The sequence below is a fragment of the Plectropomus leopardus genome, chromosome 4 (genome assembly GCF_008729295.1).
Source record: "Plectropomus leopardus isolate mb chromosome 4, YSFRI_Pleo_2.0, whole genome shotgun sequence".
In the NCBI taxonomy this organism is placed as follows: Eukaryota; Metazoa; Chordata; class Actinopteri; order Perciformes; family Serranidae; genus Plectropomus; species Plectropomus leopardus.
In genome coordinates, this window is record NC_056466.1 from 6,122,099 (window position 1) to 6,266,277 (window position 144,179).

At 38.7% G+C, this 144,179-nt stretch overlaps 2 protein-coding genes across 2 annotated transcripts; one reads left to right on the top strand and one right to left on the bottom strand.

Annotated features, from left to right (window-relative positions):
• The first annotated feature begins 1,715 nt into the window (after positions 1 to 1,715).
• LOC121942054 (protein Dok-7-like) lies at positions 1,716 to 47,437 on the top strand. Its single transcript, XM_042485133.1, is given in 14 exon segments — positions 1,716 to 1,769; positions 1,884 to 1,929; positions 2,789 to 2,877; positions 5,123 to 5,273; positions 10,192 to 10,392; positions 18,612 to 18,731; positions 23,740 to 23,847; positions 25,558 to 26,462; positions 30,811 to 30,882; positions 32,723 to 32,768; positions 33,266 to 33,374; positions 33,376 to 33,413; positions 33,574 to 33,765; positions 46,084 to 47,437. Coding segments are annotated over 14 exon segments (2,268 nt in total). The 3' UTR covers positions 46,221 to 47,437.
• Positions 47,438 to 47,540: 103 nt separating this feature from the next.
• Positions 47,541 to 66,558, bottom strand: lrpap1 (low density lipoprotein receptor-related protein associated protein 1). Its single transcript, XM_042485134.1, has 8 exons — positions 66,304 to 66,558; positions 63,254 to 63,398; positions 58,340 to 58,470; positions 55,300 to 55,420; positions 53,880 to 54,035; positions 52,252 to 52,334; positions 51,523 to 51,699; positions 47,541 to 48,955 (listed from the first exon to the last, which is right to left on the bottom strand). The coding sequence occupies exons 1-8, from the start codon at positions 66,463 to 66,465 to the stop codon at positions 48,887 to 48,889; spliced, it is 1,044 nt and encodes a 347-aa protein (XP_042341068.1). The 5' UTR covers positions 66,466 to 66,558; the 3' UTR covers positions 47,541 to 48,886.
• Positions 66,559 to 144,179: the final 77,621 nt, after the last annotated feature.

Sequence of the window (144,179 nt, forward strand, 5' to 3'; positions counted from 1 at the left end):
GAGTTGAACCTGAGGCCGCTGCGGCAAGGACACTGCTTTTTTTCATGGGGCGCCTGCTTTATCCACTCAGCCACCGATGCCCTGACACTCACATCTTTGAAACTTTCAAACTTCAGTTTGCAACAAAGACTTTCTGTGCAGCCTTCAAGTTTAAGGTGAAAGGATTTCTCTGATAGCATCAAGGTTATTTTCTTTTACTTGACCAAACTCCTCCAGAAACGCAGAACAAATGATAAAGCTGTTTTCGCACACTTAGTGATACTTACCACGACAAGTAAACTTGTCGTTATTTAAAATCTGAAAAGAGCCCTTTCAAAGGGGGAGACAAAATAATGAAAATTGTAGCAGTATAAAAGTCAGTTCTTTCTTCATTAACTATTTAACATGGCAAGCAGCTGCATTACAATTAAATAGGGCTGGGCAATATGGCCTACAAGTAACATCATGATATTTTTAGGCTACATTGCCATACACAATATTCTAATGTTTTTGAAATCTTCTCTTAACTACTGTAGTGCTAGCACAAGTACCAAACAAAATATACTACTGTTACCATGTTAAAGTACTGTTAAAATAAAGTTAAATAACATAGTTATAATAAGGAGTTACTGTTATAATAAAGTTAAATAAGATACAGTTATAATAAAGTTAAATAATGAATGTTATAATGAAGTTAAAATGCCAGCCGTGTACCAGCTGTTTCACTTTGAGTAAAAATGATATATTGCCCACATCTTCTTTACTGTAATAGCCTCTAAAACATAGAAAAGACAACACTTACAATATTACAATATCCAAAATCCATGTGATATCCACATATCATGATATTGATATAATATCAATATATTGCCCAGCCCTACAATGAAATATGAGCATTTTAAAAAGGGAACATTGTCAGCTGTCTGCACAAAACAGTGAAGGAATGATTCTTTGTGAGATAAGTTTTCCTGTCACCAGTTAGTTCATTAAATTCACCTGTCAGTGTTCACCTGTCAATAAATGGCCCTGAATTTAGGGAGGCCCTTGGAAGTAAAACACCCAGTCCTGCGGTCAGGAGCAACGTAAGGATGAAAAAACACTGGACTTTGTCGCTGTTAAACACTGAATCAGTAGAACAAGCAGGAGGATGTGGTCATATCATGTTCACAAAATAAAGTATTTTCTTAACTGGTAACCTTGCATAATGATTTATTCATCGTTGCGGATTTGAATCTAATGTGCTCATTTTGCATGTCTTAATTGGCATTACTCTGGAGCCGCTTTTACAGATTAAACTGGCTTTCCACAGACAGAGCCGAGTCTGCACTGATTAGCATTAAGGCAACTTCAATCCCCGTCTGACACCCGGCTCAGAGCCAGCTCCAGCTAAGTGAAAGGTGCGCGAGTGATGCGGTTTTAATCGAATTAGCTCCATTGTAAACAATAAGCACTTGACGCAGGATGACAACTGTACTAACTTGGCAGGGGCCCGCGGGGGGAGGCTGGTGTCTCTGCCCGCCTCGGTGGTGTGATCACCGGGGAGAGAGCGCAGGCTGCCGCCGGGGCTCAGGCTGTAAAGGCTATTTTGAAAAGTGACCTCCCCTCTCGCGCTCTTTGTGGACTGGGTTAGACACACACACACACACACACACACACACACACACACACACACACACACACACACACACACACACACACACACACACACACACAGCTGCTCGGAACCATGACAGAAGATGACGGATACAGTTGTCGCGGACGGACAAGTCAAGTTTAGAGATGGAAAAAAGGTAAATTTCTCCAGTGTTTCTCTTATTTTTTAACTTTAAAATGTTTGTCCATACTTTAGGACCAGCTAAGGGAATATACTTTGTCATTTATTGATTCTTTACAAACTTCTGCAGTGGAAGACTCGGTGCGTCGTTCTTCGGAAGCCCTCTCCGGTGGCAGGTATGGAAAACTGATTTAAATTTCTCAATCTTGTTCCCACACAAAATGCTCATTTTTACAGCGACGGAAAAGTTAATTCTTCCGTGTCATGCAGCACTAATCTCATCTCCTTTTCTGCAGTTAAACTAATCACAATTTGTCAATTGGTCTCTTGGCTGTGCGCCACAGGAGCGCGCAGGATACGCGTCAACACGTGGGCATGTCACGCAATACTCCAGCTCAAATGATCGATTGGATTTATTTAATTGACCAAATTCACCTTTAAAGGATCAGACAACTGAATGATGCCTGTCTCATTCGAATTACGAGTCTGGATATTAAATTGGATATTAAATTAGATCTTAAGGGTTTTTAGTGCCAGTTAGATTTCAAGTTAATTATTTGAAAGCCTTCCAGCGATATACGTAACCTGTGACATTGCCACGGTGTAACAGAGGTTTCTCTCTGCAAGCTTGGCAGAAAATGAAAGCAGTATGTCTCAAAACAGTATTGAGTTTCACTTGAGATGCTGTGAGGACAGACACTGTGCTTCTCTGCATACACAAACATGTGGCTCAAGCTGTAGCCCACTGCTGTGTCCTTGAAGAAAGTGGGTATAATGTATGCTGTGCTGCTCTGCATGTGTGTGTTCATGCGTGTGTATTTGTGTCTTTCCTTTCATCAGCTGTGCCTGTGGATCAGTTCATTGTTTTAGGCTTTGTTATGACAGCTGTGGTGTAAACACTGGCATCACACAGCAGAGATTACAAAAAAAGTGATGCTTTTGTTGTTCTACATTCTGCTATTAAATGCAATATTGACTTTTAAGCCTGTCTGTCTGTAAAGTGTCTCTCTCTGTGTCTCTGTGTCTCTGCATCAGACTGTCTAACTCTGCTGGTGTATAAGGAGAAGAAGAAAGGGAAGGAAAAGGGCAGCGGCCACAAGGAGAGGCTCAATGTAACGCTGGAGGTACGTAAAGCTGCAGAAGACCAAAGGCTCGCTGCTTCTGATCTCAAGTGCAGCTACATTACAGCTCTTTAGTGTTGTTGCATCACGCACTTCAGGCTTTCCTCTTCTGCCACATGTGCAGGGCGCAGAGCAAATAATGGTAATACCACATGGATGGATCAGCCATTAGGAATTTTGGGCAAAATTTTCCAAAGTGGGCCTCTTATCCGTACCCATTGGTAGGGGGTGGGTGGGTGTGAAAAAATGTCCTTTAATTAATGATTAGAGAAAACTTAAATCAAACAATACCCAATTCGAGCAATTCCAAGACCGTTTATGGACCCCAGTACAGGGTACAGTACAGATAATCGGCCTGGCCAATTATCGGTGCTGATATTTTGCATTTTGCCAATTGTCTGTGTCTGCGTTTATTTTAATGACCGCTGATAAAATTAATTGATTAAAAGTGCAAAGAAAGTGTCAGCATTGGAGGAACTTTTACTGCACAGTACCTCACAGAGCTATTTCTATTTTTTCATTTTTTATTTAAATTTTCACTTGACTTTATAAAAGGAGTTGCTGGGAACTGGCTGTATATGATGTTAAACGTTTCAGTTTTGATCAAACATTTGCTAAAGACATTTAAAAAAGGTTTTGTGTTGGAGTTTGTTATATTCCAAACTATAAAAATAGCAGAAAATCTATTATTTTTATCGTAAATGCATATCAGTTCCAAATATCTGTTATTGGTCTCATTAACTAATAATCGGTATCGGCCCTGAAAAACCAATATCGGTCAACCCCTACCCAGTACACACTATTTTCCAGAAAAATGGTAAGGAGCAGTACTGCATTATCAGAGCAGCGGGGTGGCTGGGGCAAAATGTGTTATCCTTCCTGCACCACGAACAACCATATTCCACAGTTTCTGGTAGATAAACTGTATGATTTTGAAAGTTTTTTTAAAAAAAGAATATGCCTTTAAAATGTTATTTCTGATCCAGATGTTCAGGAAGTTTTTGCAGAGAGTTGAGTTATTAACAAAGGTCTGATCCACACCAAAACAAACAGGCAAGGTGCGCACCCTTGCAAGTCAGACGTCGATTACTCCATGTCGGTTTTTAAGACTTCTGATCTAAATGCATTTCAGTGCATCTACTCGGGAAAACATAGATGCCCACAGGAAACTCATGTTTGTTTGGCCAGACTCTGAACATCATGTACTGAGAACCTGCATGAGCTGCTCCAGCACCAGACACCCCACCCACCACAGAAACCTGTAGGCTACTGCACGCTCACAAAGACGTCTATCAAACACAAATCAGCTGAATGAAAATGCCACTACAAAGTTGTTATGATGTGTTTCACAATACAAACACTATGTAAAAGTAAAAATTGACAAACAGGTAATTCTGCATACCATTCATCGTGTGCGCCCCCACATTGCTGTGATGTCAACTGGACCGGCTCAATGTTCAGGGGGTTTTTAACAGTTGACAGATTTTCTGCAGAGGGCCCATCCTCTCCAAAACAGACAGACTTGGTGATTAAAACCAGTAAAACACTGAATAAAGCAGTTTTACGATAAAAAAACAATCAGTGTTTTTCCACTGCTCATTCTAAGGTAACAAAAAACTGGGGCACCTGGTGGCTCAGTTGGCTGAGCAGGCACCCCATGTACAGAGGCTGTGTTCTGGCCGCAGCAGCCACAGGTTCAAGTCCAGCTTTGGCCCTTAGCTGCATGTAATCCATTCTCTCTCCCCCTTTAACGCTCTATCTGTCCTATCAAATAAAGGCATTGAAAAAGCCCCCCCAAGAATATCTTTAAGGTAATGAAAAATAAAGATTGTTATTTTCAGGTAATTTTTATACTAAAGAAAACATACTTACTATCTTATTTTCAATTTCTGCTAATATTTCTGCCCCCTAAATGCCGCACACTTGACCTGAAAGGTGTATAACAAGTAGACTGTCTGATGGTAGAAGCATTTATCAAAAAACTGCAAAAAACAGCATCATAAAAAATAATCTTAAAAGAAAAACAACAAAAAAAACCCATCTTGCTTCAATAACAGTGGAGGTGAAAGAGGAGAAAAGAGGAGTATTCATACCTAAAAAATACACTTGACCTCAATCAGAATACAAGCGACTCTTTTGATTTAGGCTGATGAGACTATTTGTTTGAGATATTAAAAACAATACAGAATAACAGAGCATTAGTTATACAATCTAATATAAATCAGTGTAATTTACTCTCCTCCCCCAGGGGATCTGTGGTGTGGAGCCAGGGCCCGGGTATGACGGCGTATCCTACACGCTCTCCATCCTCTGCCTGGCTCACACGCTAGTCTTGGGCTTCAACAGCCGAGACGCAGTACTGGCCTGGGATGCTCGCATCCGCTACAGCCTGGGAGAAGGTCAGTGGTTTGGCCTGTCACAGTCCTGAGCACTTGTTCAAGGATGTGATGTGCAGATGGTTTAGGCACTGAAGGGGAAAGTTGCTTCATGGAGCTGCACTTGGATAACACACATCAAGAAATTCAGCTAGTTTTACATCAGCTTGGTTTTTGTGTTTGCAATATGCAACTGAGGAAGCAAGGAGCCCAGAGAGTTGCACACATCTGAAGAGCAGATTGTTTTTTGTGTATCAGCAGGATATACAACCCTCTGATAGAGATATTTGTTTCAAAGAGTGTCTGATTCAGTATTAGCATCTAAAATATTGCTTATTCAAGACATAGAATTACATCAGCTTCACCATGACCCAGTTCTTTTTGGCCTTAACATGAAAGCGTAAAGCCTGAATGTGATCTTATGCATATACAGTTAGAGTATTCTCAATTATTTAGAAGTTGGTTGGCTACAATGTATATAACAGTGTTGCTGAATAAAAACACTCCACTGGAGGTCACTTGTCAGAGCTGATCAAAGAAATGACAAGTGGAATTACACAGACAGATAAAATCTGTCCTCCATCACTCTGGTCCTCATCTATCTGCAAAATCTGCTGTCTCACCCTCACATCTTTCTTTTCGGTGGAAAGTGTTCAGCTGAGGGGAAAAAGGAGAGGGGAAAGGTCCACGTGTAAGAAATGCCAAAGGACTCTGAATCCCATTTTTATGGGTGAACTGTGCTAGATGGAGTTGCTCTTACACATTTTATGAGATTTACTCGCTTAAAGGTTCTATATACGACATTCACAGCATTTTTAGCAGTCAACAACTATCTTTTATGTAAAAATAAAGTAAAAATAATAGTGCCCTGAGTAGAAAATGAAGTCACTCTTTCTGTGCGTTGTGCGTGGAGCTGCTCTGTTCTTTGTTTTGGTTGCCAGGCTGGCTGCATGTGCATGTTAGTACATGTGAGTCTCTTCCTTTATGTCCCACTGGCTAGCTAATCCCTGCTGCTCTGTGCTCATATGACAATTACTGCTGATAACAGTGACAAGATGACATTGTTTCAGAAGTGTAGCTCCCACCTTCCACTTACCCCAGGATAAAATCTCTCTGCTCTGTCAGCACTGTTGCCATTTTTGGACCGTTTTGGCACCGTTAGCACTGTGACTGGCACTGTTTGCTGCTGTCATTTCGGCTCAGCCGCCTTCATGTTTGCCTGTGGCATCAGAGGTGAGAGCTGTGTGCAGGCAATTGCGAGGTTCTGTCAATTCATGCTGCTTTTTCAAAAAACGTCACAGTAGTTCAAATTAGTTACAGAGAGTCTTTTTAGACCTGCATTTCGGTGATCAGAGCCAAGAAAGCCCCCAGGAAATGCGCTAGGCTCTGATGCCAGTTTTACATTGTGGCTAAAAGTGGAATTACACCGCCCAGGTCGGTCATGTCCATTCATGTCTGGCCCAGAAAGACTTTTCTCCATTGACTTACATCAGGAAAGAGACGTCTGTAAATCAGTAGATACTTTTTTGTGAGCATCAAAACTCCTGCGAAACAACTTACTTACTATCTAGATTTAAGCCATCCAGTTTGATAACATCTGTAAAGTCTAAAAGAGCCGCAAGATAACATTTTTTAGACCGCCATTCAAACTAGCGAAGCGCTAAACCAGAAGTCACTTATGTCCGCCGGCAGAAGTTATCCACTCGGGCACGCTTGGCTGCTGTAAGTTTCTAGTGAGCATGCCTTATGGGCGAGTAGATCCTCGTATTTTATCATATTTTATACCTGGAGAAAGAGCTCTTTTGCTTCATGCACCAATGAGCAGCTGTCATAGGAATGAGGCCCTGCCTCCGTGCTGTATCCAGACTTGCTATAATACATCCATGAAACTCAAGTGGACTGCTCTGTAGCATGCTTGTTAGTCTGTTAGTGGTTCTGTCAGTACAGCTGAAGATATCGCTGTCAGCAGAATTCAACACGTGTCCGTCCACGGGGTAAAACAATGGATGGTCATGCATACATCTCAACACAAAATGGTTAAGTTATAGGGCATTAGCACCTTGTCAACAAGACAACCACCATGTCTGGCACTGATGACGAGGTCCATGTTGGGAACGCATCTTGACACGTTTGAGTGGTTTGAGTGATTGGATCACAATGCGTCATTGTTGGTCATTTACATCACCCAAAACGTATAATAATACCAGGTATAAACAGGGCCAGAGTCTTGTTACCTATCAAAAAATGATTACAAACAGGGCTGTGTGTACTGTCAGGATATGGGGAGCATATTTTGACATTCTGTTATACCTTTTTTTTTAGATTTCAAGGATAGCATGTTTTAATAAACCAATATCCCGTACTGAATAATGCACCCACTACAGATTCATTTTAAATTACACCACAGCTCTTTAAATGTGCACTGCAGAACTGCTAAGTAACACATCTCGATTCAATATTTAGAAAACGGAGACAGAAAATTGCCTTCGGTAGGAGGCTCAAACAACCCGAAGAAGCATTCACACACACAAGACTCACATAAAATCACAAAAAGTCACACAATGGTTCTGTGGATCAATAAAAACACGTGTACAGAGCTCCATTAAAAAAAGCAAAGACTATCACAGTGGTAGCTCTGAACACCTGCCCAGGCTCTGAATGTTGCACCTTTATTATTCTGCTCTGAAATTAGCAATTGAGAAACCCTGCAAGTCAAGGTTCATTTTTAGTGTGTTATTTCATTGTTCCCACCTCCCTCCTCTAGTTAGCCTGTTGAGGCTTCCCTTTCACAATAAGAACTGCAAGAAAAGTAAAAAAAAGTCAACCTTTTGTATGATGATACAATCTTTCACTTGAATCATCCACTTGCTTTCTTATATTTATTTATTTATCTATATACACAAGCATTTATCTGTTGTTAAAACTCTGCCTTTCAGTTATAAGTTTGCACTGGTTTACATAAGAACTATAACTTGGACCCCTGACAAATAACTTTTTACCTTCGTTCCAAACTTTATTGAGAAATGTCCTCTCTGTTATCATGAATTTTAAATAACTCCAGCCTGATTTTTTTTTTGCTGTACTTCACAGCCCGGCTTTGAATGTAATTTACATTTTCTAAGCACTAGGCGGTCCTGTCAGTGCTTATACTTATAAACATTTTTTCTGAACAATGAATTTGTCTTCCTCCGCATTTCAAAGTACCACCTGAGGATATTTTGGAGGCTCCATTCCACCCCTTAATCATATTATCCGCTAGCACCATCATTATTTGAATGTCACGTCATTTTATCTCCTCTTGAAACCCACAAATAGTAGTTTTTCTCATATTAAGGTCTCGTGTCGCAGAACAATTTCCATCCTAATTAAAACATTTGAAACCCAGATTGTAGCTGTGCTTTCTGTCGCTGACAATGCTAAAGCATTAACCAGGGATGCATGATAATATCGACTAGTCATCACATCGAAATCGGCCAACATGCTGAGTTCTGTCGATAAGGCAAACCGATTTTTTTTTTTGTGAGCATGTACAAAACATCAAGTAAAGAATACAGCACCGGTAACAAAACAACATATCTAAAAGTCCTACAAAGATATACAAATATGATACAAGTATTAAGTATTATTATTACATGTATTAAGAATAAATAAAAATACATGTAATAAGAAAAATAAACTGGTTTACAGGCATACACATAAAGAGGTATATTCAGTCAGGGCAACTTTTTTGTTGTTTAAAAAGCAGAGTGATTTGGGGAGAGCTTTAAATTCTAGGAAGAACGACACAAGTACGTTTAACCACAGACATTTGGATGTCAAACATCAGCCCTGTTAGCACGTTGAGCCTCGCAGCACAACGAATAGATAAAGGTTTTTGTGGAGAGTCTCAGGGAAAACATCATTCAACCCTGTCTAAGTAGGATGACTTACATGCTTAGTTTAAAAGAAATCATTATTTGAACAATTATGGCATCTCTATATAACCAAAGTTTAAGTATTTTTCTTATTTTACACAATGAACAAATATTGCATACACATAAAAGCATTGTATTTCATGGCTCCATCTGCTGGTTAGTATTGATAATATAATGTAAATTCCACTACAGAAGAGACCTGACAGTCTCTAAAAGTAAGTGTGGAAAAAAGTGGATACATCGACATTGGTATCAGTTATAACCCAAATGAGTTGTTATATATTGGCAAAAAAAAATCCAATATTGTGCATCTCTCCCTCAACTCTCTTTACCCAACAAAAGTTGATTTCATGCCTGAAGTTTCTTCACAATGCTGTTGGCAAAACGTTGAAACCCTTTCACCATAATTTATCTTTCTTGCAAATTATGAATACTTTACAACTGCTGTTAACATTTTCTAAAGTATACTGATTTCCTCTCTTCAAGGCAGTAAGTTTTGCATAATTATCCGAGAAAAAAGCTGGCTGAGCCCCTCGGTCTGTTCTGCAGTCGGAAGTGAAGAGAAAAAACTCATTTTATATGAAAGTGCTTTCTGTATATATTTACTTAGTTTGTATTTATTAATGTTTGTCTTGTAACTAATGGTGTCATTTGGGCACACGTTGTATATACATATATGTATATACAATGTGTGACAGTGTGAAGTGTGTTTGGCTGTTAGAGGCAGAGACAGACCTTGGCACAACGAAAGTGCCATCTGCACAGACTGAGCAGTGACAAATTGCAGCCAGCAGAGCTTAAAGAACTGCTTCATCATCATTACCACTGCCATCAGTCACACTGTACATGTGTGTTCATGTGCTTTATGTGTGTGTAGTCCTTGGGGGTTTGTTTTTATGTTCCACCTCATTTGTTGTGTGATTTATGTGCTTTATGATCAATGATTTGTCAATTACCTTCAAGTCTTAAGACCGAGTATGTAAAAACCACACACGCGCTTATCTTCTGCCTCTTTTTCTCTCCTTCAGTCCACAGGTTCAGTGTCAATGTCGAGCCAGGTACCAAACTGGAAAGCGGCCCCGCCTCCCTCCACCTGTGCAACAACCTATTGGTCCTTACCAGAGGCGTCCCTCCTGTTGTCATTGGTCACTGGAAGTTGTCGGCGTTGCGTCGATATGGCGCTGTGCCAAATGGCTTCGTGTTTGAGGGGGGGACTCGCTGCGGATACTGTAAGTAACTCCTGGTCTCAGAAGGTTTTACTGCCATGTGGATTTAGAGACTGTGGCCCTCAGCCAAAAAGGGCAACACTTAAACACTAATAACTGAATAACAGTTATGAGGAGTGCACAGATTCTCCATAACTGGCTCTGTTTTGGTGTTGGTGTGTATTGTTCTAATTTGTATTTAACTTGCCAAACTAATATGACTTAAGGGACGTTTTTACCAGGGCTACAGTAGAACTTAAAGGTCCAGTGTGTAGGATGTGGGTGCATATATTGGCAAAAGTGGAATATAATATATGTTTTCTTAAGTGTACCTGAAAATTAGTGTTTCCTTTGCCTTAGAGTGAGCCGTTTATATCCACATAGGGAGCTTTGTCCACCTTGCACCACAATGTTTCCACAGTAGCCCAGAATGAAGAAAATAAACTCCAAAAACTGGCTCTAGATGGGTACATTTGCATCTTTGCATGTTCACATTGGCTCCCATAGTCAGCAGGCCTTTGCAACGAGCTAAACAGCATCGGAAAAACACAGACTCTTAATAAGAAACTGCTTAATACAGTGTATTAATCCTCAGGTCTGATTGTTTAGTAGAAGACGAGTCCACTGTGGATAATTTGGCTCCCAGTTAAAACCTCCTGAACATCTTAAGTTATCAGCACACATTGGCAGGTGCTGGGTTTGCAGCTTGTCTCTAACAAGCTGAACAGCTTTGGATAAAAATTAATTGTAAAGTGAAACTGCTTAAATCAATGTTTTCATGGTTTTAAATTATGTAATCCATTTACATCCATTACAGTGTGAGCTCTCAGGTTGTGGCTCGATGGTCGGACCGTACAGTGTGAGCACATTAACCATGAGCTTCGACTCTACATTGCAGACAATTTACTCGTACAGAATGAGTTGGAATTAAAATGTTGAAAAAAGTCATGCTATACTATGTCGCAAAATGCCATAGAACAGGATGTGGAAAAAATGGTTGAAAAAGTCATCGTTCCAAAAGTCAAAAAAAGTCATAGTATAGCATTTTAACATTATAATATAGAATGTGGAAGAAACAGTCCAAAAAGTCAACAATTAAAATGTTAAAAAATGGCTAACTATATTAGGGTATAAATGGCTAACTATATTAGGGACGTTTTTGGTGTAGAATTTCAAAAGAACAGTCCAAAAAGTCAACATTTAACAAAATTTCTAAAATTGTACAGTGAATGCGCAGCTAAAAAGAAATCGATTACCAACATTATATGTTGATGTCAGTTCCTCATAATCAAAGAGCCACTTTCTATGTTCTCATTTTACACCGATATCCAAGACATCGTTAGAAGCACTAATGATGAGACATGTTGCATTTTGTATAAGCAGTGTGCCTCATAAAACAAGATACATTGAACAAGATACCCTCGAATTTGGAGAAAGTTCTTAGAAGTTGAGAAAACAGGTCTATTTATTAGCATTCCCCCTGGAGGGTCACAAAATCCATGTGAATGCAGTCGGCCGTAGGAGACTTATGTTCAGCGTGAGAGAGAAAGTGAGTGAGTTTCAAAGTCTAACCAACCAAAAACTCACTGGACCAGTATTGTCCATGTGATATACAACCACTGCAGCACAGTTGTCCAAAATCCATATTTTTTAAGTGGTTCCTGTAGATCAATAAATGCTCCCTTTCATTTCTCTCCAGTGCTCTGAGGTTGATAGATCTGTCATCTAACACTAACAGACTCTCATAAAAACCTGTTATTTATTGCAGATGTTTATACGGTAACTTTATCCGCCTAAAAAATGTCTTTCTATGTGTGAACCCACCACACTATAGCCTGCCCACCAAATAATAGTGTGTGTTTGTGTGGTTGCTAGGGTTTAGGTATCCCCTGAATGTCCAGTTGATGTGGGCATGAATGTGAGGAATGAGAGGCAGTTTTTTGTTTTTGGGTGTGGATGTGTGTGTGTGTGTGTGTGTGTGTGTGAGAGAGAGAGAGAGAGCGAGAGAGACATGGACAGGAAGATAGTAAGTGTTAAACTGGATAATGTTTAAAGTGTTTATTGTGAGGAAACCTAACAGCCAACAGCTGCTGTGTTCTTGGTTTTATTAACATACCTGAAAATGTTTTTCTAGCTCCCCTGTGTTGCTGTTAAGAGAAAGTTCCTGCATGTGCTTAGGTGACGCCTGTCTTAGTGTGTGTGCGCAATCAGTCTCATGGCTCATACAGGAATAACCATGAGGGCCACGGGCTCTGGTTTCAGTGTTCGAATGGGCAATATCTATAAATACCAGCCCCCTCTGTAGTCGCCACTCAACCAATTACATAGTCCCTGCTGGCTAGACCACCAATGCCAATGTTTTTCTTCAGCTCATCTACATATTGCCCAGCAGCCACCGGGGCAGCAGAGAGAGGCCCTCTTGGCATGGCTGCAGAAACAGAAGTGACAGAAAGACAGAGATGTGAGAGTCAAATCGACAAGTGACATTCCTTGCATGAGTGCAAGGTAAAGCTCAGTGTTGGCTTACATTTTTACATGTTGATTTGTATTTGTTGAGTACATGCAGAACATACCAGTGCTCAGCAGTGATTTTATGAGCTGCAGTTTGGCCTCACCCACTGCAGACTTTCTTTTGGGCATTAACACACCAAGTTGTCGGCTTACAGTTGGGTTAGGGTTTTAAGAAAATATTGATACACTTGAGTGTCACGAAATGTTTTGTGATACTGTATCAATTTTCAAAAACACTCAATTTTTAATTCATAGATTACATGAAAAAAAATTGTGGCAGTAGTTCATCTTGTGTTGGGTTGGGTTGGTATCTAGTGTCTGCAAAAAATGTTGTTGCACATTTCTGAGCCATAGTTGGGGGTCAGCTTGTTTGCTACATCATGTGTATGCTGCTGTGATGCCATCTGAACGTCCTGCCAATCCCGTTCAAACTTAAAAACTTGATGTGGAAAAAAACCCCCAATAAACTGCTGAATGTTTGTATTGAACTGCTGAATCTGATTCGGCTGACATGATTCTGAGTCGGGTACAGCTCTAATACTGAATCATAACCCCTGTATCAGATTCTTGCATACACAGCCCTAAAGAGTGGTACAGGATTGAATCCATAAACCCGGTAATGAATTAGCATTTTTGCTCTCCGAGTTCCCTTCCGTTGAAGTCAGCTTTTTTTTGATGCAATTTAAGTTAGATGCCTGGTAAAGAATCTGTGATTAAAACAAGCTTAAGAGATTTTCACATTTTGCTCTTCATCATAAAATATGTTGGTAAATATCCTGCTCATGAAATTTTAGGTTTTAGGGTGTCTTAAAATAAAGGTTGGTTTCTAACAAGCGCCTGTATCAGACCTCAGAGTGTCATTATACCAAACATGGGTTTGCAGCTTTGTTGTGGTAGTGAAGTAGTGTAGTCCATTTACAACCTAACATTAGTATTTACTTCTGACCGTTTTATTTATGCTTAAAAAAATTAAAAAGTAGTATTCATTTGTGAAGATTATGTTGTTGAACAAAACAAGTATAAACCTTTGTTAGTCACAGAGCTTATTTTCTGCAGCATTCAGAAATCTAATTCTAAATCTAAATCTAATCTAAAATCTAAAAATTTCGTTGGCTTTTTGACAAGGGAACCATGGCAACGCTAACTTCCTCGTCAGCCTACGAAAAAAGTCCTCCTTGCATCACTCTATTTGTACATTACCTAAAAAGCATTTTAGTATGTTATATGACATCACCCAGATGAAGTCAAGAAGAGTTTTGAGTGTTTCTGTGCACTTATCCATAAGCAAATGCTCTGCAACGTGACTTATTTGCTGTATTAACATGCTGAAATCTGTGTGGGAGTTCTGTTGGAGTATGTGTGCAAATTTAATGCAAATACCATGATAAAATATGGGCACTAATAAATCATGCAAAAACATTAGAATACATAGGAACCGATACACTTTGCAGAGTTTGAACACGAGGAGCTCTTCAAAAACACACAGTGCCTTAGTATGCTTGAAAATTCAAAAACAGTGGAACATATTCGCATCGGGCCATGATCAGTGCAAAAATGTGCAAATGATGCAGGAAAAGCACTGTATAATTTTAGCGAGAAACTGTGAAGTGTTCATTAGGCTGTACTTTTGGAGCACTGTACTTTGATGTAAAATAACTCCTTTAACCTCTCTGCTCCATAATTTCCCTCGGGGCCTTTTTGCTCAAGCAAATCAGTAAGCGGGTCCCTCGGTCATCTAATGCGGCTGTATAAAAATATTTTACCCTTGACTGCCACCGTGCACTCTGCTGCAGCTGCACTTTGAAAGTCAGCTGCGTCTTGGACGACATACACCACAGTGACATGACGAGCCTTTTTGCTGCCAGGGACTCACAGACATACATACACACCCTGACAGCCAAGCAGCCAATCCTGTGAGATAGTGGGCAGTCGTGCTTTGGAAAGCCTTTTACTCGGCAGTAATCAGTTGAGCTGGGTCGTCATGGATGTCAGTAGTTGGATGGATGTTTGCCTCTTGGTGCACAGTCACATGCACACGCTGCAGCAGTGTATATCAGTGCTCCAGCTTCCATTCGATGTGATAATGAGGCCAGGGTGCTCTGTAATCGATAATATTTGGAGCAGAGCCGTGTCTTAGCTAGACGGATATTTTCTGGCTTATCAGGTCCACATGTGTTCCTGTTGACCCTGTACCACACTTACACACTCACACACACACACACACACACACACACACACACACGCACACACGCACACACACACACACACACACACACACACACACACACACACACACACACACACACACACACACACACACACACAGGGTTTTAGTGCTCCCATGCAGACAGCGTAATAAATGATCCTCCGTAGAGGTTGGACGGCTGTCGAGCCTTGTGATCTAGATAAAGGCAATTTTAAGCTGACATGCTATGTCAGCAATTTTTTCCATGTTCCTCAGAGGGCATAAACACACACACAACCACATCTCAGACTGTCATATGGTAATATTTTGATGCACGTGTTTGGTTATTTGTCTTTAAGGGACTATTTGCTGATTATCAAAAAAATGTGGGTAGTATGTGCCTACATACCATTGGCCGAATACATAAAACTTGGCAGTGCTGAACGAAAAACGACAAATAGTAACAGACATAATAACAGACAAATACAATTATCAAACAAATACAACTATCACACAATACAAAGAGAGAGCACAGTCTCTGTTTATCTGTTACTGTGTTGTCTGTTACTTGCCTCATATTTTTTGGCGCTCTGCAATAACTGTAATATGAGATTGTTTCTTGCTGGCTGCCTGCCTTTGTTTCACATGTACGACTTTGCAGGAGCTTTCACGTGGTGCAGTGCATTCTGGTAGTTGTAGGTTTTCTACCTCTTGAGCAAAAGCGTCCTTTTTCTCTGTTTTCTCTGGTCACGTAGCACCGATTTCAAAAGTATTTGCATCTCTCTACAGCAGAGACATCCTAGTTTTATTTAAAGGCCAACTCAACAGCAGTGAAATACTTCTTTGATTGCATCAGATGTTCTAAAGTATTGCACAGCATTTTTGCCTCAGAGTGTAATTTGTTCATATTTATCTAGATCAATGACTATATTAAGATAGCTAACCCAAAACATGGGCGGCTTCCATCTTGCGCTATTGACGTCATTTGGAACCAGAGTTTGCACAACAGTCATTTCCGCGGTACCAAGTTCCTGCTCTCCGACCGATCATGAGCAGCACCATTAATTGCAAGCACATCAAAAATTAATTCAAAACCAAGCGAAACATAGATCAGCTGGATAAGAACTACCTAAAACGACAGACACCAACTTTGGGGAAAATCTTATTTGACGTGTACTTTGTTGTTGTAGTTTGGCCCGTGTCCCATCCACTAACATGGAGGGAGTGCGGTTTACGGCTGCGGCCAGCCACCAGGGGGTGATCGAGGTGTTTTGTGTTCACTTTTAGGGAGCTGTCATGCCGTCCTGTTTTATTTTACAGTCTGTGATCCAGATCAGAAGGTTTTCAGAAGTACAAAGTTAAAGGCAACTTCAACCGCTCCAATGTCACGTGACATTGAGGTGTGAATGATTCTCAAAGGATAAACTGTGCCTGACTTTCCACCTGTCAGTACAAGTGTCGAGGCCTCTGCGATGAGTGGTGAAACTTCTCCAGGATAAAACAGCAGTCCACCTGCCTTAACTCATTGCTCATACAGTGTACTGTATGTCATTAATCGCTGTTAGAAAGTTGTCAGCTTGTGTCGTGGATGAAAGTTTGTCTGTTGTTGACTGACAGAAAAGCTGCTCCTCTCTGTACTCAAAATAATTTAGTGCTGCTGCAGTAAGAAAACCAGAACGGCCTCTTTAAAGATGAGCTGCCATGTAACTGAACTCAGCATATTTGTGAGAAAATAAATAAGAACAAGGTCCAACAAGGCTGCTTTGGTGTTCATAACAGATAAAAAAATACAAATATAACTGCCAAATATGCCCTCAGAGAAAATTACAGAAATTGGAGAAACACATTTTGTTTCATCCCAACAAATCCAAATGAGTTCTATTTAATGCAAGAGTATGTCATGATGACATTGCTCCATAAATGCTGAAAAAATATTCCAAAATTGCCTGTGCAGAGAAAAAACCTCCCGAGGCCTCTGAATATGTGTTTGTTTTTCACACCAGATAAAAAGGACAGGACTAGAAATACTTTCCTCACTTCACTATGCTGTGTCCTAAAATAAATGATCATTCATAGCAAAGAGTAGGATTTATTAAGCTGAGTTATACCTGACAATGCATGTAAACAATTTATACTCACAATCATGCCCAGTAAAGCAGCCGTAATCAATAATTTTTGATTAACAAATGATTAATTGGACAGATGGAAATGAACTTTTAGCCATATCCGGTGCAGTAAATATACTGTGAAAGGCGCCGCCCATAGTGATAAACCCAGAGAAAATGATTTCTGGAGTCTGCAGCTCCCCTCAGCTCTACTGAGCTTTGCAGCATCTTTCAGCTCATTGTTTTGGTTTTCCAGTCTGCAAATTTACTTTGTTTTGGAGCATGCCAACAGCTCTTTGGCATTTTCATCCGCAACTGTTTTGAGTAAGTCAGAGCACACTACCTGCAAATGATGGACAAGGAGGGTTGAAGTAAAAATTATGGTCTCAAAGGACGTCACACCATTTGGGTACAGCAGATATTTCCATCAGGTGTTGGTAGAGACAGACTCTCGGACCTCATACCCTCTTGAAGCAGCTGTAATATAACTGATGGTGCTTAAGATGCTTAGATATTTAGTAAGCCTAAGAAATCTTCAGTATTTTTAAAACCCAAGCCACACTACAGGTTAAATACTACTACTGGGCAGTTTAAAATAGATGTTGCAATTTTGCAAAACTGTGGTCCTCCAAGGGTGATTTTTAAACTTTTTTTTATGTCTGAATGTCTGAAGGTGTACAGAAGGGCTTCCACATGGTTTGTGACTTTGTAACTTGTAAACTTGTAACTGTCACCTTATGTGAGATAAAAACCTTTACAAAACTGTAGATTCATATAGGTCATTCTTCTGAATGTAAGGAAGAGTCTGAAAAATCTCTTGTTTAAAATTACATTTAAAGCAAGGACACTTTGCTGACTGGCGTTACTCGAGAGCAACTCGGAAAGAAAAATTGTTTTCAACAATTTTCTGCTCTACGATCTCAGCTGGGTTTTTTATTAGCTGCAAACTCAGTTTCATGAGAACAAAGATGAATTCTTAAAACCCGACCCTTGGGCAAGGGCTCACTTTGTGGCCGTCTTTTCAATATCACAGCGATGTGAGATTTTGATGTTTCATGATTTTTTTTGCTTGCCTTGTGTTTTTGCTGACTCCTACCTCAGTGTGGGCTTCACAGGAGAGTGAATGAAAGATGTTTTATGTAACCTTTGAAAGAAAGGGTCGCTGCTGCCTCAAAGGACAGCCTTGCCTTTACAACAGTCCACTGAACCTCACTAAAAAGTGTTTGGCCTTGCTCTGAAATGTTATTTTACTCTATATTTCACTATTTAATACAATAGTTTTCTTACCTCTGCCATAGGTTATACTGATTACTACTGCCTTATGCTGTTAAATGTGATGATTTAATGTTTTTTCTCCATCATTTTTCTTCTTGAGTCATCCATCACTGAAGTCTCTCATTCACTGATAGCGCTGCCTCTCTCTCTTCTCATCCATCTTCCAGGGGCTGGTGTTTTCTTCTTGTCCTGTTCAGAAGGAGAGCAAATCAGTTTCCTGTTTGACTGTATTGTCAGGGGCATCACCCCCAGTAGGACCCCGCATGGCCTGCGACCTGCCCTGCCAGGTGAACACACACACATGCACACACACATGCACACGCGCTGGTATGATTAAAAAAAAAACATAATATAAAGCTGCAAACATAAATACGGCCGCAATCTATTCTCATTCTCAGTTCATCAAATACTGAGGCTTTGTCACGTCCCTTAGCGTTAATGATGTGAAAAGTTCACAGCTGGGTTTCAGGCAAGAAAACTACTTGGTTCAGTTAAAAAAAAAGAGATCATGTTAACATAAGTGTTTGTTACATAACAGTAACGTAACGTATAAATATGTCATGTGAGTGACATCAAGTACATAAATTAAAAACCAACACTGACTTTTGGTCTCACATGGGACAAGAACAGGCCCCCACGAAGTGTGCCGGGCATACTTTTGTGGAGGCCAAACACTGGATTTTTTTAAGATCATGCCTTACTATGTTCTGTATTGTACGTTATTTGTTTTTTGTTCTTGCTGTGAATATTTTTAAAAAATCCATTGAACACATTTCTTTAAAAAAACAGAGGCATTATCTCTGTCCCATGATGTCACGTGGCCCTAAATCAGTGGATACATTATTTTGAGCGTCACAATCCCAGTGAAGTGACTCATTTTACAATCAGAATTTAATCGGTTGGGTCTGATGACATTTGGAAAGTCTGGAAAAGTGGCACGATTTAATCATTTCATCTTATTTTAAGTTAGCGGAGAGCTTAACTGGAAGTTGGCAGCTTCGCCGGCGGACGGCTCAAGTGCACCTACTCTCAGGGCCACACAGTGTGGAAGCAGGGCCGATCATCCGGGGCAATTTTATACGAAACAGATTAACTTTTAACAACTTTCCTAGCTCTCTCTACACATTCATGACCACAAACTGCAGGCTCCTGGCGGAAACTCATGTTTTGTTTGACCCATCCATCTACTACTGTCTTGTTCTTTATATTACGTCAGTTGTTGTCGCATCAGGTATTGCTGCAGATAGGTTTACATTGACAATACTAAAGAGCTGCCTTTCAACTGAATTAAATTAAAATTTATTTATATAGCCTGTTATCACAAATCATGGTTTGCCTCAGAAGGCTTTACAGCATACAACATCCCCCTGTCCTTGGACCCTCACAGTGACTAAGGAAAAACTCTTCAGTAAAACCCCTTAAATGGCAAAAAAACAGTAGAAATCTAAGGAGGAGTTACTGAGGAGGGATCCCTCTTCCAGCACAGACAGATGGGTAATAGATGTCATAAATAACAAAAAGTTATTGTTGTATATGAAAAAATGATACATAAGAAAGAGTGAAAGAGAGAGAGGGAGGGAGCCAGAGGGGTAGAGATGCAAAGCAACAATATCATCGGCATCAATATCACATGCGGAGGGGCTTGACTAAGCATTGGTATTTGATGACCCGGGGATGAGAATGGGCTGTAATTTCTCACATATGAGGAGGATTGAATAGTAATATTTGTAGTAATTATATTAACAAAAGAGTCCCTCTGAACTAAGATGATCAATCACATTGGTATGTGACTCTATGACTTCCATGATAAAGGTTTACTGCCTGTTTAGTGTGCATGGTTAGCATTTGTGCCAGGCGCCATGCAAACGGAAACACAACATGCTTTAAAGCCCCGGGGGTCACTGTGCGGATTACAGGGGTCATGCCTTTGTGTGTGACTTGTGTGCTATTGTTATGTACTGCTAATTTCACAGGCATTTCTGAGACCACAAATATGTAGACAGAGGGTTTAGTGACATTTGGAAAGAGAAAAAGTTGTACAGGACACATGTCATGTGTACATATGTCTCAGGATCTGCTTTTGGATTTTGAAATATGCACTTTTTGTAAAGATAAAGTCTGGTAATGCCTAAGGTTAAATAGACGGAGAAATTATACCAGCATGGAGGAAAGTCTACAGTAACTCCTTTTGGCCTTTTATTTTTCTAATACTGTAAAAAAAGGACAAGAAGAAAAGACCTTCGAGTCGCTTTTTCAGACACATGCTACTGCCAATATTAAACTGCACTTCACATTTTTTACACAGTCATTCATTTAAAAGTATAATACTGACTATTTTGACTTGGGCACAGTTTTCTAATCTTTTCCCATCATACTGAGATATTTTAATTTGCCTGTCAATAGGATTCAGTAGAATTATTCATATTTTGCATGCCAGGGAGTTTTCTAGTTGCCATTTTGACCTGCAGAAGGACTTAAGTTTGTCTTCTTCGTCACATTAATGGCTCACTTTGTAAGCATAACACTTTGTAAGCATAACATAACATAATTTAACATAACCTAACATAACCTGACCTAACATAACATGACATGACATGACATGACATGACATGACATGACATGACATAACGTGACAATTTTACACTGTCAAGGAGCGTTCTGCTGCCAAAAAATGGAATATAATATTCATAATTGTGTTTTCATTAATGTGTAATCACCTGAAAATATATATTTTTTTTTGTTAGCTTAGAGTGAGTAGTTTATATCTGCGTAGGAAACAAGCCCTCTTCCATGGAGCTGACCATGTTTCTACAGTAGCCCTTAACGGACAACTAAACACTCTAGAAAAGGGGTCTTTGTGTTTCTAAATAAAAGTAAAAGCCACTGGAGGTCCCCTAGACACTTGCTACTAGACAATGATGGATGCCACAAAGTCCTACTCACTGGACTATTAAGAAGATTTCATAGACTTCATAAAAAAACAGACGAAGGTACCGTGACGTCACCCTGTGGTTTGTGGACACGTTTTGAAACGTTGAATTTGGCATTTCAGCTGTGGCCATCTTGGGTTTCTTTTTTGAGCCCAAAGTGACCATTTTGGGCGAGAAGGACGAGCTAGCATTAGGACGCACCCTAATGCTAGCTGCTTGGTTAGCACAGTGCGTGAACAGCTATGATTAACTGTAATAGAAAATAGGACTAAAAGTGAAAAACAGGCTTAAAACCAGAAAAACAAAATATACTTGCCCTAAAAACATAACACTGGACTCCTAAGAGGGTCTTTTTTTACAACCAAACACTGAACAAGACTTTTTAAGTGACCAAAATTTTACAATTTGCGATCATGATCACTGAAAAATCACACTGAAAACACATTGAAATAACAACAGCTGTACTCTGGTTATGCCATGGTGACATTAAGTAAAAAACATTGTCGCCCTGGTAGCTATTGGTCAATGGTCAACCTGCCAGGCCCATAATTATGCATGACTTTAAGCCGTAACATGTAATCTGGTGGGTTTTATAGAAATTCTCCCCTCAAACAGTAGTCATTAAAGTTGAAATTAGCTAAAAAGACCTGTTGCAGGCTGTAAAAATGTTTATTTCTGCTGTGACGTTATTCATTTAAACATGGGGATTGACTTGCTTTGGAGCCAGCCCCAAGTGGTCATTAAAGGGACTGCAGTTTTTGGTTCTTCCGCATTGGCTTCATTTTTCAGCTCCAAAAGTTGCTTTTTTTAATAGATTTTTAATTTGACTTCCAATTAATTATTTTTATATTTTGGTTTTGTTTTTGTAACTCAAGTTGAAGCTCAGAGGAGTGAAAATATAACGTGATGTTGCAGAGTCAGCTTTATTTTGCAGACTGTTGGATTGAAAGAGAGGCAAAAACAAATGTGTGTAGTTGTGTAGGTCGGTGGAGAGCATAAGTCAGAATCAACGAGGTTGACAGAAAGACACAAAAAGACAGCATCCAGCTTGAAAATGTCCAAATTTAAACTTCAGCCTCCCTGTAACTTTTATTCTGGTGTGAGCCAACCTGCGTCACCTGCTCTGAGGCCCACTGTAACCCCACGACATTCAGCGCTGTGAAGCAGCTATAATTAGCGCAGACCAGCAACGTTAGCAAATGTTAGCTGACACTTCACATAGCGTAGTGGAGAAACTTGGCAGGTTAGCGTTAGCTGCTGCGCTCCAGGGGCACAGATCCAGGGGTTAGGTTGTTGACACCTATACACACAAACACCCTGACCCAATGCAACGTGCTCGCACTGACACGCACACACACACATACACACACACATATACACACACATAATGTATATATAGCAGGCATTAAGTGTATAATTGGCAGGGTTTTACGCTAAATTGATTTTCCAACAGATTGTTGAGGCGCCTATAACCCCCTTGGAGATGTTAAATTTACAGGCAGTCGGAGACACGCTTGCACACACAGACATCTTAAAGAGGAGGCTAATGCATTCAGTAGCCCTCCTTTTGTGTTATACAAAAGTGTTTTCTGCCCTGGTTTTAAGAGATGTGAATTTCTAAGTCATTTCAGCTCTCTGAAATATGTTTTCAACCTAATGCGATCAAAACAAAGTCAGTGACCTTGAAATACTTCTATACAGGTTTTTATCTACATACATGCTGTGAAAATTGCAGTGCGTTAATTCATTCCAAAGTTTTTTTTTTGGACTGCGGCCAAAGTAACATTTTAATTTTGAGGACAACAAAGATAATTGATTCTCAAATTGCAGTAAGAACTTCACTTCTGAGCTTTACTGTTAAAGTTTTAGTTGAAGATTGCAGATTGCAACCAGCTGACACTTTTCCTTGTTCAATCAATCAATCAATTTTATCTTTTATATCGTATCTCTTTACCCTTTAATTGTAAATCTGTATGCTCTATTGTGTTTTTATATTTTATTGCTCTGTAAAGCACTTTGAATTGCTCTGTTGTATGAAATGTGCTAAACAAATGAAACACAAAAACACAACCATTCTTACTTTCACTACAGAAAACACACTATATTCCATTTCCTCCAGTATATATCTCTAAATCCTGCACACTTCCTGCACACTAGACCTTTAATACGAAAAATTTTGCTCTAATTTAAATCACTTTTTTTATATTTCATGATTCAGAAAAGATGGGCATTGTTATTGTGTTTTAATGTCATCAGCTGTGTGCATACACCTGGGTCTTGTTTTCATTATCCTTGCTTACACACTCTTGTCTTTGTGCTCTTTTTGTGTGTGTGTGTGTGTGTGTATGTGTTGTGTAAACGGCAGATCCCAATGCTGATCCAGTGTCAGCAGAGGAACGAATTACCAAGGAGGCGTCAGAGCTGGAGAAGAGACTCAGCATGTTGTCTCAGTGCAGCCTAGCGAGCAGCTCAGGTATGTTGTACTGTTAACTTCACCTTAGGATATATATTCAATATGTAACTCATGATTTCTCTGTAATGCATCAGATGGATAGTATGCATCATCTTTCAGTGGCTGATGATGACGTTTTGCTATAAATCATGAGTCCCTTGTACTTGTCCCTTGTACTACCTTGTACTTTATGCTTCTGTCCACAAAACAGCGTAATTCACTGGTCTATATTTACGAGGTCGTTCTGGGAGAGCTTTTGTTATCATTATGTGAGTGTATGAGTCAGAAATATGAAGTTCAGAGGGTCAGAGGTCCCATGACTCATTTTTGATGACTGTCTCTAAAGCTCTGAGAGAGTTTGGAAAAAAAAACCTTCATGTTTTCTGCCTTCACCACATAGAAAGGCCTGCAAAAGACTTGAACCGTGGCAAACGAGAACAGCTAATTGAGTGCTGATTTCACAGGGTCATGATAAACTCAGAGCTGAAGTGCCGACACCTCACTCACCTCACCTCCTCCTCAGTTTTTTAACACATTATGCTGTAACTTATTTTGACATACTATACTATGAATTTTTTCAATGTTATTTTTTTCAACATAGTGTACCTTCACTTTTATTAATAAACAATACTATGACCTTTTTTTTCTTTTTTTTTGGACAATATATTTTGACTTATATCAACATACTATTCCATTCATTTTTTTCTCGGCTGTTCAGTGACCTTTTTTAATATACTGTACCTTGATTTTTCGTTTTGACATACTATACATGACTTTTTTCAACATTCAACACTATGACTTCTGACAGAGGATCAGAGGTCAGATGATTAATTTTTAAGCTCAGAGTTTGGGGAGAAAAGCCTTCTGTCTTCACTGCATAGACACGCTATAGTATGCCCTTTTTTTTTTTTTTTACATACAAAACAGTTTTAACAGTTTTTTCTATACACTATACTAGGACTTTTTTGCATGCTATAATTTTTTCATGTTATATAATACTATGACTTTTTTTCTGTAATACTATACAATAAGTTTTTCTCGACAAACATTACTGTGACTTTTTTAACATACAATACAATGACTTTTTTATGTTTGTTTTGACACACTATACTGCCTTTTTTTTCAACATACAATACTATGACTTTTTATGAACATTTTTTCCACACATTATACTATGACCTCTTTTTGACCTCCTATATATCTTTTTCAACGTACTTTTCTTTAACAGTTTTTCGACACAATATACTGTGACTTATTTCAGCATACTATACAATGAATTTTTTCAACATACTGTACTTTGACTTTTTTCAATAAACAATACTTAAACCTTTTTGACATATTATACTATGACTTTTTTTTTACAAACTATGAGTGTTTTGACGTACTGTGCTTTTATCAACATTCAACACTATGACTTATGACTGCAGGTCAGAGGTGACTAATTTTTAATGATTATCTCTTAAGCTCAGAGTTTGAGGAGAAAAGCCGTCATGTATTCTTCATACGCTTCCTAGAAAAGCCTGCTAGAGACCTGAACCGTGGCAAATGAATACAGCTAATTGAGAGCTGATTTCACAGGGTCATGATATTTTTTACCCAGAGCTGAAGTACAGACACGATTATTTTTTAATTACCAAATGTCCTTTTTATGCAGCTGTTTAACTTTGTGGTGTGTGCAGGTTAATGAATCACTTCATTAGGCTCTTAATAACTTTCTCACTCTCTCTACAGCTTCCACTTACAGCTGCAGCACATCTGTTGCCGGGGACGACCAAAGCAGCATCTCCAGCTCATCCTCCAGCCAATCAGATGCAAGCTATGGAAGCAGACTTCCATTTTGGGTGGAGCCGTTGGCGAGACCGCACCTCTCCAACGAAACAGCGTCAAGCTCGTCCACGCTGAAGGCTTTGACCAGTTCAGATGACCGGCTTTATGCTGCTGTGATGGGAGGCTCTGGGACTCGTCCTTCCTCCGCCCAGCTCCATCCTCGTGGTCTCCATGACAGCGGGCGACAGAGCTCGTTAGACAGCGGGATCGGGATAGCGACAGGCAGTCAGTCATCCTACTCAGGGAGCTGCTCCTCGTATACAGGGAGTCTGGACACGGCCAGCCAGGGAGGGGAGGGGGAGTTTGGCTCCATGGCCAGCCTACCTGCACCGCCTCCACCTCCTTCTTCACCTCCTACTGTCCCTCCCCCTACTCCTCCTCCGCCTCCTCCTTTTCAGTCCACACCTACCCCAGAGCACAGTTCTGGTACCTCTTCCCCCTTCCCTTGCTCCTCCAGATCGAGCTCTTGTGCATCCCGGAGGCACAGCGAGGAATATCAAATCCCCAACCTGCTCAGACTGTGGTACGACACCCCCAGGAGTCTGCTCCAGACCCTGTCCCTGAGAGAGCCCTCCGTCCAAGAAGGCCCACCTGAGCTGGGCCGGGACAGCAGGAGCAGCGGGGATGCAGGGGGCAGTCAGGGACAATGGTGGAGCAACAGCCCCACGGGAGCAAAAGCTCAGTGTCAGACCACGATGCAGCGCTCTCACTCCTGGGGCAGCGAGAGAGCGCCCTCTGAGGACAGTGAGGGGAGGTCCACACCGAGACCCCTGATGGTGCCTGGAGGCTCGATTTGTGCAGAAACACAGGTACTGACGGCATTACACTCTGTCAAAACATCAATAAACCAGTCAGTCAACCAACCAGCAAAACACACTTTAGAATATCAGGGAGTATCATTAGATAATGTATGTGGAAATTAAAACTCCTCCTAATAAATTAAATCGCATCAATAATAGATGTTTTACACAAGCTCTGTCAGTGGGACCAGAGAAAATATGCTTTTTCAAAACATTTCCATAACCCCAGAGTCTAACACTGCGGAGATTTGGCTAATCACAGTATAATATAGTACAAGCCAAGAAAACAGATTTTCATCATCTTTATAGTGCTCAGCACTTTATTCAGAGAAACTCTCAGACTCAGTGTTCTCCCTGAGAGTTTTGCTTCTGTTTTTACATTTGCATTAAGTGAAATCTTAATGAAATGAAACAAAATGTTTCATGCTAATTGCTTCCTCCAGCTCTTGGGTTTACTCCCAAAAATTCTAATTTTTCCTTAATGTTTCCGCTTGCATTTATGAAGCCCTCAGTGGTATTTATTTTTTTCTTGTATTAATAAATGGGATCTTATGCAACTGTACCTAGTGCTAATAAGATTCGATGAGGTGTGGTTTGGATGTAGAAGAAACATGGCGAGTAGTAAGTGAAGTGATATCTCTGAGGTTACCAGTTTGGCACCTGCTGTCACAGATGTTTAGCTGTATTAGCGTGGAGACACCTCAGTGCACCACTGCTGTTAAACTGAAGTGCAGTTAGCTCCAGTATTTCAACGTGAAAGTACTCTAATGCCCGCTGACCTGCAGTTTTCTGTTATTCTGTAAGTAATTTTGATCCTGAAAATTTTACTTTTAAGATGGAGAAAGGAGGCAATGCGTATTTAGATCTGTTTAAGGGACAAGTATTGAATAATAAAGTAAAGATTTAGATCTTTGTCAGGATGAAAACTTAAGAGATCAAAAAGATGAAGATGAACCAGTATGAATGCTGAAAGCAATCTGGAATTTATGCAGAAGTAATAAAAACTAATAAAAGGAAAGGCAGTAATATGGATAAGTGTTGGACATAGTGGCACAACCACCAAACACATCTATTAACTCCAACAATACTCAAAACCTACATTCAGACTTAAAGCTACAGTTGGTAAGTTTTATAAAAATATTTGCTGAAACTTTCACTACTACACAGAGACAGATTTTCTGAAAATAAAAATGCTTCACTTCCTAAAGGCTAAACAGTACATTAAAGTATTTTTCTGAAAACAATTGAGGTGATAAAATGTTTCACGGGCTATCATGCAGTACTGTGTGGATATAGTGACAGTTTCAGTGAATATGACAAATACTTGTTATTATAAAAGTTACCAACTTAAGCCTTAACCTAACAACCTTACGTGCATTTTAAGTTCTTGGCACCATGTACCCTTTAATTTGTTTTTAAGCACTTGTAAGGTTAAGCTGATTTGTTGAGGCTTGCGATGATCATTTCTTGGTTTAGCCTGAATGACTTTGATTATAACTCAATGGTATTTCTTGAGCCTTAGTTTGGAGAGTTGTTCAGCAAATTGCCCATTAAGGGTCTTTTAGTCAGTCTTGTTGAGAGTTTACTTTTCTAATGGAGTTTTCCTCTGTTTGGCCTTTTGTAATTTTAACTTTTGCCCTTGCAGTGTTACCGAATTTTGCAGTGTTTGTGACTGATGCACCAGCAGTTCAAGCAGCAATTATTTGGCCTCCTCACACACACACGCTGCTACTTCCAATTCAACCTAATGACTCACTTGGGTGGCTGCCTTTGTAATTGGGATTTATAGTGAATGCATTAAAGGCTCGTGGGGAAGTTGAAAGCACTACAGTGCTACAGCAGCAAAAAAGCAGGAAGAAGGATACGTCAACATAAGAGGTTATATATAGAGTAGACCTGCTATTCTGTGATTCAAACTGGGAATTTTAGCATCACAAACCATTAATACCAGACTAAAACCTTTCTTAACCTGCACAGCGGCTCAAACTGTACTATGGTTTATTGAAGGCTGCTATCAATAGACTGAATAAGAGAAAGAGAAGAAGAGGATAAGTAATGTATTTGTGGTTTGCAGCAAAGTATAATTTGCACGTTTTATATGGATCATATTAGTGTGTCTAAATTAACATTGAGTATTTTATCATACTATACCATCACAGTTTTCTTGACACACTATGTTATGACTGTTTCTCGACACACTATACTCTGATTTTTTCCCCGACATACTATACCATGACTTTTTTCAACATCCTCCATTAGTTTTTTTGTGACGTTCCATACTATGAATTTTTTTCAACATGCAAAACTATGATTTTTAATGTTAATGGAACATACTATATACAATGACTTTTTTCGACACACTATATTATGACTTTTTTTTAAATACTTTACCATAACTTTTCTGACACACTATATATATATTTCCGACATACTAAACTATACGTTTTTCAACATACTGTATTAGACTTTATTAGAATTATTCTATTAGACTTTTCGAACATACAATAATGACTTTTTCTAACAGTTTTTTTGACTCAATATACTATGACTTTTTTTGACATACTATACTATGACTTTTTGAACAGTTGTTTTAATATACTGTACATTTACTTTTTTTTAACATACTGTCTTATGATATTTTTTATGCTTCTGCGCCGGATATAACAGAAGATGAAGGCATTACGTTTTTGGGTTGTTTGTTCTAGTCCGTCCTTCCATCCATTCGCATGATGTTTTTTTGACATTATTATAATTCATTTCAATGTTCTACACTCATACTAAACACACCCAACATACTATACTGACTTTTTTCAACATATAATATTTTGACTTTTGAACAGTTTTTTTTTTGGATAGACTATATTCTATTAATTTTTTGAGATACTAAACTGTGCTTTTTGTTTGGACATACTATACTATGTGTTTTTTGACGTACTGTGCTATGATCATTTTAACAAAGAGTACTATGACGTTTTAACATTTTTTTTTTGACATACTGTATACATTGAGTTTTTCGACAGACCATACTATTATTTCTTTCCCAGAGACTACACTGTATTTATTTTTGTCAGACTATATTACTTTTTTTTTTTAAAAAACATGATATACTATGACTTTTTGCAGCACACTATACTATTGCTTTTCTTTAACACATTGTACTGACTTCTTTTTGCTTCAAATAAAAAAAAAGAAAAAAGAAATGCCAGTAATCCACAAACCAGTCAGTGTAATCCTGATAGCTACGTCCACTCCTTTTTTTCAGTCGGTGCTACTATTGTGCAATCACAGCAGGCCTCCTCAGTGTCTCCCATGTGGGCATTTCAGCCTCCAGTCCAAGTCTTTTTGCATGTCTGTGGTCCAACCACCTCAGGATGTGGAAACATGGTGAGAAGATTCAAACACAAGACTGAAGTGACTGTGAATCAAAGCCAGGTCTCTCTCACTTTGAGGTGACAGTGCCACCCGCTGAGCGACTGAACCACCAATATAGAAAAACAATAACTGTAAAAAGACTAAGGTGTATGTGTACCAATCAAAAACCTGTCTGGAGCCGGTGTTGTTTTCCCTTTGATAGTTTTTGTCTGAAACCTCAAAAGAGACTTCTCCACATTATGTCTAATTAATTTTCTGATGGGTTGTGAAAAGCGCTTCCCCCCTTGTAGCGAGTAAATTATCATCAGAGCAGGAGAGGAAGCAGCATGTCTTGTGATTTCTGACAGCTCGTGTAGGAGTGTGTGGGTGTGTGTGTGTGTTCATTATAGATCATGTTTATACTGGAGAGAGAGCAAAAGGGGACTGAGAAAGTTAATGAGTAGTGATGAAACCGACAGAAACCCTCAGAGAGGAGAATCCTGTTGTAGGAAACAGAAATGAGTTTTCTTTATTCATCGTTCCTCGACTCTGTAGTGTCAGCGGTTCAATGTGGCAAAAAGTACACATCCTTCATGTCGGGTAATGAGACGATCCCCGAGTCTGCAGGTTGTATCATGCGTTGAAATAAACCGTGTGACAGATAATATTCTTGAAGCTCGAGCCTGCTGCACTATAGCTGCTTTGGGCAGGAGGAAAATGATAAATTGGGATACGCTGCCAGTCGCCCTTTTTTTTTTCTCTTGTCTACCACCTCAAAAAATGTCAGCTCTGTCCTCTCGACTCACAATTTTTCTCCTCACGTCCCCACACTTCCTTTTTTCTCCTTATCAGTGCTTGCCTCTTTGTCTGCAGCTTACAGTATCTCCCCTCTCCATGCCTCATTTCTCACCAGTCTGAACAGTTGCTGTTTCCCAGTAGCGATGTTGAATGTCCCTGTGAAAAACAATTAACCCCGTCTCGATGATAACCTCTCTTGTCTCTGCAGTGCAGTCATGGTTCAGACAACTACATCACACCAGAGCAGTGGCGGTCAGCGAGGAACAGATGTTTAACTCAGGTAAGATTTTATCTGCCCATTAACTCCTAGCTCATGTATGTTCAAAGAAAGACTATCTTAGCATTTGAAGGAAGAAACACACTCTTCCTTCTTCTTAAAGATAAATTTAATTAATAAGAATAGTTACATTATTCATTGGCCTGGGGTGACCAGTAATTAATTGTGGCTAATGTTAGCAAGGTTTAGCTCAGTGCTGTGCACCTGGCATTTTAAGTACATCTGCTGACTTTGGTAACCTTAGTTTGGTTCTACTTGGACCTTGTTTTTCCCATGTTTCTATGTCTAAGTGACCAATGAAGTCAGCAGTATTTAAAAGAGCAAGACCGCTGCAGCCATTATGAGTGAGTCAATTCACATCCACTAAAAGTGCTTGTTTATGCCTCTGATATTCTCAGATTATTTTTCGTCTGATAATGTCTGATAATAATAGAAAAGGTCCCTACAGAGATCAATCTTTTTGTTAAAGATCCTTTAAGTTTAACCAGAAACAGCCCCAAAATTGCCATTGCCAAATCCACTAGACTCTTACTTGTTTTTGGTTAGACACATTTTATTGTGAGGGGTCAGTTTGTTTTTAGAAATTGTTAGCAATTATACACAAACATAGAAATTATTAATAAATATACAAATGCAGTATGAATGTAATTATCTAATTTACATAACCAGTACAGAAACCACTCTTCTCCAGCATTTTTAAATAATAAAAAATAAATATATTAATAATAAAATAAAAATAAAATATAGACAGAAAAAAAAAAAAGTGGCTCGCTTAGTTGATGTGTCATGGATCTGTCATCTCATATGAGAATTTCTGTCTTAGATATGATTTGACTTGCAAGTCTAACATCTTCAAATCTAAAACTCAAGTCATCCCCATCTCTATTATATGCTTAATTAAGGATTTTTATCATATTCTGTTCAATAACCCCTTGTCCCCCACAACTTTTGATTGGAGGCTGTGATTTCAACAAAATAAAAATCCCAAACAAAACAATTAGTGTTTAGTCACATCTTATACCCCATATTATCTTGCAGGAATTCAATTTCACAAACCTGTTATTCAAGTCTTATGAATTTAATATTTTAAAATCTCTATTTTAAAACTGCAAAAGCCAAAGAAATTCATTTTATATTAAATATGAAATATGAAATGGAGTATATCGTTCCTTGTGACAATGATTTGGAATTAACACTAATGATTGTGTATTTTGTGATGAAACTGAAACTGCTGATCAGTTATTTTGCACATGGCTTTTGTGAATTTTAATTAGTTTCTGTCGAGTTTAAATGGTGTGTGTGTATTATGATGACTAAGTTAATGTTTATTTAAATGGAGTCAATAGAGATTTTGAAGATTTCTGGTCAAACAAAAATGACTCTTTAACTTGGAAAAAAGGAGATTTGCAGCAATTCTTTTCATATTGTTGGCAAACCCTTTAAAGAATAATCTGAGCCTATCACTGGCAAAAACCAGCAATTCTAGTGAATGTGAATTGACAGTAAACAAACAATTGAGTGGTTAAAAAATAATACTCTTAGCCTCTATTTAGCACACTTCCTTCTTAGCATGTCACAAATGAGTATGACAGCGTCTTTAAAGTGACTCAGGTGAATCTTGGGTAATATACGAAATGGTAATATCTATGTGACGTTATCCTGTAATTACATTTTGTTGCAGCAGTTTAGCAGAAGAAATAGATAGTATCAAACATGAGAAAAGTATCAGAGATGCTTATTTCTTAGAACTAAAATACTGTAAATTAGCTGCAGAACTTTTGGCCAATTCTACAGTGCCCAAAGATAAAATATGAAATAATGTTTTTGCTATTTTTTACCCTAGGTTGCCACATCACCATCAGGCTTGGTGCCTTTCGCAGATTCACAAGGTGTGTTTCGGTCTTTGTCAGTAGTACTACCCAAGTTCTGTAATTAAGTCCAATGGAGTCCAGTTTTAAGGTACTGCGACTCACTTGAGTATTTCAGTTTTATGCCAGTTGACTTGAACTCTGCTGCACTTCAGAGGTAAATTGCTAATTTATTTGACAGTTACTACTTTTACATTTAATTTTTGAATGGTTTATAAAATATGATGCATTGCATAGATTGAATCATCCAGTAGCATGGGGTTGTTAAAATGAGCCCCACTTTGGCAAGCTGCAAGTTTAAAATACTGCTCACATGTTCGTGCATTACATAATGTTAGATAGCACTGACCATTCTGCCTAACAATGAGTAGTTTTACTTTTGTACTGTGAGTACATTTTGCTTGTACTACTTACAGTAATACTTTAGCTTGATTTTAAAATGAAGAATTTTCTTGTGATTGAGTGCTCTCACGTTGTTACTTTTATATAGGTGAATGACCTGGATATTTTGTTCGCAGATCCTCCTCTTTGTGTGAGAGAGGAGCAGGATGACGTCGGGTATGTTGGTGATAGGTTGGCAGGTCTGAAGAAGTCGGCGCCCTCTCGGCCACCCTCTGCCCCTCCCTCTACCTGTTGCACTGTTGCGTAGGCCAACATCAGCCTGTGGTAATCAAAAAATCATTACGTTTTCCAGATATAACTCATTTGTCTTTGTGTTTTTCAATCAAAAGTAGCTCACTGTTGATATACTAACATATTTAACACAGCTGGTGCAGGATTGAATGGGCAATCAGTTAAACAGCTATTCTTTGGATTTTTCCTGCAGGCACTTTCCAGTCTGCTCATGAAGCTCCTCCATCCCTGGACACTGGGCTCCACAGTGGCAGCGCTGTTAATTATGTTAATATCCCCATTAGCCCCCTGCCAGCAAGAACCAACAGAGAGCTCCTCTACACGGAGCTGAACCTGCAAGAACTCGGCTCAGGTCCAGTCTCCAGTCCCTACAGTGCCCACAGAGGTAAGACTTTGAAGCTGAATTATTTATGTCCTTTCTCTGCATATCCCACATATACATAAGGCGGACTGTTGCAAATTTCAGTTACATTTTTTAAATATTTTTTTCCATCCATCCATTTTCTACCGCTCATCCGGGATCGGGTCACGGGGGCAGCAGCCTAAGGACGGAAACACAGACTTTCCTCTCCCTGGCCACTTCGTCCAGCTCTTCCCTGGGGATCCCGAGGTGTTCCCAGGGCTGCTGAGAGACATAGTCTCTCCAGTGTGTCCTGGGTCTTCCCTGGGGTCTCCTACCGGTGGGACGTGCCCCGAACACCTCACCAGGGAGGCGTCCTGGAGGCATCCTTATCAGATGCCGAGCCACCTCACCCTCCACCCGTTTTTGAGATATGTCAAATTTTGACATTTTTGCCTTACTATAGCCTTGCTTTTTCGGTCATTTTTTCGACATGCCTAATTTCATTGTTTTTTTTTTGCTCTTTTTGCAACTTTCTATGCTATGGCGTGTCTTTGCAGGCTATTCTAAGCTGATTCCATGTGATTTCAGGAATTTTTGGGATATGTCCAATTTTGACATTTTTGCCTTACTATAGTCTTGCTTTTTCGGTCATTTTTTCGACATGCCAAATTATGGTGTTTTTTTTGCTCTTTTTGTAACTTTCTATGCTATGGCTTGTTTTGGCAGGTTATTCTAAGCTGATTCAAAGTGTTTTCAGCAATTTTTAAGGTAATGTCAAATTTTGACATTTTTGCCTTACTATAGTCTTGCTTTTTTGGTCATTTTTTATCAGATGCCCGAGCCACCTCATCTGGCTCTCAACGCGGAGGAGCAGCGGCTTTACTCCGAGCTCCTCCCGGATGACCGAGCTTCTCACCCTGTCTCTAAGGGAGAGTCCAGCCACCCTATGGAGGAAGCTCATTTCGGCCGCTTGTACCCGCGATCTTGTTCTTTTCGGTCACTACCTAAAGCTTGTGACCATAGGTGAGGGTAGGAACGTAGATTGACCAGTAAATCGAGAGCTTTGCCTTTCGTCTCAGCTCCCTCTTCACCACGACAGATCGGTGCAGAGTCAGCATTACTGCCGTAGCTGCAACGATCCGCCTGTCGATCTCCCGCTCCATCCTTCCCTCACTCGTGAACCCTGAGGTACTTAATCTCCACCACTTGGGGCAGGATCTCCTCCCCGATCAGGAGAGGGCACTCCACCTTTTTCCGGCTGAGAACCATGGCCTCAGATTTGGAGGTGCTGATTGTCATCCCGGAGAGCTTCACACTTGGCTGCGTACCGCTCCAGTGAGAGCTAATGGTCACAGCCTGAGGAAGCCAACAAAACAAATATTTTTTTCAATTTCTTAAATTCTTCTTAAATTAGTTTTTGATTAAGTTCTGGCCCGCCATCTAATTGTTTAGAAAAAATTGGCCCCAAGGCCAAACTTACATGCCCATCCCTTCGCAGGCTATTCTATGCTAATTCGAGGTGTTTTCAGCTATTTTTTTCGACATGCCAAATTCTGATGTTTTTGGTTCATTTTGCACCTTTCTATGCTATGGCTTGTTTTGGAAGGCTATTCTTAGCTGATCCCAGGTGTTTTCAGACATTTTTGAGATGTGTGTAATTTGCTGAATTATGATTTTTTTTGGCTCTTTTTGCAACTATCTATGCTATGGCTTGTTTTGGCAGGCTATTCTGAGCTGATTCAAAGTGTTATCAGACATTTTTGGGATATGTCCCATTTTAACATTTTTGCCTTACTATAGTCTTGCTTTTTCGGTCATTTTTTTCGACATGCCTAATTTCATTGTTTTTGGCTCTTTTTGCAACTTTCTATGCTATGGCTCCTTTTGGCAGGGTATTCTAAACTGATTCCATGTGATTTCAGGAATTTTTGGGACATGTCAAATTTTGACATTTTTGCCTTACTATAGTCTTGCTTTTTTGGTCATTTTTTCGACATGCCAAAAATTATGGTGTTTTTTGCTCTTTTTGTAACTTTCTATGCTATGGCTTGTTTTGGCAGGTTATTCTAAGCTGATTCAAAGTGCTTTCAGCCATTTTTGGGATATGTCCAATTTTGACATGTTTGCCTTACTATCGCATTGCTTTTTTTTTGGTCATTTTTTCGACATGCCAAAATATGGTGTTTTCTGCTCTTTTTTTTTTTACTTTCTATGCTATGGCATGCCTTTGCAGGGTATTCTAAGCTGATTCCAGGTGATTTCAGGAATTTTTGGGACATGTCAAATTTTAAAATTTTTGCCTTACTATATAGTCTTGCTTTTTGGGTCATTTTTTCGACATGCCAAAATATGGTGTTTTCTTCTCTTTTTGTAACTTTCTATGCTATGGCATGCCTTTGCAGGCTATTCTAAGCTGATTCCAGGTGTTTCCACCCGTTTTTGAGACATGTCAAATTTTGACATTTTTGCCTTACTATAGCCTTGCTTTTTCGGTCATTTTTTCGACATGCCTAATTTCATTGTTTTTTTGGCTCTTTTTGCAACTTTCTATGCTATGGCGTGTCTTTGCAGGCTATTCTAAGCTGATTCCAGGTGATTTCAGGAATTTTTGGGACATGTCCAATTTTGACATTTTTTGCCTTACTATAGTCTTGCTTTTTCTGGTTTTTTTTTGACATGCAAAATTTTGCTTTTTTTTCTTTAGCTCATTTTGTAACTTTCTATGCTATGGCGTGCATTTGCAGGCTATTCTAAGCTGATTCAAAGTATTTCCACCCGTTTTTGAGACATGTCCAATTTTGACATTTTTGCCTTACTATAGTCTTGCTTTTTTGGTCATTTTTTTCGACATCCCTAATTTCATTGTTTTGGGCTCTTTTTGTAACTTTCTATGCTATGGCGTGCCTTTGCAGGCTATTCTAAGCTGATTCAAAGTATTTCCACCCGTTTTTGAGACATGTCCAATTTTGACATTTTTGCCTTACTATAGCCTTGCTTTTTCTGTCATTTTTTCGACATGCCAAATTATGGTGTTTTTGGCTCTTTTTGTAACTTTCTATGCTATGGCGTGTCTTTGCAGGGTATTCTAAGCTGATTCCAGGTGATTTCAGGAATTTTTGGGACATGTCAAATTTTGACATTTTTGCCTTACTATAGTCTTGCTTTTTGGGTCATTTTTTCGACATGCCAAAATATGGTGTTTTCTTCTCTTTTTGTAACTTTCTATGCTATGGCATGCCTTTGCAGGCTATTCTAAGCTGATTCCAGGTGTTTCCACCCGTTTTTGAGACATGTCAAATTTTGACATTTTTGCCTTACTATAGCCTTGCTTTTTCGGTCATTTTTTCGACATGCCTAATTTCATTGTTTTTGGCTCATTGTGTAACTTTCTCTGCTATGGCATGCCTTTGCAGGTTATTCTAAGCTGATTCCAGGTGTTTTTAGCCATTTTTGGGATATGTCCCATTTTGACATTTTTTTGCCTTACTATAGTCTTGCTTTTTTAGTCATTTTTTCGACATGCCTAATTTCATTGTTTTTGGCTCTTTTTGTAACTTTCTATGCTATGGCATGCCTTTGCAGGCTATTCTAAGCTGATTCCAGGTGTTTCCACCCGTTTTTGAGACATGTCAAATTTTGACATTTTTGCCTTACTATAACCTTGCTTTTTTGGTCATTTTTTCGAAATGCCTAATTTCATTGTTTTTTTGGCTCTTTTTGCAACTTTCTATGCTATGGCGTGTCTTTGCAGGGTATTCTAAGCTGATTCCATGTGATTTCAGGAATTTTTGGGGACATGTCAAATTTTGACATTTTTGCCTTACTATAGCCTTGCATTTTTGGTCATTTTTTTGGACATGCCCAATTTCATGGTTTTTTTGGCTCTTTTTGCAACTTTCTATGCTATGGCGTGTCTTTGCAGGCTATTCTAAGCTGATTCCATGTGATTTCAGGAATTTTTGGGATATGTCCAATTTTGACATTTTTGCTTTACTATAGTCTTGCTTTTTCGGTCATTTTTTCGACATGCCAAATTATGGTGTTTTTTGCTTTTTTTGTAACTTTCTATGCTATGACTTGTTTTGGCAGGTTATTCTAAGCTGATTCAAAGTGTTTTCAGCCATTTTTTGGGATATGTCCAATTTTGACATTTTTGCCTTACTATAGCCTTGCTTTTTTGGTCATTTTTTCGACATCCCTAATTTCATTGTTTTTGGCTCTTTTTGTAACTTTCTATGCTATGGCATGCCTTTGCAGGCTATTCTAAGCTGATTCCAGGTGTTTCCACCCGTTTTTGAGATATGTCAAATTTTGACATTTTTGCTTACTATAGCCTTGCTTTTTCGGTCATTTTTTCGACATGCCTAATTTCATTGTTTTTTGGCTCTTTTTGCAACTTTCTATGCTATGGCGTGTCTTTGCAGGCTATTCTAAGCTGATTCCATGTGATTTCAGGAATTTTTGGGATATGTCCAATTTTGACATTTTTGCCTTACTATAGTCTTGCTTTTTCGGTCATTTTTTCGACATGCCAAATTATGGTGTTTTTTTGCTCTTTTTGCAACTTTCTATGCTATGGCGTGTCTTTGCAGGCTATTCTAAGCTGATTCCATGTGATTTCAGGAATTTTTGGGGATATGTCCAATTTTGACATTTTTGCCTTACTATAGTCTTGCTTTTTCGGTCATTTTTTCGACATGCCAAATTATGGTGTTTTTTGCTCTTTTTGTAACTTTCTATGCTATGGCTTGTTTTGGCAGGTTATTCTAAGCTGATTCAAAGTGTTTTCAGCCATTTTTAGGATATGTCCAATTTTGACATTTTTGCCTTACTATAGTCTTGCTTTTTTGGTCATTTTTTCGACATCCCTAATTTCATTGTTTTGGGCTCTTTTTGTAACTTTCTATGCTATGGCGTGCCTTTGCAGGCTATTCTAAGCTGATTCAAAGTATTTCCACCCGTTTTTTGAGACATGTCCAATTTTGACATTTTTGCCTTACTATAGCCTTGCTTTTTCGGTCATTTTTTCGACATGCCAAATTATGGTGTTTTTGGCTCTTTTGTAACTTTCTATGCTATGGCGTGTCTTTGCAGGGTATTCTAAGCTGATTCCAGGTGATTTCAGGAAGTTTTGGGACATGTCAAATTTTGACATTTTTGCCTTACTATAGTCTTGCTTTTTGGGTCATTTTTTCGACATGCCAAAATATGGTGTTTTCTTCTCTTTTTGTAACTTTCTATGCTATGGCATGCCTTTGCAGGCTATTCTAAGCTGATTCCAGGTGTTTCCACCTGTTTTTGAGACATGTCAAATTTTGACATTTTTGCCTTTACTATAGCCTTGCTTTTTCGGTCATTTTTTCGACATGCCTAATTTCATTGTTTTTGGCTCATTTTGTAACTTTCTATGCTATGGCATGCCTTTGCAGGTTATTCTAAGCTGATTCCAGGTGTTTTTCAGCCATTTTTAGGATATGTCCAATTTTGACATTTTTGCCTTACTATAGTCTTGCTTTTTTGGTCATTTTTTTTTCGACATGCCTAATTTCATTGTTTTGGGCTCTTTTTGTAACTTTCTATGCTATGGCGTGCCTTTGCAGGCTATTCTAAGCTGATTCAAAGTATTTCCACCCGTTTTTGAGACATGTCCAATTTTGACATTTTTTGCCTTACTATAGCCTTGCTTTTTCGGTCATTTTTTCGACATGCCAAATTATGGTGTTTTTGGCTCTTTTTGTAACTTTCTATGCTATGGCATGCCTTTGCAGGCTATTCTAAGCTGATTCCAGGTGTTTCCACCCGTTTTTGAGACATGTCAAATTTTGACATTTTTGCCTTACTATAGTCTTGCTTTTTTGGTCATTTTTTCGACATCCCTAATTTCATTGTTTTGGGCTCTTTTTGTAACTTTCTATGCTATGGCGTGCCTTTGCAGGTTATTCTAAGCTGATTCAAAGTATTTCCCCCGTTTTTGAGACATGTCCAATTTTGACATTTTTGCCTTACTATAGTCTTGCTTTTTCGGTCATTTTTTCGACATGCCAAATTATGGTGTTTTTGGCTCTTTTTGTAACTTTCTATGCTATGGCGTGTCTTTGCAGGGTATTCTAAGCTGATTCCAGGTGATTTCAGGAATTTTTGGGACATGTCAAATTTTGACATTTTTGCCTTACTATAGTCTTGCTTTTTGGTCATTTTTTCGACATGCCAAAATATGGTGTTTTTTCTCTTTTTTGTAACTTTCTATGCTATGGCATGCCTTTGCAGGCTATTCTAAGCTGATTCCAGGTGTTTCCACCCCCGTTTTTGAGACATGTCAAATTTTGACATTTTTGCCTTACTATAGCCTTGCTTTTTCGGTCATTTTTTCGACATGCTAATTTCATTGTTTTTGGCTCATTGTGTAACTTTCTCTGCTATGGCATGCCTTTGCAGGTTATTCTAAGCTGATTCCAGGTGTTTTTAGCCATTTTTGGGATATGTCCCATTTTGACATTTTTTGCCTTACTATAGTCTTGCTTTTTAGTCATTTTTTCGACATGCCTATTTCATTGTTTTTGGCTCTTTTTGTAACTTTCTATGCTATGGCATGCCTTTGCAGGCTATTCTAAGCTGATTCCAGGTGTTTCCACCCGTTTTTTTGAGACATGTCAAATTTTGACATTTTTGCCTTACTATAACCTTGCTTTTTTGGTCATTTTTTCGACATGCCTAATTTCATTGTTTTTTGGCTCTTTTTGCAAACTTTCTATGCTATGGCGTGTCTTTGCAGGCTATTCTAAGCTGATTCCAGTGATTTCAGGAATTTTTGGGATATGTCCAATTTTGACATTTTTGCTTTACTATAGTCTTGCTTTTTTGGTCATTTTTTCGACATGCCAAATTATGGTGTTTTTTGCTCTTTTTGTAACTTTCTATGCTATGACTTGTTTTGCAGGTTATTCTAAGCTGATTCAAAGTGTTTTCAGGCCATTTTTGGGATATGTCCAATTTTGACATTTTTGCCTTACTATAGCCTTGCTTTTTTGGTCATTTTTTTCGACATCCCTAATTTCATTGTTTTTTGGCTCTTTTTGTAACTTTCTTATGCTATGGCATGCCTTTGCAGGCTATTCTAAGCTGATTCCAGGTGTTTCCACCGTTTTTGAGATATGTCAAATTTTGACATTTTTGCCTTACTATAGCCTTGCTTTTTCGGTCATTTTTTCGACATGCCTAATTTCATTGTTTTTGGCTCTTTTTGCAACTTTCTATGCTATGGCGTGTCTTTGCAGGCTATTCTAAGCTGATTCCATGTGATTTCAGGAATTTTTGGGATATGTCCAATTTTGACATTTTTGCTTACTATAGTCTTGCTTTTTCGGTCATTTTTTTCGACATGCCAAATTATGGTGTTTTTTGCTCTTTTTGTAACTTTCTATGCTATGGCTTGTTTTGGCAGGTTTTCTAAGCTGATTCAAAGTGTTTTCAGCCATTTTTAGGATATGTCCAATTTTGACATTTTTGCCTTACTATAGTCTTGCTTTTTTGGTCATTTTTTTCGGACATGCCTAATTTCATTGTTTTTGGCTCTTTTTGTAACTTTCTATGCTATGGCATGCCTTTGCAGGCTATTCTAAGCTGATTCCAGGTGTTTCCACCCGTTTTTGAGACATGTCAAATTTTGACATTTTTGCCTTACTATAGTCTTGCTTTTTCTGTCATTTTTTAGACATGCCAAATTCTGATGTTTTTGGATCATTTTGCAACTTTCAATGCTATTGTGTGACTTTGCAGGCTATTCTAAGCTGATTCAAAGTGTTTTCAGCTATTTTTGGGATATGTCCAATTTTGACATTTTTGCCTTGTCTTGCTTTTTCGGTCATTTTTTCGACATGCCTAATTTCATTGTTTTTGGCTCTTTTTGCAACTTACTAAGCGATGGCTTGTACTGGCTGGCTACGCTACGCTGATTCCAGGTGTTTCCACCCATTTTTGAGATGTGTCAAATTTTGACATTTTTGCCTTACTATAGTCTTGCATTTTTGGTCATTTTTTTGACATGCCAAAATATGGTGTTTTTGGCTCTTTTTGTAACTTTTATTACTATGGTGTGTCTTGGCAGGTTATTCTAAGGACATTCTAGGTGTTTTCAGTTCTTTTTGGGACGTGAAATTTTTCAGATTCCAGCCTTTCTATAGTCTTGCACTTTCGGTCATTTTTTTCGACATGCCTAATTTTTTTTGGCTCTTTTTGCAACTGTCTTTGCTATGGTGTGTCTTGGTAGGCTATTCTAAGTTGATTGCAGGTGTTTTCAGACATTTTTGGGACGTCAAATTTTGACATTTTTGCCTTACTATAGACTTGCATTTTTGGTCATTTTTTCAACATGTAAAATTATGGTGTTTTTGTCTCTTTTAGCAATTTTCTATGCTATGGTGTGTCCTGGCAGGCTGTACGACTTTGTTTCTATCTGTGTGTGTTTTCATGGTATATCATTACATATTTGGGTGATTTTTCAACTTAGTATACTTTGACATGTGTCTTCATGTTATTCTATGTCATTTTCAGCCATTTTTTCGACATGTATCATGGCCATACCATACTGTGTGACCATTGTTTTGTCATCAAACATTATGACGTTTTAGGATGTTTTTTCAACTTAGTATAGTTAAATGTGTCACAGTATGGTATTCCATGTCATTTTGTGCATCTCTTCAGAATTATAGTGTAGTATGGCGAATTTGGAAAAACGTCAGAAAATTTGTTGCTTGCCGAGAGACGTGATAATATACTTAGTTGAAACAACAACCAAAAAACGGCATTTTATCGTATTGTTGAGACTGTCATAGTATACTAAGTTTGAACAACACCCAAAAAAGTCATTATATAGCATGTTTAAAAAAAATGGCTGAAAACAACATAGTATAGTATGGCAAAAATTGTCAAATTTTGACATGCCAAAAAAATGGTTGAAAATGACATAGAATAGCATGCCAAGATAGTATACTTAGTTGAAACAACACCTAAAAATGTCATCATATAGCATGTCGAAAAAATGGCCGAAAACAACATAGTATAGTATGGCGAAAATGTCAAATTTTGACATGTTGAGAAAAATGGAAGAATATGACGTGGAATAGCATGCCGAGACACGTCATAGTCTAAGTTTAAACAACAACCAAACACATCATCATATAGCATGTCGAAAAAAATGCGTTAAACGGCATAGTATAGTATGAGCAAAGTTGTCAAATTTTGACATGCCGAAAAAAACGTTTGAAAATGACATAGAATAGCATGCCAAGAGATGTCACAGTATACTTAGTTGAAACAACACCCCAAAATGTCATAATATAGCATTTTGAAAAAAATGGCCGAAAATGACATAGTATAGTATGGTGAAAACATCAAATTTTGACATTGAAAAAAATGGCAGAAAATGATGTAGTATAGCATTTTGAGACACGTCATAGTAGACCAAGTTTAAACAACACCCAAAAATGTCATAATATAGCATGTTGAAAAAATAGCGGAAAACAACATAGTATGGTATGGCAAAAAAAAAAAACGGTTGAAAATGACAAAGATTAGCATGCCGAAATAGTATACTTAGCTGAAACAACACTCAAAAACGTCATCATATAGCATGTCGGAAAAAACGGCTGAAAATGACATAGTATAGCATGCAGAGACATGTCATTGTATACTAAGTTTAAACAACACCCAAAAATGTCATAATGTAGCACGTTGAAAAAAGGTGGAAAACGACAAAATTTTGACATTTTTAGCAGAAAGTTCGCTCTGTCTAAAAACCTGTTTCTGTTTTGTCTTGTTTTGTTTAAGCCACTCACCAGAATCTAAGAATGATGAAAAGCGAACACCAGAGGATGGGAAAAAAAGGTTAAAACTGCTCAAGGCAGGCTTTAAGGATTAATTTAAAAAAAAAAAAGCGTTACGCAAAGATAACAGTTACCTCACTCCTTTTACAGGAGCTACAGACAGTATACCGACTTCCGCAGTGTCTACGCAAGATAAGGCAAAAAACACACACAGTGATCTGTTGTTCCTCTTTTACCTGGACATGCGTCGCGTCATCACTGTCTCCACTCTTCGTCTCTCCTCATTGGCTGGGCTTGGGCTGGCTTGTCAGAGTTGAAACTTCCTCCTCTCACTTGGGTTGGCGTGTTCGGGTAGAAACTTCCTCCTCCCCCTGGGGAATAGCCACTCCTCTGTGTATGGTTTCCTGTTAACGGTTGCTCAAATGGCTGCTGCTGCTGATTCATGAACATGTTGAACATGCTCATGAATCAGGATGCGGCCCCTTGCATGTTCATCTCCCTCGTGAGAAATGAGCTGCCAGGGTTAGGATCTGGGTGCAAGTTTCCATACCTGGCTGATCTCCCAACATATAGCATGTCGAAGAAATGGCTGAAAACGACATAGTGAAATATGTCAAAAACCATAACATTTTGACTATGGTTTTTAGCTATTTTTGGACGTCATATTTTGAAATTTTTGACATACTATACTGTGACAGTCTCAGTTGTTTTTTCGATATGCTATATTATGATGTGTTTGGCTATTTTTCTTGACATACTATACTATGATGTGTCTCGACATTCTGTACTATGCTGTTTTTTGCTGCTTTTGTGACGTCATATTTTGACATCCTATACTACGACGTTTTCAGACGTTTTTTTTCAACATGCCATACTATGACGTTTCTCAACATGCTATACTATGTGGTTTTAGGCAGATTTTTCGTCTTCGTCTTGTCATATTTTGACATTTTCTGTCTTTTTTTTTGGCATGCTATATTATGATGTTTTTGGCTGTTTCTTCCATCATACTACACTATGATGTTCAGAACATCATAAAAAATTCAAAGAATAGTATGTGTTCAAAAAATTTACAGAAAAGTCATAGTATAGCACATGGCCCAAAATAGCATAAAAGGTCATACTTTAATATGTGGTCAAAAAGAGCATAGAAAACTCATATGTCGTTCAAAAATTTTTAAAAAAATCATCAAATCGTTGTAGTTTGTTGTTAGAAAATCCCGAAAATGCCATAGTACAGTGTCTCTTTGAAAAAAATAAAAATTTGTGCTTGAAAGACTAAGACACTTTCATGATTTGTTCCATAACATAAAACACACCAGTAAATGCCCCATTCCTGAATTTTGAAGCTTTTGTGTCGTGAATAAGGTTGGCTGAAAACAAGCTGCTATATGAGACTATAGCACGTTACAAAGCTTTACAGCGTTGTTGTGACGGGGATGTTAGGTCATGCGACCATGCTGTGGTTTCTTTATAGCGCTAACGCTAGCTTTTTACTTCTAGAGATTGCATTGACACTATAAATATAAAAGTGGTGTTGTTTTGTGAAGATTATCTTGTTGAACAAAGTAAGTGCCCAAAACCAAAATCCAAAAATCACTTTGTTCTGTTTTTTGAGGCAGTTAGTGTGATGCTGTTTTAGAGCCTTCAGAGTAAAGACATTCTTGCAGCACTCTTATGACAAACTAAAAAAAAAAACAATTTATGGAATAAATAGGAAGAAACAATGTTTTAATGAAAAACACTTTAATGTTATTTTTAGTGCTAATTTATGTGGTATAATCACACTTTTCAACTGTGAAAATTAAGTTTACAACAGCAATGTGAATTGGCAAACTAAAGAGCACACCTCAGTTATTTTGTGCATTTACAATGAGATTAAATTAATGGTTTAAAGGAATGCTTAGCCTGCTACCCTGAATTCGTGAAGAAAACATTATTTCTCTTACATGCCTCCACAGTGAACAGAAAATCCAAAAAGTTGAATGTGCTTCATGAAATTTAAGTCGCTGGAGACTGCATTTAATAACAGTAAAACTACATCAAAACATGAGATACAAAGTTCAAATGCAAATGCAGGTTCTGCCGTGGAATCGAATTAAAAATTTTGAGCAAAAATACGTTTGGGAAGTACTGAGCATACGACTCGATAGATGATACTTAGATTATACTGTGGGAGTTGTTGGAAACAGATGTTTTTATATTGTTTCGCTGTTGTTAATTGCGTCTCTGTTTACTTCAACTCATGAATAATCTTTGCCTTTTTTGATTCTTCACAAATTCAAGGTAATCCGGTGAGTAACTGATATAAAAATGGCGATTTAGCGGGTAAAGTATTCCTTTAGACCCATATTCCGACACTACCAATGAACAAAATGTCATAAAAAATAGTGCATGGTTCAGTTGGTACAGGGTCAAAGAAACTAAACAAAGTATCTCAAGGACTCACAGGTCACTGCATGTTTGTCCCGTATGTGATCATTTCAAATTAATAAACACATGGCACAAATGCATCTGTTTTCTTCTCTTTTACTACCAGAGGAGGGCCCCATCAGGTACGCCCACCTCGACATCGCAGCCATGGAAACAGCTCAGAGAGTGGGGGCGGAGCATGCTCAGGGCAGGGAGGACGGACTGACTCAGCTGGAGAGCAGGCGGCGAGGGCCACCAAACTGACTCTGCTACGCCCAACACGGTGACACTTCAAAATGCTTTTTAACGCTATTTCTTTCTACATAAGCTAAAGTGCTTAATAGCAGTTTATCATACCACTCATTGTTGTACTTAAAACACACCCACAGTTGTGCCAGTGTACAGAAATTCCCACAAACAATCCATTCCACTTTTAACAATAAGAAGAAAATAGGAAATGCTTGGGAAGTCTCTTATGCAGCTGCCATCTTGGATGTGTTTTGTGTTCTGTTTAAGTGTTTTTAAGTTCTCATATTCTTGTACTTAAGTTAGAGCTTTTCTACATTTTTCTTGAAGACTTGTTCGTTTTTTGGGCTGCATGGCACTCCTCCGATCTTAGACCTATCTGCCTCTTTAAAGATTCTCTCAGGTGACTGTTGCATTTTAGTAAAAATAGACTTAATTATGAGGGAATAGTGAGGCAAAGTCTCTCCTCTTCCAGTGGACCATGATGGGAACTTATTTTGGGAAAAAAATAGTCAACGGCAAGAGACAAATAATTTCTTAATCCTGTTTGTCAATTTAAAAGATAAAGTTTAGATTTGATGTAAAGGAACATTTGAAAAGATGACATTGTTTCATACTTCCATGCGTCCTTTATGTTGACATAGATAAAAACGAGTCCACAGTAACGCACCTTTTAACCGAAGGCAGCATTGTGGATGGAGAATGCGTTGTACTATATTACTGTTCTGCTCTATTTCACTATTTTTTCATATATCTGCCGTCTCGTACGGTTGAATCTGGCTAGAACTGCACTACACTGCTCTGCTTTGTCTGCATGCGTAAGCTTGCAGAAAACGAGCAAATTTGGACAAAACGAACTCAAGATTACAAACAGAAGGCTGCATTTGTGTCCCTAAACAGACACGTTTTCACATCAGCAACTGCTCCTGCTTGTTCTTTCTCTCCCCAGCTGATAAAACACATCAGGTAAGGACATTTGTGTGGCGTGGTGACACTGCACAATGAGATATGTTGTTAACTGAGCGCTTTTGCGCAAAAATAAATACTACTTATACTAATAAATAATACTTTGACAAATGAAAGGCAGATTGTGACTTTCTTAACTTGGGAAATTATCTTTTAAGTTGACAAACATGTAATTTTTGGCACACTTCAGAGTAAAAAGATATTGTCTCTTGCCGCTGACTAATGTAAATTTTTTCAGAAATAAGGTCCAGGCTGGGACACTGGAGGGGGGAGAGTTTGCCTCACTATGGCACCAAACACTAATGTTTACCACTGACAGACAGCAGCTGTGCTTCGCAAATTGTAACTTGTCTGGAATTTGTTTTTCGTTACAGCTAGATTTACTTTCTCCACGCTGCGCTGCAGTGGATGTATTTGTTACCGCTCTTAAAAAGAGGTGAGAGATGAAGCCCACCTCATCGCACTGATGCCTTACACTCGACTGTTAGAGCCCCGGCTTGCTCGGCTATCATTCCACATCAGACCTCAAAATCATTCGATTGAAATAAGCGTCTTAGAGTTACATCTCGGATGCAAATTAGATTAATCCGGGCCCATGTGGCCCAAGCAGGACATGACTGAGTAATCAGCCAGCCAGGGACATTATTCATCACAGTAATCAATGTCTCTGCTTCTGGTTGGGATTGATGAATGGGAAAGCACAGTGTGTGTTCCAATTTCTCACCTCCCTCTTGATATCATCAGAACAAATTGTTCAACATTTGGCGCTAATTTATTTTTATGGCGGCGGTTCCCCACCGGTGTGTCTGAGGGAAAACGCGAGGGTGAGTTAGAAAAACTTCACCAAAAATAGCCTGTTAATGTCACTTCAGGGGCTGCTTTCTCTGCAGGATTTGTAAATAGTAACTGCTTTTATTTATGCCAAGACTATAAGAATAACATTTAACTATATTTTTAAAATATTACTGTTTGTATGTTTTTGGCACCTGTATCTTACTGATTAAAGATTGCTGTTACATTTTTAGGTTTCGGGGTTTCAATGCTTCTTCCCTAAATCTGCGGAGCATCCTTCACGTTTATATTGATCAGTGGCAACAATATTTTAAGCAGACTAAGGTATAAGTTACTACACTAGTTCCAGCCAGTCTGATGTAGCATTTATTGATTGCACAACTACTGACAGATGGGTGTGGACAAAATGTCTGGCCAGCAATGTGCCGATATTTCTACAAGATGAAGTACTCATGCAGTGAGTTGGCTTTTCCCCAGGACCTGAACCGTCCCTCAGCAGCTAAACTACATCATCGGTTAAGAGTGACTCAACTGCTGCCGTCTATCCCTCAACACCCACCCCCACAAAATCCGGCTCTCCTGGAGTACAAACATTTTCAGCCAGACAGTTCATCCACACCTGTGTGCCAATAGTTGTACAAATAAATGTAGTACCGATGAGAACGTAAACTATTTATTATTATTTCATCTGTACTGTGACTGATGATCTGATGAGTTTGATAAACTAATAAGTCCACCTGATTAAAAGAAATATCTACAAAGCATTCATTCAGCGATATCTAAAAATATCAACAACTATAACGCTAGAAAAGTAGAAATCGCTGATTTTTTTTACAGTAGTTGACGGGGAATGGGGTAACGTAGCGTACGCTGTGTGTGGTTGTACGGTATTACTTGAGTTCTTTGACCTTCATGATCCAGACGTCTCACAGCTCGTTGTGCTCGAGTCCCTCGCGAGAGATCTTGTTGGCCAGGTCCTGCATGTGTTTCTTCATCTGAGATCAAAGAGTGAAAGACAAATGTCTGTCGATCTGTAACTCAGTTTGTGTGGCGGCTGAGAAGTTTACAGTCAAACATGTTTAATGGATCTTTTTCACAGCAGACGTTTTGACACGTTAAAGTAGTAAAAGCACACGTGAAACTGATGGCATTAACCGTGTCTTTGTTCCATTAGGTTTTCAAGTAAGCCATTACAATGAGCCACCATGGACAAGACCCAGGACTCATTTTAAGAGGAGTGCAGCCATCATTTATGTAATTAACCCTTTAAGACCTGAGCAAATTGGCTTGATTTTTTTCAGACAGCAATGAGCAATGAAAGAAGAAGTTATTAAAACTAGTAAGAAATTAGTAAAAGTACAAGAATATTACCTGAAAGTTAATATTCTTGTGCTTTTACTAAATGCTGACTAGTTTTAATAACTTTAAAAGAACAAAAAACAAAGTTAATGTTAAAAAACAAACCAACAAGGAAATGGGTAAAGTGCTTGCCGTAAAAAATATAATAATTCTGTAAACAAATTTCAAATATATAACTATTAAAATAATAAATATAGTTTTTCCCTAGACAATTTTCCCTTTCTTACATATACATTTTTGAAGTCTACTAATTTCTTGTAATTTGTGGAATTGTTCCTGTCATGGTGCCTTGAAAAATAAAACAATTCAACCATATTTTGGTTTAAATAAAATATGGTTACATTTATTTATTTTATTTTAAATACTTGTAAAAGGTGTAGAAAAGAAGCACCAGAAAAGTGATGTCGCTCCGGGTTTTAAAGGGTTAAACACGCTTGTGCTTTTCCTGTAATGACATGTCAAAACAAGTGCTGTGCAAAAGGTCTACAAACAAAAAACGAAATGTGCAATTTACTAGGTAACATTTTGGTTGTTTTTATGGTAAACTGTCACATTAATCTTCTGCAATGTTCATGTTATAAAGAGAAAAGCCCTCTCAGCTTTATTTTATTCATATTAGATTAGTAATGTCTTTATGCAGATTTTAACATAAACCATAAGTCACATTCCAAACATTATGCAAATCTGATATTTATCCATCCGAATGTACTTTGAATTGCTGATTTCACAAATAATGACACGTACCACTGCCGATATTGATCATGTTTAAAATTCAAGCTTTGTAAACTAATTATGGACTTCTCGTTGGCTACAACACAAATTATGCAGAAGAATATATCTCTGATAAACCTGCACGCACTATGCTAATTATTTTTAATACATTTGGTTATAGGCTTTTTTCAGATGACTGCAATATGTAGAAATATTGATATTATGTCTAACAGGGTAAACATAACATAAGGTATATTGCAACATATCGTATAAAACTGAGTTGTATATTATTAGGCCCACAATAATGTGTAAGGCGGCATCCATAAGACTCTTGAACTTATAATTCATTATAAGTGGCATCTATAATCTTTTATGACAGCATGGTGTGTGTTAATGAGTGTACTTATAAAGTATAATGAATGCATCATAGATGTGGTGTTCATAGAAACTGTTACCATTCTGGACTTTCTTTCAAACAGCCTTTTGTTGAGCGACTCTGCTCATCTACAACAGAACAATATCAGGTGGTAACCTTTGTCCCATTTCTTTGTAAATGCTGTTCTCAGAGCCATAGCAATGTTTTATTCATTGCTCATTTAGCTACACTATTAGTTTCTACAGCAGGCTGCTATTGAACAGGAGCTTTGTGCAGTTTGATGGCAGAAGTGAGATGTAGAGTAAAGGCCCAGACACACCAAACCGGCATGAAAGAACGAGTGGCGACAAAAGCCGGCAGTTTTTATGGTCTTACACGAACAAAAAGTGGCACTCGAACAAACTACAAAGACCACAGCTAACAGACAACTAGCATGTATATTCTGCGGCTGCATGAAAGGAAATATCTCATATCAGCAGGCAGTGGTAGTCTGGTAGGGAAACTGGAAGACCGCTGAGATGGATTCAAGATGCCACTTAGTTTGCACATTAGCAACACAACCTGATGTTGTGAGAATGAAGGATATTTAGCATGCACTAACAAACAATTACAGAAACAGTTACAAACCGTTTCTGCTTAAAAGTGCAATGGCATCATAGATTTGATATTCTTAGAAAGTGAGTTTATTAATCTCATGACTTGGTGATTTCAGTGGTTTGTAGTGAGGCACTGAGCTGAAAATCCAAGTGTTTTCTTTCATCCTCTCGTTCTGCTTTCAAGTTGGGCAGTGTTCACAGAGTCCACGAGATGTGACCATATGAACACCGCCGACTTTGCATTCACAACCTCGTAAGTCGAAATTTTCAGAAAGCTCCGAGTTCACGACTTTGTGTTAGCCCATTTTGTAAACATGAGTTCATGATTCCATTTGAGCACGAAACGCAGGCTCAACACACCGAGTCGGCCGAAAAAGCTGCCGACGAGGGCAGACTAGTGCTGATGGTGCGTCTCAAACCGTGTCAGACGTTCACCGATGGCCAAACATTGATGGCCTTCGGTCAGTCTGGTGTGTCAGGGTCCTGGGAGCTAACAGACAAACTTTGAATCTCTCCTTACCTTGTAGCCCATCTCCCTCGTCTTCTCAGCGAGCGTGTTGTACTTCTCCTGGTTCTTCTTGATGTGCTCTTTGTCTCCTAAAGACTCAACGTGTCGCAGCTTCTGGTGAGAGAGCTCCAGCTGCTCCTGGTAATGGCTGTGCTTCTCAACCTTGGTCTCAAAGTGACGCAGCTCCTCCTGAGAGAACAAAGAAAGGAGGGGTGCAAGTTTAGTTCACCCTCAATTACATGCACAGCTGCACAACAAAGCCTATATGCATCTCAAGTAGTGACTCGAGAGGAAATGTCACAGAGAAAATTCTAGCTGAATGTTTCCCTGTGACACATTTTGATCTTGAAGCTGGATATCCTTTTTTTTTTTTTAAATGGAAATTTAAATTGAGATGTTCACTGCGATGCTCAGCTCATGGGACAAAGGGTGAAAGGAGCACAACGAAAGATAGGAGAGTGGAATACCTGGGCATTTCAAATGTGTAATGCACAAAATGCGATCAGAATAATGTGCACTTTAGGCTTTATGGCTCAACATACACAAGTACTACTCAGCTACCAAGTACACTACATAAGATAATACACCTTTTACCAAAAGAGCACTTCACCAAAAAGTTTCTAAGAGTTGTTTTCTAAAAGTTAGACTGCAGTACTCTGATAAAACAAAAAGCGTTATCTAGAAACTAATCGGTGAAAGCAAAAGTGTCCAAAACACTGTCACAAGTAATGTAAGAGTTACCTTGAGAGAGTCCAGCTCGTCTTCGCTCAGGTTGGCTCTCTTGGCAGCCTCCCACAGTTCAATCACACGAGGCTCCCGAAACTCTGCAGAGGAGGAACAGACAGAGACAGAAGATAAAGAGATAAACAGTCCATGGAGACAGTTTGGAGCCTCACCAACACTTGCACACTCAAGAGGAGCAGGGCTTTGAAGAGGAGCAGACGCAGCAGATGTTTTCTAAGCGATAATCACAACAAGCCTTGTTGCTCAGTAATTCTGTATAAACACATTAGGGCTGAGTGATGTGGAGAAATCAAATATTCTAAATTTTGACCAAATATCTCAATAGCAACAGTGACTGTGGCTGCTGCTTGCCATCCCCTGCATTTGGCTTGACATTAGTGCGGCATTGCAATAGCCCCAGTTGACTCAGTGCTTTCAGAAAATATTTACACAGTGAAATTATTGATAAATAATACTCCGTAATGTGTCGATAATTACTACGTGGGTACAGCCTTGTAAGTTGAGAAAATTACAGCACTTTACTGTGATGCAACCTTTAAAACAAAGAAAAGACAAACACTTACAATATCTGAAATCAAAGACCGTATCTCATCTCGTATCATAATATATAAAATTAATCTATTGCCGGGCTCGAACACACACAATATTAAAGAGGAGAAAACTGCTTGCATTTACAACTGCTGTCACAGATTTCACTGCATAAATGCTAGAAAGCTGAACGAGTAACAGAGCCAGCCAGAGAAAACAGCAAGGAGGAGATTAAGGCTGTTTTGTGCAAGAGGAAGTAGGAAGTGAAGGGTTGAGTGAGAAAAAACCTGGAGGGGAATTAAAGACCAAGTAAAAGGAGTCAGTCTCAATCAGCAGCAGGTACATCACCTCCATCTAAACTCCTAAACAGACTCCCTCTGCAACCTGCACAACTGAGACCGCACACACACTCTGCACTACACTCGATCAAAGGCAGCAGAATATGAGAGATAAAAGACTGAACTGTAAGAAAATGAAATCAGGAGAGTCATAAATGCGCTCTCCAAGTTAAGCACAAGGACAGGCTGGTTGATGTCAGTGGACGGATGCAGCAATCTGGACTCAAAACTAAAAGCATAACACCGTTAGCACATCAGCGCTCGCCAACTGTGATACGGCAGAGTGTGTTATTATTATTACAAATCCCGGTGATTAAGCTGATGAGATAAACACACAGTGAGACTAAGAAGCACAAAGAGACGAGTTCTGTAGGTTTATGTTTCAGGGCTCCTTCAGCTTAAGACAAGATAGATTTAAGACTTTTTTTACGTCGCTCGTAGTGAAATTTAACACAAATTTTAAAATAATCAAAATTGAAGGCGAAAAAACAGTTTTCGGCAGCTTTTGATGTCACTGGTATATTACAAAAAGAAAAAAAAAGCTGTTATAAATTATTTTGAGATTTTACAATCCAACATGAAACAAAAAAAAGATTCTTCAAATCCTACTTCCCATGTCTGAGCATTTTAAAGATTTTTTAAAAGACTGATTTAAGAAACTGTAATGCCAGTTAATGCCATATGCCAGATGAATAGATTTAATGCTTTTTAAGACTTTTTAAGGATCCGCGGGAGCCCTGTGTGCTTTCTCTCTCTTACCGCTGTCTTCTGTGAAGCCCTCGTGGCTGATCTTTCGGAGGCGCTCAAAGCCCTGGTTGAGGTCTCTCATTTTCTGCTTCAGGTCCGTGTGCTTCTGATGCAGCACATGCTCTTTGGCGTCGCCCTCCAGGGGAGAGATCACATTCTTGTGTATTTCTGTTGAGGTGAACAGACGGAGGGAAAAACGGGGGAGAGGAGGTGACAGGGCAGGTTAGGAGTCGAGTTGGGTGGGCGGTTTAGATGGAGGAGAGCAGAGGAAATGAAAGGGGGATAAAACAAGAAACCGTGAAGAATAATAATAACGCAAGAAAGTGAGAAAGAAGGGAAAGGAGGAAATTAAAGCAATAAAAGAGACAAAGAAAAAACAGCATTTAATAAGGAGAGTTTAGTAGCAGCTATAAAATAACCTGTAAAGCGTTATGACATTTCACAGGACTGGTGCTTTCTTCATATATCACATTTATTTTTCCAAGAGAACCTTGCAAAACCTATGATCCTCATCTTTTACCGTTAATAACACACCGTTTTTATGAAACGCCTGGCTGTCATCTACACAAAAGGCAGGAAGTAAAAAACAGACAAAGGCCAACTGGACGGCAGTTGACATTTGGATCAAAAGAAAAAAAAAAGGAGATGAAATGAAGACAGGGGAAGGCAGTTAAAGTGTGCCTGGATGAAGGTGGTGCTGTTGTGGAGATGCACGGAGACTCTCCTCAGGGCAACATGTGATTGGCTCAATATTTAAATGCATCAGACAAGCAGAAAAACACCCCTGGCTCGTTCGCCACAAACATAACGTCGTGAAGCGCTAGCAGCAAAGTTCTGGCACAAAACAGCTGCAAAGTGTCAGTGACGTCCGAACGAGACATGCCTGTCCTCCCTGCTCCGTCTGAAACACAGTGGGGCCTGTCAGCTCGGCTTAAAACTCACAGCTTGATGCGATGTGACAAGCAGTGATAGAGCGCGGAGCGGTGGGTGGCAGCATGTGCGGTCTGATACCTTCCACCTACACACATGACCACAAGACTGAACAAACAGAGAGCACTCCAGACTTTTCAGAAAACTGACCTCAGCAGCAAAAGAAGACCTGCTATCAGCCAAAAGAGGCTTAAAGAGGTGAGAGGGTGTTTATCTTTGCATTATTTTACTTTGGAAACTGCCCTGACAGCTAGAAAATACAAATTTGGACTTTTTTCTCTGCAAAATGTAAATTTTAAACTTATTCTGGTTTGGGAGAAAACCTGAAATCAGAACCATAAGTGTGTCTGCACACAAACACATATAGTGGTGAATAGTAAAGAGGAGGACAGGGCTTAAAGGCTCATACACTTGGCCTCAGAATATACTGATATAACTAAGCGGAGGTGGTTTGACACCTCTGCTCAGCAGCAGAGCAAAGGGAGTGATTCATGCGGCTCACCCTCGGTCCTGCTGACTGTATCCATGAGGATGTTGTACTCGTGGATCTTGTCCTTGTGATGCTGGAACTCCCTCTTCAGATTCAGCAGCTCGTCGCTGGAGAACTTTCCTGAGCTCTTGGCCTGGTGGGGGAACAATCGTCAGGGGGAGTTAGTCTTGAAAGCAGAAAAAGAGGAAGAGACGAGTTTTGTTTGGAAAAGAGTGACAAATAGGATCACTGCTTGGTACTGTACAATTTGTCTACTAGATGTTTGAGGTTTAAGTAGCGTGAAACACAGCGACATTTGAAAATCAATAAACTCAATTGACTGTCAAAACACAAGGAGACCGTGGCACCATTTAACAGAATATACTGAAAATGTTGCATATGACAGATGTCAAATTTTCTCAAAAGTTTATCATCCGAGGTTTACAGCAGAAATAGAAAAGTGTTTTGCTTTAACTTATCATCATAAATTGAATGTTGATTGTACAATGTTGTTGCACTATTGGTGTGTTTAAACAGTTTGGTTCAGTTCAGTATGCATTTTTTTTGCATTTGCATTGTGAAAAGCTTGGAACAGTATTCATTTTTCATCACCCCTCTGCTTGGGGTACATTGCACATAGGTGCAGTACTAAAAGGTGGAGCTAGTAATGCTGCAGCCTGTTTATCGGTCAGCAGAGAATCCACACTGTGCTCAGGGCTGAGCTGTGGCTGTTCATACCATGACAAGTTTTACATACATTTCTGAACTGTAACTATAGAATGAAATGATGTCTCGCAGCCTCTCGCAGCAGCTTTAAAGTGAGAGAAATAATCATTTCATTCACTGGGCCGACTGCTAACTTTTAACGCAGAGTGTCTATTTGTTATGTTACTGAATGCATGAGATGACAACATGAATCCATCAACACACAAGATGAGAAACGCTTGCACACTTCACTCTCTATAATCTGTAAACAATGAACAATGAAATACATCGAGTGCTTCTGGACAGAGCGAGAAGTAACAGCAATCCTGCCAACATGTGACAGTACTGTCAGTGGCGGAAACACTACACAGATCTAGGGTCTAGGTACCTCTTTATAGGTGTTATTTTTGGTTCCAGAGGTACTACACCGAAAGCTGTTGATGGAACTGCAGTTTATGTAATTGCAGCTATGATCTCCCAGGAAAATGAAGGCTCAATTTACGGCACAAAGGAACTGTGTACAACATTGCACAAACAAAACAGGAAGAGGATAGCGTTTTGGGGGTTGAAAAGTGTTCTTTTTCAGCTTTAAAGATTTTTACTGTTTGCAAATGCAACAAGTATAGAGATTTTAATGCTTGCATAAATAGGAATTATACCGAAACATTTCAATCCCACTCCAGCAGATGCAGGGATAACATGCAGTGGTCAAAGATAGCTGATTTTCATTGCTTTTTACACCCCCAAACACAATTGGTATAAGTTTGTGTTTATAAAATGCCCCAATAGAACTTTGACTTGTCAGAATTTTCCAAAATTACACAATTTCAGTCTGAAGTTGTTCAAGGACTAGAGTTGCAGTAAAAATGAATCACTCTTTTTTTCCACATAGGGTAACTTCTGTATTTTTAATCTGAACCCTATTTTCCTGTTTTTGCATACAAGTGACTAATGGAGACAAGTGGTTTTGAAATTGGTTCAGTACTGAGACCTGAGTACCTTGTTTTTCCACTGACACACTCAGATTTTTATTATCACGACATTATAGAAAGGAGCATGCAGAAAAATAAAAATGTATCCACCTTTCACTGGTCTGCTTGTTATTGTGACCAAGTCTTGTTTAAGGAGAAGTCTCGTTCTGAATGTCTCTAGAGATGACTTGTTGCAGATGAAAACACGATAGAGAGTTGAGAGAGGAGTGCTGGGAAGAGTTTGTTGTGCTGGAGTAAAGAAAGCGTAACTTAGTGTTACCTTTAAAATCTGCAAGATTTTAAAATAAGACTCTTTGAGAAAGACTTTGACACAAAACAGAAAGAAACAAGCAAAAGGTACGGAAAAACAAGGGTCCAGTCCTTTCGTTAATGTTTTAAAACATAGGGATAATATCAATCTGAATCTGTCAGAGACTAACACAAGGATTTTTTGTGCACGGATACGTACAGGGATTATACTGCAGTCTGTTTCTCTCCTGCAGCTACAGCTCTCTCTCTCTCTCAGTACTGGAAACTATTGTCTCCATCAGTCACTTAGTTTACATGGCAACGGTTCTTGCCTAAAACGTTTAACTTTTGTTGCGGTTTGGCCTTTTGTTCACACATTGGTATTTTAGGGGCCTAAAAACACAAACTTTTGAAACCAGGTTCCAGGGTGTACTCGTCGCCATGTTCACTGGAAATACGCACCGATCCTGTGAGAACGGTGACACCACGGCCGTACTTTGCACATGTGCTGTTCTTCTATGGTACGTCATTAAAAGTTACACTGCCAACGACTGGCCTGACATGCATACTGCAGAGGTTTCGGTTGTTTTTGCAGATCCATGTACACAAAGATTGCTCTCAAATGTTATCATATGAACACAGATTTTGTTTTTTTAAAACTCAAAGGACAGACTTTTCCATTTTTAGTAGGGCTGTTCTTGTCTAAGCATAGCTGTAGACACAAAAACATGGGAAAATAGGGTCCAGGTTTAAAAAATACTGGGGTTTCCTTTTACATGGCTTTTTACTTACTGTCACAAGTTACCAAAAGGCACACTTTTTAAAATGAAATTTTTTCTAGCCCGTGCAGTTCTTGAGTCAAATGTAAAAGCTGCATTAAAACACTCCTTTGGTGAGAAGAACCTTGCAAACCTGTCACTCAGTTTCCATTTAAAAAGATCAGAGGCACCAAATGCTTTCCAATTCATTTTTAGGTGTTAGAGGGTCATGTCTTTATTTTATCTTTAGATTTCCATCCACCACCAGCAAAAGACAGCCATAAAGGTGTCAAAATTTCACTACAAAAATGAGAACATAAAATCGAAGCACCATTTCCAAAACACATTTCAATATTTCTCTTCCCTTCTCCTTCGTCGACACATACACACCTTGTTCCAGAGTTTGTCCAGCCGGGGATCGTCAAATATGTCTCCCTCTTTGGTGTCGTGGTCCTTCAGGGAGTTGCTCTCCAGTGGCCGAGTGTCTCTTTTCCCATCCATCCCGTACTTGGCCAGGATCACTATAAATGTAACACATAAGAGGTTTTACTAAAAAGCTTAAAACTGTTGTAATAAGTGTTCCTGACATGAGACTGTAAGGAGTAACAACTAAAGCTGTCAAGAGAGAAAACCATTTGACACCCAAGAGAATTTAAATTGACTAAGACACTGTACATTCATCATTTAAGAAATACTCTAAAATATTTCACATCAGAAACCAGCCTGAGGCCCACAACCACTGACAGCAACTCATTAATTCAAAAGTCATCACTCAATTTTAAAAGAACTGCAAAGGGAGAAGTGTCTCTAATGAATCAGCTGCTGAAAATATGCTGAGCAGGACAAGAAACGTGCTTCAGAGTCTGGGAATCTAACAAGAGCTTATCAAAGGAAACTAACTTCAATTGTGTCTTTACACAGAGTGGGAGATATGCGTGTGCTTTATTCTGAGCTGCTCTTAACCCGAAAGACCTTTAAAGATGAGAGCAGACAAGAGGAAAAAGCTAATTTACCCTCCCACTTGCTCACTTAACGGATCACCTTACTCAACCCAAACTTGGCAGGAAGCCGGAACAAACATGGAAGACAAATGAAGATACAAAAAGATTTTAAATACATACAAAAACTGCCAGACTTTTCTTTCCAAGACACTTAAATGATGATGATGCCAAACACTGGGTGTTTTAGTTGTCAATTTGTTTGATATTGCCAGATTAGTGCAAAGAAGAGACAGTTTTGTCCAGAGCTGCACAATTACGGCCAAAAAAATTATCATTATTTGATAAATATTGAGATTCATATTATGCATCACAATTACTCATTTATTTTTGGCACAAAATATTATTCAGAACATTGCTTTTAATTTAAGGACAGGAATTCAATGAGGGGTCACTGGCGACTCTTCTTGACTTTCATGCTTTCTGCATATGATGTTTTTCATTTGTTCTTACATAAAGTCTTCTGCTCTAAATCCAAAATATTTTCAAACAACAGATGATGATCCATTTTGAGGAGGGAGCTCTTCGCTTTCTGCTCCAGATATCTGTTTTTTGGGTTTTTTTTTTGCCTGTCAGCTGTCTATTGTATAATTTCTACAGTGTAGCTGCAACTTTCAAGAAAGTCTTACAGAGGTGGCACTGCAGGGTGCATTTTAGCAGTGGTTCCCAACTGGTCCAGTCACAGGGTTCTGATTTCTCACTGTCATTAGACAAGGTCCTCACATTAGATAAATTAAGATATATTCAATTTTATGTCACAAGATGTTAACAACTCGTTGGCTTAGCACACAAAGAAATAAAACATATAGAGAAGCCCAGTAATGAGTCCTAAAACCCGGGAATCCGATAGCATTTCAGCACCTCCAGTTCCCCTTTCATCTAAAAGTCAATCGGTTTTTAGTGCGTTTTTGATGAGAAGCCTGAAAAGAGGTCTGTAGTTAACACAAACAGACTTTTACGTGTTGTTCTACAACATGAAATACATCAGTACATACCCCACTTGCAAACTTGAGGCTTTTTTGTGTCTTAAAAAAGGCGGCTGCTAACAAGTAGCTAAATGAGACTACATAACGTCATCAAGCTGAAACTGTGCTGACCAGCCTCGTAGTGGTGGCGACACAACCATAGTGTAGCTTGTTCTAGCTGAGCAATGGCTATTTACTTCTGGCAATTGCATTTAGGTTTCAAAAATCCTGAAAGTGGTGTTCATTTTTAAAGATTACCTTGCTGAACAAAATGTGAAAGTATCATAAATCCAGGTTGTCCTACGGTAAAACGTCATCCCTGGGGCACTCTATTGCAAGAATTAACAGAAATGGCACTTCAAAACAAAAGCCATAGATTCAAAATAAAGTGTGTTTTTTTTACAAACTTGACAAATTCACAAGTCACATGCAGCCCATTGAGAACTGACCCACCAGGTGGGAACCACTACATTATCAAACATCATTTTGCAACTTATTACTGACGGGTAGGCATATCTTTAACACCACAGTAAAATAACATGTTTTTTCTGCAGAATCGGAGAAGACTCGGTCTACTGATAATCAATTTATTATGCGGGCATGTATGGTCACAAAGTTTGTGGGTTCAGGACTGGGCAGGAAAATATAACACTCTGAGGGAGCAGGCAGAAATAGTAATAATATTAGTGGGAGCAGGCTGGGGCAGGATTAGAAAAACAGTCCCATGTAGGGCTGCCCCTTGAAATCAGGGACTTGAATCATCACAAAAAATGTCGTTGCACATTTGAAAACTGTGGGAGTCGTTAACTTGTTTACTAGATTATGCTGTCACACTGAACGTCACGCGGAGCCCATTCAAACTTAACAGAAAGCAAAGCAAATTATTGAATATTTGTAGTGAACTACCAAATCTGATTGATATTTCTGAGTCGGGTACGGGGATAGTCCTCTGCAGGGCTCCGGTGCACACACAGCGTTATGACAGCTCCCAGAAAGTGAAGCCAGAACATTTCAATTGCCCCCCCAAGCAGTTGGCTGTTTGTTAGGGAAGCGTCTAATTTGATACGTAATGACGTGTTCTTTGAGCTGAGCACGCATTTTAAATGTCAATATCGCAAACAATCATGTTAATTGCAATTTTGGCTTCCCACAATTACATTGAGATAAATATTTGAGTGATCGTGCAGCCTTAGTTTTTGTACTCTGCCACTCTTTATTCTGCTCTTGTAAATTGTTACTGCAGACGCTGATTCAGCATCATCTCAACCTGCTGGTAACCCATCAGTGTCACTTATTAACTACCAATACTTCATTAGGAGACAGTCAGCACGTAGGGGGCTAGCTTAAAAATCCTCATAAACCAGATGCGAGAGCTTGCAGACGATCTCGGCAGTACTGTGGGGCTCTTATTCTTCACATTTTATGGGCTCAGCTGACACTCCTGACCAGAGTGCAATGAGTGCAAGCAGTAAAATAAGCTTATGTTCCCCCGAAAACCAATTTACAACAAGAGAGGTGTCAGGAATTGTCTGTAGGCATATCAGACTGACAGTAAAGAGGAAAAGTGATATGAAAAGAAAATAAGGAAAACTAAATTATTTTCAGCTCAATTAAAATGACTACAGAAGAAGGACTTGATTCAGTGGGAAGAGGATTACTCCTTTAAGATTTATGCTCAGCTCCGAAGCAACAGAGAGCGACTCTGCCTGAAGCTGGAAGGTCACTCGTCCACTCGGGAGTGAAGAAGAAGAAAAGGGTCCAGAGCGGGTGGAGCGCTCCCTGAGGTGCTAGAGGGCGGAAAGTGTCCACTGGCTGCTCGTGGCACAATGCTAAACAGATTGGAGAGTATGTTTGGGTCACTGCCAGCAGACACCGAGCTGAAGATCCTTCACACACTGATACACCAGCTCCACACTTCATGAATATCTTAAATTATGTGGCCATCTGAATTTATCGACGCTTGGTGCTGCTGCCGCCTAATTCCTATCATAAAGTTTACATAATGAGCTTTCTGCAAGATCAATAAGTGCAAAGAATGGCGGGATGCTTTAATCCTCTAATGACCTTAAACTCCATAATTAAATGAATAGATGAATATTTATTTGCCAGTGTTTCACATACACACTCATACCTTTGGCAGTATGAATTTATATACCAATGCTGCATATATTGATTTGTGCATGCTTGCAGTATGTAGTATTGATACAACTGCAGTCTTAATTTTAAAAGGAGATTTTGTAAAAGATGTTGGCAACAATCTAACCTTGACAGGGATAAGGAATTATATTTCTTTTTGGTTGATGAAGTGTAAAATAACACATCAATTATTCTACTAAAATAAGAGCAAGGATTATTACATAAACCACGGGTCTTTGCCCTGGCTGACAGATCAGGGGCCTCCTACCACACACAGTATATAGTATAAAGGTGCATTGCACTGGGCTGATGGGCGTTGTCAAGCAAAAGGCCGTATCTATCTCAGTCTACAGTCTTGATGTGCATCCGCATTTCAGGCAGGTGAGGGAAGAAACTCAACTTTTACTTTCAGAGGTTTTTGGAGAAGGAAAAACCTGTTGGAAGCTGACCACCTTCAAGTAAAAGCTAAAAATGTTTTCTTTTTTTTGTACTGCCTCCTCCACATGGTAATGACAGCAAACTTGATTTTTTAACTTGAATTTTAAATCATTTTAAATAATCTTTGTAATCTTTGCAGCTCTTGTCTGCACTTTTGCTATTTCTTAAAATAATTTCGTAATTACTTAATATTACCTTTTATATATTTTTTCTTTACTCTTTTATTGTAAGTCTTTATTCTCTAATATGTCTAATATTTTATTGCTTTATAAAACACTTTGAATTGCCCTGCTGCATACAATGTGCTATACAAATCAATATGTCTTGCCTGGTCATGTTAATGCATATTTTCAGACATTTTATAATTATTGAAAAAAAAAAAAAAAAAACATTTTCAAAAAATGATTTACTGTCTAAGAGTAAAATTGATAAATAGCAACACTAAGAGTTTGCGTTTTTGTAACATTCTGTGGGTCAAACAGACAAAAGTTTCTAAAAAATCCTGTGATAATACAATTTTTCAGCATTGAAGCTGCTTAATATTTCATGCCTTTTCGTGACTTGGTGAACACAGAAAGGTTTCTGTTGACATAATTCCTGCCAACATTTCAAGAATAATTATTTTTCAAAATCATAGAGCACAAAGCAACGCTGCCAAGGTCGGTTACTGAATATTAAGAACAGACTGACTCTGCAGTGAATTCAGAACAAAGTGAAGCCATTGTTCAAACTCTCCCAAACATCACCAGCGGAGAAAGCTGTCTTACCATTGAAGTTACGTCGAAGCTGGGCCTCCTTCTCCCCGTTCTCATCCAGTCCTTCCACTTTCATTTTCTTCCACTGCAGCTCATCTTTCTCCTGGATCTTCAGGTCACTGTGCAGCTCAGCCTGTCGCACCGGGGACAGCTGCATCTATCAAAACCAAAATAAAAGACAACGTAACTTTAGTTAAACAGAAGGAGGGAGAAACTTTGGAGAGAGAGGATGAGGCGTGGGGGAAACCAGACAGCAGGGGGAGATTGAAAGTGACACAGCAAACACACCACAACAATAATCATGTTTTTCAAAGTATTGTTAGAGAAACTTTTGGTGGAGCTGTAAACATGCTGCTACGCAGTTTAAAACCCAAATTTAATCCCCATTTGACCACGATGACAGCTCTAACTGAGCATTAGGGCCGGGCATTAGTACTCAATACTGCAACAATCCAGTGTTGAGTGACATCAAAACTTCTCCAGCCAAACAACACAAACATTTAATCAATTTTATAACCAGATTTGCAAAAAATGACTATTTGTGTGCTTCTGCTTGCAGCCAATCCCTACAAGCACTCTTCAGTTTACTGTGATGTGTGAGTGGCCCACTGCTGCAGCAGCTACAAACATTCAGCCTGTGATGTGAAGTTGAGCAAAGCGTACTTGCTAAAGTTGGCAACTCAACATGCCAGGATGCGAACAAAACATTCAAAAGTATCGATATTCATAACGTCTTTTATGCTCCTCTGTCTAAATAAATATGCCCTGTCTGTGTAGGTGTTTCTCTCATGTTGGTTTACGGTCGGGAGAGGGGTGGTGGTAGCTGGGTTTAACAGTGTAATCAGCAATCAGTTGTCTGTGTTCATTTGTTGCAGTAAAAATATGTGATAAAAAAGTAAGGCCAGTCGAGTAGGATTTGGCTGTTCAATATGAATATTTGACTTTTTGTTTAATTATCAGAAAAGTTGTGTATAAACGGCTCTGCAGGACGTTCAGTGTGACCGTGGCATTCACGTAAAGTAGTAAACAAGCTAATGGTGCTAACAATAAACCATAAACGTGCAACAACATTTTTGCCAACACTAGATATCAAACAAAAGTTGCTGTGGGCTGTAAATTTACTACTTCTAAGCAGAAGACCCCTCCTCTCTCCTCGTTTGTGGTGCTGCAGCTCTCTGTACCAGAGAGAAGCGTTAAAATCAAGAGTGCTAACTCTGCAGCAAAATGTGGGTACAAAAACATCCTCAGAAGTACACTACACTGAAAAAACTCCAACTACTCGAACTGAAGGTCTCTGACTGATGGCTCGAATCTCAGACTTTCAAGAGGAAGCCCTAAAATGAAGTACTCTGAGAGTATCTGTATAATTTTAAGGGTAATGGTATTGGTGCTGCTAATGTAATTTTTTTAAGAATACCACTGAGCAGTTATAAAGATGAGGAAACACCACTCTGATGAAGGCCAGATGGCTGAACGTGTTTGGTGAATGAAGTGTGGCATAATGAACAATAGTTGAGCAACTTTGTTGGACTTGCATCGAAGCTCACACTGGTCTGCACCGCACTTAGTGAGTTTGCAAAGTAGGAAATTGATCTGACCGTGTAAACCTACAAAAAGCCGCTCTGATGAATTACTAGAACTTAAGCTAGAATACTTCACTGTGAGGACTGCAGGAGCGACAGGGTGAATAATTGACTTGTTCAAGGGCTGTAAATGTGTTAATGGCGATTACTTAGAAAGAAAGACAAGAAAGAATCACACCCAACCTCCGTGCACACACACTCTCAAAAATATCGATTTATCCTTACACATTGATTCTGAACTTTTTAGAGTGTTTCAATGCCTTTTTCCTGCCAGGTCGATACACTGCCTGGTACCAGCTGCACCCTCTCCCTCTCTCATTAATGTGTACTACAGTCAAGCTGCTGTTCTCTGCTACAAAAGAAAAAAAATGTCATTTTAGACTTTTTCCACATTTTGGTATGCCAATGTAGAAAATGCAAAAGTGTAACATTAATGATGGCTGCATTCCACTTAGGGGAGACCCTGGTATTATGTATGCTGGTTCACTAAAGCAGTTCCTGCCACAGTGAATGTTTGCTGTGTAAAAGGCCTTTAGACGTTTCAAAATACAATTTCAACATATGGATTGTTAAAAAAATATATATGCAATGTCCATTTTTACCCTTAAAGTAAAAAATGGTATTGTATATCAATATTTTTCATTATGTATTGAAGTTAGAAATTCCAGTATTGTGACAACACATATGCGCACACGTACTTTTGCAACTCACGCTCTGAACAGGATGATACAAAGGTCCCTTTGAGGAAACTCTAGGTGTCATCTGATCTGTCACCAAGAAACCCACTTAAAAATCGTGTCAGCAATCTACCCTGTTAATGATTTTCTTCACATAAGATTTAAATCCACAGTAGACTCTTCATTACTCAGAAGATGAAACCACTGACTATCAATTTCCTAAATGTTGACATGCTAACTTGTTTTGGTCTCTTATCTATATATATATTTAACTGGTTGTCACTAAAAACTAAATAAAATTACATCATATAGTTAGAATGGTATAGTTTAATTTGAGGACAACCTGGATACAAAGATTTAAGATACTGTTATCAATTTAACATTTTGGGTAAATATCATATTCATTTATATATATATATTTCAGGTCTTTCCTTGTCATTTTTTGTTCAATACTTTAATTTTTTGTTGCAATATTTAGGTAAAACCTTTTATAAATTTGTTGCTAATTTTTGGGTCGTTTCCTGTTAAGTTTGCAATTACCTACCTAGTATGTTTTTGCAAGAAATCAAATCTATCTGCTCAGATTTCACATGGTTAATTAACCATAAAGTGCAGCTTCTTACAACTGAATAATCCGCCTGTGCTGCACCGTTGTTGGGAAAACTGCAGTGAACGTTAGCCAAACTAGGACATTAGCTACCCGGTTCACTGCACTGACCGGCAGCTAACGTTTTTGCGTTGTTGTGGTCGCGCAGTTTGCTACAGCTTCACGTTAACCCAACAGGTAACAGTTGATGCTCACCCTTTTCGCCTTCTCCCACACTTGATTCAGCTTAGCAACCCTGAACTCCACCGTCTGCTCATCACCGCCGCTCGGTTTGGCTTCGTTCATTTCTCGCGAGTATTTCCCCGCCATGACACCGACAGCGAAGCTCAAAGCAACGAATAAACACCGCAGCTTCATTTTAAAACAACTATTTACGACAAACGACTGGAAAAACAACAGCTAGCCAAACAAATTAGCCGCACTAGGCTACAAATGTTTGTGTGACTGCGGCTCACTGGTCATGTGCTCAAAACAGGAGGGCACTTCCGTAAGAAGTGCATTCTGGGATATGTAGTTTTTTATCTCAGCCTTTGTGCTATCAGCAAAGAGGATGAGACCTTTTTGAACTACATTTCCTGGAACGCCACTCCGCGCGGTTACCTGGCAACGAAGGAAAAGAATCTGAGCAAATAGAAAGCCTCCACGCGTTTAAATGACTGGCTGCTGCTCACATCATTTTGTACAATATTATTATGGACTGTCCGTTATAAACAGCAGCTGCTGAAAAGGGTTTCTTTGAGTTTTAGCTCAGAAGTCAGAGTATGTAAAACCAGACACATTAAAAGGGCAAAATCATTTTAAAGATAGACTTAGGACGAGTTCTTTATTTCTGAAAGTTCAGTCGATTACCTGAAATACTGTGTCCCTGACAAAGGAAGTCCACAAAGATAGATATTCTCAAGTTTACTTGTTTTGGTCAAAGTGAAAGTGGAATGATTTAAGGCAATTTATTTTTTAGTATTTTGATTATTAAGTGATTTTGTGTTTGTTTATATAAGTGGTATTCAAAATTGTTTATTAAAAGTTGTGATACAATATGTCACTAAGGAAATGTTTCAGTGTTTTAAGATCAACTGTATTGCTGTTTGTTTTTTGTTTTTTTTAAATTACAACATGCTTTATTTGCAGGCCTAATACTACTACAACTAATCATCATCATCATCATCATAATTATAACATATTTTTTAATGAATGTGTAGAATATTACTTTTTTTAACTTTACTTTTACATGTATTATTTTATTGCTTTGTCTTTTAAATCCTGCACACTGTATCTGATAGATAATAAAAAATAAATGAATTTAAAGTAAATGGTTTCAAAGTCCAAAAGATGTAGAAGATTGTAAAATAAAAAACAACTAAAATATCAGGGTATATATAAAGTAAAGTAAAAAATGAAAAATATATTAAAAAAACTTTCATACACTTATTTTTCAAGATTTAAACTTCAAATTTAAGTTTCAAATTTTAGTTTTGCCAATTACAATTACATTATTTTTCAAATTATTGAAAGTTTTGGCTAAAGATATAGCTTGATAATATTTTACATTAGGGTTTTTCTTTAAATTAATTTATTTGACTATTCCCATGCTATTTTTTATACACATAATATACAAACTAGTGCATACATAGGTCTGTTTTTAATGAAGGAGACCTCTGATATTATTGTGTATTCAGATAATATTTATCATTTGCACCATCCATCTACCTTTTGTAAAGATGTCTGAACATTTCTTCAAAAAGTTCTCTGGTGCTGGACCAAAGAGTTAAAGAAGACACACAGATTATAATTTAATGATTGATATTGCTTATTTCATTTTCATATGGGCCGAGCTAATTGAATTTAAAGGGAGACAGTATGAGAGCAAGCGTTTTTTATTATTGATCTGAAGTGGTCTCCTTGACAGAATTGTTAATGCAGCATTCATGCCAATGCACCGCAATAACCGACCTGAATTCAGTTAAACTATATTACACTGGGAGGAAGAGAGCGGGGACAGTGAGACAGACAGACAGTCAGACAGAGAGACATTACTGTACACCCTTGGCTTGACAATATTGTTTTATAACTTTAATGTCGATAAATCTCATTCAACTGAAAGTAAATTGAATTGAAGTGAGACGGAGACAGAACGGATGAATATTGGACTTGTGCCATGCAGCAATTCACATCTGCTCAACAAAAGACCCAAACTGTTTCAAAACAGAAATGAGTCACAAAAATGCCTCAATATTTACTTGACAATAAGAATCCGATTACAACTGTTATTAAAAAAGGATTTGACTTTAAATTACAGCAATCGAAAATCAATTTAATTACCAAAAAATGAGTGAATTTTTATTCAGATTCTATGAAGTTTGGAGACACAGTAGACCACATCAATAACCCAGGTGTATTAAATTCTATAAATGTAGGTCTGTGTTATTTTACCTTGCAGTTAAAGGCAAACTTTCATTTTGGAAGACTTAACAAGATGAATTTGCCGCTTTATCTCCGTCAACTGGTTATTTTTATGGTCTGAGACAATGTAACTTCAATATAAACCCTTTAAAACCTGGATCAGCATCACTTTCCTTGTGCTGCTTGAGACGCCTTCCCCAAGTATTTAACCCTTTGAAACCTGTGCAAATTGGTTTGATTTCTTTCAAAGACAATGAGCAACTCAAGAAATTCCTAAAATGAAATGAGAAGCGTTCTTAATTATTTCAAAAAACCAGAACTCAAGAAAGAAAATATCATAATTATACATTTTAAATATTTACCATTAATAATAATATTTTCCCTTTTTGTTTGGATTTTTTATTTTTTACTTTCTTGGTTTTTTTGTTGTTGTTTTTTTTAGGTAATTTCTTTGTAGTTTCTAATTTCTGGATCATTTCCCCATAAGTTGCTCATTGCGTTCTTTCCTTTTTTCGAAAGAAATCAAGTCAATTTGCCTGGTTTCAAAGGGTTAATAGACTGACAGATATTGCAGGGCCTAACACACAGATACAGTTTACCTGGTCAAAGAGCTTTACCACATTTGTATTAAGTGACTCTCCTCAGAGACTGAGAGTGTTTGTATATTCTTTCCTGACTGAGATGCATTTGTTCAGAGACATCTAAATTTCCAGGTTTGAGGTGATACAGTGCTCATCAGTTTGGAGAACAAGGGGACCAAATTAAGACGTAGGTGTCCAGCTGTTTCCTGAATTGATGCTTTCTTGGTCGAGGGTCACTGCTTTCGCATATTTGTAACTTCGGGCATGTTCATGGGGCATAAATCAATTCTTATAGAACAATTAACAACAATTATTACTTCTAAAAAGTGCCATCATTTGTCATGATTCTTTTAAATCTCTATGCTGGTTTCCATTAACCCTCAAATTGCACAAATTGAAATTGCGGATATAAATGCACCTAATGGAAACACAATCAATCAATTTCGAAAAAACTCCCATTCATTGCGAAAAAGTTTTACACCCACATTAGGTGGTAAGTCAGGCAATTCCAAAAGCCATATTTTGCAAAAATGCAATGGAAGGACTTTTTTCGCTGTTTGGCTTCCTCTGGCACGATGTAGCAGGTGCCACAAGAGGTTATATTGCATAACATAACTCTTCAAAAGTTGAGTGAATCATCTGGGAGTTTTGAATCCACAATTCCTCTGTGAAATCGTGGATTATCGCCACCTAGAAATCCCTCATATGTGGATGCTCAAACGTAGCAGGGAGTTGCCTTTCCATTATCGTTTGCATAACCAGCCTATGTCGGCTTCAATTGTAAAAAATGCCGGGGTCATTGTGGTGGCTGCAATAGAAATAAACCTGCTAATGTTTTGAACATCTATCGCCATGCTTCTAGGAATGATATCCCGAGAGGAGAAGTTGCAAAACATCACTCAGTGGGAATGCAGTCATCTTACAATTGTGCATTATCAACATTTTGAAAATACTGCTTAAGTTTTTAATGGAAACCTGCCTTCTGATTCCTGTATGTTTTGTTTTTGTTTTGTGTGACATGTTTTTTTCTTTTGGACTAGATATTATATTTCAATGTGATGTTCCTGGTTTAAAAAAAGACTCAAAATTATCACAAGGAGATGTGAATGAACTGCAAAGAGACAAACAATCTAAAACAAGGGCGAAGAAACACAAATGACTCCAAAGAGATGCAAAACCACCACAAGGAGACAAAAAATACCGCACATAAAATTACCACACAAAAAAAGATCCCACTAAGGGATGCAAAACAACTACAAAGACACGTAAAATGATGACAAAAGGGACAAACCGCAAAGACTTGCCTGTGTGTAGTAGAGGTGGTGGGGCCATTTGCATATCTGTGCCCAGGGGCCCACTCTCTCGTAGTTCGCCCATGAACATAAGTCTAACCCTGACTTCCTGAAGGAGAAGCAGCACTTTGATCAGATATCACAGGTGGTGTTCATTTGCATATGTGGAGGCACCATAAACTGCACCACTTACAGTATGAAACTCCCTTGATCATTTTCCAGTTCCTCTTTCCACCTCATCCTTTGTTGTGTTACGTCTCCATTTACTGCACCTCCGCATAACACACGTCTTTTTTTTTTTTCTTTAACGAGCCAAACAGTCTATCAGAGACCTGCCATCGCCAGAGCCGCACTTAATGAATGTGTCTGCCTATAAGGGGAGCAGGCTGGCTTGAATTGAAAAGGTTAACAGCGACTTCAAAGGCGCTGATATTTTGTCGGGAAACAATTGAAACTGTCACGTCTGTCTCAGCTGCTGACACACCTGCAGCGTCCCTGCACATGCATGCATTAAAATGCCAGCTGAAGCAGAATGAGTGAACAATTTTAAAATGTGGCTTCATGAAGAATGATTTAAAAAATATTTGCCTCTGTAAGTCTTTTTTCTTTCTTATTATTCAGTTGACATTTTAACCCTGACTCAACCACATATTAACTTAACCAGAAATAACCAAAAGAAATACTTGAAAATAAGCAAAAAAAAAAAAAAAAGAAAAGTGATTACAATAAACTTGACCTCAAGAAAGTGCTAAAAAGCAAATAATTTTTGTCTTTCTTTTTATGTGACTTAATTTCAAATATATAATTAAGAAACTACAAATATAATTTTCTGGATATTTTTGCCTTGTTTTAAAAAAATAATATCTAATAATCCCTTCCAACTAATTCAGATAATTTCCTTGCTACCTTGTACTATTTTTTTCAGTTTTCAGGACATTTCTTGTTAAATTGCTCATTATGTTTTTTTCCTGTATTAAAAATAAATCATACGAGTTTTCGCAGTTTTCGGAGGTTTTAATAAAAGCTGTTACGCCACTGTAACAGCATCTGAATGCAGCACAAGAAAACTGCAGGTGTTAAAGGGTTAACTTGAATCACTGATCAACAAACAGATAATTAACTGGAATTAACTGCATTCAAACAACACTGACATAAGGCTAAATTATCCTTTGATAGCTATCATGATGAAGTAAAAGCTTTTTTTTTATCATAAGATCTAAATGATTTGTCTCTGGAGAACATTGCTGCTTCTCTGTGTTATTACAGATATCCTTACACTGCCCTGGATTCCTTGACATATTTGTACATAAAATCAATATGATTGAACTGTAATACAATATATTACAAAAGGATAGAACAGAAATCAAGAGTTGGGTATTAGTTTGGTTATGATTGAATGTGAGCCTGCAAAAACATGTGTCTGCCAGCGAGAGTCTCTGGAGTGAGAAGTCAAGAAGTAGAGAGAGAGATATTAGGCCAGTGGGAGACTGCAGCACCGCAAACAGCCCACAGTACCATGACTGTTACATAAACTATGTTTGATGACAGCATCATTTTGTCTCCCTTTGGCTTCCATTAGGTGGAAAGAGATAAATCGACTGAGGTGGAGTATGAGAGCAGCGAGACAAAGAACAAAGGCAGAGCCAAAGAAAGCCAGAAAGTGCAAAGGAAAGAAAGCCACAAGGAAAAAGACACAGAGATTGAAGTAGCAGGTGTTTTGTCAGCAGGTTGTGTTGTCCTGTGGGTGTTAGGGAGAGCCGTAATGAAATAAAGGATATATTCAATCACTGACCATGAACAAACAGTCATTAAGACCAAGTGATTGCAATAAACAGGCTTCGATCATCGTGTTACTTGTGCTAATTTAACTGCAGGGAACAACAGGAGCAGACATCACATTAACTATGACTCTAACTCGGCTTGAATTAGCTCCTCGCAAATAAAACTTTCAGCGTTTCAAAATCTTCTAAGAGCGATATCATTTTTCTTTCAACAGTGCTGGGGATAGCTGCAGCATGTGTTATTCAAACAGCAGTTTGCCTACATTTTGCAGTAGGGCAAAAAGAAAAAGAATGCATATTTAATAACTGCAGATAAACAAACGTTTGCTGATAAAGGAAAAGAAGACAAATTATTTTCCCTTGCCATTTATTTTAATTATATTTTCTCTTTTAATTGTCACCTTGCGCAAACATGATGAGCACCCCGACGTCTGAACTACAAGAGACACTTGAGTTTAATATTCTGGTTTCATTTATTATTTTATGAAAAATAAATATACTGGGCTGTTTGGCTTGAGTCAGGTCCAGATGGCAGATTCTTGGTGTGTAGAAGGGATGAAAATTACAATAAATACTAAACTAGCAATCAATGGAGCACAGATATTTGCCAGGTGGCCACTCGAGCTGATCGCAGACGCTCGAGAAAATTCTCGTAATTTCAGCAGTCGTGCCACAGCTCGTTTCAGAAGCATCCAGAAGCTAAAAGAAATACATGCCTCGTCAATTTTTGATGGAGCAACAGCACATTGCTAACCGGGAAATCTATGTAAAATATAGATACAATGTAATTATGAATACTGAATGTATTTTTAATGATTAAACGCCACCAGATATCTTTGACCCATGTCACTCATAATTGGACTTTGAGCTGTATTAACTTTGTCTGTCGCTTTCAGCAAAAATATGTAGGAAATAACAATACACAACTAAATTTGACAAAAAAATAAACCACTAAACTACATGGCCCACTGACTCATTAATGGTACAAGCACAAATGTCAAAGAAAAATGACCAAATCAACAAGATCTACAAATCTACAATATTGGGCAGGAAAAAATGCTCTGCTCTTGAATCGCTCCCGGTGTGGTACGATGCCATCAGGTGGATGGAACGAAACCTTGTCGCAGTTGGGCACGGGCAAATAGTCCCACTGGGCTTCCTTACAGTCAAGATGGTAGTGAAGACAAAAAAAACAGGGACTAATTCATCTTATTATAAATAGTTTTAGTGGTTATAGAGCAAATCTGCAGATACTCCAGTTAAAAATGAGACCAAACTTTTCTTAGGAGGTCAGTTTTTAAACTGCGGCCACAGACAACATGTTGCCTTCAACAGATGCTGAGACCTGTTGGTTTTAGCCGAGATTATTTCTGGAAAACAGGAGGCCGCCACCGATTGGTTAAAAGGGGGAATGACTCAGCAGTGATGGCGTAAAACAATCAATAAAACAGGGTTTTACATCTCTGAATCACTGCAACCACAAGAGATCTTTGAGTGTACAGTCCATAGACTGTATGTAAAGATGGACGACACGTCCCCACTTTCCCTCGCTATGCTTAAGTGAAGCTAAAATATCCCAGATACACTGCTGCCGTCTTGTGCTGGTAAAGTCATTTGGAGCCGGAGTTTGTGCAGTAGCGTTATCCGTGGTCCGTCCAATCTTGAGCAGCTCCACTGAATGTGAGCGCCTGGATTGGCTGTCACAGCTGTCATTTATCTTTGGGAAAAAATCATTTGCCGTGTACTTTGAATTGTAGTTTGGCCCATGTCCCATTCACTAACCTGGAGGGGCGGGCTTTATGACCTACACTGCAGTCAGACAACAGGGGACGGTTTGAGACAGAAAAGCTAAACTTTGGGGGCGCTGTCATGTTGCCCATCTTTATGTAAAGTCTATGGTACAGTCACAGACAAAATATTAGGCTGATTGGTCCAAGTAAAAGTCCTGCATTCAAATTACTGTTGAGGTAAAAGTATAAAATCTACTTAAACTATCAAAAGTAACACTTCTTTTGAAGAAAGATGGCCTCTATGAGTGACATAAATATATACATTGAATCATCAGATTGTTACTGATGCATACAGTTTGCTCTTGGTTGATGTGAAGCTATATATAGTGGTTTCCTGAGAACCAGGCCACCTTCAAAGGGTCACAAGATGACAAATATGAGGAATCATGGTCTCACAGAAATACGCAGGTGTACCGACTCCTCTGATAAGGATACACTATGGCCCCTGGCACTACAATAAATTAGGTACAGCTGCTTCCCAGAAGGTCTCTGGCCCCTGCTGAGCCGTGCTGATGAAGCAGAGACACGCAGTCCAAAAACATGTCTAATATGATCCCTCCTCAGAGAAGATGAGCCCGGTCCAGTACCTGGGCACCTGGCACATTTGGACAAGATTTGGCTCATAGAACAGAGACTAGCTGCAGCAAAGGTCTCCCATGATGTGTTTTTTTTCTGTCTTTTTTGTGAAACTTCTGGGATATCTTCTTCATCTTTTTTCAAAGGCCCAGGCTGGCTGCTACAGAGAGACACAGATGAAAGAGGCAGAGAAGAGAAGAATAAATCTGCATCCCACTTGTCAAATAAAATAACATTTTATTCCTGTGGAAACTAAAAATCCCCTACGGTTTATTATAATTGTAACTAACATAAAGTGCATAACCCTTACCGAACTCAAACCAATTAAGCCAAAAGTGTTGATTCAGTCATTCAGTGGTGGAAAGTAACTACATGCATTTAACCAACTACTTAAAGGAGCAATGTGAAAGATTTAGAGAGATTTAGTGGCCTTTAGCCGTAAGGATTGCAGATTGCAACCAGATGAAACTTCTCCCAGTTAGAATTCCTTAAGTGTTCAGGAGGCTTTTACTGGGAGCCAAATTATTCACAGAGGTCTCTTCCTCTCCACAACAAACGGACCAGGTGATTTAAACTGGAAGAAAGTTGTTTCACTTTACCAATCACTGTTTTGGCACTGTCAGAGACAGCCATCAGCCCAGCTGCTAATGTGTGCACACCTTTTTTTCTGATAACTGAGGATCCAAATGTTGAGGAGGTTTTTACTGGGAGCCAATTTATATGCAGAGGTCTCTTCCTCACCAAAACAAATCGACCTGATAATTTAAACAGGTAAATACATTAAATAAATTTGTTTCACGTTAAAAATGCTGTTTGTTGTGGAGGGGCTTCTAAGTTTGTTGTCCACTGCAAAACAACTGAAAAAGCAAATGGCCTAAAATCTAGAGCCAATGTTGGGTTTGTCCGTTATGGGCTACTGTAGAAACATGGTGGTGCAACATGGCATATATGATATGATATCCATATATGCGTACCAACTCCCTATGTAGATATAAACGACCCATTCTAAGGTAATGAAAACAACATAATTCTTATTTTCAAGTGATTATATACTAAACAATACATACTTTTAATTTATGTAAAAAAAAACAAAAAACTTTTTCCTCTACCATGTTATAAGGTATAACTACAAGTGGCTTTCAAATTAAACTTAACATAAACATGATGAACATAAGCATATGAACTATTTCCCAATCATGGCTCCCAGCCTTTTTGGCTTGTTAACCCTTGCAAAAAAAGAAAAAAATCCTTGAAAAAAAAAAAACAGATTCTAATTTGGACCCCTTGTTACGTTTCAGATGTCTATGAGTTGTTAACAGTTGGACCAAAGAGCCATGTCCCCGTTAAACTTCACAGATGGCTTCACTTAAATAACTTTTTGAGGACCAAGGAGGTAAAATTATCCATTCAGAGAAAAAAAACAAAGACTAGAGAGAGAAAAAGAACAATTTGTGAAGCGGAACATTTTGTCTTCTCGCCTGCCCCATAAGTCCTCTCACAACTCATTTTTAAAAACATATTGTTTTAGTGTTTTACCCATTACCCCCTGCTTCTGACCCTCTTAGTCTGAATATATCAAATTGCTTGTTAGCTATGTAGTTGCTGTCCGGCTATTTTTTTTTTAATACAGCCGACTTCCTTGCAATGCTACTTGTTTCTTTTGATTCCTATAACTGTTACAAAATGTTTACAAGTAATGCATGAGGACTGATATGTGTTTTGGTGCATGGTTAAAAAATAAAAAGAGGTTTTATCTTTTGTATCCCTGCAGCATTTTTTTCCCTGATGTCCATAGATTACAGGTTTGCTTGTCCTCATTTTAAGCATTTCAAAATGATAAGTTCCTCACATTTTTCAGCCTGTCAGCAGTGGGTACTTTCAACTATTGATGTCTTTAATGCAGTTTCCCTCCTGAAATGTCTGTGAAATTGCCAAAAGGCAATGATTTAGTGGAGGAAGTACATTATATAAAACCAGCATGGCTAATCTCAAGAAATGGAAAAAATCCTACTGTACATTAGATCTTAGAGATGTGGTTTAAATTTTGTGCCTTGGATGATAATCTACATGTGATTACATGCTATTTACATGCAATATCAAAATCCAGCATGCTACATTAGTTTACTATTATGCATTCATTCTTTTACAATGTGCGACTACAAATAGGATCATAATTATGGTGTGTTATTTCAGCTAGACTGCACAACTACTGACTCTTTAACCTTCACTGTAAATACTGTTCTTTTTAAGTTGGCCACGTTCCCTGTCAGTCTTTCAGCTATAAGATTTTTATTGTACAACTTACTGGCATGGAAAGGCATTACTTTTTAATGGGATATGGATACGGTTGATGTGTCCCTAATTGCATGAGTAATATCATGTGCAGTGCTGCCAGTAATGTGTCCTTCTGCCTCACTCTCCGCTTCACTGGAGTCAAAGACACGTTCACTACGATACTTTCTAAATTTCTCTTCAAGCCATAGCTTTGCATCCCCATCTTTGTATATTACTCATTATTTATATTGTATCATTATTCACACTTAAAACCCAGAAGCCCATCGTCCCATCATGCTGTGCACGCAGGATATACTGCTTCTACTGTAATTATTAATAAAAGACAGCTGCCCCGCCTGCTCACTGAGTTCAGCGTGGCACTGCAGTAAGTTCAGAACAGGGCTCACTGACCGGACTGCAGACCGTGTTGTGCAAAACAATTTTGAAGCCACAGTGCAAACAAAGCACATACAGAGAGACAGGTGATTGATTGAGGAAATTTCTAAGATTAAAATTGGCAATGTCTAATTTATTTACTGTATTTATCTATCCGTGCAAGCATACATCCCTGGCATATGTAATTTAGCTAACATACCCAACAAAGTCTCACAGAAATACATGAAACAGACAAGACCATTTAACAACACATAATGTAGTGTTGGGCATGAAATGTGTTAACATTACATGCTGGCAACATGTCAACAATACCAATGCGAAATATATTATTAATGGTCGTAGTTCGGTTATGAAATGGTTGCAGTTTGGCTAGATTTAGAGAACAAAATATGCTTTGTTAACCCTTTGAAACCTGTGCAAACTGGCTAGATTTCTTCCAAAAACATGGGATGCAGGCAGTGAGTGATGAAAGAAGAAGATACCCCAAAAAATATGCAAGAAATTAATATAAGTACAAGAAAATTACCTGAAAATTTGTTTTTTTTAAAAAAAGCAAAAAATTACAAAAAATAAGAAGAAATTACATTCGAAAAAAATGCAACTTACAACTTTGTAAAATAATTGTTCCAAAGCTTTTCTTTTTATTTCCCCATTTTCCTCATGTTTTTTAAAAATATTTTTATCAATGAATTTCTTGCAATTTGTGGAACATTTCTCACCAAGTTGCTCACTGTCTCTTATTCAACATATAATTTCAGTGAAAGTTTATATATTTTTACTAATTTCACATGGAAGTAGCTCAAATACTTAAGTCAAGGTTGTTATTTTATGCAAAAAGTTTTGTTAGTGTTTAAGTTCAGGTAATTGTAAAAGTTAGGGTTTGGGCAAGAAAAACCTCAGGTAATAAAAAGTTAAACTCCTTTAGTAAAGGTCATGGTAAGGTTTTAGTCAAGGTAAATAGAAAAAACATTTGAAGTGAGATGGATATGGACAGCTACAAAGTCGATCTGACTTCTTGTGCTATTTAAATGTCAAAGTATGGTGTGTTTTCAGCCGTGCCTTCTCCTGTTAATGCTTTTGTGGAGAGGAAATGTATTCAGCTTACTTACTGTCTAACACTGTGCACAGTACACATTACTGGTATTTACTGATATCATGGTAATTTTGTTAAATTTCCAAAACATGAAGTTAAGTTTCTTTCTCTTGTTTCCCATGAAAATGTGTAGAAAATGTGGAATAAAACCAATGACCCTTCAGAGATCCTGAAACAAGTGTCCTATAAATAACATCTGGCAAACACAAGAAAATATATTAAACCCAAAGAGAAAGATTTGAATAGTAAGTCTGTAAAACCTGCAGCTACCCACACAAAAACTGTTATCAAAAAAATCTTCATCCACAAGATAAACACCAAACCCAATTGAAGCGCTGTCAAAAGCATGCCAAACCAACAGGTGGCAATATAGTCGTAATACTAAAGCCAAACAGAGAAGAGAAGAAGAGGAAGGAAAAGATGTCGGCCAATCAGAAGCCTGTATATAAAGAATTGAATACAGCGTTGGAGATGGCGCCTTGTGCATTCCTATTAAAGTTGCTCAGTGATGTGTGAAGCTAAAAAAGTTCAAAAGTTCAACTTTTCCCCACTCTGCTTTCTTATTGTTGGATTCATGAAGTAAGTGCACAAGAGACTTTCGCTGGCCGAGTGGCTAACTTTGGTTTAGCTGTCCACTAACTTGAATGTGGGAAAATGATTTAATTGCTCGACTCTTCTAGACTTTCACAATGTTACTGAACCGAATAAATACGGATGGTGAAACAAATCCTTTTGCAGGGGCTGTGACATAAATAAAAAAAACCCCTATCAATCCACTGATTTACAGACGTCTCTTTTTCTATGTAAGTTCATGGGGGAAAGCCTTTTTCTTCCCAATGGCATCATGTGGTTGACCCTAAAGTTATAATTCCACGGTATTATGTCACATTGTCTTAAAAGCTGTGTGCACTTCCTTGAGCCATGATTCTGATGACTGAGTCAGCACTATTTTGGTCACATTCAGCATTGCACAAATATCACCTCACTTGTGTAGCCTTAAAAAAGCGATAAAAAGAGATAACAGCACTCACTCTGACGTCTCTTACCAAAATCTCCATTTTCTCTGTCTGCACATCAATATTTAAAACAGAGTTTCTGAAAATCTTCACGCTGGACATTGTTTTACAAAAGATCCGTTTTCAGTGACTCTATAATGCATTTTGTGTGTTAAAGAAAAGCCGAAACACATAGAAAAAGAAACGTTTTCCAATATACCTGTGTGGACAATGTGTGGGCGAGAATAATTTCCTTTCACTGAGAGAAAAAAAAAAAAATCTCTCAAACAATGGATATGCATACTAAAATTGTTTGCAGATGCCTTCAGCTAAAACAGATCATAATCCTGTATAGGGGGGAAAAAACACCCAAACAAAAGCAAAACACAACTACTCATTCTGTGGTCTCCAAAGAAATCAATAAGTCCACTTCTCCTGCATTACAACAAGAGTTGTAATTATTTTATGTTTAAGTCCTTTTTACCTGTCCATTCCCAATGGTAAAAAACTGCAAATACAATTCCTAATTGCTTTTATGTATATACCTTTTGAGACATACTTTATGGAATTCCTTATTGGTTGTCTTTTCGCTGTGTGTGTGTGTGTGTGTGTGTGTGTGTGTGTGTGTGTGTGTGTGTGTGTGTGTGTGTGTGTGTGTGTGTGTGTGCGCGTGTGTGTGTGGGGGGGAGAGAGAGTGGTGGTGGATTCAATATTCATTAAATGTTCTCAGTCTGCTGACCTTTTCCTTCCTCCCTCCCTGAGTCCATGCTTCATTTGATTCAATAAGAGACGTTAATTTTCAAAGCAAACCTTACAGATCTTTCCCCCGGAGGTATTGCTTTACGGTGGAGTGGGGAAAGAAAGAAAAAGGGGCAGCTGAACAACCTGTTCCTTGCAGCAGGACCATCTTAAACCTGTCATTTTGAAGGTGGGAGAAGGAAGAATACCTGTAATTTGTGCTCTTATATGATTGACTCTGTGCAGGTGTAGTGACTTATTATTTCAACCCCGCTGAAGAAGGTATTTAGTGTAGTAGGAGGAAAGTTGTGAAAGTTTAAAGAAGAACCTTGAATAAATATAATAATAAAATAGGCGAGGGCTGTGATAAGGTTGTTTGACTGAAACAATCGAAATTACACGGCATTGCGCACAGTATACCATGGTAAAAATTCACCTTTTGGTTTATACCTGGGATAACAAAATAACACAGCAACAACAGCTGCCAGGCTGGTGCACAAATGATTTGCATGCTATGTTGACAGGTGTTTCAGTTCTCTTCCATATATTAATATGAGAGGCTCTCACTCATGCATTAAGCAATTTGTCATGAAATGCATGACTCACAGAAGCATTCAAATGTTAAAATGGTGGGAGACCTTTATGGATGAACTGACAAAGACTATTTTGATAGAATTTAGCAGATGTTAACTTTAGTCCGAGAGTGTATTCTAAGTTTCCGAAGGAGAAAATGAGGTTTTGTGCTGTTTGTGTGTGCACTTTGCTCATTGAGAGCCGAGATGCCCACTGACTTGAGCCAAATATCTTGTCTGCTGCAGAAACAGGGCTGTTTTCAGAGCTGCCACAACAAAGGAAGCACAAACAGACAAACTCAGCGTGACCGTTTCCCCAAAAGAGCATCTTTGTCCACAAAAATCTATTTCTCAAAGGCCAGCCTAGGCCCGGGGCTGACTCCATGGACCCAACAGTGAAAATCTGGTTTCTTTTGTTACCTTGCAGACCCTGCTGCTTGTGTTGACCTGAAACCCGTAAGGACCCAGGCAGGCAGCCAGGACTTATTTCTGTTGATCAGATTGTTCCTGCTGCAGACAGACCGTCATACAGTCTCGCACATTTACCGCACCATCTCTTGTGTTTTATTATTTATTTTTTCCACACAGGTATACATGGGGTGGCTCACATGAAAACTCACATAATCAAATCCAATCCCATACAACAGATGCAACAAATACTTTAAAACCAAAACGAGAACTTCTTAAAGTTAAAATCCTTGAGATTGTCAGTTCCGGCTGATTTGACGACACCTGTAGTTACCATGGTAACAGCAAGTGCGGTTTAACACTACAACACTTGTGAAGAACTCTCAAGTTTTCAAAGAGTAAACTGTTGTGTCTTTTTTACAGTGTGGCCAGACAGACTCATTTAAAGCTGGGGTAGGCACAAAAATGGCAAGAGAAAAATGACCAAATTTTAAAATCTACCCATCTCCTGCAGCTCTCCCCTCTTTATCTTAGACCTCCTACCATCATATGACCACTGTCACTGCATATGCACATGCTTCATAAAGTAACCAAGTGTTTAACCATACATTGATTTATTTAATCTTAATTCATTGTAGAGTTGCTTCCAGCACATTTAATGAGCCCCTACTTACCCCTCCATCTCTCTCTGTTCATCAGACTACAAATGAGACAGGAATTAGTTAGCTAGCCACCCTGCAGTCCCCCCGCCTTGCTCACCACCACTATGGCATGTTGGATGGAGAGCAAACAGCAGCCTGGGATGGCTGTTCGTGGCTGTAGTGGCTCAGATTTGGCCTAACCTGTGTAACAGCAGCAACACAAAGTTTACTGATTCAGATGCGGGATGCTGCGGCTGCTGACTAGGGGTCTGCCATTGGAGCTGCTACTTGTTCCCCTCCTTGTGAAGTGAACTGTAGTGGTGGGCAGTGAGGTTGAGGAAACACTGTGATTCAAGGCTCATGTTAACATTAGCCACATAAACGTGACCTTGAAGCAGCAGCTGCGATCCTTTGGCTCTGGTTAGCAGAAGGCTAAAGTATTGTCAATATTAGCTCTGAAACACTTTGTTGTTATCAACACTGATCTGTTTATTGTTGTTGTATTGTTATATAGTTGCTTTACAGTGCAGGCACCATTAAATCAGCCCGTTCTCATTCTGAGCTCATAAAGCAGCACCATCAGCGCTTTGGTGCAAGAGCCCCATGCCAATAGGCAACTGGTCTGGTCGCAGATTTATTATATGCGGCAAACCCACAGATGTCACCTGCCCGATACGTGCAATGGTGACATCACTTGAGAATGTGGCTGAATGGAACCCGTTGCATACACATAAAACGTGGCAGGACAGCGTCAGGTTCAAACGCTGCCGTTAATACAGGAAGCGCGAGGGTCCCTATAAGGAAAGCAGGAGTGGTGGATTTATTCCAACAAACCTGGATTTTCATGAAGGAGTCCGGTGTTCGCTTTCCGTCTGAATCATTTTTTTTTCTACACCTTGACATGTGCCTCCTTACCGTTTGGTGATGTTCCAGCATTGGTTGCCACGTACTGTTGTTGCTTCATCATAACCACGTGCAGCGTCATCCCATCATGAGCATTTGTTGATGTCACACTAGCGGCATCCTGCGATATAAAGAGCAGATGCAGGAGAATACCTAAGATGTTGATATTTCAACGCAGAAGTCCTCTGACAAAGCTGCAATATGTGACAACTTGGTATGGGAATGTGTTGATTAAATCAGGCTTTCATGAAAATGTATATCTGCATTTGAAGAACAGCCAACAGGAATATCCTCTTTCTGAAATGACCCGTGATTGGGCAGAGTGGAAAAAGCATCAGAAAATGAAATCTAATATGATTTTTGAGGCTGTAGATTCTGGTGGGGTGCCTGTCCATGGACAGCCCCTTCACTCTGACATCTCTACTTTAATGCATGTATGTAGGACCTATTTGTGCATGTGTGTGTATTTCAGGCCTATATGTGTGGGTGTAACTTGTAAAAATAACAACGAGTGAAAAAATTGAATTTCCCCTCGAGGGACTAATACAGTAATATTTTCTGCCTTTCTTTCAATGCTAAGATTTCTGAGCAACACTGCCTTAAGCATTAGCTTCCTCTGTCATTAAAGATGTAACTGTTGTAAATGATCACCACTAAATTCAGAAATTACCACTTTTTTTCCAAACTAAACTCTCAAGTATGCCAGCACAAGGTAATAAAAAACAGATTTCTGCAACCCGATTTTCAATAAAATATTGGCCTTCTGAAATTTACCTGGGTCTTTTTAGAAGGCTTAAATAATTCATAATTATTCGTATAGCCTGGAGGCAACAAGCTGCATAATTACCCAGCAATATCTTCGCTAAGTTGGCTAAATGTTTGCTTTCATAAACTACTGAAACAGTACCACTGGAAAATTACATAAATTAGTCAAAAAAAGCAAAGCCAAGTCTGAATATAATAATGATGGATGAATGCTCTTCTTAAGTCTGCTTCCAAGCGCTTGAGGCACTTGTGAGATGTTTCTGTAATGACATAATCAGCAAACAGGAGACCTGTAGAATATCAAAATACTGATTTAATGTGAAATGTAGTGACAGAAACTTTAATCAGCCATATCCATGGGATTTGAGTCTTTTGTCAGATAAATGATGAGGTTAGAAAAATATACATAAAGCAGAGCCCTCTGGATCACTGTTGTGATCTTCTCCCAGCATGGTGTCACCTGCTCATACAATACCTTTTGCATTATTCTGACAGTAAAAGCCTCAGGTATCATGATAAACAATGGATCTCATGTGCAGAGGCATACAGCTCTAACACATGCCAATGAAAGCAGCTCTGCCGTACACCTGCCCTTGGCATTCAAAAGGACGAGAATAAAGAGTGAAAGCCCACGGGTGCTGGTGAGCAGCGAGGTGCAAGATAAACAAAGAAAGGAAGTGTCTCTCTGGGGAGTCTGTCGCTGAGAACCAAAGACTGTGAGATTCAAGGTGGGCTTTGAATTGTAAAAAATGAAAAGAACGAGCTTCATACGACACACAAAACATACAGCAGCCATAATAAACATGGGATTTCCAGGTATTAAGAGGAAAATATTTCATTCGAAATCAATTGTTTGATAGATGAGGAGGGGGAGGAGATTGTACAGGCACCATTGCCTCTTTCCACATTAATCATAAATTGCTGTTGAGTTGTAATCTCAACATGAATACGATAATGTCTCTGGATAATACACGGAGGCAGAGAGCAAAGGCAAAGTTGAAAGAGACGGAAACAGAGAGCGAAAGAGAGACAAGGAGAGAAAGAGAGAGAGAGTATTGTGTTTGGAAATAACCCAATCCATTCATAAGCCTGAGAGCAGATCTTATTGAAAACCTCATCAAACCATTAAATTCTGAAGTCAAGCCCAAAGTATTTATACACCTGATTCATGTGATCTCTGAGCTTGTGTGCACACTGCCATTTGAAAAAGAAAAAAACCCCAAACACACCTTACAAAAGCTCACGTTATTCAATTTTCCAATTTATTTCTTGAGAATTTAATCTCACCGAACATTAGATGCTATTTCAGTTACCCATCTACCGGCGGAGGTTAATGGAAATTATCATTTAGATGCTTAGGTGAAGAGAGAATTGCAATTTATCAAATGTGTGAGAGTTCTCCTAAAAGTTTGCGGGTGATGCCAAAGAGCGAGCAGACTGCAGCTGCAGTGAGGAGAGGCTTTTATCTTTAATTTATAAGAAGCGGGGCCATCACTGAACATAATGTTTCAAAGAGACAGAGACTGAGAGAGACAAACAAGGGCAAAGGGGAGTAAAGGAAGAGAAAATGAAAACTGCTCAGCAGCGGGTGTCCTTGCTGAGAGAGGACAGGGAGACCTGTCATCTGTTGGATAGGGGACTTCCTTCAGGGTGCAGTCAGGTGCCTGTTTTTTTTTTTTGTAGCTTTTTGGTTTACAGTTTTTATGGTTTTACAGTTATCATTCTCTTGCATGTATGTCCATCGCCTTAATTTGACTGAAAAGCAATCTTTATAGGGTGTGTGCAATTTCCTCATTTTATCTACACTGCCGATGTGTATATTGTATGTCATGTTGGTTAATGTTTTCTCACGTATTTTGCAGCTGCTCTCAGCATTTTTACCCCAAACATATTTCCATCGAGACACTGAAGTCTGTCTTATCTTATCTTTTTTTCATCAGAATGTTCATAGTTTAAAAAGGCGCTTGCTGAATTTATATATTAAGATCATTTTTCTCATTATGAAGGTTAGCTTAGAGCTCCGCCTGTGAAAACAGTTGTACAATGCCTTTTATGGCTCTGGAAAAGTTTTGTCAAGTCTAAGAAAATGACCCTAATGATGTCATAGTGATGTCATCTGAATTATTTCTAATGGTTATTAGAGACTACAAATGCATAACAGAAAGCCTGCACTAAAAACAGGAGGCAAACTGGTTAAGTTTGAAAAATGTGGAGATTTTCTATGCGGGAAAGAGCTAAGGAAAGATGTTATCAAGTTGCATTTTGGGATTTGTGGTGTCTCTGTGGTGTTGGTATTATATGTTTCTGCAAACTGTGGGTGTGCTAAATTTTCACATTATTATGCAACAGATACCTTAAAACTTCATGTTTCTGTATGTTTCAGAAAAACGCTGTGGCTAACACCCGGTAATAACAGGCACAAAAAAACACTTGGTAATTGTTAGGAAAAGATTCAAATTTGTTTAAAATATCCGGTTTTGGTTGCACAATCACGGCTGAAAAAGTCCTCAATGTCTCAGAAAAAACAACCGCTTTTCCTCGCTGGAAGCACAGCAATATCTTGGTTAAAAAAAACAACTGTCTTTTGTAGCACTATCACAGCAGAAAATTGAGCAGCCTCTGCAGAAAACAACCACTTTTTGTTGAACATATCCTCACAGTCACTAAAAAACACCAACATTTGTTTGCCAAAAAGACGCTGGAATAGCAACGATTACTCGCTTAAGACAACTGGTTTTGCTGTTGGTCTCAAAAAAGTGGTTTGTGGCTTGGCAGGTATCACACCATCCACAACCCCCTCCACCTCCCAATGACAAAGTCACCTTATATATAAATATATAAATAGTCACTTTCGGATTGTTGATAAGATACTTATGAAATGTGAAAAATGTAATGCAATATAAAAATGGTTTAATTTTTTTTCCATTATAAGAGTGGAAAACAGAATCATACAAATCATACAAATGCTGAGCGTGAAATATGTTTTTGCATTTACATATTTACTGTGGTGTTAAAGGGGCAAAACAACAATATTCCACCCACATTCTGTGTCTGTAATCGCTTGCGTTCTTTCTCATTAAATCTTGGTGAGTATACATGCTGAGCATAACTAACAGAGCACTGTGACTCTGTCACCGCTGCTCTGTAATGTAGCCATGTGTTAGCCTTGAAGCTATGAACAGCCTTTTTGCAAAACACATAAAAGCACACAGTTGGGTTTTGCCTTTAACGCATGGGCAAACTGATAGGTTTGACAATAAAAAAAGAAAAAAAAACAGACCCATTTGTTCTCTGTCAGTCTCCCCTGCGATGTCTCAGGAGGTGACTGAATTCACAGTACATCCCCTCAACATTAAAACTGCAGAAAAACACATCATTAGAGATATATGTATATTATATACTACATAAAATGCTATCTGCTGCCTGAGGGATGACAGAAATACCCTGGAGATTCTGTGCCATAGGTTTTTATGATTAATGACTTCTTCTGTAAACATCTGCCAGAGAGCAAAACATTAATGTGTCATCATGTCACAAATGGACATTTATATTTATATCTATGTTTATAACAGTTGGCAGACACTCAACTTTCAATGCTGTTCAGTATTTATGATGTCGGACAAAATCAAATCAACTGAGAACAAATGTCTCGCAGCATTAAAATGATTTCAGTGTGACAATGATTGCAAGAGATATAAAACCAGGACACCAAGTCACAAACATTCCTGTATATATATATATATATATATATTAGTTTATATATAATATTATATATAATATATATTCATGCAAATGACTAGCCTTTGTCTTAATTGTCTGCTGAAAATATGACCATGAAAATATCTATTTACTAGTACTTTTGAAGATAAAGGAGAGTCTTTATTTGCAACAATTATTGCAAAATGTATAATCACACAAAGCCAAACTTGGATAAAGAAACTATGAATCATCATCAACAGGACAATAATTACACCAGGCAGGTTTGTAAAATACTGGAGGATGATACAACGAAACAGCAAAAAAAAGGTTTAACTTGATTGAAATTAAAAACAATTGTGTTTACCCAAAGACCATGTTTTCTATTGTGTTTTAATTTCTTCAAAAGTTAGAATATTTTAAAAGCCTAAAAAACTCATGCAGACCCTGCAATCGTAAAAAAACAACATATATTTCTTGCTGGATTCCTGGAATAAAAAATGCATATTTTAAATTATGTCTGCTTGGAGTGTTAATTAGCAACCAAGCAGGCGTCCCCCCCCCCCCCCCCCCCCCCCCCCCCCCCCCCCCCCCCCCCCCCCCCCCCCCTAGTTGTCTTTGAAAATATTGTCCAAATACAGAGAAGAGAAGAAGCAAAATAGAATTAAAAACAGACCCTTATCTCTGAAAAGTATTCATGCACATCTTAAGAAATAAATGACTCCCTTTTAAAAGGATTCCCTTTAAACTACTGAAAAATCTGACAAAACCAAATCTGTTTCCATTGTTTCTGATTGTCTGCATACTCTGATCCAGCCTTGCACCGTCATCCAAACATATAGAAAAACCACGTGTGATTTTTGAGTGTTGGTCCAACACTTTAATCTGGTCAGAAATATCTCGACTACTGGATGGATTGACATATACAAATATTTGTGGTTTCGCTTAATCACACTAACCTTGGTGATCTCCTGACTTTACCTCTAGGACTTCTGCATTTTTGTGAAGTTATTTTGCCAACAAGTTTGGCGAAATAATGGTTGCTTTGCGAATGCAGACACGAAGGAACGAATAAAGTGCTTTATATAAAAATAGCACATACCCCACATAACTGCCCCAACAACTATACTGCATTTTCTGTTTTCACAAGCTAAAAGGAAAGTAGAAAAAAGAGACTTGTTTCTGTTTCTTGTCATTATTTATGTTTTTTTCTTTAATGTGTTTATTATGTTCTTATATTTGAATGTTAAATTATTATTATTTTTTTATTTTATTTATTTTATTTCTACATTCATTTTATTTTTTTTAATTTATTATTTATTTATGTAATTACTCAGCCACAGAGGGGTTTGTATTTGAAAAAACAAACCAAAAACACTCTAGCTAGACTATCTCTATCAGTGCACCACTTTTCAGATGCAGTAAAAAGAAATACAACATAATCACATACCACACACACACACACCACACACAATCACAGTAAGATACACATTACAAACTATGTATGCAGCGTTATGCACACACAACACTTCACATACACACACACTTACACACACATGCACAGTTCTGCAGAGAGTGAAACTGAGCCAAGCTGAGTCTGCATAACTGTGCCTTTAGGGCCTAAAACTCTTTGAGAAGTTTAACATCAAATAAAAACATCAGCCAATACTTATTTATCTATTTCTTTTGAAGAATGTTTACTCTTTAGAAAGCATCACTTGTGTGATAATGGACAGATGTTTTACTTATAGATTCTATACACATGCAGGGATAGTACAGGTATATTTATTTGCAGTACATTTGCCTATATTGGTCATGTTAATAGTTCTTCCTCAGAAACACAAACATTTAAGTGTATTTTCATGATGCATTACTGTAAGAGGTTTTTGTCTCCCCAGTAAAAGCAACCTTTGGCTCAAAATCTAGACGATGTACAAGCGGGTACATAAACTGTCCTTATGCAGCATAATGCATCATGATGTTCACATTGTGCCCATTTCGTAACGTTTTCATCATGTTTTCTGTTTTGGTCACTACACATTAAATATATAGGAGAGGGCCCACATATTGGCTTTATGACACTTTTGGCACACACCAGTTTCTCTTTCTGGCCTGGATATTTGATGCCAGTAAAGGAGCCCTCAGTGGAGGTTTATTGAGATCTAAAACACCAAAGAACAAGAACCCTTTTCTCACATGTTCGTACACTAAAACAGTCTATGATTGACTAAGAGATGTATTCTCTGCACTGTCACACACAATCTAACTATTATTAATGGACAGAGCGACAGGGAAGAGTAGCAAAAAAAGTGAAGGGCAGAATAAAAGAGAGAGGACACACATTTACCGGCACTGATGTGAGGCGGGGTGTGACGTATGAGGTTATTTCATATTTATATGAATTAGGGCACATTTAAACCTGCCATTTAATGTTCTGCTGATGAATAAGAAAGCCTGCTACTCTGTACAGATGAGAGGATACTCTGTAAAAGGTCAGCGAACAAATCTCTGCATAATCAAAATAAAATGAGCATTTAAGTGACTGAATATTGTGAACAAATTTCCATCTCTAGATCTTTGCTTTCTCTTCTTTTTCTCTTTTAGGATATTTTGAATCAGATGCATTAACTCATGCATTGCTTCATTCTAATGTCCTGCTGTCCTTTTACTTTAATCATGTGTGTGTACTGTGAATGAAAAAAGCATTTTCCTAAAAGGCCAATGTTATTAAAAGAGACGTCTGTAAAACTGCTGACCAGACATCTCAAACTTCAAATAATGTCAATTATGACTTTTTCTGTTATGAATTTTTCATTTTTTACATTTGTAAAACTTTGCTCAAGTCAAGAATTGTGGTTTAAAAATCTGTGTCACTGGGACATCAGGTAGCTCAGTTGGTAGAGTGTGCTGCCCAATATTCAGAGGCTATGTGTCCCTGTTGTAGTGGCCCTGGGTTTGAGTCCGACTGGCGGCCCTTTGCTGCATGTAATTTTTCATTTTTTTACATCCATGCCTGTCTTCTGACTTAATCATGCATCTCTTGTGAGGGGCAGTTTTTTTAAAAACATTTTCATGTCCAGTTTATAATATATACTGTTCAAAGACAGCGACAATCAATGTCTCCTCCAAACATACTTCTTTACCACTGATTGAGGCTGAAACTAGTCAAAGTTCACAAAAGTTGGACTCCACGCTATGTAAAGGGGGAGGTTCGAAACTAAGAAGATGCAAATTTGCTTTGCCACCAAAAACGTATGTGTGATTCGCTGCTTTAGTGGCATTGAACTGAAGTGAACAGGAGGCGTACAATTAGTGTTTACACCACAAAGGACATCTGGTCAAATGCGTCCCAGACCACCTCGGCAAGTGGTTTGAGTGAAGAAGATCACAATACATCATGGTGGTTGTTTACACTTGTATTTATGTCCTCTTGGGATCAGATCACCCAAAATGCAATCTGAGGTTAAGAGGATCATAATGGCTTGCTGCTAAAAGTGATTCACATTCTCTGGCAGAGATCAAACTAAAGCAGATTAAAGCGGCCTGATCTTGAGATCAGACAACAGGAGACGTCATTAACTTCTTATCAGGGCGACATAATCCAGCAGAATCAAATGGCAGCTCACACTGCAAAACAACCATGTCAAATTAGTTTGCCGCCCCAGAGTAATTCATTTAGTGAATTTACCAGGCCACACTTTGATTACACAGTTTAACGGTCACAGGGGGAAATAATTAGAAATTATTAATAATTATGGTGATAAAGGACGGGAGTCCTCACAATACATGTTCAGCTTGGCGTATTACACAAATTTACTGAGGCTATTCAGAGTTTTTGCCTCCGATTAGCTAAACAATTTGTTAACCAAATAACCAAAGGTCCAGGTTTGTCTCAGAGGTGTGGGGACATAATAAGGAGAATAACCACACATAAATAAATAAATAAACATCGTGAACATGATTTCCCTGCATTGACACACATCTCTGTCCATTTAGCAAATAACACAATTGGTTATTTTCCATGATAATGGTGGTACTTAGAAATGCAAGGAGAGTACTCCTTTTTTGCTGTTACACATTAAATGTCATTGTTCTGAGAGGTAAACCCTGAGAGAAAAAAAGCCCATAAAGGCCCTCGCTGTTATTCCTAAAGCTTAAAGCCATGAGGGCCCTGAAACAACTGAAGGCAACTTCTCTCAGGATTGTGACATCGAGGCAGTAACAGGGCACTGTTTGGAGGGACTTAAACACCACAACAATAGTTAGGATTTAGAAACTGTTGAGTTGTACAAGTACTTAGGCATTTTGATGATAAACTGAGCCTTGATTATAACTCCAGCCTTTTTTTGTTTTCAGAAACCTTACTAAGTTACATGTTGACAGGATGCTGATTACTGTGTTTTATGGATCTTTGATCAAGCTGATGATTACTTTTTCCTTTATTTATCTGTATGCTTCTCTCATTCTGAAACAGAAAAATGCATTAAAGGTAATCAAGGTCTGCAACAGCATCATGGGTACCCAGAAGAAAAGTTTGTCAGTTGTTGAAGAAACTAAAATCCTTCTGACAGCACGGATGACCTGCACTCATAAGAGTTTCAGACTTTGCCTTCTCGTTCCTGCTTCAAATACCAGCTAGCCAAAACCAGCAAACACAAACAGAAACACTCCTTCAGCCGTTTCGCATCTTAACTCAAACAGAAACCTCTAACATCATTTGATCAAACAACAGCGCTTGGTAAACACTGCTTATGATTAACTTTTCATTGCATGTGTTAATCATTTTTTGATGTTGTAACTGTCTTCTGTGAGTTTGACTGTGTGTTTTTCTTAAATGAAGTTCTGCTTGACTGGACTTTACTGAGTAAATCCACCTGAATCTGTGAAGGTGTTAAATTTTCTGAGGTAAATTATGCCCTTGGAAGTAACCTTTAATCTAAGAAGTTGAGCCTCTTAAAGAGCGCTTGATCGAGTTACAGCTTTGATTCTCTGCCCGAACTCGATGTAATTTCTGAAAATTCCCTCTTTCCCTCGTTTGAATTGGGTCGGGTTTGCACCAATTTCCCAGTGTTTTTTCTTTCTTTAAAAAAAAATTGCAGACCTCATAGTCGATGCAATATCACGAATGAACATATTGCTATCAAGTTTTTAAAACTAATAAAAATGTTGACATTTAGAATTAGATGACAAAATATTAGAATACGGCGTCATTTGCTTATATATTGTGCACAGGAGACACAAAACACTGGCAGCTCTAGTGCATAGATGGCAAGAGCTGCATCGGACTGGAGGGAGAAAAAGAGACTGAAAAGTGACATGGTCGACACAGTTGATGAAAGACTCTTGAAATAACGAAAAGAAGTGAAGAAAAAGAAATGGTGCAAGGAAACATGTCAGCCCTTATAGCGTAATTAATGTTTTTATATTATTATTATTTTTAAACTGTAAATTTGGGTTTTTATTCATGCTCCCAAAACATCCGCCGTAGTCGGACTTGGACAGAAACTATCCAGGTTCGTGTACACCAAGTTAAAACTGCAGTCCTACAATATAACGTTATTGGACTTATAAGTGACAGAAAGTCTGAAAATCAATGCACCAGATCCAGAGATATTTTTGCATTCTTGTTCCCTGTCAGAACTTGACGCCTACATTACTCACAATAACAACTCAAGTGCCAGCAGTTAGGTTGGAGATTTGACTGTGTTGTGGTTTCAAGTAGAGATGAGGAGCAGTCTAAAGAGGTCGGGTAAGGTCTTCACTTCATCAGTTTTCACACTATCAATGCAAGAAATTTAGATGCAGCTCCACAGATTTATTCCTTGGCACAGAGTGAGTGGCTTGATATCACCATCCTCTTTGATGATTCCTTGAAAATTCACTTGAGTGAGATGAAGAAGAAGGCTGTGAGTGGGCGGCCTGAGTGTAAAAGCTCAGGGTATAGGGGACCGAGATCATGATTCTCTTTTAATATTCATGTGATGTTAATGACACCCGTTACATTATAATTTTTGTGACTCAGCATCCATATCTTACTGGGTGTCTTTGCCACTTATTAGTATGCTTATTTCTTGTTTTGCATCAGGAAATTGATGCCGCTCAGCATATTGTAGGATTCTGGGCAATGTATGGAAATGAGAATATATATCAGTTTTAATTACAATCCAAGCTTTATATAATAAAGGTGGATACACCATGATTTACATGTTTATTTCCTTTAGCATCATGTATCCTTTTGCATAATATAATCACCATATACAGTGGATCTGGGATTTGACGATTCGTGGCTTTGTGGAGCTTAATGTATGAATCTGGCCCTATGGTTTATGTGCATGCTTGCATGTGTGTATCTAGCGGCAACCTCTGAGGCTGAAAAATTAAGCCACACAGAGGTGCCCAGAACTGCTCATCCGCACATGGCTACATGATGCTGGCTGCAAAAACGAATCAATCTCCATAGACCTCCATGTTACAACGCCCAGCTTAACAGCAGAATAAACACGGTTACAGCCTGGTTCAAAAAACGGTTTTGGTCTTTATGGCAGAGGTGGGAGTAAGTCTCACGTGTGCAAGTCACGTGCAAGTCTCGAGTCTTAACTTTCAAGTCACAAGCAAGTCCCAAATGACTGTGGTGAAAATCTAATAAGTCACAAGTCATACTCACAAAGTAATGATAAAGATAAAAAAGCATAAGAGTCTTTTCTCCTTATGCCACTTTTGACCTTTTGAGAGAAATGTTGCGTTTTCACTTGACTATCTGACAGCTTTATTCACTAGCTACTGTACGAATTACGATTTTTCCACACAAAACATATAAAAATGCAGTGGGAACTATAAGTCGATTAATGAACTGACAGAAAATTAATTGGCAGATTTGATAATCAGAAACATTTCACAAATATGTGGATTTGCTTCTTTTGTTTTTAATAATTTTATTATATTCTACTGAATTATTTGAAAATATTGAGGTTTAGACTGTTGGTTGGACAAAACAGATATTGTGAAAATGTCACTTTGGGCTCTGGGTGGATGGGATGCCATTTCTCAATATTTTCTGAAAACAATCAATCAATTAAAATGAGAAAATATTAACAAATGAATGAAGCCATAATAGAAATAATCATTAATTGCAGTTCTTACAAAAAAAGTTTAAAATGAGCTGCATCTCAATCAACTACAAATGTAAAATTCTGCCTTCACATTAATGCATGAGTAATATAATTTAAGATTGAATATAAAATACTATACTACTAATACCACTGAGGTAAAGTTAGGTTTATTTAGCACCTTTTTTTAAACAATGACTGTTGGCAGAGATAAAAAAGAGAGAGATACAAGAGATTTACCAGCCTGAAACAGACACTTTCTTGAGTATCATACCTTTACTATAAATGCATTTTTCTGATTTAAGGTACATACTTTTATTTAAGCATCATTTTCGATGCAGAAATTCTATGAGTAAAAGACAACTTTTATAATGTGGTATTAGTACTTTTAATAGAATAAAGGATACAAATACTTCCTCTCCTGCTCCTAGCCTTGTCTGAATGGTCACAGTGAAACACACTCATGTAACACACTTGGTGCTGTGAGAGAGCCCAGAAGATCATTCTGCACAGTAAATGTCCCAAAACGCAAGCAGAGCAAAAACTGGAGGGTGAAATAACTCACTAAGCTACGGTGGTGTGAGAGAAAGATATCACATGGCGCACAGTTGATCACAGCAAGCGCATATACACACACACAGTCACACACAGTGAACTTGGGAGAGCAGGCGGGGACGGTCTACAGTGTGTATGTACAGCATGGTGTACTCCCACTGGCCATCTGTACCTGCTGTTCTCTTTCTCTGCTCCGTACAGGTAGAAACGCGGCGGCCCACTCTATGCTTGCCAACGCGACATGTTTACCTGGCTGAGCTGTGAAACACTCATGCTCACAAACACGTTTTCAGTGAGCATTTAACTCCTGATCAACAACAAAAGCTGTTTTGTAAATGTGCTTTTTATGGCCTGACTTTTTCCGTCTCCTCTCACGATTTTCACTCCTCTGATTGTGGCCTGTTGAGGCTCAGCTGGTATTGCTTGTGGCAGGTGTCATGTCAGGTAGGCTGTACAGTAAATGACAGCCGCTGTCCTTCAGTGAGACATCATGATGAACCTGACGTCTGTACCTGTCAGGACTAATGCATCACTCAGCAGGCTGTCGCTGGTCTTTCAGTCTGATTTCTTAACATGATAGTAAATTATGTTTTTATGCAACAAAGACAGTCTGTTAAGTCTGAGGTGAGAAAAGGTCATAATGATATTTGCTTGAACAGTTGTTTAAATCTTGGCCCATTAAAAAGCACAAGCAGCAAACACAACAATGACAAACCTTTAACCCTTTAAAACCTGGAGCGACATCACTGTTCTTGTGCTGCTTTTCAGACGCTTTTTGCTAGTCTTTCAACCTTTGAAACCTAAGCAAATTATTGAGATTTCTTTCAAAACACGGGGAAAAGGCAACGAGCAACTTGATAAGAAATGTTCCACAAACTGAAAGAAATTAATAGATTTAGAAATGTATTTTAAAAAGTTTGGGGAAAATGTCTCAGGGGAAAAAAGCTAGGGAAAAACTATTTATAATTATCATAATTACATATTTAAAATTATTCTACAGAATGATTATAACTTTGAGGCACAATTTCCAATTCATTTGCTTTTTTTCATAACTTTCCTTTTCTCTGTTTTTTTCTTGCACATTTTTATATAATTTCTTAATTCCTTTGCCTTTCTCTCATGTTTTTGACAGAAATCAAGAAATCATCAATTTGCTCGGGTTTCAAAGGGTTAAAGTTGATATTTCAAGTCAAGTTTCAAATCAAATTTGGTAAATTTTGCCTCAAGGGGCTTTACAGGACAGGACAGACATCCTGTGTCCCTCTCCTGACTGGATTTGCTCTCACCCTGAGTCAGGCCTTTACTGATTCACCAGAACACAATACTTAGTGCATATCGATTATATCAGGCTTTACTGTTATGGTTTATGATTCAGGACTTTTTTGGGGATCAGAAGATTCGTAAAAACACAATATCATTTTGTGTATCATTAGAACTGTGTGAGGTTTAAATCATTGATTTTTGATTTTTATGATTATGTTTAACTGTAAGAATCATACAACTGTGAGCACAACTGTGTTTGTGATTATACTTGATTTTAGACATAAGAATGATTATATGTCATAAAACTAGTGAGGTAGTAACTATATTTGTACATTCTGTGTATTTTTCTCCCACAACAACATTCGACACCCTCTTTCCTTTGACCTTTGCAGCGAATAAGAAAAGCTCTCCACCAAAAAAAAACCCTTTAACAAGTTAGCAAAGAGATGCCTATTTACACATCCTGCAGATACAGAGCAACATTCATTAGAAGTTGTGTTTCTGGCCACCTGATGAATTTAAGCCCAGTATTTGCTCTTCATCAACTCCTGAGAGAAATATCTATCTCATTAGCTGCTAAATGCTTCACTGTGTTCAGCAGGTAGCTGATGAATACTGATAAACTCATCTGATACTGATAAATATAACTTCCATAATATGATGGAAATAACCTTGCACGTGTATATTACACTACATGTAACATTCAGCCATTCACACACACATTTTGGCGACCACACAAGGTGCCAGCTGCTACTCAGTTAACCATTCCAACACATTCTCAATCCAAATTCATTAAAACGCTTGGTCAGCTGCTCTGGTTACCCCTTCTGTGTCAGTTTTCGATGGACAGTGTAGCAATTTACTTTTGTTTCATGCATTGTCTCTTTTCAAAATAAACTTCTGTTAAATGTAGAGTTTCTGCTAGCTGCATGCATACATTTTCTTTTCAAAATGAACATCGATAAATACCTTTGCTTTAAGGTTTACTTCCTTTGGTTTATGTAACAAAAGCACATGGTTAGGTTTAAAAAAAACAAAAAACATCATGGTTTGGCTTAAAATAAATACAGATATGTTACAAACATATAGTGTTGCTTCACACACGTCGCTTCACACACGTCGCTTCACACACGTCGCTTCACACACGTCGCTTCACACACATCGCTTCACACACATCACTTGGCATCAGACATGTCAAACTATGTTGTTATTGAAATAACTTATTCCACTTTTGGTGTTTGAAACAGGACATGAACAGCGTGCTTCCAGTCAAAGTCTTGAGTTAATTTTATCTATCCGCCTCCCCTCCCATCTTCCCTAAGCAGATTTTTTCTCACTCTTTATAAAAATGCCACCACCTGGTGTGTCTCATACTGCCACTAAAGGGGGCCTCTGTGCATCAGCGTCTGACGCTGAGAGCTGCTGACCAAGCGACAGTATTAAAGTTGGCAGGGACACCGAGCCCTCCATTCAAACGCACACACAGTTCACTATCTTGCCTAAGGATATCTCAACATACAGACTCAAGGAGGCAGGGATCAAACCGCCGATCTCACAATCAGTGGACAGCTTGTTCTACCTCCTGAGCCACAGCCGCACATATGGAAAATGACAGGGTTCTCCAATCCACCTTACGGGTGCATGTCATTGGGTTTTTTGCCGATATCCAATATGCTGACATAAAAACAATTCATTTGGCCGACAGCCGACAGCCAACAGCAATATTGATATGTTCACTTTTTTCCCCACCTAATTTTAGTGATCAACAAGTCTCTTCTGCAGTGAAATTAATATCATATTATGCAAACTCTTATCATGATGGCCCACCAGCACATGGAGACATGAAATACAATGCTTTTCAATCTACGTGATATTCATTCACTGGGCAAAATAATTAAATACTCCAACTAAGGGCTTATGTTTTTATATATATATATATATATATATATATATATATATATACACACACACACACACACACATATATATATATATATATATATATATGTATGGCAGATTCCGATACTTTGTTTTAAAGCCAATATTTGTTGATACTGATGACGTGCCGATATTCTCGTGCTTCGCTAATATACATGTATCTTGGACTTATCACACATGTACACGTCTCTGTGCATTTCAACAGTGACCAAAGTTTGTCTCTGTGTGTCTGTTTCTCATTTCTCAGCTCTGTGGTAAGATCCTTCTCTCTCCCTGGTCTCCACTGAACTTTATTCATGCTGAGTGCACAGGAAGTATATGCTGAGCCTCTACAGTGAGGCGGTTTGTGTGTGTAAGTGTGCATGTGTGTGTGATGTATGAATGAATTACTGACAGTGAGACCAAGAAGTGTGAAAACAGAAATAACTACAAAATTGGATGAAGTTTTGAGATGCTAGAGAGATAGAGGAATGGATTCTGAATGAAAGAGGAGAATAAGAGGTAAAATAGAGAAAGGAGCAGCTCCCCTCTTTTAACCAAATGTCTCTGCTGTTACCTACTTTCTCATTTAATTCCCCAGACTGTGGATGATGCAAAATTAAATTAACGGTTTTCATTCTCAGCTCATTTACAGCAATCAACCCTGCCTTGTTGTGTCAACACTTAACTGAACCCAAAAGTAATTCATTATGTCTGCAAATTTATGTTTGAGTGTGTGTGTGGGTGTGTGTGTGTGTGTGTTTCACCCATGAGACACGCTGCATTCAAGTCACACTGTTTTATTGCCTTTTGTTCTTTGTCATTTCATGTAACGCCTGTAAAGTCCTTTGTGGGTTTGTGCGTGTGTGAATCTGGAATGACAATTGCGAGTGCAGCATATCAAACAACTCCACTGTGTGTTGCACACTCCCATCCTCACTACTCCCTGACCAAATTATGTGATCATATGCATCAGAGACTTGCAATGAAAGCAACAAAATCACATCACAGGGCTGAATACTGGACTTCAAATAAAGACATTACTAGAAAGGGGATCCATCAACTCAAACCCAATTTTAGAATTCACCGCATTCATCTTGAAGCTGACTTTTCAGACAGCTGAAGAGTCAAATAATACCAGAAAATGGTGATTTTATGAGAGGAAATTCTTGGTCAGAAAAATGCAATGCGCAAGCATGCCTTCTTCATAGAAAATTCCCGTATCTTTATTTCCTTTAATTACCCTGTCATCCAATTTTCTCAGCGGCCGTGCACTCCATGAGCTTTATATAGTGATGTAAAAAAGAGAAATGGTTTTCAGGCTGTGCTTTTCAACAAAAAAACCAAACTCCATGCTGTAAAATATCATTCTCAAACAGGGTTACTCTGGCAGTTTCTGGAGTGTTACTCTGGCTTTGCCTGCAAAAGGAAGAGGAAGAGGAAGCCGAGAGGGGAATGGAGACGGGAGAGCTTTGATTGAGTGAAAAGGTCAATGTGTGTGACTTTGCTCAGAAAAAGAGGGTCACTGATGGGTTAGTGAGTGTGTGCCATTCAACTGAGACTCACTGAAAAACTCTGACGCATATACTGTAAAAAAAAAAAAAGCCATTTAAACTTTAGTACAAGCAGCAGGAATGCCCCTCGCTTAGGTCTATAAGCTGACAAAATGTATTAAGGTGGACCAGCCAGACCCACAACACACAGTGCATTTTGACACATGCATTACACTCAGCACAGATTGTCTGTTTGCATCTACAAACTACAGTTACCGTGTGCTGTCAAAAACAAAAAGATGTAACTCGTACATGTCATAGACGGTATATAAAGACGGACTACCGGTACCCAGTTAAACTCTACATACATAAGTGAAACTAAAATATCCCAGATACTGCTGCTGCCATCTTACGCTCTTGACGTCATTAGAAGCCAGAGTTTGCACAGTAGCGATATCAATGGTAGGGAAGTTCGTGCCAACACAATGAAGTGTTGAATCTGAGCGCATGGATTGGCTGACGCAGCTGTCAATCATGGCAGAAAATCCCCTCTTTTGTAGAATTAAATTACTCATTAAAGCCGGGGTCTGAAGTTATAATTTGTTCAGATGAATTCAAACACAGTCCACATAGCCTGTCTTAAAGGGCTTTGTGAAAGTCATATTTTGCATTTTACAACTTCAGCAAGCCGTCATATTAACTTATCTAAGATCTTATCAGCTATGGTGCTAAATCCTAAATGCTGCCTTAAACTACCTGTCAAGTTGTTTGCTGTCATGATTATCCATTTAGCATGGTTTGCTAGTTTTCTCCATTTTGCATTGGCGAGGAGAACAACAGCCTTGTTTTACTGATAGGGTAACAGGGCATGAAATGGGTCATAAAGGCAGGTACAAGGCATTTTGTTCCAACACTGCAAGATACTTTGAATTTCAAATAGTGGGTGACAGCCCTGGTAGTCACAGCAGAGGGACGAATGCAGGAGATATGCAGTTATCTCTTGTACCAAACAGTGCTTTTGTATTGTTTGTGGAACAGTTTTTTTTTTTTGTTTTTGTTGTTTTTTCTTTTTTTTTTTTTTTATAAATACTTGCTTTCTTCTGAGAGTCACATTAGAGGATTGAATCCACTCTCTTGTCTGTATGAGAAATACTGTAGGAGGCTACAGCCAGAAAAGATAAGCTTAACTTGGCTTGGTGAAAAGACTGGAAACAGAAAAAAACAACAAGTTGGACTTTGTCCAAAGTAACAAGTGATGCCATCCAGCACCTCTGCTGGACTATTTCTTGGCTGGGTGGCTTCCTGTAGACTTGTCATCACAGTTGCCAGGCCACCACTGGAGACTCCAGAAAGTTAGTGAGCAAGGGCAAGAAAAAGTCATAACCCTTCATAAATCCACTATGGACATTTTTGGGCCGTAGGCACTTTTTTGTAGTTTAAATAAACCCATTTTTGTTGTGGTAGCACCTCCAGAACTCGGAAAGATTGTGGTTCTTAGGACGCTGATTTGAGGGACTTTCTGTGCACCTATTTTAGAGTAGGTAATCCTCAAGCACAAGAGGAACCATAAGTGATGTAAGTGTACGGTGATTGGTCGAATACAGTTGCTTGGGTCCAGACCTTGGAACCTATCCACTCCACTGAGTGTAACAAGTTGACAATTGTGTTTGGTATAATGCAATGAACACAGCCAATGCAGCACCGACAACCATTGATTTAAAAACCCGTTAGCCATATGAACAACAGACAACACAGAACACAAATAACAGTGGAAAAAAACCCAAAAAACACAAACAAATTGATTGACAGTGAAGTGGAAATACAAACCAATTGTGACTCTTCAAAGCTAATGTGACCAGCCGCTGACCAGCTTGCAGCACATTACCTTAGGTTTCCTATTGGCAATGCAAATGCAAACAGTACAAAAATCCTTGTTGGTATGTAGTTCTTGGGTAGCTTCTAAGTGGACTTTTCCACAGGCAAATTTTGCTCGGTCTACATGCAGTTTAAGAATGCAACAGAAATCTAAAGCACATGTAGCTGATGATTGTCATTTCAACAGTTTTTCCTTTTTATGCACTGCTAAATTCAGATAAGAGATGATTTGACTCTGGTGAGGACAATATCCCCAGTAGGTTTCTTGGTGGTATTAACATTTTTGGAGTAGGGCTCGTTGCCCAGGGAACTAAATCAGAACGAAGTTCTTTGACTAAGAACTTCTTGAGAAAGTTAATCAGTTTCTAAGTACTCCCAGTCTAAAAAGAAGTATTTTGGTTGCTCTGGACAAGCATTATTTAAATGCATGACATGTAAATGTGAATGGATTATTAAAAAGAGCTTTGTGAGATTTTTAACATCTGTTGAAGGGGATTTGAATAATTTCTTCACTTACTGTACTGCAAGTTAAATATTTTAGAATATTCATGAATTGCAGCACATGAAAAAATAGAATAAAACACACATACTGTATCTCCCCAGTTGTCTTCACCAGTGCTGTCAATTTCAAGCATGACCTCAGAGAAGCACATCTGTTTTACATCTGCTCTCTTATTATGCCAGCTATTAGAGGAGACAGTAGTCATTTAAATATTAACGTCATGTGATGGCCAGCACCATTTGCAAGAATTCTTTATCTCCCCAAATATCTGGCTCACATAAAAACTGCACACATAATGTATATTACTGTCTCCAACACACAAAAATATGTGTGCATTATTTGCTTTAATCTCTGGACTAGGAATGGACGATAGAGCTTTAAAATAACATTGTGATATTGTTAGGCCATATTGCAATACACAATACATATCTTGATACTTTTTCAATCTCCTCTAATTGACTAAGGACTACTAAAATACAAAATAAGTTAACTGACTATAGTTGCATTAAAATCAAATAAAGTACCTATTGCCATATAATAAGGTTAAATAAAGTATTGTTATATTAAAGTCAAATAAAATACTGTTATATTGAAGTTACATGAAGTATTGTTGTGATGAAGTTAAATGAAGTATTGTTGTGATGAAGTTAAATGAAGTTTCTAATTAAATAAATCAAAGCTGAACCCATCCCACTTTTATTTTAAAGCACCAAGCTCATCTCAGACCGGGAGCGTTGATGTTTTGCTGTGAACTTGAAGCTTCCAGTCAACAGTTGGATGTTAGCGTTGGCCGAAAGTGCAGCTAACAAGAAAATCTTCAATGGAGGACGTCAACCCCAACTGTTGGAAAAGCAGGTGAAAATATCTGCATTTTTTAGATGCACACAACATGAAACTAGCGAGTTCAAGTCTCGAACAGAACATTACCAGCTCTACTGCTGAAACTGCATCCCCTGACAAGCAGCACAGGACTCACCACAGGAAGACAGGCTTTGATTCAACTCGGCTGTCAGAGAGAAAATACTCCTCCTGGCTCTACAAGACTCAACTTGGAAATAAATAGATAAATTAGGTATAGATGAATACAATACATAGAAAATGAAAGGGGAATTGTTATTTAAGTTTACTTTATTGGTTGGTAATAGGAGCCACAGGGCGGGGGCTCCCAGGACACCATCCTCCTTCAGCCCACCCCTACCCTGGACACACCATTTGTCTTGTTCACCACACCTAATACAGTAGTATGAGTAAGAATTAGATCAGGGAAATCTTGTCTGTGTCTGTGAAAGGACATCCTCATAAGTCTGTGTGTGTTTGCCTTGAATTGCTCCTGTCTAACCTGTGGCTTCGGGACATACAGTTCAATGCAGAGTGTAAGCCTTAAAAAAGCTGACAGAGGTTAGAGAGGGAGATATGTGTCTTGGTTGGATTCTCACCTCAGTAGGAGTTAACATTTACAGTGCAGCTCCTTCAACACACACATCCAATTAGCACTCAGGCAAGTGTCAACTGCTCACATCCTCATGATTTTTTTGAGTGTGTGTGATAACACGGATTCAGAATGTCAAGTGAAGGCCGACTGTTGCCTTCAAAATCCAAGCATCTCAAAAACGAAATATAATAAAGGATGGAAAGGAGTAGAGGAGCTTTATTGGCTGATATCAGACAGAACTGTCGACTTGTTACACCTTGTTTCCATCTTCAATCTGACATTGCATCCACTCTAATTGATTTCCATGGGAGAGAGGAATTTGAGTTTCACAAACCAATCACTAAAGACAAATGTATCCGCCCGTATCTAACATCATTTAAAGTCCTGACTGATGCATAGCCATAACAAGATACTTGTTTTCTTTGGGTTTTAACGGTGGAGCAAGGCTGTTCCATTTTTCATGGCCAATATCATACATAGAGAACTAAGTAAAACAAACTACCATGTTGAGCAATGCTGAGAAGACATTTCGATTTAGAACAGCCAAAACAGCAACATCCATCTTGTCTATAGTGGTCACCAATGTTGTTATCACTCACTGGTTCCAGCGCACCACTATACAACACTTGAAAATGGCATTAGCCTCGCCCGTGCAACAGAAGAGAAGCAAATGGATTGCTGTAATCCCACTTCAATGTGTCACAGGAAAAAGAGCGAAGGTGTAATTGATTACATTGATGATGCTGCAATTCATTTCAGTGTAAGGGCACGGTCACACATGAGCAAATGCAGGCGAGTGACTATTGTATGCTAGTCTAACTTTTAATAGTTTAAAGTACACTTAGATAAATAAATGTGAATTAAAACAAAACACTATTAACAAATTCACATAATGAACTAGAGAATGCCATTCTGAGGATGTTGCAGGTGTGAATGCTCAATGTTGAAATGCTGATGCTACTCTGCAATGTTTGCTTTAAATGTTGAATGAAAGTGTAGTAGGAATTGTTGAAAGAGTGTAAATGGGTCTCATAAGTTTGAATATCATTGAAATTTTTAATAATACCCATGAAATATAGACAGTTAACTTACTGAGCTGAGCTGAGCCTACAGTACTTTCACAATTGAAACATTTGAATGGGGAAAAATGCCTGAAATACTTTCTTTTGTGGATGTTCATCAGGGTTTCTCCCTCTGCAACTATGACAGCTCTTTGCTTCTGACGATCCTCAAGAGCAGTGGCCATGTTAAACTTTGCCACAGGACTGAAATTCCCTAAAAAAATAATGACTGGGGAGTTTGCAGTGTTACTAACCCATGATGTTTTTTTTATATCCTCAAGAGGACCCATACAGAAATGTGTGTACCAAATTTCAGTTTGAAAATAAATCTCTAATAGCAATTGAGTTGGGAGCTTTACATTTTGGACTCCTGTTGTATTTTGTCTATAGCGCTCGCCATTGTTGTTGTTACTCCCTATTGGTTCCGGTGCACCTCCTGACAACACCTAACAGCAGCTTGACCACAGCATTAGTCCCGGTGTGACGCTGATTGATTAATCATTGGTCCCCCTGCAGCACTCATTGGCTGTTTTTTGGCTGTGTCATGTCAAGATGCCAGATGAATCAGTCTACTCAAACTTGTTGAAGTGGGCGGATTTCAAGGTCTGGACCCAGGCAAACAGTTTTCCAAAAAACAATGTCATTAACTACCTGCAAAGAAGACACCACTTAGCTACTCTTTTTTGGTTAGTCATTTAATTTTGTAGACCTACATCATGTAAAGACTCCAGGTGCTTATCTTAATAATTATTCATTATTTCCAATTATTTCCTCCTGTGACCATTAAACAGTTTAATCAAAGTGTGGCCCTGTAAATTCACTGAATTAATTACCCTGGGGTTACATTTGGTGAACTAATTTGACATGGTTTTCCATGTGAGCTGCGATCTGATTACTGATGGATTATTTAGTCTTGATAAGGTGTTAATGTTGTCTCCTGCTGTCTGATCTCAGGAACAAGTGGATTTAATCTGCTTTAGTTTGATCTCTGACGGAGAATCTGAATCACCTCAGGCACCAGGTACAGTACAGTCATTATACAGGGATTTGTCTCATGGATACTTACGCAGATTAAAGTTTGTTATTGGAGTTTAGGAAAGGAAAATCTTATTTAAAGAGCAAACCACTACAAATGCTCTTAGACCCTTGGAGATGAGTAAGTATAGAACAAGCAAAATAAGTAAAACACACTAACAAAAAAAAAATGGGTTGAAGGCCAGGCAGGGGGAGGTAAAAGAAAAAGAGTGGACGAAGAGATAAACCATGATGATTTCATGAGACTGAGAAGAGTTGGATGATTTTCGCTTTTAAATGCCCTTTACCTTTTGTCCCTGGAAGTTTGAGTCAGGGTACTGTGGGTTAAAACGCTGTAGCAAATCGGTTGTGACTGAAAAGGTCTTTGGTTCAGTTCCCTTGAGGAATTAAACCTTAATGCTCCATTAATAAATGTTAAAAGGGTAGCAGAGAGCACTGCTCTATGATTTTGAGTTGAAGTACAGTTTCTGTGGTGGCATTTCATATGTTACGTTCACATAAAGTCTGCTATCACCCCTAAAATGTTCAGGAGTTTAACTCTAATGACCACAGCCATGCTAGCAGCTCTGTGAAGATGTACTTTGAGCTGAATGCTAATGTTGACATACTGACAAGTTCAGAATGACAATGCTGACATTAAACAGGTCAGTGTATCCTTATACAACAATTTGTATGATATCTTACGAATTAGCCCCCTACTGGTAAGATTTAGAAAAGGGATAGTTGTTGGATGTCATCACATTTTGTACTTAACATAAAATTGCATACATAAAGATGCGTAGGTTAAATTTAGGAAACGAAGTATGGTTTGGCGAAGTCATGTTACAGTCTTACCATAAAGCTTCATAGCCTACTTAATGCATCATGATGACTTCAGAAATTATCAAAGTTCACATGGTTTTACATTGGAGAAGAACACCGGTCTCGTGGGGGTAAGTCCTGTTTGTTTGATCCATCCACCAGCCGAATTAGCCTCCTTTAACGGAGTTTCACTCTTTATACTTCTTCCTTCTTTACTTTCATAATTACTTGGTTATATATGAATTCCGGTGCCTTACTTTTTGTAGGTATACGTATGAACAATGCATGAGAACAGTCTAAGTAGGTATAATATTAATTGTTAATTGATTTAGTTAGTTAGTTAATTTAATTGTTATTTTAACCATTTTGGTTTAGCATGCTAACAAGTTTTGTAATGGGTATTACAAAAAGTACAGCTGATGGCATCAGGGGTGATGTCTTTATATTGCAGGTAGGCCTATTTGGTCATAAATCAAACCACTGGATAGTGGATACTGGATAGTCAAAATTATAGTGTTGACTAATGATGGCCCTTTATGAGAAGTGAGGTGATCACCAAAATTATTACTGTTCAGCCTGAGGGGAACATGAACATGTGTACCTATTTTGAGTAGATCACCAAAGTCAGTATGATTAATTTTCTGGGGCCCAAAGTGGTGAACAAATTGACTGACATTGCCATCCTTAGAAAAATTTGTCATTTACTAAAAACCTGAGCTACATGTAAACATTTAATTAGTTGGATGGATTAGTTAGATGCAAATGAAATGTCAATTATATATTTTGTGTATTGTAAGAAGATGCTGCAAAAAAAAGCTGGGTAAAAGAATAGGGAGAAAATACCAAAATGGTAAAATGCTGTGCCGTTGACCGCAGACTTTTCAGTTTGGTTAAATCAAAAGAAGAGCAGCAAGTACCCATTTTAATCTTTCACAGCAAGACAAGTGCAGGTGAAACTAACAGTGTAAATGATGCTGCAATTCATGTCAGTGTTAACACCCTCCAGCAGCTTGGCACTGCACATTTTGGCTCACTGAAATGCATTACTTGGACACATGAATGAAACAGAGACCTTGCTATTGTAATTAGTAACACCTGCGAATCGCCTGTTACAGCATGTCAAATTTCTGCTAAGAAAAAGGCCTGTGTGAATGTTCTCTGTGTACTTTTCCTCAGCCCAAATAATAATATATGTGAGATCACTCCCATTCTGGCATCGTTTCATCATCCACCGACCGCTGATAGTTTTCTTTCGAGTATCACAGCTCGCCCCATCATTGCAGCAGGTTTGTTTTGGCACTCTAGAAGGTGTGAAGGGGTTGTATCATGTTGACAATGTGACATCATTAGGTCAAGCAGAATATGCATGGTCAGCACATTGCTGCACAACCTGTAGACAGACATGCAGTGATGAATCTGTGGTGTTTATAATATATGTTGGTTTGTAACAAGGGATATTTAACTTAAAAGATGCATCAAATAGTGATGTGTTGCTCAAGAAGAATTTGTTTTCAGGAGTTAAGAGATCAGTTGTAGATGACACGAGATGTTTGCACTGTTATAAGTACATAACTGTCATGCGCCACTACACAATACCATCCTTCTCTGTTCAAATAGCGCTCGAACATCATTCAAAACTGTCAGCAGTTTGAAAGAGGGACTAAATAAGTAAGAGATATTAAAAAGAAGTAACCACTATATCATTTTTCACAGGGCTCCATGCTGATTTATGCTGTTTACTGGTGTGTTTTCTGGTGTGTTGGTAATGCTGAATGTGTCACACACACACACACACACACACACACGTGTGCACAAAAAGCCTTACTAACTTGTAAACTGGCTATGGTCTACTGGCAATGGGAAAAGATTCTTATGCGCGCTGAGACCTGAGTACTGGAATGACTATAAAAAATCCTTGATCCTTGATTTTTTTGTCTATTTAATGTGACCTTTTAATGAATTTAAAAGCTCACATTCACCAGATTTGAACGCAACTATCTAAATCATGATTGAATTTTCTGTGGAGAATGTTGCACAATGCACAATGGAAGTAAACAGAAGAAGCAAGCTAGCAGATTGCAAAGATTACCTGCATTTTTTCTGTTATTACAGATATTTGTTTTTATCCAAAAACAAGCGTGATCTAACTGTTAATGACACCACTGCACACACTTTTTATGCTGATGATGTCTCACATAACATCTCTTTTTCTGCCTTCATCATCCTTAAATGAAACGCCCACTGATGTCATTACGATTTGCACTTCAAGGACAACCTGCTATTTTCTGGTTCCAGATGGTAACCAACTTTCTCAGGTTCTGAAACAACCTACTTTGGTCAAAATGTTCAGGACAGTTCAAAATTAGGTTCAGAAACCATTAAGGAACTCGTTCCATGTTGGTGGAAAAGTGGTATGAGTGAATGAGTGAGAATGAGAGGCAGAGGGAGGGACACCAATTGTACTGCTAAGGGGGAGACACAGGAGAGTAGTGTTGTCAAGACCATACTAACAGAGACCAAGACTTGACCAAGACCAGAGTGTGCCGAGACAGAGACAAGACCAATACTACATATATATATAAATAGTCTTGGTGTGCGTATGTGTATATACACAAATTTCCTCGGATTTCTATGAACAAATACGAGTAAACACTCATGTTTAACTAAAATCAATTTAACCGGTAGAAGTTTGATGTTGTCCCAGGTGTCTCACTAAGCGCTGCCTTGCAAAACTTGCAGTGTGCCGAGTGTTTTCTTTTGCTTCTTGTTTTGCATATGAAATCTTACTGAGTAAGTGACTGACAGCCCCATTAAAAGTAAGTTTTGCTAATTCTGTTCTCATCATACAACACATACACTTTATCTTTAGCCCTCCTGCAAAAACAACCCTAACATTCACCTGAAATGTCCACACACCATCATTTGCTTACAGTAAAAATGCTCACAGTGAAAAATAGTCTATCCCAATAACAATTAGTTCCTAAATGAGGTGCTTTCTATCATAAAGGTGCTGGAAATGTCAATTTACAGCCTTGTTTGTATTAATTAAATACAGGAATGCTGCTTTGCACACTAAAACCTGACAGTGAGCAGTAGTTTTGTTTACATTCACAGGATGAATTTAGTTTGACCCCTGTTATTGATTAATCTAATGTCAAGAAAATGAATGCTACAGACATTTGGCTTTGCATACATGAACAAAAGTACTCTGATCTGCAGGAACACATACACACACACACACACACACACACACACACACACACACACACACACACACACACACACACACACACACACACACACACACACACACACACGACCCGCCCCATCTCGTCCCAGTGGTGGCCTTTTTTTCTCATATCTCGCCATCTCTCTTGTTTATGTTCATCACAGTTCCCTTGCGGGCAACTTTCTTGTCTTAATTGCTGTTTTCTTATTATTTACACTGATGCTTGTTCTTGCTCTTTGTGTCAAACGGAGGAGGAGAACGCTGCCACATCTGCCTCCCCGTTGTTGACTCGGCGGTTTGCGGTGCTGTTGTCTGATTCTGTTAAGCTGTTTTGTTCAAGTTGAGAGCGCTTTCAGAGAAATGACCCACTGAACCGAGACTCAAACCAAATAGAGTGTTTGTTTTTCTTGTTTGGATGGTTGAGTACTGACATCCTCTCACTAATGATGATAATGCAGTTCTTCAAATATGTTTTCCTGTGTTTATACATTTTGTCATTAAAAAACCATTAGGATTGCAATAGACTAGTGACTGGGATGTTTGTATTGTATGCTGATAGGATGGTTTAATACAGCGGCGTAAGACCCTTGAAAACTACTAAATCAGCTCCTGACAAAACAAACTCTGGTTTAACCCCTGCTGGCAGCGATATGTGAAGCAGCTCCACATAAACAGTTTATATTTTGTGATGGAAAGGGAAAAGACAAGTAAAAGAAATGTCTATGACAATTCAAATAATGTCGTCAAAATGACAGATAGATAGATAGATAGATAGATAGATAGAAATAGATAGATAGATAGATAGACAGACAGATAGATAGATAGATAGATAGATAGATAGATAGACAGACAGATAGATAGATAGATAGATAGATAGAAATAGATAGATAGACAGATAGCCGTCATTATTTCTAATTGAAGGTGACAATTTGAGTGTTAATCAAAACTCACTGTATGACAATATCATAAACATACACATACCAACATCATCAAAGTCACACATACCAAAAAAACCCCACTAGTAGACCTACGCAGACCCAACAAACACTCATTCACACGTTAAAAAAATTGGAGGAGGGAGCGAGGTAAGACCAGCTTTGCATCCTGTTAGACCAGGAAAAAGTGGCCTGCATACAGGAACACGTTGCTAGTGCATTACTCCTTAAAAAACGTATTGCTTGTGGAACACATGAAAACTTAGCTCTGTTTTTAGTGAAAAGAGGACAGATATTGTCATCCGGTTGGCAACAGATTAAATGAGGAGGCGAGGGGATGCCTCTGGTCACACACAATGTTGTTTGCCTTTGTTATCATTCTGTCTCTGTAGCTGAGTTGATGCTTGGTAAACTAATTCCTAATAGTTTACTGGCAATAGTAACAGTTTTCCTGACAGTTTTTTTTTTTCTGTGCCTCTGTTGCATTACCAAACTGCTGAAGGATCAAACACTTAACTTGGTCAGAATATACCTAAAAAGCCTTCAGACTGATCAAAAGTAAAGCAAAGGTGCCGACTTTTTTAAAGGAACGAAAACAATGCAATGAATTAATGTCCACTTATTGTTTAAAATAGGTCTTACATGAGCTTAAATCCTTGGGATATGAAAAGCATTTATGGATTTTTAATGACATTGTGAAGGTTTAAACTATGGACCATTGTATATGTACACCGTTTTGAACTCAACCAGCATGTTCTGCAACATTACCTTAATTCTTGTGCATATTCAAGGACAGTGTGGGCTTTGCTGCCTTAAAAATAGCTACAAGTTTCCTCAAGTGTGGTCCAAGTCCATGACTCATGCAAACGCACACACAGACAAACACACAAACACACGCAGATTCAGGTAATATGGAAATTTGCAAAATTGCCAGTTTGTCATTACACAGCATGACCAAATGTGATCCGACAGACTTTGGAGGCACAGAAGAGATAAAGAGATATGTATGGGATGTTGAATGCAGGAGCATTAAATGTTGAAGTTGTTGCATTTTTGCTCTCACTTTATTTGTGAGTTAACATGGTTGATTTTTCATGATAATTCATGTTGATTCTCTGGAATACTCATGATGTTATCCATTAACATTGGGGTTTGAGATAATGGAGACTGAGCAGGTCAAAGTGGATATGGTGTGTTTGCAAAGTGGGGAGATTTCAAAACTTTCTATCCAACTGCTCTCATCTCATCATTAAGTGTCAGTTTACTCTAAAATAAAAAATGCATGTTTTTTCCTCTTACCTGTAGTGCTATCAATCTAGATTATTTTGATGTGAGTTTCAGCGTGTTGAAGATATGGACCGTGGAGATGTGTGCCTACTCTCAAATATAACACCCGAATCAATCTTGACGGACAAAAGGATTTTTGATTTTGGGTGTACTGTCCCTTTAATTAAGAAAGTCCATATTGTCTATCAGAATCAGCAATTTTGTTTATGCATCAAAACAATAGTTGTATAAGTCAAAACCCTAAAGAAGAGAAAATGTACAAGCAGATAAAATGTGCTGACATTTGCTAAGAGTTGATGTAACTCTGTAGGAGGAAGAAGAGCTGTGAGGTTGCCCTCTGGAGCGTGACCAAATACTGAGCGATGTGCATGCTGGACTCCCCAGCCAGTAGATTTCATAAACTTTAAGAGGTGTGTAAAAAAGGGATTGCCTAAAATTCAAATGGCTAAAGAAGAGTAAATAACAAACAAGATTTAATTCAGTGTCATAAATCAAGAGTTAATCCCTAAAATATTGCAAATTATAACCACCACCTGATCAGTGCAGTTATGTCTGGTTGGGTTGAGGCGGGAATGTGACATCTATTGACAACATTTGGTGGCTCGGGGTCCCTGATGGCTCCAGATGGCTCTAAAGCATGGGGAGAAAAGCTTACAAAAAATCGTGATAAAAACAAAAGCATGAGTATTTTGGATTCATAACAAACATCTGTGTCTTCTTTCAAAAATGAGTTTGCCTGTTTGGTAGCGGCAGGCGTAGATTTTGGTGGTATCATTGGAGCTCTGGTGCTTAGATCTGTGTTCATATCTCCAAACCGTGTGCGTGCACGTTTGGAACGTGAAAATAGAGGTGTGAGGAGGACACACACATTGCATCAATTTCACAGTAAACACCAAAAAAAAACCGCAGGCGATTTGCTGGCTATGTAGTTTAGAGAATACTGAAGATCCGAGATGAAACTGACAGAAGGGGAGGAGGGGTATGAGAACATAACAACAGGGGGCGTGGCCTCTAAAACTGTCAACAAACAAACACATGAAAGTCAAAACTCAGTGTTGAAATGTTTTTTGTTCATGAGTTCAACTCTGTCATTAGCAAAAAGAAACACAATAACTGTGTTGTGTTTAACAGTGTGTAAATCATTATGTCATTATCTATCACATATGATAATATTAGGCACGATGTCCTGGCTGTGAGGACAAGAGACATAAATCATTCAACCCAATCGCCAGAGAAAACGACAATGTACATTTTTGAAAATCATGTGTATATTACATTTGTACATTATTAAGTATGGGATGCTTAAAACTTTATGTTTCTTTACATTTCAATAATGCTGTGGTTAATGTGTGGTTATGATTAGGCATAAAAACCACTTTGTTATGGTTAAGAAAAGATCATGTTTGGGCTTACTTGGTTTTCATTGCACAATCACTGCTTTAGAAGTGGCCGTAAAAAAACAGCCGCTTTTCGCGGCACTACCATGTAAGGAAACACAGGGATTTCATGTAAAACAACCACTTTTTTGACATTATACCAGAAGAATAGACATGGATGTGCTGGTAAAAACTAACTGCTTTTCATGACACTAGCCCCAGTGGAAAACCAGTGACAGGTCACCAAAGAAACCCACAAGTTGTTGTTAAAAAGCCATGTTGAGTCGAAAAATAATCTCTTTTTAGAGAAAGTTTAATCTTATCTCATATTTTACAAAAACAAACTGTGCAGTAAAGATCAGGACAGCACTGCAATTATAACTTTTTATTGCCACTAAGTTATAATTGGAGTGCTGTTCTGTTCTTTACTGCATTGATATCCACTCTGAGGATTCAGCACCCAGTCTCAAAAAGTTTAATTGCGATTGAGCACATTGTGTCTTATCTTTACAAAAACAAAGAAGACATTTTTAAAATAAATAAAACCAGGAATTGTAGTCTCAAAAGCTATTTGAACAAAATATTTTAATGGATTCAGAAAGTTAAAAAAAAACACGCATGGGGAGACACGCAATTATTTCCCCAACTGTTGTCTCTAGTCTCTCTCTCACTCTGTGTGTGTGTGTGTGTGTGTGTGTGTGTGTGTGTGTGTGTATCTCACTCACTGACTCAATTTGCAATGCTTATCAAAATGCAAAGATTTGATTGGCTATGCCCAAATGTTCCATCAAAATGCTGTAATTCTGAATAATTTATCGGCTAAATGTCTGGGTCTGAACAGCTGTTTACCAATTAGTGACCCCGGTAGGGATGGAGAGGGGATGACAGATTAACAAGGAGGATGCATTTTTTTGTCATTCTGCTACAAGGGGAATGGCGCCCCCCCTCAAATTGCCTACCAGTAATAACTCTTAGTCAGCAGCTCCATATTTTGCCTTTATTAAAACATAATCTAACTTTGCTTAAAGTTAATTTTGTATTCCAAATTCAACACAAGCTCCTTAAAATCTTGAACCGCAGCCAACTCTGACTTTAATCTGCCCTCCTCTCTGCTCTCTCTGTCCCCACAAACTAACCACAGCCACCCGGTCCATTTGGGTGTTTTAAAGTCTGATTATGGTTATGCAGCATCGTGCATAAAAGTGCAGAGTTTTTATGCTTTTCTGAAGCAACTAGTTACGTAAGGCCATACACAGGAGACAAAAATGAACAATAACAGTACAGGCAGAGTGCTTTGTTGACATTTATAGCTGCTGAGCTTGCATTTTACACTCTTGAAGACAATCATTAGGATGCTATCACTGTGTTTCACAGAGTCTCCACAAGTCATTTTTGTAACATTTAGATGTGAAGCACAAATGTTTATGGCAAACCTTCTGTGCCAATCTGTCCTCAGAGTAATTTATCACCAGCTCTGTACCTGCAATGCTTTTTCAAAAGATAGGAAGAAAGCAAAAGCAACCAGTTTGACTAAAAATAGTCTGATCACAGTCAAGTATTCACAAAATGCACAAAAACACACATCCTGTATATCTACACAAAGAGAAAAGTTTATGCTCAGATTGTTCACATTTGCTGTAAATAACATCACTATATAGCACATTTAATGTCAACAAAAACCTGTCGCCAGCTGCTGTCCCTCTGATCTCAGGTGACCTCTTGTACTCTGCCAGTTTAGCTAAAACAGCCCTGGGTGATTATAGTAATTACTGGGGCAGTGGAGGGAAGCCACAGGCTGAAAGCTGGGTCAAATAAGCCTTTGCATGATTGGCAGGTGGAGCCATTATGTCAGATAAACACTACCGAACCTTATCAAACTCTCAACATCTCTTCCCCTGTAAACACGCAGTGACAACAGAAATGTCAGACTGAACTAAATGGTGTGCTGCCTCACTCTAAGTGCTTGTACCATAAATTGGTGCAAGCATTATTATAAAAACAGGATATTGTTTTTATTCATAACTGATAATGAGCAGAATTTTGCAGGTTCAGCTCGGGTTCTTTGCCTTTATCTGATATTATTCCTTCACCTCTTTCCCTCTCCATCTACAGCCATCAATCTTATAAGGATAAACATGCCATTTTATCTTCCTTACCCTGAAAGCAGCACACAGCACTGTGCAAATCTCATCGCTACTTTCAGTCTGATGTAGTTATCCTATTCAAAATGACATCATTGACAACATTTTGCACCCGTTGGAGCACCCATGGGTGTGTAAATATCAAAATGACGTGTGGTGAGGTGCATTGTTGGCACGTTGCTATTTTGAGGCAGGAAGAAGCGATTTCACTGACTAACAAAAACCTGGTCTGAGGTCAGTGGCCCAGGATTTTCGTGCTGTTTAACCTTTTAACACATGGATCGACATAAGTGTTTTTTCAATAGTGTTTAAACTCTGAAATATGAGAAAATTGGTTTAATTTATTCCAAAACACGGGAAAAATCATAATGAGCAACCTGGCAAGAAATGTCCTGCAAACTGCCCAAAAAAATCTCGAGAGGTGATTAGGATTTTATTATAAGATTTAAGCAAAAAGGGCGAAAATGTCCCAAAATAATAAATAAATTAAATTCTCTTAATTATATGGAAAAAATGAAAAATACAATTGCAAAAAAGAACCAGCTTACCTAAACATAGTGGAGTGGTCTTTTAAAGCGGTGTAATGCTGTACAGGTGCGCTGGATCACAGCAATAGGTTTTTCTTTTGATTATATATTTAAAATTATGTTACAGAAAAAAAAATAGCACTTTCTCGGTCATTTCCTTGTTTTTTGTTTGTTGATTATTTTGTTTGTGTGGTTTTTTTCTTTATTTTTTGCATATTATCAGGTAATTTTCTTTTAACTTTTTAGTAATTTCTTGCTATTTTTTGGACTGTTTCTTGTTAAGCTGCTCTGCGCCCTCCCATGTTTTTGAAAGAAATCAAGTCAATTTGCTCAGATTTCAAAGGGTTATAGAGTGCATTATTAAGATAGTAAGATGTGCCTACATAGACAGGTTCGCTACGGGTGTCCACTGCTTGTTACACACACAGATGTGGAAGGGTTGCAGGTGGTAAAATAATACATCATTAATGAGGAAATAGTATTACATTCTCTAAAATGTGAACAGAGCAGAGCTGCAGAGCAGCTGTCTGCTGCTCAGCAGAGGACTCCCCATTAAGAGAGAAGCTGTGCACATTTATTCACGAGGAGCAGTGTAACTGTATTTAATTCAATTCAATAATTTCAGAATATAAAGTTCAGCTTTTTTCTATGTCAAGTACATGTCCACAGTTTTCAGTTTTGCTGCTTAAATCCCCACCATATTTGCTGCAGTGACATTTCTGCTCTTACTGCATCACTCTCAGCAGATGAATAAGAGCAGTGACATTACTGTTCTCAGCAGTGTATCACTTTACTGTTTTACTCTGGATCAATTTTGGATCAATCTGACCACTATGGAAGCGTGTTTTATTCACAAATTCAACAACAAAGCATTCTGAATTAGCTACTTCTTAAGCTAATTGAAAAAACATTTCATGATGTGTTTAGTCTTTAATGTAATCAAGCACTTTTATAAATGATTAGGATCACACAAGCCATTAAAGTACTTGGGTGCCTTCTTGGACATCTGATTAAAAATGTTAGAGATAGTATTTTCTAACAGACCTGCAATGGGTGCAGTGTTAATTTTAACAGCTATTTTAGATTTAGTCTTGAGGACATTTACATGGCAACGGTTCTTGCATGAAATGTCAAACTTTTGTTGTGGTTTGGTCTTTTGTTCACACGCAGCATTTCGGAGGCGGCAAGAGAGGCTGGTGGCTGCTTGCTCTGCTGCAGGAAACCAGCTAACAAACAGAGCTAACTGCTGACAGCCACTGCTGCAACTATGTACCTCCATTAATCAATTCAACAGCACCACTATCCACAGTCACATCCACACGGCTGCTTATTTACTGCTGAACTACAGCTCACAACTGGCACCAACAGCTGACACCAAGTGTTCAGCGTAATATCCTGGTGCAGACTATTTACTGGAGTTTACAGTCAGTCGGTGCTCCGATCTCATACTGTTGTACATACAGAGTTAGAAAATAATTGCGAGCTTGGTGGGCTATTGTTGACAGTTCTGCTCTCCTCTCATTTTGAATGTTCAGTTGTCCACCAGTGACATTTTTGTCACATCCTGTCAACAAAAATGAAACATCGATTTCATCATAGTTCATAATATCAAGATTTTTTTAGCTTGTCAATATCTAATTTCCATCATAGAAAAAAGGAAGTTGATGAATAATTTTTGTCATAGTTCTCGTCATCAAAATGAACACTGATTGGGTTCCTTCTTTTTTTGTAAAAAAAACAAACAAACCTTGGTTTGGCTCTTTAATGAGCACAAAAAAAATTGTTCCAGTAGGGCTGCCCACTTGTCACAGTACAGGCCTCTGATATACTGGGCATGTGTACGATCCAGAGAATATCTTGTGACAGCTCAGCTTTCAATCTTGCTATAAAGTATACACTGCTGTGCCTTTTAACAAGAAAACTATGTTTGTACAGTCGGCCCTCAAGGTTTTCAGTGATTTATGTGCCCCCAACTGAAAATTGTAAATCTTTCAGCAGCTGCTGTTATCTGTATCCTGAAGTAAGAAACAAGCTCTGTTGTTTTGCTGACACTTAAGGGCAGGTGGTTGTCAGAACACCTTGTTAGAAGTTGTTCTACAACACCTCCTCTTTGTAACATGACTCATCTCTGACAGATATCAGTCTTACGTCTGCAGGGGGGCTGCAGTGTTGGTGGGGCATCTCACTCCTGACAGTTTGTGATTGATTGATGAGTCAGACATGCAGTTATAGAGTGAAGTGTTATAAACTTTATAGCAGACTCTGTGGTTGAGCTGAAACCAGTAAGGGCTCTGCAGTTCTGTAGTGTGTGGAGCACAAGGCATCTTTTGATGATCTATTAGAGCAATATAGAAATTATTGTGTATTTTGCATGAATGCACAAATGTTTGACTTTAAGTGTTGACAAACCTCTCAGATTGTTCTCAGAAGTTGGATAACAGACACGTTAAAGACGTTAGAAAATTTAATCGTTTAGATTCTCACCACGCTTCAAAGACGAAGCAGTTACAACAGAGAAAACCAAACAGTGATGCCAAGTGTCAGCAGTGGTGCACCAATCCAGAGAAGATTACTGAAACTGTGCTTTCAGCTTGCCCTCTAGTTACTCTTTAACCTGGCTAGGTATGCCACACGCACATACCTTTGGGAATTTCTACTCATTTCTTTGCAGCTGTGAATACACAGAGCTTGCACAGCCAGAGTGGTCTCTCTTTTCATTAGTGATCTCTTACTTTTCGCAAATTACTCCCATTAGGAAAAACAAAAAAAAAGAGTCCAAGAGCTTCAAACTGCAACCAGTCTGGTGCGTACGCAAGTTTAAATATCATATGGTTACATTGATATGAGTGCATCATGTACAGTATTATTGGTGTGCCGCAAGCACTTGATGCCCTATGCACAGCACATGTAGTGTTACACAGTGTGTTATGGGCGTGTAGGCCTACATAGCATCATAGAACTTTTTAAAAAAAATAATCTGTTTAGCTGTTATTATGTTCCAAAAATTAAGCAGTCTATAGCTGATTAATTTGAAAGCAAAAAGAAGAGAGAGAGGAGGAGGCTAGTAGGGAGAGATAACAAGAGTTTCTGACTTGCCACTGATGATGAAAGTGCAGGCACGGAGAGACAGAGAGACTGAGTCTAGACCTTTGAATCTGCCCTCTTCATGATTTTGAGTTGACTGCTTCGTCTGGCATCGTGACATGAAACAGCGGGTTCTCAATTAAATTTAAAAAGACCAATGAGCGCAGCAGGGAAACTTAATAAGCCAATCAGCACCACGGGCAGGACTGGCCTTTTCTCACTGCACAAAAAACCTGCTAACACCCGCAAACTTCTGTCTTTTTAATGCAATGAGATTGCGAACGATCGACATTGACACCCAGGTCAAATGTTTCTGCAGTAGACACGGGTTTTCATCACCACCGATTGGCATTGATGGGAACACAACACCCAGCTGAACACAGTAATTTCAGCTCCTAAACCGAGGAGATGCAATGATGCACCATCACTAATTACTGTCCATCTCCTCCTAAGCAGCACTAAAACATTATTCCAAGTTAGTCTGCACCAAGTTTGAACGAGAGACTAAATAAGTCAGAGATATACAGTATAATGAGAAGAAACCACTGAAAAGTTTTCAAAGACCTCTGCTGCTGCTGTCTACTGTTTCTCTTGTTCTCCTGCCTGTCTGTGACATTGCACTGACACATCAACAAACCCCCCCCCCCGCAGTAACCAACAAGAAGCATTAACAACAATGGTGAGAGCTACAGACAAGATTGCAGCTGTTATCAAGGCTTTTCAGTATTGCCCAAAATTGGGATTTCTTTTACTTTGCTCTGCTCAACTCTTAAAACCCAAGCAAAACAAGTATGTAAGCATGACTTAACTTAAATCGAACCCCCTCCCTCATGGAGATCGGCTAGACTGGATGCAATGTCAAACTGAAGATGGAAACAGAGTGTAGCAAGTTGACAATTCTGTCTCATCACAGGCAAAGAGATCAACCGAGCCACTAAAGAGGTGAAAAAAAGGTGCAACCAGTTTATTCACTGGTGGGACCAACTAGGAAATTTAGTAGCAGCAGTGCTGGCAGTGGAAAAGTTCATCTGGAGCCCTGGGTTACTACCTGCATTCACTCCCATTACATGGCATTTAGTATAACACCCCTGAGGATGTTTGGTATTTGTCAGTGTACATCAGTTTGGAGACTGTCCTCTTGAAAAAGGTGAGGATCAGTTGTTTCAGCAAATGCCCCAAAACGGCATATTGTCAATTAGAAACAAAGGGGGGAGTAGTGTTGATGATGTTGATGTTGATCTTACTACTGAGCAAAAACTCCCACAGAAGGAGGATGTCAGTGTGGATGGATGGGTCACAAAAATGTTGGACTTTAACATGGGAGACTGCCATAACCATAGTGAGGTCAGAGGAGGACTTGTCAATTTGACTTATACCAACAGACATTTTTGACATCACAGTGCACAAATTAAACACATGGGCTGGTGATATTCCATGTTTAGGTCACTGGAAGGTGAATTTTCCAACTACCACTGCAGTACAAATTTGAAGGAATTAGTATTTTGACTGATTGGGTCAATAATATTTGCAGGTGTCTCTGCAGACCAGAGACAGCTACAAAGACCGAGGACATAAGTGCTGTTTTTTTGAATAATTTGGGTTGAGGGGTGTTTGCTTTTTAGACCAGGTGGTCATGCAGGCTCCCCAAACCCTCCAGCAATTTATTACAATGCACTTTCATCCTGTTTAAAACAAGACCTTGGTTTCTGCCTGAGGTTTACTACCCAACCAGTCTGCAGAGATTCTTGTTCGGATAGTTTGAAGTTTCCTTCTATATATTCCAATTGACAGGCACACAAAGTTTGAGGTTTATGTGGATCTGATTTAAAGTTTTATGACTTTTTGTAAAAAGCCATGGCCACATTCCCCTTTGGCCACTTGGTGTGAAAAATGTATTAGCTCTCCAATTCCCCGTAACAAGTTTTGTGCAAATGAATTCAACCTTTTAAGATTTCCTATTAAAGGACAAACTAAACCGAGGGAGAGGCAGGGAAAAAATAGGCACTTACCTCATGGCCAACTCTGCCGCTGGAAGTAATAGTGACACTATAACCTGGCTATGCACTAACAGCTAAAATAGAACAAACTGAGAATTCAGTTGAATGACCCACATTCACTCAGCAAAATTCAATACAATAAAGCCCAGATGATGAAGTGTAGTTTTGTCCAAAATAAATAATTCTTTTCCTTTTTCATTCTTTTTTTGCTTGCTAGATTTGCTCTTAATACTTTAGCATTTCTTACTTGTGCTGTTTTAAAACATTTGAGACAAATACCATCACATTTCCCAGGGCCCAAAGTGACCTCTTCAAATAATTTAAAATGACTGAAATTGATAACTGTGGCAAATTGTTTCAATTCAAAAGCTAAAATTACAACCAGATCACCTACAGAAAGTGTTGACATTGTACATTTCTTCAAACCACAAATGCAGATCACTGTTTGAGACCAACAAACAACAAAACTGGTTGTGATTCAGAGAGTCATTGGCTTTTTTTTCCAGCGATCTTTTAGGCACTAAATGTTTTGTAGCCACCTTTGTGTGTTTTTACATTAGTTTCTAGGCACAAAAAGCAGCTGTTTTTTATCAAGAAATTGTGGCTTTTCCAGCAGGGAATGTGCCCCTTGTTATCAGGTATTTTATGCCAAAACATTATCTCCCTCTAACCATAACCAAGAGTTTTTTGTGCCTAAACCGAACCACATGTTAACCACAGCTTCATTTAAACACACAAATGTAACATGAAGAAACTTACAATGCCAACGTTTTTTCAGTTGATTGAGTTGGAAATTAGCAGATATTTGTCATATATGCTTAATAAATAACATCTATTGATCAACTAATTCTTTATTCACCACATGGGTTCATCACTGACTAACATTTATTGTTTCAAATATGTTGCTCACACCCCTACAGACACAGTTCCTGGTGTTCTAACCTCCACTCTCTTTCTTTCTTTGTTTCTCAGCGCCCTTCAGCCTTCATCTGTCCTCTCTGACCAGCGTGAACCCTTTGAGCTGCGCTTACTGTGGTAAAATTCTGCTGCGTTAGCGAGGAACACAGATTCAACAAAATGCTTTTTCTGAATCCCCTCCAATCTCATTTGCGCTGAGTATACTGTCAGCCGGCGAGCTCGCACACACAAGCAAAGGCACAGCGAGAAACCCTGTTGACAGGTGATACCTCACAACAGAGGGGGGGGTGTTTTTGCTTGAATGGACAGATCCATCACAGGCTGGAAAGTTAAGAAACTGTCAGAAAGAGGGAGGGCTGAGAATAGACCAAGTTCGGGAAGTTGGCGTTGAGGTAATCAAGGGAGCTTAGCTAGAGTAGGGAGGCAGTTAGAGTTTGGAGCCCAGAATTATTATCGCTCACAACATTAAACAGTACTCGCTCCAGAGCCTGTGATTTGGTGATTCAGTGTAATTACTCTGCATAGCTTTAGTTTTGTGTCTGCTTCCACAGTGTCAGCACAATCTTACATCACCCAAAAGTCTTTTCTGTTAAGTTATTGGCCCATCGCTTATCTGGGTTCACAAAGGCACCACTTCAACTGCAGTGCTATCAGCAGAGTGAACTAATTAAGAGCGAAATCAAAGCATTCATTCAATATGTGCGTGTGTGTGCCTGTGTGTGGTCAGTGAGTCATGACAAATTGATGCTGCCTCTAGTGAGGCTATTTCTTTCTTCTCTTTTCCAAACCCCAGCTACAGTATTCTTAGGTTATTCTGTACGTTTCTTTAGGGTATGGACATTCTCCTGTATCATATTCATTACCTTCACAGATATATTTAGGGAAGGAATGTATTCTCTAAGCATGCATAGTTAAAAGGGAGCGTGTGTTTGAATTAGCTCAATCAATAATGCAGCCGTCATCATGCTGGCAGGCTCCCAGGCACATTGTTTGAGAAACACTGATGTGGGAAGCGCCTCTTGCTGAGACCCAAGAATCAATGAGCTTTGTTACATAGGGGTATTACACAGCCAATTACACATACACTGAACCTACAATATATACTGTTGCTCTGATGTAGAGAGTAGGAGTACAATTGAAGCCCTTGAGTCAGCAAACAGACTGATAGCCAGAATAAATGCAAGGATTGTATGTACGGATATATTACACTTGTTTCTTTATGTTTCAACAGTGCAGTGGTTAACATGTGGTTAGGGTTTAGGCACAAAGGCCAATTATTTATGGTTAGGAAAAGATAATTTTCAGGCATAAATAACACGGTTTTGGTGGCATATTCCTGGCAGGAAATGCAGCAATGTTTTGGTAAAAAGCAATCACTCTTTGTGGCACTATCCTGGCAGGACACACAGCGATATCTCAATACAAAGCAACCATTCTTTGAGGTACTCACTTGGCTGGGAATGCAGCGATGTTTTGGTAGATAACAATTTCTTTTCATGGTAGTCTCCAAGCAGGAAAGGCAGCAATGTTCTGCTGATCAACAAATGCTTTTTGAGACACTACCCTTGCTGGAAGTGATGGGACGCTATAAAAAAAAATCACAGTTAAATCACAGTCAGTTTTGTTTGTTGGCACAGAACAGTGGTCAGCAGTTGTCTTACCTAGGCGACACGCCATCCACCAGTCAGCTAATATACTAGGTCACTTTAGAAACATTATAAGGCTGTGCCTGACTCAGATCAGGCACAGCTCAGATCGGATTTGGCTGTTCAATGTGAATATTTGACAATTATTTTTGCTTTCCAAACAAACATTCATAGTTTGAATGGGCTCTGGAGGGATGTTTAGTGTGACAACGGCATTCACGTAGTATAACCTAGACAATCCCAAAGAAGATGGGCCGAAAATACACAAAATTTTTTGCCGACACAAGCTATCAAGCAAAAGCCAGAGACTAAATCACACTGAGTTACTGTAAGCTGTAAATTCACCACTTCTAGGTAGAAGGTCTCTCCTTTCTCCTCTAAACTATGCTCGTGATTTTAAGAAAAACACACCATCCTTCTGTTAGAATTAAAAAAACAATACTGTTTCCATTCAATTTTGCCACAGCATTGCATGTAACTGTTTCTCCCTTGTTTATGATGTCCTGAAGTTATCCCTAGTTGTAGTTGTAATCTCTGCAGTCAAACAATGTCAAAGCTGTTTGTCAAAATCCCCGTCCTCCTCCTTCTCTCTCTGTGTCGACATCACCCCACCACTCAACTGGCCTCAGACTGTCAGGCTGGAGATGTGTAACCCCCAACAGCCTTGAGTTTGTCAGAAATGATGTTTGCTAAAGGATGCTTAAAGCAGCGACATGAAAGAAAGATGATGTTATGTATAAAGATATTTTTAAAACTTAGGTCTATCACCCCTGTCCAGACATATAGAGTGAACTGCATGGAATACTGTTGAGAAAGGTCGTGTTGTGGGGCTCACTTTCAATATTTTCACGATTACAAACGTCAATGTGATTTTGAATAAAGTGTTCTTCTATCTGCAAAAAAACCTGAAAACTACAGTTTCACTTCAGCTCTACGACATGGAACTGCAAAGAAAGGCTTTCAAAGATGCAAGCGACTGTGGATGACAGATACTGGTCAGAATCAAATAAAGCTGTACTCTTGCTGTTTATTTTGAGTATTCATGTTTGCTTCAAAAGTGTCTGCTTTGAATTATTTATGGAAGACACAGGAATATTTCTTCTTTTGTTTGTTTTGGAAGTGAAGTAAAAGTTTTTCTTCACTGCTTATGGGAAATAAAATGTCAAATCCTATCAGGACTCATTTGGATCAAACTCTGAAATCACATTTCAACTTCGATGTAATGCAGCTATAAAAATGGTCTGCATGAGTTTTGCTTAAGGCAAACAAATCCTAAAACAAATTTGATACAAAACATAACCTTTTCACTTAACAACTCTCCTTAGTCCCACTTCAGAATGAGAAAGAGACGTCTACAGAGAGACTAGACATGAATATCGATGTTAGTCATAAACCTCATTTACATTGAATTCTATTGAAAAAATAGCACAAAAATATTAAAATGTTATGTCAGTACTTATCCAGGTATTAACCTCCTCAAGATAGTGCTTTAAAATGTCAAGAAAATCATAACTGTCTGGCCCATCATTACATTGAGCTCTCATGACCCTGGGAAATGATACATATGAAATGAATTGATATAATTTGCAGTATTGCAGCAAGTCGATCCATCAAAACACAATTTACCCACAGCTTCATTTGCAGAAGACAACTCTCTCCATTAGCCCGATTAATGACAGAAATTCACATTACTGTGTTTTAGCCCAGTGGACAGGAAAAAAATGTTTCCACGGCATGTTTCTGCAAACCATACATTTGCACATATGTATCGCATCACCATTTCTACAGTGATGTAGTGTATGAGGTGACTTTGACATCTGACTGTGGAAGGGACGGTGGATGCCATGTCACCACCGAGCCGCCTGTCAAGCTGCAGACCAACAAACAACAACACCAGCTGTGATTAAGTGACATTGCCCTTTTAGAAGCAGCTTTTTCGGCACCAAACGTGTGGGTATTTTCACGATCCATTGCTGTTTTTTCAGTGGGGAAAGTGCCACAAAAAGGAAAATTGAAAATTGCCATTGCTGTGTTTACAGGTGGGATTGTGCCCCCCAAAACTTGATTATTAAGTCAAAACATGATCATTCCACAACTGTAACTGTTTCTTCGTGCCTAAACCTAACCACATGATAACTACAGCATTGCAGAAATATAAACAACCCTAAAGTTTAACATCCTCTATATAATAATTTAACCAAGTTGTGGTTTAAAGAAACCTACAATTCCAACATTTTTCTGGCAACTGGATTGAAAATGAGCAAATATTTGGTATTTATGCTTAATAAATGACTTTAGCTTTTCTGTTGATCAACTAATTCATTATTTTTTTCAGCCACAAATGACACTCAGTCAATCAAATTCAGCTTATACACCACATCACTATAGAAATGTTGGTATGATATGTATAAAACATGCAAATAAAACATATTTGTGGGTTGCAGAAATATACAATGCCAAAAAAAACCTTGTGATTGGGTTGTGTGTATATTACATTTTGAAGATAAAAAAATACAATATGGAAGGTTGACTTGTATAAAATACATCTGTCTGCTTACAGTAATCACCAACTGAGTGTCAGGAGACAAAGAGAAGAAAAACAAAACACTTCCTCCCAAACCATTTCAGAATTTACTTCTTAATGAGGGTGCTGCTGACACCTCGCTGCCCCGGCACAGACACATTACCTCAGTGTCTCTGTCTGTCTGTCTCCCTCTCACACACACACACGCACACACACACACGCACACACACACACACACACACACACACACACACACACACACACAGACACACACACACACACCTGTCACAAGAGGATGACATACCAGCTTTCGTCTCGTGGAGGAGACAGTACGTTTTAGGATGGTCAGAGGTCAGTGTGGAGGAAGAGGAGGAGACTAAGAATGATTTAACGAAGCTCACTCTCTGAATGATAAACAGCCTCCATGAGTCGGCAGAGTGGGAAGTCAAAAGAAAAAACACATTTGACAATTCACAAAAGGTTTATGATAGAAGGATGGTCTGCAGACTCAGGGCCAGATTTATTGAGCCCCTTGCACTTGTGTTCTCTGCCCAAACACAGACATGTTATCTACTGCACTTTGTCATCTGAGGCGCAGTTCAGGAGTGCTCAGTGTACAATATGTTTGCAAAATATATATTGCATTGAAATAAATGACAACACTTATTGCACAGGATATAGGGTAAGTGCTATGTTGACAAACCAATACTTTTACAGTTGTGTACCTATTTATTGTCACACACAGGGACACACAGACACGCTTACACACACACACTTAGACAGTGCCTGTGTATAGCAGTTGTGTCAGCTACAGTAATCAATAGTCTGTAATTGAAGGAGTGTAGGCTGGATTGATGAGATTTTGTAGATAGGACAACAGAAATCACTACTGAGTCAGAGAACAACATTGATCCTCCGCCTGAGCCTCATTCACACGGCATTGAACAGCTGTAGACAGATACCTGTACATCCTCGTTACACGAGGAATGTACAGTAAGATACTGTAATGTAAGATACAAAAAGCAATGTATTGGTTGTGTGTAAAAATATTTTGAATTCACATACACGTGTTACTACAGTCTACTGGTTTGTCAATATGGACATCTCAAAGCAAACCATCAAAGCAGCATCTTGTAATGTCATTATGGCAACAGAGGTCAATTATACATAGGTATATATTCATCTATATATATATATATGCACTGTATATGCCTAGAGCAGTGGCACCTCAGCATTGCTCAGGATGTGAACTGTCACTTCCCAAGCTACCAATCCATGCTCCATACCTGCCAAGCCAAGTTCGTATGGGCTGACCTACAGCTGACCCGTGGAATAAGAGCATCATACCAGCAGCGTGACACGGCACTAAGTGTCTAACCTGTGCTGAGTGCTGCCCATTTGGTGTTTTACTTTCTGAGCGCCTACGGTTGAAAAATGTTGGCTAAACGCTGCCCTCGTCACTTTTTACCCAGCTGTTCAATCATAGTGAAGGAGGGGTGGGGCGAATACAAAAATAACCAGCCGTAACAACCACTTTTTGTGCCATTATAGCGGCAGGAAATTTAGCTTTATCTTAGCAAAAACAACCACTTTTCTTTGCACTATCACATCAGGAAATGTGGTGATGTCCCTACAAAAAACACAAAAAACACAAAAAACACAACTTAAGTGTCTCAGTTCAAATAACACTGCGTCTCCAGAGCTCTCGAGTGCTCCCAGCTGAGCATTTAGTGAGAAGTGCCTGGCGTCTTAAGCTTGAAAAAAACATTTTGGTGGACATTGGGGCTCAGATTGCTTAGGTAAGCCAGGGGGGTCTAAGGGCAATGTCTTTTTTAGTTTTTTTTTTTTTGTTTTTTTTACATATTTCAATAAAGTATACCACCATTTCTTCTGTAGTACAATACACAATATTCTGTGCAAAAACAAACATCCATGAATAATCCTTTGATCTTAACAAAGGGCTGCTTTGTAGTCCATTGTTAAGTATATGTAATATATAACATAACATCAAAGGACACCATTTATCAAGTCTTGGCAATTTGTTTTAACTACAGGCCAGTTTTGTCAGCACTGTTAATTGGGAGGCCATTGCTTGTGTCCAGGTTCAGCAGAGATACATGGCTATGACTTTAATCCTGTTCCTTCCTTACTAAAACCTTACTGGTCTAAAAATGAGATGTGGCATTTTGAAAAAAGTTAGGGTAGTATTTTATTCAAAGACTAGAGGTTTAGGGCAGCACAGCGATGCAGTGGTTCTCACAGCAACAGAAGTTTAAGCCCAGGCTTTGGGCCCTTCAGTTTGGAGTTTGCAAGTTCTCCAACTTCCTCTCACAGTCCAAAGAAACAAAGGTTAAGTTAATTGTTGACTCTAAATTGGTCATATGTTTTGAACGTTAGTGTGAATGGTTGTCCTTCTCTATGTTACAGCCCTGTGACAGCCTGGCAACACGTCCAGGATTTCCCCTGCCTTTGCCCAATGCTAGCTGGGATCGGCTCCATCCTGCAACCGTGTACAAGATAGGCAGCTACGCAAAACTGACACATATACTTATACTTGTACATACTTATCTCATCCAGAGATGTCGCTTTTTAATGGAGCATGTACAGGCTAAAGAATTAGAAGAATTAATCTTAATACATAAGAAATACATATTAGAGGTTGTTTGTGAGCCATAATGTTGCTTGGCTAGTGAGCCTGAGTTTTTAGTTTTGCTTCTGGTAAAAGGTACAATACAACCTCATCATGTTTGTTTTCAAAAAACTTTTGACCTTGTTCTCTAGTGCTTTCTAGTGGATGAATCTATGTCAACTTAAAGGACGCATGGAAGTATGTGGGCTGTAATGGTAAAAACATTTGAAATGAACTGATCTATTTTTGTACGTAAAGGGAATATAAATGAGCCCTTACTTATCATGAAAATACTAGCGGCAACCTCTGAGGCTGAAAAATGAAGCCAGTGCGGAAATGCAGTTCCTAAAATGGCCACTTGAAGCTGGCTTCAAAAGTCAGAGTCCACCACCAGGCTATGTTTTCAGCCTGGTATGAAGCAAAAAAAAAAGGTTTTGGTCTCTATAGCTAATTTCAACACTTTCAACAACTATACATGGATCCAAAGTCACACATATTAAAGGGCTGGGCCACTGAATGACAGGCTGTCTGTGAGGCATCACTACGGTCTGATCAATCCCCTCACTCCTCCACAGCTCCACCCTCCCATCCAAATATGGTCACTTCTGACTATAAAAACAAGATGGTGACGGCCAAAATACTTAACTCCAGGCTTCAAAATGGCAGTCCACAAATCAATGGGTGATGTTGTGGGAGCTGAGTCAATAATTTATACAGTCTATAGTATGTAGCTGTACCTGTCAGTTTCACCTACTGCTATTAAGAAAATACATTGATATTGAGTGGAGAAGATTGAAAATTGTTGGCCAATGTCTTGCACAGTCCAGGGACAGAGTCATCTGCCAAGTGGCCAGAGATTGAAAACCTCAAAAATCCTAGCAATCATAGGAAATCTTTCCAGCTGCTATCAAGAGTTTGACAAAGGGATGAATGTGAGTATGTGAGTGAAAAACAGACTGAAGGAACGCCTATCACTAGCTGCACTCACTAATTTAAACACACAAAGGTCAGATCTATGTTTTATTTATGATGTTCTCACTACGACAGAAAAAGATTTCTGTAGGAAGACTATTAAATTAGCTTTGACCTCTCAGAGAGGCATTATAAAGCTAAAACCTTTGTAAAATGCCAAAGAGCTGAAACCAATGATTAATGCTATTCTTCTTGAAATGGTCCATGTAGACAAAGCACCAATCACATTGCTTGATTTTAAAATACATTTGCATAAAGCAGTAACAGCAGCATTTTATCATAGTCAGACGGTCACACTGACTAACAGCCAGAGAGCAGCCTGCAGCCACAGACTTTGAACAAAAAACCCTCATTAGCTTCTCCGCTAAAGTCTCCTTCTTATCACAAACAGGAACACACATCTTAACCTGCATCTTCGCTTGTTGAAAGACCAAACAAACATTCAGTGGGGAAAAAATGCCCCGCTAATGTCAGTCTGCAGGCCACATAGCTAATTAGCTGTTCAGCAACAGCACATTTAACAGAATGTCGCCATGTATATGCCCGAGGTCCTCAGTCTTTAATAACACTGCTAACTGTGTCTCCTTGGCAGGAAAGCTACAGCTCTTTCAAGTTAGTTTACTTTATCTCTCATTCCCCTGCCAGTGCTCAGCCTGCCAGCTGCTGTCCATCAAACAGTGACATACTTCTGCAGAAGTTAAGAGAAACAGAGATATTTCTTATATTTCTTCAAATAGCTTTTTTCTTGTTATAATAAAAAGATACAGACATCTGTTGTTTCCATGATACTGTTTCAAATCAATCAATGATATATATATATATATATATATATATATATATATATATATATATATGTAGGATGTTGGAAGCAGGAAGTTCTATGTACTTCCTTTTAATGGCTGGATATTATTGTTTGCATAACACTGTATATATATATATATATATAAATATATATATATAATAGCTGGACCATTAAATCTTTTTGCAGCAGAAAGCAAAGGGTTCTGTGTCATCACCCTGTATGTTTGTTTACTTATTATGTAAATCTCAAAAATTAATTATTGTATGCAATTAAAATAAATTAAGTGTTTAGAAATATCATATTCATGTTTATACATTAAGAAATCACTGTCAATATCAATATAAATTTGATCAACATGTTTGTGTGTTTATTTTGTAAAATTTCATAAAATTTTGGGTTTTTTTTTAAAATTTATGATACGTTTTAATACTTTTATTAATTATTTTATGTTTCATTGCATCAGATAACCTTTTAGCATAGCTTGTATAGATTTGAGCATTTTAGATAGAAATAACACCACAATAAGCAAAAATACCAATGTAGGCACCGGCGGACCATTTCTATTGCAGAGTTCAAACTGCAGCTACTACTTTCTCTGCCTGTAGGAGGTGGCATCTTAACTGCTGCTGCTATTAATTGTCTTACCTATAGATGGCACAGGATTACATGTGCAGATGTTGTCTGATGATTACAGATGATCCCCCGCCTGCAGAAAAGAGAGACAAGCGGGTTAGTGAGATACAGTACAAGCCAGATGAGATTGAGCTTTGCATCAAGAAAATAAAAATGTGTTGCCATAGCATCTAAAATAAGCATATACAAAGCCACCTCCTGCTGTGTGAATGTTTTTTATGCACCACTATAGCTTATGCATGCAGGGCTTAGACATGAGTATAAAGTATTTTCCGCTCGAAGGGTTCTGTGAAGCATTAAAAAGATGTAACATTATTTCCGTAAGCACTGCACATTGCCAAAGTGCTAAGCATGCACACACAAGCCGGCCACTGAACTAATCACACACGACTGCACCATCAAATGTGCAACTCATCAGAGCTGGATGTTGCAGGGTGTGTTGCAGAGGTGCTGTCCATGGTACTGAAAAGCAGTGCAGTTTATGACATTTTTTTTTTTTTTTTTTTATAAATGTGGTGTTGTTTTTTGGGTGAGTGTTGGATATTTCCAAAGTGTATAAGCACATAAACTTCAGTTACCTTATTGTCTTGTGGCCATGCACAAAGGAAATAAGACTTAATGGGTATTTATAAGCCTATCTTCAGAGCATTTGTTTCTGCCTAACTGAATGTATATGTAGGCGTGCACAGCATGTATGTGTGAGAATGAGAATAAGTTGTACATGTGTTTGCTGTGTATATGAGAGAGTCTGCAGGGCTTGGCTATAAAGAGGCTAAGAGAGCAGACTACAGTCTATCTGCTCTGATGAAACAGTAACCAGAGGCACCCGCTCTTTATCTCTCAATCACTCCCTTCATGGAAACAAATCTATTATATTACGTCCATTTTCTCTCTCTCTTACACACACACAAACACACACACAGTGTAATATAATTTCTGGCTGCCTTATTTCCCCTCTACACACAGACTGCCATTAACCCAGGAGAGATGGAGGTTCCCTAGTGTGTGTGCCAGCATGCTGTGTGCATCTGTGTGTGTGAGAGGGAGAGAGATAGAGTGTAAACCCCTGGCATTTTCTCTTTTAGACAGCACCTCAGTATGAATCATGAATCTATCAATAGTGCTCTTGTGTTGATAAAATAAGTGTGTTCATGCAGATATAACTACCATCATCTTCTATGGCTGTGTCTCCCTATTAAGTTAATTTAATAAATTCATTACCTTTCACTCAGCTTGCACGTTGTCAATCAAACACAGAAACCAACAACCCCCCCAGACACTGAGGTAAAAAGGAAAACAAAAAAAAACCCCAAATAAAACATTTAAGGCAAAAAACTAATAAAACACCATCTTTGACAAAAAAAAACAAAACAACAACTTCAGACTTTAGGTTACAGTACTACTATGCTTAATGTGTTGCCTTAAAGTGGAAACAGACAGGTTTTTTGCTTTAACTTATTATGAAGTAAATGTTGATTGCACAATATAATGGCAAATATAGAATAATGACAAAGAAGTGCGTCAAGTATCGGGTGCTATGTGATGAGACGTGTATAGCTGCAGCCACATTTGAAGCCTACATGACTCACAAACCACCATCAGTACAAATAAAACCACGGTTAAACAGATATTTGTACCATGCTACAGCCATTGTAATAAATGAACATGATGCCAAACGTAGCAATAATCTACCTTATTCATTACATAGCAACATGGGATTCACCTAATAAGTAACAAGATGTAACCCTAAACTTAACTGTCTGCCTGTCTTTTACTGATCATAGCTAACTAAGTGGCATTCTCTTTAGTGCTTCCACAGCTAACAAAGAGCAATGAGGGCTGATCTTGTAGGTATGGTGGGCCAGTAATGTGGCTGCTGTAGTCGCAGCTGTAATTACTTGCATGCTGTGTTTCGCCTCTCAGCGCATGTGTGCCACTTTCCCCTGGTGGGATAAATTAAGTTGGACGTCACCTGATTGTGCAACCCATTTTTTTTTTTTTAATTTAACTTCTTGAGATTAAAGTCTCTTTTTCAAGAGTGTCCTAGCCAAAACAGGCAGCAACATAAGTTACAGACAGAAAACATGGAACAAAAGTCAAAATTGCAACTCCAAAAGAAGCAATATAAAACAAAAAAGAACACAAAATGAAATTACTACAAGGAAAGACAAAAAAAAATATGTTACAAGTGAACGATAAAAACAAGAAACTAAAAGACCAGCTAACCTGATACTGGCCTATAGATGATTATGTACAAATTCCTGCAGTAGTGCAACAAAGCAGCTCAAAGAAACCAGAGTAACTTCAATTCCTTTTACAAAAGAGTTCACATATATGAAGCTGCGTACTTAAAGACTCTTTTGCCAAACTCTGTATGTACTCTAGGTATAGACAATAAGAGCATATTCTGTGAATGGAGAGCATGGCCATTTTCAATTTTTGCTGAATTTACACACATAAATATGATGGAAGTAGTTGAAGAATAGCTTTATACATTTATAGCTTTATAATAGCTTTATACTTTACTTTATACCCCCCCCCCAATCTATGAAGTTTTAAGACAGCCATCCAACCCAAGCATAAGTATCGGCAGTTACTATCAATGTTGTTGCAATCCCTAAAAGTGGAAAATAGTGGACAGTGGAACAACCAAAGTAACTGTGGAAACTGTACCCAGTTAGTTGCTGTGATTTCTTCTCTATCCTACCTCACCTCACCTCGCCCCAGAGTTCTTCTCATTTGCCCAAAATGGAAGTATCTGCCACTAGTAACCAGCAAAGATGATGACAAGATGCAAATCTTGCCTTCAAAACATCTATCAAGAAACCTGTGTTGTGTTTATCACTCATCCCTTTGAACCAGTTAGCACATCACAGATTTCTGTGGATATAAGCAAGCACAACTCTCTTGTCTAACTATGGAAAAAGGGGCTTTTTAGCATGCATATCATCTGTCTAGTAAAATAAATGAGCTGTCATTCTGTCTAATGCTGTCAGTAGATAAAAGACAAGTACGACATTGTGCTTTTCTCTCCTTGTTCTTGTCTCATGTCAACTCAATATCTTTATGTTTAAAAGCAGAGGCTGCACATCGAGCTGCCAAGTTCTGGATTTACAGTTTGTTTAAATGAAAGTTCTCATCTGGTGCTCAGTATAAAAATTACCAACAAAGTGGAGCCCAACTGTCCCAGAGACAGTTTTATGATGTGTTTATTTTCTTTGTTTAAGTTATAAATTCATTGCATTTAATTTAATAAGAGACATTAAAAATGTAATAAATAAGGTGTTACAAGTAGTAAAAGATATGATAAATGAGTCTGGAAGGTACTTTACTGTTATGACTCCAGAGTAATTATATTTTACATGTGGTCCTAGAGGCACACACGATAACTGTTCCTTATTTTGTTTCATATTGTGTTGTTAATGTGCCTTAAGTGAACGTTGGTGGTGTATTTTTGTTTTGTTTCATTTTGTCATGCTAAATGGACTACTTAATGATGGACACTAGATGGAAAATATATGTTTTCAAACCATAATGTCTTTTTTTGTTGTTGTAGTTTTATGAAGGGTAATGAAGGTGTATGAAGGTGTTTGACGGTGGGAAGCAAAGAAGTGAGCAATAAATCTTCAGAAAACATCACTACGAAATGTGGGCCATTAATTCTTTGGACTGGTGTAGCTACACAAAGACATCAAGAGAGTGCTAAGTTGCTCTCATTCATATACTGTATACATATTGTAAAAGCAGGACAAGACACAAAAGGAAAGACAGGTGAACTGCACAACAGCACACGCACACGAGTGGGAGGGTTTCCTTTCAGACCATGTGGTCTGGCAGAGTTTGCCCTGACAGCCACTGCCAGTCTGTCTCTCTCAGCTCTTTATTGGGTTAGAGCTATCACAGAGGACCAGGTGGCCAACGAGCTGCAGGCAGTCCATTTCTGGGAACACACACACACACACACACACACACACACACACACACACACACACACACACACACACACACACTTGCAAATCCGAATGCATACCCACATCCACACAAAGGCATAAAAACTGTTTTCATACATGCATGCACACAAACACAGTCACCGACTCCAGTGCACTTTTGAATAGTGGGCAATTTGCGGTCAGATCTGGCATCAGTCGCCTTCTGTGCACATCAGAATATATCACAGACACAGAGAGGGATGAAAATGAGGAAGGACCCGCATCAATTTGGCTGAATGACGACAGCCCTGTCAAATGATTTGATTCTCCCTTCTCCCATATAGCTTCGCTTGATTAAACTAATATGTCACCAAGGCAATCTTTTTTCTCTTGTAATCAGAAGCACACTTTCTCTGTCTCTCTGTGTGTCTCACTCACTGGTGTTATTTTGGCTATTTTTCTCCATCTGTCTCAATGTCTCCTTCAAATTTCTATGCCCTGCTCCCTTAAGTCTTTCTTCACCTCTTTATCATGGTAGCTTGTTTTTGTCTCATCTCTTCTCCTCTCCACCCTATGCTTCTCTCTTTATATATTTAACAACCAACAGTTCTAACCAGAGTAATTCAGTTATTTCATTTGTCTAGGACACACCAGTCTCCTTGTACCTAATTCTATCTCTCTCTTCCTGCTACTTTAAAAGATGCATCCTTCATTTAGAGACTCCTTTGAAATAGTGACTAGTTTTACATACACACTAAAACCCCTTTCCTACCAGAAAAAATCCAACTATCACCCCTTAACATCTGGCTTTTGTATTTAATGGGAAAGGTTATAATCAGTATTCACTCCTGGGGCAAATGACTATGCAGCAGCCACGGGTATTTATTGACTCCAGCTCTGAATGGCTCAAAACAACACTGATGGAAATATGACATCCAGGTGGACATGCTAATTTCAGCCTGTTTTTGTTGGTGCGCTACCACTGCAACATTTTCACTGACCTCCATGCTATTTTCTACTGTTTCTACTGTTCACCTTTTTCCCCGCCTGTCTGCAGTGTTGAACATGACACACCAGAAAGAAAAAAACAGAGAGCCATACTCATCTACTGGCAAGGTGAAAGGAGTCTATTGCCTATTTTTAAGGTTAAATATTTGTTTTTAATGTGCTAATTTTAGTGGAATTACACTATGACACCACTTTTATTTACAATATGACAGTATTCTGAATTTCATACGGGTCATGTTAACAGCATATTCTAATTGGAAATTTTAAAGATTTTTTTGGCATTTTTGCCTTTATTAGATAGGACAGATCAACAGTGTGTGTGGGGGTGGGACATGCAGCAAAGGGCCCTGAGCTGGACTTGAACCTGTGGCTGCTGTGGCAAGCCCAGTGCCATTATTCATTGGGGTGCCTGCTTTATCAGCTAAGCCACCGGATGCCCCCTCATTGAATATTTTAAATTAAGCCTTTTTTGAGTGTAGCATAAGAAGAGGGATATACTGATATTATTCTGATTTAAAGAGCGTTCTTTAGACATAAAAAGCATTCAGAATATTTGCCCCAACCTGTTTTTTTTACTGCAGTTTGCGACACACCGCCTCTTGCCTGTTTACAGTCAGCTCTGTGATTTGTCACAGATAACAAGCCAATAGTGGAAAACTCTAAAAAAACACTATTATGATGCAAAGACACAAAATGGAACAAGTAGCTCCACCTGTTCCACTTTTCTATACTTTGACGTGATAAAATACCTTGTTAGGAAACATTAATCACAGTATGCACAGCTGGATGTAAGCAGGAATATACTGTAAGTGAAATATTCAGTTTCATAAGTCATGTAAACAACTCAGACCTGGATATTTGTGCAAGTAAACATAGTCATTGAAATACTGCAATCGGGCATACATACATATATTGACATGAATCTTTAAAGTGCAAACATATGTACTGTAGAATACATACTCACACATTACCCTGTAGTCTCACAGCATACTCATGAATGAAAGCATCTGAGGTCACATTATAATTCTTCTTTGAGTCTTTGGTAATTAATTTAGAGGAACTGCGTACAAGGAAAGCAACGACCGGAGCACTATAAATTATTCAAAACAAAACAAGGTAGACATGACTGAGGTGTCTTAATGTTTCATGAGTTGTGAATGCGCCTCCTGAGAGACGTGTTGTACAACGGAGCAGGGGTATCTTGTTTGCTGTTTAACCTTGCTCCTCTCAACTCTGTGCTTCCACTGCTCTTTTATTTCTCTCTGCACTGTATTTCTGTTTGTCAGTGGGAGAACACAAGAGCAGAGGAGTGAGCTAGAAAGGTGAAATACAAATGGAGGAAGGGAAACAAAAGGACAGAAATGCAGGACACAGTGGACGGTATAGGATATACTGTATGAGGGCTGCACTGTTTCTGTGATGAAACATAATTTGCTTCTGGACACACCATGTGACCCAGCCAAAGCTGACCAAATCCCACTTCAACCATTTCACCAGTGCTGCTGGCTCTTCTCCCCCTCTTCCCTTTAATGCCCAATAAGATGAAAGCTTGTCAGACAGCCATCAGGCAGCAAAGCTCCAGAATCCAACCTCTACTGGAGAGCTCCTCACTCTCGAGCCACCCATTTCCACATTCAATAACCAGCTCCTTGTTCTTGGCAAGCTGTCTAGGGCTTCATCCATGTGATCCTCCCAAAGGACTGTCAGCACCACCACGACAGCTTAGCTCGATGGATTAAGACAAGAGAACAATTCCTGATCGCAGCATGTTGAAGAAATTTCAGTTGCCAGAAAGTCTTTCACGCTCTCTGGCTCTTGTAAATGTGATAGTATTTTTTCAGGGCATGATCCCATCAAAACCTGAGCAGATGGCTTTTAACAATGACCTTCAAGATTTGATCATGCCTCCATCTGTATCATCCCTCCTCAGTGCTGTGGAGCAGCCGCTGAGGATGTGCTCCAGGGCTACAGATTAAGAACGTAGTGGACTCTCAGGCCCCACATATGGAGGGTGAACAAGCAGCAATGTATTCTGTATCATCCTAGTACAGACTTTTCTGTCATCGGTTGGTACTGACTTAAGCCAGATGGTATCCATTAACACCTGGTATTCCCATGTGATCTGTACCTAAATGCATTATCTGGATAATGACATCTGACCAAGGGCATTGGCATTTTCACCAGGCGATGCCATCCCATCCCAACTCATAATAATTTGAAGCTTTGGCAAAAGCCTTTTGCAGATAGTGGGTTTGGAAAGGTCGACTTCAAGCGCATGTATTCATATTTTTTAATGACACATACAGACATTGAAACCAACGCCGAAGTTGGCACAAAGTCATTGTGACCATCGAAACACCATTTTCACTCTCTTTTTGCTGAAAACCACGTGTGTCATGTGGTAAAAATTGGCAAGACTCTGAATCTCAAGATGTTCCGCAGCTGCGCAGCAGCCAAGCCACACCTGAGCAGCGGCAGTGTGGCTGTTCAAACCTGTTAACATGGTTGCTAAAAAAAAAAGACAGTGATGAATACAAGTTGCTCATGCAGGCAGTGTGGCCCAGCGTTACATGACAAAACAAGTCAACACTGACTTTTACTTTCATTTGAACATGAACACATGAACGCCAGTCTCCTGGGTCAAAGTCCTGTGCTTGCTGGATTCATCCACCCAATAGTACTTTCTCGCCCCTTACAGTACTGTTGCTGTGAAGATCTAGTAATGATATGTATGTTTACATTTGAGTTAGTTGAAAGCCTTGTGTGTCACTCTGCCCTGGTGTCAAAATGGTGGAAAGGACACTGCTCAAGGGGCTTGTTTTAGTGTCCCGATTTTAATCAATCTAATTATAATATTTCATCTGAAATTTTGATTGTGATTTGATTTCGATACACAAATTAATTTGGCGGAGCTGGTATGAAACAAACATGGTCAGGAGAGGTCAAGAGAGGTAATGCTGCTGTATGGGCTCTTGAACGTTATGCTTCCTGCTCCTCCTCCATGGATTGTCCTCATCCTTTTAAAGCATCTTATGATGTATGTGATAGTAATAAAAAATGACAGGACATCAGGGGGAGAGAGATTTCTGTCCAGATTCCAGCTGTGGATGTTACGATTCATCTTGGCATTTTAATCCTCAACCACAGGGCACCCTGGTTAATTAAAGAAGTGATTAACCAGTAGCCGATAGCTACTGCCTGTAGTAACCTCTGAAGGCGGTCTGACATTTTGATTGCAAAGTGCTCTGTACATTTACACCTTGAACTGACAATTTCTCTTATTTAGACAAGATATCCAAATATCACATATTATTAGGAGGTGTAAATTGCTCCCTATGAGAACCTTTGTGCATCTCGTGTGGATGTGATTTCAAGCTAAGTGTAACTGCATCTAAGAAGCATTCAACACAGACTAAAATTTGGTTGCCCAAACCACATTTGGAGGTGGTTTTAGACACATAACAAGCAGATGTTAAAAATGTGTGAATGCATTTCCAAAACACATATTTAAGCATAACTACTCCCAACTATAACTATTTCAGCATGAATAATTACAGAAAGCCACTTACTGTACCACATCTGTCCCAGCAATAATGGAGCTGAAATAACACCGAAATTAAATGACAGAGATAGCCTTTTATACTCATTACTGCAAATAAAAATGTCTCCAATGATTCAAACAAATACGATCAAACAGAAGGACGCACCAAGCATTTGTAGCATTTATCTGATCCCTGATCACTTCAGCTACTAAATGATATGTGAATGAGAGAGCATAGATCTGTAAAAGCAAAATGAAAGCACATGAAGCCCATAAATTTTTGTTCTTAATCATAGCTTAGACACGTGATTAAATTCAAAACTGTGAACTGTAATACTGTTTATGTGCACAAGTTATGTTATTATTATTTGGCCTTATTCTGGTGGCAGCCTCAGATCATTTACCACCATGCTCTGAATTGCAGTGCAGCCAACCCAGATTTACACATAGTTCAGGAAAACCAAGAAGGATTGCACTCAGATTTGTGATCTGGCCAACAGAGATGCATTAATGTGGTGAAGCGTAAAAAAAGTGTCATAAATCTGATCTGGGTTTTATCCAGATGCTTGAAATAAGGCCAATTTCTTTGAGTAACACATTTCAGACATTTCAGTGGTCCTGTATTGGAATAATTGTTGATTTTTGTATTCACATAGTTTAGTTTTTAGTTTTTAGCACATAGTTTTTTAATCATTTAACTGGACTTTGGCCCTGTGCAGCTGCACTGTCAACTACATGATGTATAAGCAAAGTAATCTGAGAGGTTCTTGAACCGAGAGTGGTATTTGATCACAAACTGGAGAAGCAGAGACATGCAGGTTGGATGGAGGTGGCTGCTTGCCAGCTAACTGGCATTCTCCATTTGTCTGTGCCTACATAAAAGTGTGCCGCTTTCTTAACTCGCCTTTTTTCTTCTCCTTCCCCTGTGCTCTCTTCCTTCCCACAGGACGTGGGACATGAGGTCAGTTGACCAGATAGTGTATTGATTTATTGTCAGAATAGCAGCACACCCACACGCCAACCAGCAGCAGGGGAGAGTACACAACTCTCCTTTCTTCCCTGGCTGACACTGCTACTGCCAATCTAATTTAAAGACTGGTCAGAGCTCACAGTAAATGTGTGGTCAGGCTTTCTTTTGCGCAATAACAGAATAAATTGTGGTGGAAGGTATCATTTAGGCAGGTGACAGAGAAGAGCAGGAGGAGACGAGCATGTTTTCCAGCCTTACTGTTCCAGTATGGCAAAGCATAAATTACCAAGGAATAAAATCAGTAATGTAACAATCTGTTTTTGTCAAATATTTGCGATAAAAACATTGACCTCTGTATGTGAGGGAAGATGCAGTGATTCTTGTATCACCTGATAAAGGACTAAGATAGAGGGAGTGCAGAGTACGAGCTGCTGGGGACAAACACCCTTGAAACGATTTTATCAGATTGTTGTAACATTGACATGACTCGAGCTGCAAGCTTAGGAAGAATATAGAAACTGCAAATACAAATGTACTCAGTCTGCAGTGGACCGCAGTATTGCCAAAATGTGTAATTACTTCAGAAAGAAAGCCATGAGGAAAAAGGGGAGGATGGAAAAAGAAAAAGAGAGAGATGGGCTGATTGATAAATGCCATGAGGAAAGAAAAGAGAGATAAAGAAATGTTAGGGCGATGAGGAAGTTGTAAACAGAGGGATAAAGACATGGATAAGAGCTGGCAAATAAAAGATTTTACAGAACAGACGTCCTGTAAAGCTCACTGAGAGCTTCAATGTCATGTCTATTTTATGGACATGCAACACAGAACCAGAACAACACGCTGGTTCTTTTTGAGTGACAACAGATGCATCTAAAAAATGACACACACACGCACACACACACACACACACACACACACACACACACACACACACACACACACACACACAGACACAGGGTCTGTTCATTAATATAGGTAAACTGATGCCACCTCCCACTGTTCCCTTTACCCACTGTGGTCTGGCGTAGCTATTGATCAATTATCCTGAGACAGGAGGCTGTACTCAGACATTGAAATGAATCCCTCCAACAGTTTATCCGGCGAAGACACCGATTACTGGGTCATCAGTGCCATTTACCAATAAACAAGAGGTTGACTAATGGGGATAGGCATTTTGTTAAACTTTCATATTTGACTGCTCAAATTGAATTCTTATTAGACCATTTACATACAAATGTAATGTTAGAACTAGGGCTTAAAAACAGTTATTTTTCAAATTGAGAACAATCGCAAAATTTCTATGGTTAATCATGATTAATCACATTTTCAATTTCATTATTTTGCATTTCAAAATGACATAGTCCATATTGACAAGGCCAAGCAATTCTTTTCAGAGCGTCTTGATTAGGAATCAAATGACAGCAAAAGCCTGAATGGGACGAGCAAAAAATGGGCTTTTCTGTAAAGGCGAGACGTGAGGGTATCAACAGAACCCACTTTCATTCAGATGTCTGGAGGTCAGAGCTCAAGGGACCCCTGTGAAATGGCCATGCTGTTTATCAATCACCACAATTTAGCCTAACTTTGGAGCATTTTTCTGCCCCCTTACTGAGAAGCTAACATTACACACTAGCACTGGATCCATCAGGTGTTCTAGTTTCATATGATACCAGTATCATCACTCTACCTTTAAAACTCAAGAAGAACCTCTTAAAGACGGGAATGTTGGCGGCAATTAACACCATTAGAAAAACACATTTATCACATTGCCGTTAACCCCCACCGTTGACAACCCTAGTTAGAACACAAAATTAGTCATTGAACAATGGAAAACAAATGCAATTTGAAATTTATTGAAATTTATTCAACAACCAGGCTTCAATTACCGTACTGAATCATAAATTCAGAGTTAACATAAGAAACATCAGCAAACAATATGTTGCTGCCTTTACATACATTAGATGCAGCACTGAAGGACCTTCTCTGAGCCGCTCTTCTCCCAGTTAGTTCAACATATGCCCCATAGACTGTATTATAAAGATGGGCAAAATTATAGCTTCCCAAAAGTGAAGCCAACATATCTTGGTTGTCTCCTGATGGCTGCAGTATAGGTCATAAACCAAACTCATAGTATAGGTCATAAACCAAATGGGACAAACTCAGAGTGCATACCTAATTCATTTTTCCCTAACATGGTTTTGTCATTTTTTTAGATAGTTCTTATCAAACTCATGATTTTTCAAGTGTTGTTTTTACGTTCAAGTGTTCGTCTTGCTCACGACTGGTCAGACAGTAGCTCATTACCCACTCCCTGTGTTTTGGAAAGAAATAAAACCAATCAACTCAGGTTTCAAAGAGTTACCGGTCCAAACAAACTCACACAGACACCACAACTGCTAAACTCTGTCCTGTTGATAACCATTAGATAACATTAGCTGTGTGATGCCAACAGTTAGCCCTGTCACTCTGTGTGTGTAGGAAGACTTTCAGCTTTTACCAACTGTTCCCGGGAGCAGAGCTCACACTCATACACTTTGTATTTCTAATGTACTACACAAATATACATTTTAGCAAAACTGCTTATCTCTGTAAGTATGCTGTGTAAGAGTGTTTACATAACTGTATATTTGATTCTGTTAGATCAAACACAGCAGCAAAATATATGCAGAGGCTGAGAATACCATACAGCTGACAATGCAGTGTTTAAATCCCTTGTGCGTGGTGACATTTTGTTTGTGTGGAGTTTTTTCTTTATTGACATCAAAGTGACAGCAGAACGCCCAGCCAAAGGATTAAGCGGCCACCCCAGTCTCACAGTCTCATGACTCTGATGCCCGCGGGCGTTAAAGATGGGCTCACTAAATCAAAAGCATGCTCTGAAAATGGGCAAAGTACGGCTCCTTTGCCAGAGGAAACACTCATTCCAATCCATTATACATGCTCTGCCTTATCTTCCTGAGGGTTTGCAACGTACTGTAGATGCTGTTAGTTAAGAGCAGTCTCCAGCTGATTCCCCTTGGTGAGTGTTAACCTTGAGGCAGTCCCCTTGACGGCCATATCTGCATTCATCGCACACTGTCCCTTTCTACTGCATGCCATCTCATGCCAAAAACTGTTCTCATGTCTCACCAGTCAGCATATCATCTTTCACACAATTAGTATTCAAATGGGCAGTTAAACTCAACGTAGGCTACTATAAGCTGGTGTGTGCATGTGTGTGTTGCAGTTTGCCATAATAATGACCTGTGAGGAAGAGAAAGGTCATTAAAATGCTGCAGGCATACAATTACATGTCTTTCTTTCTCCCTCTCTCCCATGACCAAAAATGCTTTAACAGACACACACACACACACACACACACACACACACACACACACACTTTAAGATTTCATCTTTCAGCTCTGGATGGTGGAATGACAATCTGTAGAGGATAACCAAATTTAATGATATCAGACCGCGAAAGGATAAAGTCAATGTGGACGTCCTCAACTTTTAACAATAAAGCTTCTAACAATGTGTTCTTATGGCTTTCACATTACACAACTATGTCACAGGGCTTTCTCACACACTGAGGCAAAGAAATGGATCTATATGGTCTTTGCATATAGGGTCACTTTAAAGGAGGCGTATTTAGACTAAGAAAGGAGTCAAGGTTGCAGCGCTTGACAAGAGTTGAGCACTGTTAAAGTTAGTTGGAGTAAGAGTTCAAGGGTGTAAGGTTAATGAAAAATGTTCATGATTATGTCCCTGATATTTTCTTAATGTCACATTATTGCATATTATTTACTACAAGTCAGCTTTGAGGAGTTGAATTTTATACATACAGACATGCGCAATGCAGAAACACACACACGCACAGCCTGTGCAATAATGAAGGCTATTTTTCTGCAGTCTAAATGCAATTACTCATTGAAAGTGCAGACAAGCAACAATTCAACTCAGCCTTTCAATTCAGTTTAGATTGAATGCATTCATTGTTCGC

Excerpts from the sequence above, each read along its gene's own strand:
- lrpap1 (XM_042485134.1), bottom strand. The coding sequence starts at position 66,465 with ATGAAGCTGCGGTGTTTATTCGTTGCTTTGAGCTTCGCTGTCGGTGTC. Across the intron at positions 54,036-55,299 it reads TACAGTCAGCAGGACCGAGG|AAATACACAAGAATGTGATC; the intron begins GTGAGCCGCATG and ends TCACCTCAACAG. Across the intron at positions 52,335-53,879 it reads GGGCTTCACAGAAGACAGCG|AGTTTCGGGAGCCTCGTGTG; the intron begins GTAAGAGAGAGA and ends CCTCCTCTGCAG.